This window comes from Panthera pardus, unplaced genomic scaffold (assembly GCF_024362965.1).
Source record: "Panthera pardus isolate Hobbes unplaced genomic scaffold, ASM2436296v1 HiC_scaffold_16, whole genome shotgun sequence".
Classification (NCBI taxonomy): domain Eukaryota; kingdom Metazoa; phylum Chordata; class Mammalia; order Carnivora; family Felidae; genus Panthera; species Panthera pardus.
This window is the reverse complement of record NW_026526721.1, coordinates 42,242,708-42,386,886: the sequence shown is the minus strand read 5'-3', so window position 1 is coordinate 42,386,886 and position 144,179 is coordinate 42,242,708. Positions and strand designations below refer to the sequence as shown.

The following is a 144,179-nucleotide window of genomic DNA, read 5'->3' as shown; positions in this document are numbered from 1 at the left end:
AGTCCTACACTGTAGAGCTGTTCTTATGTGGAATCAAGGCACATGCTGCTTAAAACGAGTGTTCTCTGATCAGAATACCTTGGAGTCACCCCATCACTTAATGTGCTATTGGGGGTAGTCACATAACTATGCCAGCGTCAATTTCCTCACTTGTGAAATGAACACATTAATGGTACCTCGACTCAGAAAGATGATACTTGGATTAATTGAGAAAATGTATATAAAAATCTTAGCATAGTGTTTGGCACATAGTAAATATTCAATATATTTTAGCTAGTTGGAACCCTTATTCATCTACTAGACATCCTAATGATTTCTGTGGGACACTTAAAATTCTAGTCAACACCAAAGTATTGGCTAAGTTAAAATTACGTGATTATTACATAAAGTTATACATTCAACTTGGTTTACATTCAACTTGGTTTATGTATATGGCTTTTTTTTTGTTTTGGTTTGGTGTTTGTTTGTTTGTTTGTTTGTTTAGAGAGCGAGCGAGCAGGGGAGATGCAGAGGGAAAGGAAGAGAGAATCTTAAGGAGGCTCCATACCCCAGCACAGAGTCCATTGTGGGGGCAGGTGGTGGGGGGTCGATCTCAAGATTGTGAGATCATGACCTGAGCCACAATGGAGTCAGGCACTTAAGTGACTAAGCCACCCAGGCGCCCCTCTTGGTTTATGTTTTGGATAAAATGTAAAAATCAAAAAGCCCTTAATGGCTCTGTACTGTCATATAAAAATCAGTATTTGTTTAGCATCCACCATGAGCATGCAGAGGTTCTTCAAAAAAAGTTTTGAATACATGTGATAACTGAGACATCATAGTAGGCACTAGATGGATAGAAAAGAAAAAATAATGAGACATTTTCTGAATTTGTAAAGGCAACAATCTCCAGAGGCACAGAGGACAAGAAGAGTTGTATAGTGATGTGGGAAACAAAGGCAGAAGGAAATAGCAGATAAAATTAAATCTCCTTATAATCTGCAGCCCATTGACAAATACTTGAGGCAGGAAGAGCAGGAGCTCCCTACTGTCTTAATGCTAATTCTTTGCTAAAGGGAAAAACAACCTTAGCTTGACAATAGCTAGGCCTCCAGTGTCCTGCAAGTCTTCTGTAGCACATGAAAATCTCACTGGAAACTTCCCCTGGACTTTACCTCCCCCAACTCCATAGTTATAACCAGTCGTTCCTCATGGTCCCACGCTCTTTCTGCCCACGGGTCCTGTCCCGTGATTTAATAAAATCACCTTTTTGCACCAAAGACACCTTCAGGAATTCTTTCTTGGTCATCGGCTCCAGACCCCACGAATCCCACTATTACCCCCAAAACCTCATCATAATAATGCCTCATTTTTCACTCAGTAAGTACTTTACTGAGTACTTTCACTCAGTACAAACTGAGAAGGATACACAAGAAAATATGGGACTTGGCCAATGAACTTCAGAAGACAGGTTGGGAAGTCAAGTTATAAACAATTATTTAAAAGTAGTTATCTTATGGGGCACCTGGGTGGCTCAGTCGGTTAAGTGTCCGAGTTCGGCTCACGTCATGATCTCATGGCTCATGGGTTAGAGCCCCATGTTGGGCTCTGTGCTGACAGCCCAGATCCTGGAGCCTGCTTCGGATTCTGTGTCTCCCTCTCTCTCTCCCCCTCCCTTTCTTGTGCTTCCTCTCTCTCACAAATAAATAAACTTTTAAAAAAAGTAAAGATAAAAAATAAAAATAATTATCTTAGCACATAAAGAAGCATCCAAACGAGTGATACAAAAGGTAAGTGAGCGTGAACAATCAAAGATTTAGAGGTATTAGCAATGGCATACTGGTTTAAAACTGGTTCTGGTGGAGTAGAGGATCCTGATTTTTACTGTTCACCATTTGCTATTGTGCGAAAATTCCCACCACCACCTGTTCCAAACTACTAAGGAGATGTCCCTGAACACAGAGTTGAATACATTTGTTTCAGGCTCCAGCACACCAATGTTGGAATTTGAGGGGTGCCATGAAGGACTGACTGAATTAGAAAAAAAAATGTTAGAGAGTAGAAAAAGTTCCAAGTTGAGAGGAACAGCTGCAATATAGCCTCTGAGTCAGGACAATGCATGGAGTATTAAGGGAGATGGTGGGAGATCAGTCTGGTAAGAGTATAAACGGTGAGTCTGGATAAGATTTTGGCAATTTCAAGTAGAGTAGACCGAAGGGTTTGACCTTCATTCAGTTGCAGATGAGGATTCACCAAAGATTTATGAAGAGACGGTGTACGTCGTGAAAGTATTCACTTAAGAGGAGTGATTGTGTTCTGAGACCTGGAGAACTGGTACAAAACGAGAGCAGCAGGAACCCACTGTCCACGCTGAGTGAAAAGGCAGACAGAACTGGAAGTGATAATGCCGCGAAAAAAATTTTAATGGCATCTTAAGGCTTCTTGGGCATGGAGGATGAGGAGAGAGAAAAGAGAACAGTGGCTAAAATTTCCACTTCTGGGTTTAGAGTAGAATCGCCATCTCAATGAACAACTGAGGAGAAAAAACTGAGCAGAAGCTGGTTTATGGAGGCAGCCCATAACTTCAGCTTCAGACATGTCCACTTTCGATCCTAGTAATGGCTGTTCTATTCCCTGCCCTTCAGAATTCCCTGGGCACGGAGATCTAAGTCCCCTCCTCATCTACCATGCCCTGTCATTCTCGGAGCCCAAGCCCGACATCAGAATTTCTCTCCAATTAAATGATACAGCAGAGAGCTTAAATTCTTTTTCTTGATGAAATAATCTTATCTCTTCCCTTCCCTGTTATCCTTTTTCACCCCTACCCTCTCCATCTACATTTTTTTTTTCATCCAGTTCTGAGGATCTTTCTTTTATAGTACATATTCTCAGTTAAAAAAAAAAAAAAAATCCTTTCTGTAGTATATTCCTGTACTAAGACAGTGTTATAGTGTTATAATTTGTATTTTGAATATCTCACTTTAGACATAGTGGTATATTTATTATTCCATCCATTCACCTAAAAAAATCCTCTGGGATAAGTGAGGGTAGCTATAATTAACCTCGTTCTGTAAATGGAGAACCGAGGCATAACAGATAATTAATATAATCAAGTAACTGATTCAGAGGCAATCACTGATTTACGAATTTCTTTTCAATATGCTACCCAAAACAAAATGTTCCTTCCAACCTCTTACTTTCCTTAAAAAATAGGTGCTACATAAATTTAGTTTTGTTCGTTATGGCAATTCTAATTGCATCTCAAAGCAATGTAAGGTAAAATCTAAACAAGAATTAGGAATAAATGCCTCCTAATCAAAATCCCATTGCCTATTTCCAAACTTCACTTGTTTTCTAGGATTATCTATAATAACCAGAGGTGAAGACTACTAAATAAAAATTCTAAAAGAAGATAATCCTAATGCTTTTTGATCTTGCGTGCCATGATTTACTACTCTAATAGGATAAATTAGAAAAAAAACGCACTTAGTTTCCATTACCATCTCCAGCCTGGGCATAAAGACCTTATAATTTTTAGTATATTATAAGCAATAGAGTGTGTTTAAATACAAACAAAAGGATATAAAGACAGAAACTCTGCAAGACAGTTTCAGGTCCAAAAGGTGGTTACTCTGTAAGTATCTCAGACTGCAGTCTCCTCACGTCTCAGATCCTTAGCAAAAGGCATGCAATCAAGCCTCCATTGTGAGCAGAATGCTTCTAACTTATTAATTCTAACAGACAAGATAAGGGGAAAGAAACCCTCTGAAGCATGTAAATTCCATTGTTTTAATGTTTAAGTAGGTTTAACCCTAAAGGGTAGCTCACCAACTATTGAGGAGCTCTCAAATGTTGAATGGATGTTCTTCAGTTCTTTAAATTCAACAGAATTATTCTGTATATGGCAACTGTTCCTGACAACAACGGTTTTAAAATTTAAACCAGTTGTTCTCAAGGCTGGGAGGCGGACCTATGAAAAGCAATAGGGTCACAAGATCGGAAACGATAAGGATGCAAGTGCATGGAATGTAGACTGGACAGAATATCATTTTGCATTTATAGAATGAGGTTAATGACAGCTACCCTCACTTAGCTCATGGTTTTGGTTTTTTTTTTTAGGATAATGGATGGAATAAAAAATATTCCAGCGTAATTCATAGTAAATTTTCTAATTGCATATTTTCCAATCAACGGACCTAAAAATGCAAATTCCATCTTTTTGGCACATTCATAATATTTTGCTACTGTGCAAGAATTTTCATACTAAAAAAACCATAAGTTGGGGATCCATTACTTGAATCTTGGAATGTGCAAAGTACTGCACTCCTGGTAGGATTGTTATTATTTAATCTAGTGATATTTTCATTTTATATATTTTGGAAAGTATTTTTTTTTAATATTTACTTATTTTGAGAGAGAGAGAGTGTGCAAGCAGGGGAAGGCAGAGAAAGAGAGAGAGACAGAGAGACAGAGAGAATCCCAAGCTGTCAGCACAGAGTCTGATGCAGGGCTCAAATCTCACAAACTGTGAGATCATGACCTGAGTGGGAAATCAAGAGTCAGATGCTCAACTGACTGAGCCACCCAGGTGCCACTTATGTTTAATGAGTAAACATAAGAACCATGTATAATAAACAAAACAGGTAAAATATAGAGGGGAAAGGTTATTATTGGGATCCCTCAAATTTGGCTGTTACTGTGAACTATCTCTAGAATATGTCCTACCTGAAAAATGGGAATATAGTTCTTTTATAACTTCCTTATTCATGGAAATGTTTTTGTAACATTTTAAATTTAGGGATTAATAGCAAAGTCATATCTATAAGTACACTGAACTCCTTGGAGAAAGGGACTATGTAAATGCAAAGCATCACTATTATTACTCTGCAATAAATCCCAGCTAACACAGTAGGTAATTAAGGGAGAGAGCTGGGGAGTAATTAAAAGTAATTGATATCTCACTGTCCTTGCAAGGTGCTGTTTTTGCTCCTTCTTGATACCTTCAAAGCAGTGTCAAGTACAAAAAATAAATACATAACTCTTAGATGAAAGAAATCTGTCAAGTCCCCTGTTTCCAACCTGGGCATTCTGAGCCACCGTATCACCAACCTGAGAGGGGCTCTCAGGAAAGCATGCCCCCCATTATTAACAGAAAAAAATATAGTTTCACAGTCCACAGTGTCATCTAGGGTCTTTGCACTTCTCACATGAGGGGTCACTGTTAAAGCATTGACAGGAAATAATCTGAAGATTTAAAGGTTTTCTGATTTCTTGCCAGTAATGAAGTAAATTGCTTAGCGCTCAAAAACATGTATTGCTGGGGTGCCTGGCTGACTCAGTTGGTAGAGCTTGCAACTCTTGATCTCAGGGGTATATGTTTGAGTCCCATGTTGCATGTAGAGATTACTTAAAAGTAAAATCATTTTTTTAAATAAAATCTTAAAAAAAAAAAAATACATATTGCCTAATTGTGTCAGGTACGAGGGGCTGAAAAGTTTATGGGTGCTGACACCTTCTCACAGAGATTCCTCCTGCCTCCTTCATTTCCCCTGAAACCTCACTACCTGGTGTTTAAACTTTTTGAATTAGCCAAGACCATCCCCGGTGGCACAAGTCTGTTCATTTCTCATCTAAGAATGGCCTGTCTCTTCTTCACTACATGCTCAAATCTTGTCCATCATTCAGGGCCTACCTCCCACAATTCCATTTTTCAGAAAGAATTTAGATATGTCTTCCTAGGGTTATATTTAGAATGTTTTGCTCCAAAACTTTAGTGATTCCTAAAGACACTAGCCACATGATAACAGAAAACACAGATATTTAGGAAAGATTTTTCTGACCAAGGTTACAGCTGACTTTCTGGATGAGGGAACCAAAAGAAGATTTGAAAATCCTTTTGTGTTCTTTCAGAGTGTTATAGTGTGAAGTCATTAGCAATCCACATAAAATCATCCTGGAGTAAGGCAGTAGGGAGGGCAAAATTGACCAGGACCAGTAATCCTGTTATGCAGCAGGAGCCTCTTGGCTTCTTTTAGACTTGGGTAAACCCAGGCGTTAATAAGGACACCAAACAGTAATTGTTTTGTCCTGACACTATATCTCCAGACTGGCTTTAGACTTTCCTCCAACTACAGGTAATGCCTACGTATTTAGTTATCAACACAGTTCCTTCAGCAATAACCCTTTGGTTTTTTCCCTTCCCCGCTGGAACTCCTTGTGATGGCTATTCCTGAAGTTACGGTTATCAATGAAGCCACCAATTCCACTGGGGACAGCCTTCTCCCCAAGGTATCACCACTCCTAATTATGGCTGGCAGAGACTTCCCAAGTCGGCAGACATGCCTAGAGATGTCAGAATCTTAAGGAGTTTGTTTCTGTCCAAGTTGAGATTCCCAAATAGTGAACAGCTGAGGTAGATACAAAGAAAAAATAAAGTTCCATTTATAGGATTTGGTATGCCAGGTTATTAATGCTGGTACAGTCAGTCCTTACAATAATCTTATTGAGGACACAGAGACTTGAATAAGTTAAGTAATTTTCCCAAGGTCACATTATTTCAGAGCTAGAATTGCAATTCAGGTCTGTGCAACTTCAAAGCCCTTCTTTCCACTGTGTGCTTGGGCATGTCTGACCTCCAAGAAGCACAAAACCCACTGAAAGTGCCACGGAAGGAGCAGCTGAGTGAGCTCAGGCTATTTGCTCCCTGAACTGCTTTTACTGCTGGTTGAGGGAGAGAACTTGGGACTTATCCATGGTGATTATAATCAGATGGCTTCTAGAAACTGTAGGTGAATAAATCTGCCCTCCAGGGATCCTGGGACAAAAAAAAAAAGATGGGATTTCCTCTCAAATGTGAATAGAAAGAATAAAATAAGTGAAAGGAAGCCAACACTATGCTCCAGTGTTTGGAGAACACTTCCAGGTCAGTAGTTTTATATCAACGGCTGCTGCAGACATAGGGATCTCTGTCACCGTGAGACAGTTACCTGTCTCATCAACAGCACCTCTCAAGTTGAAGTGCCATGAGACACACGACAAATGCATGTTGTCAATCAGATATTGACTTGCTATTTTCTATGAATTTGACGTACCCCGTCTTCCCATATGCCTTGCCTCTTCCTGCTACACATTTCCTTCCCACTCTCCCTCCCCCTCTGCATGTGTCACCTTCTGTTCCCTCCCCTGCTTCTTCTGCTTTCAATTTAGTGTTGTTAAATGTTTCAAGTGTGAAACAACATGCGTAATACTAAGGGTCTTCAAGAGAACAATAGAAATGTACGTACCATCACCCTGTATAGGTGTCTGTGTCTCTGTGTGTGCGTGTGTGCGTGTGATTATGGTGTATGACCACAGTGATAATAACCTAGTACGAGATCTGAAAAAAAAAAAAAAAAGTGAGATGGGTGAGTTAAGGTGTTAATAAAAACACAGAGTATGTCTCAGGGCACTCTAACTGTCCTTCTCTGGACCTTGATATCCACTGCTATCCATGTATCATTACAGAAGCACTGGCAAAGGCAAGAAGCTCTGATAATTATTTTGCAGAGTAGTGTAAAGGTCTGTGTGGCTCTGAAATGTTTTGAATATATCAGCATGACAATATAGCATCTACTTGGTAGATGTAGTAAGGATGTGGATAAATTAGAGCATTATATATTTCTTTGATATTAAAGAGCCTCAAGGCACTATATAGACGACAACCAAATTTACAGAGATCTCAAGCGCAATAATACATAGTGTCCTCTGTATGAGTAATCTTTAAAAAACCGATGATCTCTGAAACAGAGTTCATAGTTCAGTGATACCTGAATTAACACAAATCTCCCTGAATCAAAGGTTCAAATACGGACATGGTTGGGATAACAGCTACTGTCCTTAGCACAAGGTCAGTAGATGGAACACATGAAGAAGACAGATAGTGATGATTTTTTTCAAGTAAATCATTTCTGGGTGACAAGAAGGCATATTCTGGGCACTGCTGATGGGCTCAGTCATCTAGGAGCTGGGGAGCAGGGGGAAGGCAGGCTGCTGCTGGGTTTGATCTTGTTTTGCCTCCAAGAGAAACTTGAACATCCAAATACTCTAGGATCAAGAATGCATACACACAAATGGAGAAATGAGCAAGGAGCAAAATTCCTTCCCAAGACAATTACAGGAATTAATCTACTTTTCAGAAGTATTTCCCAATCCTTCCTATATTACTTAGTAGCAGGACTTGTAGTGGAGATAGATTCTGCAAGAAAAAACTGCAAGTCAATGAGACAGATGCTATAATGCAGGTATATAAAACCTGCTATGGTGGTAAAAGACAGAATCCTTTCCTTGACTTTGAGATGTAAGGATTTTAGGGAAAGTTCCAGAAAAGAGGTTATGTTAGGACAGATGTTAAATCACGAGTTGGAGTTTGGGCAGAATGCCAGGGTAGAAACCCAGATGGTAGGGAAAGCATATGCAAAAACAAGGAGGGTATTTAGGAAATGATGAGGAAGTCAGTGATGAATAGGACAGGGTGTGTGGGGCGAACTGCTTAGAATAGGGTTCGGAAATATTTGATAGGGTTATGTACTGAGGTATTTTGTCAGCCAGTTTAACGATTTTGGACCTGAGGCTAACCTTAGGCAGGAGTATGACATGGTCAGATTCTTATTTTTAAACGGTTAAGTTGGAGAAGGGTATAAATCATGAATTATGATGGTGGTGAGATTTGGGATAACAAATGAAACTACTGAATAGATACTGAGGAATGAAGACACTAAGACTATAATGATCTAACTTGTACTGGAAGTATAGGGAAAGTGAGGAGGTGAAGATTCCAGGTGGACAGATTAGATATAGAGTGTTAGTAAGGAGAAGAGACAAGTAAGATAACAGGTTTTCACTCATATGTGGAATTTGAGAAACTTAACAGAAGACCAGAGGGGAAGGGAAGGAATAAGCCACAGATACAGAGGGAGGCAAACCCATAAGAGTCTCTGAAACATACAGAGAACAAACTCAGGGTTGATGGGGGTGGGAGGTTGTCAGGGGTGGGGAAAATGGGAGATGGGCATTGAGGAGGGCACTTGTTGGGATGAGCACTGGGTGTTGTATGTAAATGATGAATCACGGGACTCTACTCCCAAAGCCAAGACTGCACTGTATGTTAGCTACACTATATGTTAGCAGATTTCTCTGCGTGAGGTGGGGAGGCCTGCATGGCTCAATCAGTTAAGTGCCCAACTTCAGCTCAGGTCATGATTTCATGGTTCATGAGGTCATGATCTCACGGTGAGTTCAAGTCCCATATCAGGCTCTCTGCTGTCAGGACAGAGCCTGCTTTGGGCCCTATGCCCTCCTCTCTCTTTGCACCTCCCCCACTTGCACTCTCTCTATATCTCTCTTAAAATAAATTTTAAAAAATATATTAAAAAATATTTCTCTGTATGAGGGACAAAGTAGATGATGCTCTTAACCAAGGCAGAAAATATAGCCCAAATGTCAATTTTTCAATAGCCTTCCATCTGATAGCAGCAGATCCTGCTTCCTCCACAAAGCTTTCTTTTTTTAATATACCCACAAACCGGTAAGTTGACTAGTCATTATGTTGCACCACCTATGACTTTTTTCTCTTGATTGGGCTCCCACTCACCCACATCTGCTGCCTGCAAAGTAAGTTGGAGCAACTTCTCCATCTGTCACGAGAACATGCCTTGTCAATGACCATATCGAGGACACTATGTCTAAGTGACAGTATGGCTTCCACGTTTACAGCCTCCAGAATGGCACTGTGCTCCATGCCAAGGCAGAACACTGGGCAAATTTGGACTCACTGCTAGAATTTCTCCTCCATTAGAACGTATGCTCTATGAGTGCGGAGATTTTTGTTTCATTTACCGCAATATCTTCTGTATCTACAATAGTGCCTGACATATAACAGGGGCTCAATAAATACTTTTTTTTTAAATAAAGCTTGAGATAATTATATCCTCACATGCAATTTTAAGAAATAATACAGAGAGATCCAATGTACCCTTTAGCAATCTTCCCTGTAGTAACATCTGGAAAAACTGTAATACAATAACACAACCAGGATACTGATGTTAAAGTGGTCAAAATACAAAGGAGTTCTGTCACCACCTCAAGTTGTTCCACAATTAATTTAATTTTTACATCAGTTTAAAGAAACTTAAATGTGGGATGCCTGGGTGTCTTAGTCCGTTAAGCGCCAGACTACACCTTGGGTCATGATGTCACAGTTTGTGAGTTCAAGCCCCGTGTTGGGCTCGACAGAGTGCTGATAGCTGGGAGTCTGGAGCCTGCTTTGGATTCTGTGTCTCCCTCTCTCTCTGCCTCTCCCCCAACTCGTGCTCCCCCCGCCTCTTACAAATAAGTAAACATTTAAAAAATTTTTAAAGAAATTTAAATGTGAAAAATTGAGGCTGTGGTTTAAAGAAAAACAAGACAAAAATTTCTAGTTAGTGCAGCTAATTGGATATTGGCCCTAAATCAAAAGATTGGCAAATCGTTTTTACTTATAGTATATGTATTTAGGTTAAAATAGAATTACATATGTATATACTTCTTTTAGGATTATTACTCCATATTTTATAAAACTTTCTCATCAAACAACTACTGATCCCAACCATCTTGAGTGAAAGGCCTTTTGTCCTAGTCCATCACTGGAGTTATGTCTTCCACTTTCAAGATGTGGCTCAAACTCAGTTCAAGGGAACTTTTGGGCACAAATGCCCTCTCTCCTGCTTCGCTATTCTTCTGTTCAGACTTGCTTCTCGTCCCAAGTTTTGTTCTTCTCTTCCAATTGCAAAACAAAAACGTCCATGAATATGATTTAAAATACTGATGTGAGATGTCAAGGAGGAGGAAGAATAAAGGTCACCATCTTTAAGCAGCAGCAAGCCACAAATGCCCTCCTATTTAAAAAGAAAAAAAAAAATTGAAGCAATGGGAAGTTTAAGGGGAACGGGCCATCAGAAAATGGGTTCAAGATTGAAGATGATATGTTTCAAGACCTGTCCTATTTATATCCATCATCAAAGGAGCCAAACTTGGTCACATGACTCCCCTGCCTGGCTCCCCATTACCTACAGAATGTCCAAAGTCACTCACGTGGCCTGCTGAGATACTCTGTGTTCTGATCCCTGGTCATTTCTCCAGTCTTTTCACCTATTTCCTGCCACACACTTCCCTTTCCAGTGTCCAACCGACACTTTCCTATACACACACAAAGCTGTGTCTCCCTTCAGAGGAGTGCTATTTCTTCTACCCTGACTGCCTCCTCATATCCATCTTTTCCCCTTCCTCTGGCTAGAGCCTAATTCTGACTCATTTAATAATTACTCACTTTACTCATTACTTCTTCCACAAAGCTTTCCTGGAAGCCTTCTCTGACAACTACTGAGTTAGATAACTTGAGTCTATTAATCAATATTCTTTGTCTCTGAGCCACAGAAACCCAATTCAAATGAGTTTAGGAGAACAAAGAAAATCTGTCACTCAAGAATAAATTATAGAAAGAGTATCTCATGGTAAGAGATGTCATTTTACTGTGAAAAATCTGCACTGTTATACTTAATACAGGGTATTATAACCTGTTTATGTTTCTATCTTCCTCAGCCTCTAGGCCTGAAGAAACTAATCTTAGATTTTCTCAATGCCAAATGCGATTTCCAGATGATCAAAGCTAAATACATGCTGGTTGAGTAAAGGAAATCATTACATTTTGGTTGAAACTTCAGAATTTTGATATCTAGAGGGAACACTTTATGCACAGGAGATCTTGTTTATAAGTACAGATAAAGAACTTGATGGGGGTGCCTGGCTGGCTTAGTCAGTGGAACATTCGACTCTTGATCTTGAGGTTGTAAGTTCAAGCCCCATGTTAGGTACAGTGATTACTCAAAAAAATAAAATCTTTAAAAAAAGAAAAAGAACTTGAATAATTTCAGAATGAAGGAAAAATTTATAAAAAATCTTTAAGGACAGATGATGATTCCAGACTTACATTTTAACCTCAGGGAAAACACAGGGATGCCTTTCCATTGAGATGGGAGGAAAGGGGGTAAAGTCAGTGATGATGCAAATGAGATCAGAAGTGAGGAGATGATTTGAAAAAGCCTTGCCTACTGGCTACTCTTTTCCCACAAAGATAGTAGTAATGTCACATGCTTCAGAGAGAGCAGACAGTGGTATTTGGAACTGAGGTAGCAGGACTGATTAAAATAGTAACTAGTTGGAAAAGCTTCTGAGGAAAATGCGAACAGTTTCTTTTTCAAGGGACAAGGAAAAGTGAAGTGGAGGGATAATTTGATACCTGCTTCACTAAAGGCCCCATGACCCACAGCACAGCCACAATAACATGGCCAGGAAATTCCATTAATGTCAATGTGTCACATTACCTACTAAGTTGGCTCTTCTTAGAAAGCAGTTCCTTCTATTTGCCTCTATACTTACACCGATATTTTTACCTGTCTTTAATCTCTTTTCCCTCTTCCTGTGAATTTGCTCAAGTCTTACTCACCTTGAAAAAAGAACATTTTGTTTCCAGGTAGCTACAATCTTTTCTCCTCCTCATCCCCTAAATTTTTGAAGAGCAATAATTATTCACTCTCTCCTTTTTTTTTTTTTTAGTGTTTTTGTTTATTTTTGAGAGAGAGAGACAAAGAGACAGAGACAGAGTGTGGGCAGGGAAAGGGCAGAGAGAGAGGAAGGCAGAATCTGAAGCAGGTTCCAGGCTCTGAGCTGTCAGCAAAGAGCCCCATGCAGGGCTAGAATTCACAAACCATGAGATCATGACCTAAGCTGATGTTGAAAAGTTAACTGACTGAGCCACCCAGGTGCCCCTCCCCTTTAACTTACTTTCCATTCCCTCTCTCATCCACTGATCTTTGTTTTTGGCTCCAATGCTACTGAAATAGTTTTTACAAAGGTCACTATCATTTAGTTACAAAGAACTGTAGCCTTTTTTCTTACTCTTCCTTCTTTCTGGAATTTCTGAAAGTTTTTGAGCCCACTGACAATTCCCTTCTTTGAAACATTCTCATCCTCTGGATCTGAACATAGCCATCAGAATCACCATACAGAAGAAGACACAATGCAAAATTGTGACCTGAATCCAGACCATGCAGTTTCCCCACTGTGTGGTTTTGGAGAAGTTATTTGCCCTCTCCACACCTCAGTTTATGTAGCTACAAAACAGTTATAATACCACTTAGAGTATTGCCTTCAGAACTCAATCATTCAAAACTTAAACATCAAATGCCAACTGTGGACCAGCTACTCTCTTGAGAGCCTGGGATACATTAAATGCAAAAAGAAAAAGACAAAATTCCCTGCATTATTCAGCTGGGAAAGGGAGACAATAAATAATAAATGTATTAAATATAATAATAAATATAATAAATATGTACATTCTACATTATGTTAGAGGGTGATGATGATGTAGAAAAATAAAAACTAGGGAGGGGATTAAAACAGTCACAGTGGTGAATGGATTGCAATTTTCAATAAGGAAGACAAGGTAGGCCTTATTGAGAAAATGACATTTGAGGGGCCCCTGGGTGGCTCAGTCAGTTAAGCATTCGACTCTCGGTTTTGGCCCAAGTCATGATCTCATGGTTTATGAGTTCAAGCCCCACACTGGGCTCCATGCTGACAGTGTGGAGCCTGCTTGACATTCTCTCTCTCCCTCTCTCTCTGCCCCTCCCCCACTCACTCTCTCTCTCTCTCAAAAATAATAAATAGGGGCGCCTGGGTGGCGCAGTCGGTTAAGCGTCCGACTTCGGCCAGGTCACGATCTCGCGGTCCGTGAGTTCGAGCCCCGCGTCGGGCTCTGGGCTGATGGCTCGGAGCCTGGAGCCTGTTTCCGATTCTGTGTCTCCCTCTCTCTCTGACCCTCCCCTGTTCATGCTCTGTCTCCCTCTGTCACAAAAAATAAAAATAAATAAATAAATAAAATAAAATAATAATAATAAATAAATAAACTTTATAAAAAAGAAAAGAAAATGACACATTTTGGAGGGGAGGGGATTAATTATGTAGAAATTTGAGGAATAAGTGTTCATGGCAGAGAAACAGACTGCATAAAGTTCAGCAGGAGATGAGTTCAGAGAGTTAAGGAAGAGTGGAATGTGCCCGGGTAGGTCATTTGAGGACATTGCCTTTTATTTTGAATGAAATTTGAAAGCCTATCAGGGTCGTGAGTGAGAGGTGACATAATCTCTAAACGCTGGAACAGACCCACTGCAGCTCATGTGCAAAGAACAGACTACCTGAGCTAAGTACAAAAGCCAGAGTCCAGGGTGCTACTGCAACAATCTTAGTGAAAGATGACGTTAGTACATACCAGAAAGATGGTGACAAGTTGGCGGAAACTGGTAAGAAGTAATTGGGCTACAGACAGATGTTGAAGGTAGAAATTCAAGTATTTTCTAATGTGATTGGCTGTAAGCAGAACAGAAAAGAAATGTACCATCCCAAGGTTGGGTTGGCCCGAGCAACTGAAAAAGAACTTTTCCTTTTCTGTAATGGAAAAGACTAGCAGAGGGAATGAATGTTACATCATGAAATTTTTATATCAAAATATTCCACTGTGCTTTAAATTTGCCTCTTTGATTCTTAGACAACATACTCATTTCCTTCCTTATCACAGTGTTGCAGCATTCTTGAGTAAATTCATATACAAACCTTCGTTTACTTTGATATTTATAACGGGGTTTTCTTTAGAAAGGTAGAAAAGATAGGATTCCCCATGTAACAGATCTGATGGCTAAGGCTTAAAAGAGCTATGCGATTAACCTAGGCTATTAGAATGGATGATACAGTAGAACACAGGGTTTTGTCTCTTTATCTGGTTAACTGTAGATCATATAGTGCTAAGAATTGGGGCACTGCAAGATAACTTCAAGACCATACAGTCCAAACCCTTCTACATTACACCCAAAGAAACTAACTCAGACAATCTACGCAATCTACTTTTTCACCCTGTTTTTGCTTTTGAAACCTCCTAGACATTCCCAAAGACTTGAGATTGAGATTCCATCTTGGTATGTTGAATGACTAATGTACTACATTTTTCAATCAGAAAATGCCCAATCAGAAAATTTCAATCAGAAAATGGTATAGAAACGAAACCAGAAGACAGTAATGTCCTAAATGCCAAATGAAGAAAGTGTGTTGTGTGATGGAGGGCAATCTACTTCACTAAATGCTGCTGAGCAAGAAGGATGAGGCCTGGAATTGGCCAGTGGCTTTAGCAAATGATGATCACTGGGGACCCAGACAAGAGCAGTTGCAGCATACTGGTAGAAGCAAAAGCCTGACTTGACAGGCTAAATGTGAAGAAAGGAGAAAACTTGAAAGCAGCAAGAGGTTTATTACAAACTGGAGCAGAAACATTAACAACTCAGGCAACAACAGATATTGGTGAGGATGCGGAGAAAGAAGATTTCTTTTGCACTGCTGGTGGGAATGCAAACTGGTGCAGCCACTCTGGAAAACAGTATGGAGGTTCCTCAAAAAATTAAAAATAGAACTACCCTATGACCCAGCAATTGCACTAGTAGGTATTTATCCAAGGGATACAGGTGTGCTGTTCGAAGGGACACATGCACCCCCATGTTTATAGCATTACTATCAACAATAGCCAAAGTATGTAAAGAGCCCAAATGTCCATTGACTGATGAATGGATAAAGAAGAAGTGGTATATATATATACAATGGAGTATTACTTGATGATCAAAAAGAATGAAATCTTGCCACTTGCAACTATGTGGATGGAACTGGAGGGTATTATGCTAAGTGAAATTAGTCAGAGAAAGACAAAAATCATATGACTTCACTCATATGAGAAATTTAAGATACAAAACAGATGAACATAAAGGAAGGGAAGCCAAAATAATATAAAAACAAGGAGGGGAAAAAAACATAAGAGACTCTTAAATATGGAGAACAAACAGAGGGTTACTGAAGGGGTAGTGGGAGGGGGGATGGGCTAAATGAGTAAGGGGCATTAAGGAATCTAACTCCTGAGATCATTGTTGCACTATATGATAACTAACTTGGGTGTAAGTTTAAAAAATTTAAAAAAAATAAAGAAAAAAGAAAAAAACAAATCGGAGCAGAAAAATGAAACCAAAAGGAAAATATTTCTCTCTCTCTCTTATTTAAAAACGGGGATAAGGGGAGCAGATTTGTGGGCTAATGAAACACCCTAGTAGAAAGGGAAAAAAAAATATTGGTGATATAGGAGATAGAGGTAAAAATCATGGGGCCAATGCCCTTGACTGTGCAAAAGAGATAAAATCCAGTGCCCAAGGAGAGATTGACATTAGAATAAGATGTGTGTAGTTCTTCTCTGTAGCAGGTGAGAAAGTAAAGTATGCAGATACAAAGGCTGCTAGGCGAGTGGATAAGGTAAGTCTATGGACGTTCCTCTGAGTTTCTCTAAGTACACCGTAAGGTGGGAAATAGGTCATATACAGAGAGTGAGGATAAGGGAGAAGAAGTTGGATGTGAGAGGAGAGAGAAAGTGGGAGAGTGAGTGAATTAGGCAAAGACAGCATGATTGTCAGGTAAATCAAAGATGTACTTGATGTGCCTGGTCCGGAGCCATGAGAGTGTCCACAGTCCAAGCTGGGTACCCTAGCGGCAGGATCCAAGGTTCCCTGGGTGTTGAACAAGTGGCAGCTATTATTACTGTGTTACTCAAAAGCACCCTCTCCCTTAACAGAGGTATTAGACAACACTGAATTACCTGCCCTAAAATTGCTTGACATGTTTTTAGGGAGAAATTTAAGAATTTCCTCTTTAATGTCCAATTACTTGGCATTTCCACAATCCTTTATATTTGCAAACTGCCCCACAGTCATGCTTATTATATATGCTTCACCATATCCCTGACTTACACATAGAATAAAATCAAGTTAAGTAAATCAGAGGAGGCACAAGGTTTTGTTCAGTCAGTACTTGGCAGCGGTGAACAGAGAAGAATTACTCATCCTGGAGTCAACAGTTTAGAGCAGCATTTCCTCAAAGTATACTCTGTGGACCATTAATCCCAACTGATGTTCCATGAGCAAGAGTTCTAAGGTCAAATAAGTGTGAGAACTCTACGTGGTATATCTCTTAGATTGTCACAAAGTTCATTAGCATCTTTGCTTACCCCTGGCGTTAAAGAGATCTGATTAACATATTTAACCTTGTACTTCTAAGGCTTGTTTGACCACGAAATTCCTTTTATTTTCTTTAAAGCTGAGCCCAGATTTATGGGTGTGTGTAGCAGTCATTGATACAGCCAATTCCCATATCCATCCCTCTCTTCTCCTTCTGCAGCCCAATCCAGTTTTAGCTGGGCACACTGATACTTAGACAACAGGTTATATTTCCTGCTTCCCTGGCTGCTAGTCTTGGCCACAAAACTAAGTGTTAACCAATGAGGTAACCAATGAGAAATGATACGTATAACAACTTATAAATAGCCTTAAAGGCAAGGGGCACACCTTTCTTTGTACCACTCCCTTCCTCCTTTCGGCTGGCCAGAAGGCAGAGTAATAGTTTCAGCCTTAGTATTTAAACCTGTAAAATGCTCATTAAAGAGGAAAAAGCTGCAAGACAGCACGAACCTGGATACTTCATCATTGTGGAGCCACCACATGGGCCACACAGTGCCTACCTCCAACTCCTTTAAGTGAGAGAGAAATAATTCTTCAGTTTTGTATATAGCAGTGTTACCTTGTTCTTCTGTTGCTCAAGGCTGAATCAAGTCCTAACGAATACAGCGTAACACCTATCATCATCTCCTAGAACAACGTTCTTCAGAGGACACTCTCAGAAGTACTGGTCAGCCACTGAAACTACATGCCTCCTTCCTCCAACAAATACATTTTTATCTGAGTCCACACACATGCAATCTTCATTTATGTCTGCCACTTCCATTGTTTCCCCAAATATTTGTGAACAAAAGGCAGCAGCTAAATGGAAAGAGCAATGGTTATGTCAAACAATAAACAGTCAAGGCCTACCTCTGCTTCTTGACCTTAGGCGAGTACTCTAAAATCTCTGCTCCTCAGTTTCCCTGAAGATGTAGAAGAAATAGTATATTCTCTGCTTCATAGTGTTGTTGCACTAATAAAATATACACTAAAAAAAATCATAATGTAGCCTACTACATAAAAGCTCTTACTGTTACTGTTATTCCACTATACCAGAGGGAGCTCTGGTCCAAACCTACTAATGCATAGGTATGCATACCAGAGTTGTCTCACATCATTTCTATAGATATCACTTCTCTGTGGACAGGTGGAACCAGATAGCCTCCTTGGTCCCATTCAAATGCAAATTCTAAGTACAAATGGCACTGTTAGAATCTTGAGGCTAGGATGGAACCTTTGGGAGACTCTTGAGTCTATGACTCTATATTAAAGTGAGATACACCTAAACCATCTTGGAATTATAAATTTACTAGCTTAGAAAGACCTTGAGAGAATAAATTCTAAATCTTTGCCTTCAAGTGAATATCTGAGGGCTTAACAGTTCTCACCATAAGAAAATCACTCCTCAGAATTAAATTTAAATTCCTTACCCTAATTTAAGTCTCCGGTTCTCTTGTGCATACTTTGATAGTCTGCAAAAAGCTGGTACAATTTGTTCAACATTCACCCTTTATGTTTGATGACATTTCCTAAGACAATCTTCGTGTGAATATTGAGTCTAAAACTCACACTTGCCATGGCAACTGTTGTTTCTATATTTAAAAAAATAAATCATGCAAGATAATCCAACTCACTGATGAGGACTTTCAAGAACATAATACAAGTACTTTATTTCTAAAGTTATGGATATTTAGAAATCTATTTATAAGCAAAAAGATTGGGTAACAAATTTGCAAATCAAAACATGCTTTAAAGCTAAAATTATCATTTCTAAACTAAGTAGCTGAAAAAAAATAAGACTATTAGTTAAAATAGGTACATACATTATTCAAATGATACAGCTAACATTTTTTAAGCTTAAAATAACTGAAAAACAAACATCTAATTGATATTCATTTATTCTTGTCACTATATAACCAGAACAGTGCAAACTAGTTTTGTATGGCATCATTCACAGAAAGAGTATTCCAACATCCTTTACAAAATTAAAATAACTCATAATATTAATTTTGTTTGTTTTCAGTTTCTGGGACATGTCTGACATATATTACCAGATATACTCAGTCTCAGTTTGCTATTTTTATTGTAACTCCTGATGAAGGGTGTTAGCACTGCACTCAACAAAATCCATTAAATGATTGATTTTCTTAAGCCAATATGAAATTAGCCTAGTAAAATGGAGTTACTAAAAAACATTAATTAAATGTCTGTGTTTGCTTATCAACCCCTATCCCCTGTACACTATTTAACTGCATAACTGTACAGAACTGGTAGTTTCCATTTGTCTCTATTGACAAATTTACCTTTATAAGATCTGAAATGCCAAGAAAGTAGTTGAAGTTAGAAGTAGGAAAAGGGAAGCTATAAGGGGGAGTGTCTCTTTGGTAACCAACAAAAGTCAATTTTTATATATAAAGGTATTGTGGAAATAAGAGTGAGTTTTCTCACTGTGGTAGATTAGAATCCAAATGCCTTATCAGTTTTAATATAAATATGAATAGATAGATACAGAAATAAATACAAAATACAGATATGCCTATATGCATAGGTGAGTTTACGTATGTATATTGCTCAGGTATGTCCACTGAGAAAGTCTAAGTAGCAATACTGCTCCAGTAGGAATATAAATATCTAGCACCCAGATTTTAGTTTCTAAATACTTTCCTCCAATAAAAACAAAAAACAAAAAAAACAAAGCAGAGCTCCTAGAGGAGTAGTGGATTCCAGGGCCGATGTAGGAAAAATATCAGACAATCCTGGAATATGCTGTCGTACCAAAAAGAAGGAAATACTAGAAAATGATGAGAACACATTAAAGAACAACTTGAAGAATTTCAATGGCCAAATTTGAGTAAATCTGAACAATGAACTAACTGATATATTTGATTTTAATCCATATGCCATAGTGATATAAATAAGTAATTGAGTAAATATATAATGAGAAGGGATGGCTTTTATTATAGTCAAATTCTAATTATAAATGCAGATGGAATGATGAAAATAGAAAATCACTATTAGGCAAATACCACAATAATGGTTATTACAGGCAAGAGTCACAGATGGATGTTAAAATTAGTAGGTAAAAATATGATAAGAAACAGGATATTTGCACATTCAAAATATCTCCTCACAAGACATTTATTAATTACAAATGAAAAAATAACCATACAGTGGAGAAACATGGCAGATCCTACCTTAAGCAAGTGAAGAAAATTGGAATTGCATAAGGTACCATGAATTCTTAATACCATACCTCCTGATATGATACACTGAGAAGGTTATAACATTACTTCTGTGATATTCTTGGCAAAAAATGCATAAGTTGAATTTAATCATGAGGAAACATCAGATAAACCCAAATCAAGTGACATTCTACAAAATAACGGGTCCCTGCTCTTCAAAATGTCAAGGTCATAAAAGACAAACTAAGACAGAAAAATTATAATAGATTTGAGAAGACTAATAAAATGTAACAACTTAAGGTAAAGTGGGATTCTGGATTAAATCTTGGACCAGAAAAGTGGCATTAGTGGTACACCTGGGAAAATTCGAAATCTCTAGGTTAGTTAATGATATTATTCTGTAAATGTTTATTTTTTGCAGTCATTAATTTTATCATGAGTAGGCAAGATATTAACATCAGGGGAAGTTGGGTTAATAGTATATAAAAGCTACTCTTTTTGCAACTTTTAGTAAGTGCAAGATGATTTCAAATTAAAAGTTAATTTAAAAAAGTGCAACCTCCACCCCCATCTCTATGAGCTTCAGGGGACAATATTTTACCTCAGTGTTGTGATGTGATTGTCTATTGCTGTGAAATAAACTACTCCAATCTTAGTGACATAAAACAACATTGTGTCTCATTTTCAGGGGTTTTAATCTGAAATCACCTGATACTTGCTAAAGTTGCAAAAATGGCACAGAGAGCTTTTATATATCATTCACCAAACTTCTCTTAATGTTAATTTGTTATATAACCATAATATAATTAATGAGCTAAAAAACGAACAGTGATACAATAATACTATTGTTCTTAGGTGTCATGGTTCTAGTGGCTGATTGGACTGAACTGGTTGGTTCTCACTCAGAGTCCTTCATGTGGCTAAGATCAGGCAAAGTAACACTGGTAGAGTCATCTGAAGACTGCAATTACCATACTTTGCATATTGGGAAACATTGATCTACCTGAGCTCCCTCCAACATGAGCATTCTTGATCGCTTATATTCTCTTGCTGCAATCATTGTTCTCTCTCTAATAGTGACACACTCTTGAGGATTTATAAAATATTTGCAAAAGACACATTTAATAAAAGACTGCTACACAAAATATACAAAGATCTGTTAAAACTCAACTACAAGAAAATAACCCAATTAAAAATGGTCAACAGGGGTGCCTGGGTGGCTCAGTCGGTCAAGTTTCCGACTTCAGCTCAAGTCATGATCTCATGGTTCGTGGGTTTGAGCCCCCCATTGGGCTCTGTGCTGAGGGCTCAGAGCCTAGAGCCTGCTTCAGATTCTGTGTCTCCCTCTCTCTCTGCCTTCCCCTGCTCACACTCTGTCTCTCTGTCTCTCTCTCAAAATTAAATATTAAAAAAAATTTTTTTTAAAAAAAAAGGTCAACAGTCCTGAACAGACATCTCATTAAAGAAGAGACACAGATGAAAAGTAACCATATGAAAAGATGTTCAATGGCATATGTTATTAGGCAATTACACATGAAAACAACAATAACATACCATTACACACCTGTTCGAATGGCCAGAATCCAAAACATTAACAACACCGAATGCTTGTGAGGACATGCAGCAACATTCACTACTGGTGGGAATGCAAAATGGTACAGCCCCTTTGGAAGACATTTTGGTGGTTTCTGATAAAAGTAAACATCCTCTTACCATATAATCCCGCAAACATACTCCTCAGTATTTACCTAAATGAATTGAAAACTTATATCCACATGAAAATGTGCACATAGATTTTCGTAGCAACTCTATCCATATTTATTCATAACTGCCAAAACTTGAAAGCAACTAAGATGTCCTTCAGTAAGTGGATGAATAAACTGTAGTACAACCAGACAACAGAATATTAATCAATGCTAAAAAGGCATGAGCTATCCAGCCATGAAAAGACACATGTAACTAAGTGAAAGAAACCAATCTGAAAAGGCGACATACTGAATGATTCTAACTATGTAACCTTCTGGAAAAGATAAAACAATGGAGACAGTAAAAAGATCAGTGGTTGCCAGGATTAGAGTGGAGGGAGGTATGAATAGGCTGAGTGCAGAGGATTTTTAAGGCAGTGAAAACTATTCTGCAGATAGTACACTGATTGATACATGTTATTATATATTTGTCACCCATAAAATGTACAATACCAAGTGAACCCTAATGAAAAGAAGAAGAGCAAACCCTAATGTAAACTAAGGACCCTGGGTAATTGTAATGTTTGTACCACTTATTGATTGTAACAAATGTACCACCCTAGGGCAGGATGTCAATAGTCGGGGAGGTTGTACGTGTGTGAGGACAAGGGGTACCTATGGGGAACTTGGGGCACTTCCCACTCAATTTTGCTGTGAACATTAAAACTGCTATTAAAAAAACAAAGTCTATTAATTTAAATTTTTAAAAAATAAAAATGGGCATAGATGACATTTTATAGAAATTCCTCTTAAGGAAAATACAAAAAGTGCCAGCCACAAATGAAAAGACTGATACATCTGACTCATTAAAATAGAAACTTCTGTCAACAAAAGACACCATAAACAAAAAATTACTTTAAAGCTTCAATCTGCGAAAAGATATTTGTAACTCATGCAGGTCCAGACCATATGTAGAGAAAAATACAAATTATTCGGTAGAAAAGCAGTAAAGAAAATGAATAAGAATTCACAAAGGAAGGAACCCAAATGGCCAACAGAAATAAAATGGGTGCATAACCTCACTAGTAATCAGGAAAACACAAGCTAAAAATGTCAGTGAGATATCATTTCACAATTGCCAATTCGGTAAAAAATTTCAAAAGCCTAATATCTGTTGTGGAAGTGGAGACATACAAAACTTACATCCAGTGATGGGAGGATAAATTGGCATATCCACTTTAGAGAACAATTGAGCAATATCTTATAAAGTTAAAATGCTCAGCTGTTCTTAGAGATACTTTTTCCCAGGGGACTGAAAAAATATGTACTTGAAATGTTGATTACAACTTTGTTTAACCTAAATGTCTCCCAGAAAGAAATGATAAAGGAAATCATGATATATTTATTCAATGAAGCGCTATACAACTGTTAAAAAGATTGAACTAGAATCACATGCATCATCATGGACTGATTTCAGAACCAGAATTGAATGAAAAGAGTGAGTTATTGTATGATGCATAAAATAATAGTATTTAAATCTAGAAGATACACAGAATAGTGCTATGTATTGTTTACGAATACATGCAGTTTTAGTTGCTGTGTAGAAATCTGGAATGATAAATACTAACTTGGGCTTATTTATCTCAAGAAAGGAAGGGAGAGTAAATGGATAGGAGAAAGGTACCCAAGGTAGTCTCAACTTTATAAACTTTTATTTCATTTTTTAAATTTAAAGCCAGTAAAACAAAAGGGCTACATTTTATATAACATTCTTTGAAATGTTCTGGGTGTTTGGGGTGCCTGGGTGGCTTATTCAGTTAAGCGTCGGACTTAGGCTCATGATCTCACGGTTCGTGGGTTCAACCCCTGCGTTGGGCTCTGTGCTGACAGCTCAGAGCCTGGAGCCTGTTTCAGATTCTGTGTCTCCCTCTCTCTCTGCCCCTCCCCCACTAGCACTCTGTCTCTCTCTTAAAAATAAATAACAAAATTTTAAAGAGAGAAATGTTTTGTATGTTTGAAATAGGTCTTAATTATGGAGAAATGTGATAAAAATCAAATAATTTGAAAGTCTATTTTCTCTCTGCTCATTATTACCTATCCCAGCATTAGTGGGACATCGTTCCTGAATTTCACAGTTGGAATAGGGGAAATTTTGTAATAATCTGATTTTGACCAAAGGAAACGGACTAGGAACTAAAACCAGGACAAAAATTGTTCAGAAAAGTCAAGGGCCAGGAATCCCCCAAAACCACCATGAAATTGAAAGAATGCCTCGGGCATTACCTTTCACTGTTCAGTAAGAGATGACACCTGACAGAGCACGAGTATGCCAGCACTATAGTTTATTTGGTTCTCTTCCTCAAACTAGTCAGTAGAGGAAACTTCCCTCAGGAAGTGAAAGGCAAAATTATAGAGATGTCATTTTAGTAAACAAAAGGCTAGCCTTTCATCCTGAAAGAAGTTAACAGGAAGCATATCTTAAGTGAGAGCCTGAATTAGCATGCAGTAATTTTGTGCCTTGTGGCTGATGGCGGAAGTCCGCAGAAGTGGCAGTGGCAGGATGAACAGCGTCACCACACCATCATCCCAGAATGGGATCGCCACCAGGGAAAAGAAAGAGCCAGGTATATTCCAAAGAGAAACGCGTTTGAGAAAAACTCAAAAACCCTTTGATTAGCTTCCCTATTCCTTCCACTTTTATGCTTTTGTTCATTCCCCACAGATTGGTTTATAGATATTCCGAGGCTGAAAAAGCTTCGCGCATCCTGGTGCTGGAATGAAAAGGTGGAAAAGCCACAATGACTTCAAATGCTATCGTTGCAAACTGCACAGACCCCCTACTCCCTGCAGAATGAGGCCCAAGAAGGAAAGATACATGGTGTTCTACATCCTTGAGGTTTTGCACAATTTCATTTAAATTATATTTTAGGTTTTATCTTTATGTTTCATCAGGTCCTAAAAAGTCACTCTCATTTTATCAGCTTTCAATTCTAGGGCTAAAGAAAAAAATTCTAAACTACTAAACTATTCCCTCCTTTAAAACCTGGGCTCTCACTTATCTGGGCTCCTGCATTGGTGGTATAATCCCTCTTAGGGAGCAGCTAATGCCGTCTCCAGACATCCAGATTAAAAATGTAAAGATTCATGAAAAATCCAGATATTATATGCTTTAATCATAGAAAATATTATATATTAGGGAGGGCTTCTAGAAAGCAATTCGTTTTTTTTTCATTCCATGTTTGTTTGTTTGTTGGTTTGTTTGTTTTACCTTAACCTATACAACAGGCACATTTTTGCAATGAGAAAATGGGATAGCATGGCAGAGAGTGAGTTACTAAATACTTACAAGATTTTGGGCATTTTCCCAGAATTTCAGATGTTAAAGAAAAAGTTTACAAAGGTGTGGGAAAGAGTATATTAAGGAATTGAAACATAAAACTTATTCATATTCAATTAGCCAGTTTTTTTCATATTAGTGATTATGATTCAAAGGATTTTATTTACATAAAGTCACAGGAAACAATTTTCCATGTTTGATTTTTTTAAAGGAGAGGTTTTATACGTGTGAGTTCATTTACTCAACAATTTTACCTTAAATACTTTCTAGTGATTTACCAAGATAAAAAATGAGAAGAAATGAACTTTAAAAAAAAAGATCATAGGCAGTTAATTTTCCCAACAGCTCATTTCTTGACATGTCTGCTACAAGCTGAAAGCATGTTGGGTGCATCACGAAATTCACGAGAAGCCTTTATATCTGAAACAATGGAAACCTTACAGCATGCTGTCTTATATTGTTGGTTACTTTACAGCTTCCACAGGAAAAGCATAAAAGAGTCTGTAATACTGATGTTTGAACTACTTGAGCCCTTCTCATTCACAACCCTGAAGAATGAACTAAGGAAATATACTTATGATCCCTATATTCCCTGTCTCATACTACCTTCTGATTGTTATAGATCATAAGAAGACAGACCAGGGGCACCTGGGTGGCTCAGCCAGTTAAGTGTCAGACTCTTGATTTCGGCTCAGGCCATGATGTCACAGCTTGTGAGATCAACCCCTGCATCAGGCTCTGTGCTGATGGTGTGGAGCCTGTTTGGGATTCTCCCTCTGCCCCTCCTGCCTGCTCTCTCTCTCTCTCTCTCTCTCTCTCTCTCTCTCTCGCCCTCTCTCTCTCAAAATAAATATACAAACTTAAAAAAAAAAAAGAATACAGACCATATCATTGCATTAGTTTTCTGTTCTTAGTGGAGTGCCTGGTGTCTACAAATAAATTCTCCACGTTTCACAAATGCAAAAGGTAAGATTCAAAGGAGTGTGCACAAGGTAGAAAAGCAAATCCCAAGCCTGGTGACTGTGGCAGTGCCCTGGCCCTCACCCTGGCCCGCATTGAGGTGTGGAGAGCCCCTAACACAAGACTCTTCTAGTAGGCAGCTTCCTATGAAGACTGCAGATATCTCATGTTCCTCAAAACAAAGATGGCTCAGAGAGAGGGAAACTTAATTTATAGGATACAATGCGGCAAAATACCATTTACTGATAGTGATAACATCCTGATGAGGTAAACTAATGATGACATATCTGACTGATGCCTTACTTCCCAAAACTGCTAAAAAGGATAATTTTCTGTTCCTACATGATTAAAATCCCTTGAGATCCATTTATGCTTAATGCAATCTAAGACCAAAAATGAACATTTCTCCCGACCACATGTACTTTGATGCATTTGCCCTTCAGGAGGATTATGTAACAGACACCTTTCAGGAGATTCTGTGTCAATTAAGAGAAAGCAACCTTAATTGTGATTACGAATATTTAAACCAGGTGTGATTTCCTGGCTGCGTTTAGCCAAATCTCCTGCAGGCCCTTTCCATACAGCACCTCTCGGTTCAACCTAGGTAGACTGGCATACATTACAGTTAACTGTGGCTCAGCAAGCTTCCAATAGAATCTTGTCAGTGCAATTTCACACAATGGGTGGGCATGTGTGTTCTGCATATTAGGAAAGCTCTTTGCCAATGCAACAAGTTTTTTATTCTGAATTCATTTAAAGCTTCAAATGAGGTTCCAATGGCAGCATCAGAAAGGGAGAAGTTAACAATGACAGTCACGGTTCTCAGAACACCTTGGCTTTGTCAACCAAACCATTTAGGCAATAAACTGCCTCTACTATGCTCTATTTCTACTTCTTGCTCTCATGATGACGTTTTATATTAGTAAGGGTCTGATTATTTTTATTAACAGGAAAAAATTTTATTGTTTTTTACGGCATATAAATGAAACACATAGGGGTGGTAGAATTAATTTGCATTTCTTACTTTATATATTTTGCATTGTTTGAACTTTTAAATAGCATGTGCTACCTGAATAATTTTATATATTAATGAAATGATTTTTAAAATAATGGACATTTTCCCAAGTAAGCAAACACAAGCAATACTTGCTTGTTTTTCAATATATAGACAATAAGAAAATATACAAAATAGAAAGCAACCATTGTCTACAGATATCAACTGATATATTACATATTTATTTATTTACTTATTTATTTTTAATTTTCCTAATGTTTATTTATTTTTGAGAGAGAGTGCAAATAAGAGAGGGGCAGAGATAAAGGGAGACACAGAATCTGAGGCAGGCTCCAGGTTCTGAGTTGTCAGCACAGAGCCTGACACAGGGCTCGAACCCACGAACCGTGAGATCATGACCTGAGCCGAAGGCAGATGCTTAACCGACTGAGCCATCCAGGTGCCCCAATTAGATATTTATTTATATTAAATTGTGAAGATACTTTTAACTTGGTTAATACAGTTTTGTTACATATTTCTTTCTCTTAATTATATAGAATGATCATCTTTCCATATGAATGTATAAGTTTCTGCAACATCATTTTTTAAAAATTTTTTAATGTTTTATTTATTTTTGAGACAGAGAAAGACAGAGCATGAGCGGGGTAGGGGCAAAGAGAGAGGGAGACACAGAATCCGAAGTAGGCTCCAGGCTCTGAGCTGTTGGCACAGAGCCCGATGCGAGGCTCAAATCCATGAACTGTGAGATCATGACCTGAACCGAAGTCGGACACTTATTAACCAACCAAGCCACCCAGGTGCCCCTGTGACATTATTTTTAATAGCTTCAACATATTCCATTATGGGCATATCTTAAATATTTTTTACCCAGTCCCCTAATTATATACATTTAGTTTGCTTCCAATTCCTCAGCATTATAAACAATACTACATAAACATTTATAACATTTATATTACATATAATATGCATTTATATTACAGGAGTATCATGTAAAAGGTTGAACCCATTTGTATTCCTACCCACCATAGAGCAAAGTTACCATCCATTTATAATGGTTCTCCTATTTCACCAAAAAAGAAAAGAAAAATAATTAGTTTTAAATTAATGAAAACAGAAGCTAGAGAATCGAGGGTACTAACACCAGCAGTAGCCTTATACAAATTCCTTTTCTTAGGAGGAAGGAAAGAACTAACTACAATGTTTTGAGAACCCACGATGAACTAGTCACTATGCAAAATGTTGACATAAGCCATTCCATCCAGTCTTTCATAACGACCCTAGGAAACAGGTACACATGTATTATTATCTCCATGTTACAGAGAAGGCAACTGAGGTTCATGAAGGCTAAGTATATTGACCAAGGTTACCTAGACAGTAAGTTTCAGCCCTGATATACAAGCATATTTGTCTGACATCATGTTCTTTTGCCATTCAGATTCGACGTTCTCCACCAGGTTTCCCACTCTTTAACATGTTTGTGACACATGACCCTGCTGAGTTCCATGTAAGGTACTCCTGGTCTCAGGATGAGCACTAGGTGTTACATGTAGGGGATGAATAACTGGATTCTACTCTTGAAATCATTATTGAACTAACTTGGATACTTACTAAATAAATAAATAAATAAATAAATAAATAAATAAAGTACTCCTGGTCTCAAGTCTGGAAGAATTACCTGCTTCAACATTTACATCTTTTATAGGAAAACACATAAAGCAATTTGAGGGGAGATAAGTATATTATTTTGTAACATTTTCACAGAATCTTCAGCTCGGGTCATTCATACTTTATAAAACTTGTCAAAGTTTCAGACATAAAAACTTTGAGAAATAAGTTTTAGGAAAGTTATTTTCAGCTACACACATGTGCCTTAAATTAAAACAAAACAAAACAAAACAAAACAAACAACTTTAACTTACTAATGAGTACACACCTTGAGAAATAAATGGCAGAGAAAAATAAAAAGCCCAAATGAGAGCGATGTCAGATGCTGGGGAATATGCACTTAAGAACAATAATGACAACTTCTAATGCATAACTCACATCCCACACGCCCATATGAAAGGCGACATCTTAAGTAATAGACTTAACTGTCAATTACACTATCTGTTCTCACATTTAGTGTGAATGAAACTGGAGCTGCAGGAGGAGAATGCACATAATTTTCGTTAGAAACAAATGGGTGACTTCATTTGTTCCAACTTGTAAAATTCCTTTTGTTGACTACACTTTCAGATTTTTTTGACATCGGAATTTAACCATAAGGCCATCATTTCTTCAAGGAAAATTATCCCCTGAAAATAGTGCAGTATCATGGCAAAATGTATAACTTTAAAGTTTCCTACAAAAATCATTACTCCTTAACTTGGCATTTTCATGAAGGAGGCAGAGCAACCAAGATTCTGTAAGTTTTTCCTAGACCCCAAAAGTAAGGCAGTTACCAATCCTAAATTTTAAATCAGCTGATTATGAAATCTTATATTTCTCTTTATTTCAATAATATATTTCCTTCTCCTCCAATGTTGCAACATCCTAATATATTGTATATATTGAAATATATGCAGTACCCTAATTATTATGGGAAATTCTGGAAATTCATAAAATGCTAATCTTGCTTTTTTTTTTCTCACAACTTCAATTTGTAAAGTGGCAAAATTAAAGTCAGAAAGGAAGGAAACTAGGAAAATCCTAGCTGATTTACCCTTGGGAGAGACAAATGTTTGTTCTTTTTCTGTTTGCACATATAAGCCTAAAGAGAAAAAAAATTAGGAGCAGAATGATGCTGGCATTCTCATCTAATCTGATATTTGAAAAGCAAATCTTCATTCTTATTTATCTGGCTGCGGGAAATCGTTTTTCCCCATGCTTTGACAAAAGGCATCCTCCAGGATGCTGACATGGATGCACACAGGACGGCTATCCTCAATCTGAGACCAAGTTCAGAGTGCCCCTCTGCCCCCCCCCCCCCCCCCGCAACACACATACACACAGTACCCCGCTTTCCTCACCAAAAAGCCCTGGGGGGGGCTCCAAAGCATTCACCCTGTGTTCTCACAATACTCCTCTCAACGGAAGCACTTCCTATATAAAATCAATTGCTTCAATCCTCAAAAAGAAATATCTCTAAATCAACAAATAACTTGGAGAGTATGACATTATTTTTACTGAGAAATCAGGAGTTTTAGATTCATCAATGTGCAGAATGGTGAGTAAAATGAATGACTTCCTTGCAGATATAAGACATTGGCATTCATTGTCCATACGATTAAAATATAAAAGGTTATGATTATACAGTATTTGATTAATCTCAATTTTAAAAAGCCACAGATAAGCTCGGTTTAACATAATTTGTATGGGTCTGAAAGCATCCCTCAGTTTTCTTAGACACACTGGGAATATAGCCTCATCCGGCTCCCATGTCTCTGCCTCTGCAGAAGCAGTGTTTCCAAGTGTAAGAACTCTGCCATTAGAGGAATATGTAAGAGCAAGGACACCTATGCTCTCATTGGCATTTAGCGTTCATTAGAACTCTGAGAGCTGAGGTCTCTCACCAACTCGATTTAAGCAACTTTTATTTATGTAACGCTTAGAAAATCCATAAAGAAAGAATAGGTGGCCTTCAGGCTATTCCTAATACAATTCCTAATTTCTGCTGGGTAGGGAATCCACTTACTTTTCTACAGAGGGGCTTTATTTTCCCTTTCACTTTTATTGACAGCAGCATGGGTCTACTCCTACTGTGATTCAGTCCCGGAGGCATTTTCAATTATGGCAAACAGAAGCTTCTTAACATTCTTTCCATATCGTGATCCAAACGTCCTAAAATCCAGTGTGGGACAATGCACGGGTTGGAAGCTGGTGTTCACATACGATTTATATAAGCTTCTTTGCAGCACTCCAAAGATGTAGGATTGGAGTATTGAAAATCATGGAGACGGTACACTTAAAAATCATCTGGTCGCTTTCCAGGCCATGAAAATTACCTGTGAACTAGACCAGACATTAACCTTCAAAATGCATGTTCAGTGTCGGATGGTGGGGAAGAGCAGAGGAGGAGGCTGGGGACTTGTAGATTAGGGAAGGGAAGGCAGTCAAATGCATACCTCACTTTGTGAACAGTTGTTGCGTCTTGTAAGAAGTATTTGAAATATTTTAAGGTTTACATTCAATGTTTTATATACTTTAGGAAAGACCATTTCAAAGTGTCTGTGCTACACATATATTAATGAGAAAATAGGAAGAGCAAACCTAAGGTAGGTACTATTGTTGTGCTGTTTACAGATGAGGGAACTGAAAGTTTAGGTAGTTTACCCAAGGTCATATAGCTAGTAAACTACTGGTAGAGCTGGGTTCATACCCAGGCATTCTGGCTCCAGAATGCACTGTTTATCACCACATTATACAACTTACGGTTTTCAGAAAATTTATTTTTGAAGTTTTTAAAATCTTATTTCCCTTTTAAATCATCATACAGAGATATTAACCTGATTATTCTCAGCTATCCAATCCCCCCCTCCACCTCCATGTTCCCTGACTAGGTTTACCCTAAAGGAACGCACATTTAAGCTTTTATTTTCTCAGATGATTTTGTAAAGAGTGTAAAGTTCTTTGAAATTCCCAAATAAATGCAAACAAAGTTCTGAGCCAATATTTGATGCACTAGCAATCTGTGCCAAAGCAATTTTTATCACTATAAAAAGCAAATTCCAGTGGCCCAATGATTCTTTTATTTATTTATTCAATTATTTATTTATAACATCTAGAGCATATGATCTTTTGGGTTAATCTCACAGTTGAAAAATCTCATAGAGAGTGGAGAAATGAACAGATGGCATAATTCCAGGAAAGGCCAGGAAACTTCATAGGTTTCTGCATAGCAATTTAAAATTCACATCAAAACTGAAGCGCATGCCTAGTTAAAGCAGGCAATCTGTTGTCTGGGTTAAGGTTTACAGGAAAAAGCATAAGTACCACCAATAAGCATATCATCTCTGACTCCAGGGATGTTTCCATACCCTCTAATTGGTGCCATTCTGTACTAATCAATACATTACAAGCACCTAATAGTCACTCCCGCAAATCCTGGCAAAACAACTCACACCATAGAAAGCACTGTAGCCCTGAATATTCATACCCAAGTGCAAATGTTAATTCATGCAGTGCTTGCGTTAAACTGGTCTAATTATCTACTGAAGGAATCTATTAAGGGCATGCTGTCAATCCTAAAGATTGGGTTCAGCAAAGTGAAACTGAATTGGGTGCCTTTTCAACTAATTACAAAATTCTGCCTGACATGCTTTAAGAACGGTTAAAAAAAAGTACACATGGCCAACATACAGCTCCCCAACACCCACGGCATCTCCTCTTGTCAATCAAGAAAATACAGAACACAATCTTAGTCAGAGAAGCACAGCCTAGAAGACCATGTGTCCTTTCATTACACCTCTCATTGTCTCATAAGAAATGTGGCATGCCACACATAACCAGATTTTTTATAAATCTCAGGCTGCCCATAAATGGATTTTCATTGTACAGTTTAAGCCAATAACCAGTAACTTTCGAACACGTAGAGATATTCCTCATTGGCTATGTTTTAGTATTCTACACATTTAGCTTTAGAAAAATCTGTTTATGGAATTGTTTTTTTCTTCTGTCTCCAATGTTAACCTAAAAATGGAAAGGAAAGTATGATTCTTCCCCTTCTGCCCCTCCTGTTTTCTCCAGGTCTTAAGTTTCGCTAAGTTTCACATTTCTACAGCTCATCCCACACTCACAGAGCACTGAGTAGACCTTATAAGGATGACAGTTTGCACTATAACATCTCGATAATGTTCTAAAATATTTGGTGGTGTGGAGCCAACTTACTGTCAAAATCAGACATTCTTTTCCTCTACCAGAAAATGTCCGTCATTGCCTGGCCCAGCCAGATTTCCCATATCGTTTCTCCTGACATACTCACACCCTAGGTTTTATACCATCCACATGTCTATTTAGGACACCTATATAACAACTGAAGTTCAAATAATAACACTAAGCCATCAACTAAGCCGATTTGGCATCGGCACACTTTTATAGAAGCCATGCAGCATTTATAGAGATTTTACAAAGATTATCCTCAATGATGAATAAGGGATTGGTGATTAAATGATTCAAACAATTCACTATATAATAATTCATAGCCTTTCCTCTTTCTGTCACATCGCATGTCCAAAACATCAGTAAATCTCATTAGCATTACCTTAAAAATCTATCCAGAGTCTCTCTACCTCTACTGGTACAGCCATGTTCAAGGTACCATCATCTCTTACCTATAGTTACTGCAATGGCTTCAAAACTTGAACCTCTGCTTCCACCTTTGCCCCTCTCTTCGTGTATATATCCCCTCCACATAGAAGCTATAGTATAAAGAAAACATAACAATTAAGTCAAAAATATAAAAGTCATGTCAAAGTGAAAGAAATCAATCACAAAATGACAAATACTGTATGATTCCATTTAGATGAGGTATCTAAAATATTCAAACTCATAGAAACAGAAAGTAGAACAGTGGTTGACAAGGGCTGGGGGGAGGGGAAAATGGGGGGTTTTCGTTCAATGGGTATAAGGTTTCAATTGTGCAAGATGAAAAAGAGCTAGAGATCTGTTGCACAGCGATATAAATATAGTTAATGTTACCGAACAATATATAGAGAACTGGTACTTGATTTTTTTTTTTTTTGAATCATGGTAGAGCTTATTTTTCCTCAACTCAAAATCCTCCCATAACTTCACATGTTATTCAGCAAAATCCTGAACTTTTTCCTCGGCCCAGAGGGCTAAGCATGATTGCCCCCACCACCACTCTCTACAGTGTCTACGCCAACCCCCACACCCACCTGCCTGACCTCATCTCCCACTTTCCCATCACTCATTCCCTGCAGTTGAACTGGCCCTCTCCCCTTGTCTTTAACACACCCAGCAAACATCTTTGTGAGGTAAACTCTTTCCTTCAGAGATTCACACTATTCACTTGTTTATTTCACATAGGGCTTGGATCAAAAAATCACCTGCCAGTGATGATGCAACCGAACGAGATACCTAAAATTCTACCTGTCATTGGGTGCCTTTCTCCTGGTTTACTTTTCGTTCTAGCATTTATTAGCACCTAGTCTAGTCAACTTTCTAATTCTTTCCTGTCTCAACTAAAAATAGAAACTCCAAGAGATCAACACTTTTGTTTTGTTCACTGCTCTATCAGTACCCAATAAATATTTATTGAATAACTGAATGAATAAAGAGCATGAGTTAATGTGATTGAAGGTAACTGAACAATAAAGGGAAATAAATTTCATTAATTGTTTTTGGTCTTTACCCCATTCCTGACCCCATTTCCTAAGGATGCTCAGCTTAACTCAAAATTATTTTATTAAAGTGGAAAAATTATTTATGGAGATTAAGAAATATGTTAATATAGAAGTACCAAAGGTGTTTTGTCTAGTTTTTGATGTTGTATATTTCTTTTCATTCTTCTGAGATTACAATACACCCAAAAGACGCCACATGACAGGAGCAGTGTGCTTATCAAAGCTGTCCTGTAGCACAAGAGTTCATTGGTCTCATTTCTATGAAGTAGTCATAAATTACAGGCTGATTCACACGCACACACACACACACACACACACACACAAAACGTGTGTTGTCTAAAGCCAAACTTATTAACATAGGCCTATAATCCTGACTGTTGATATGAACTAGTGCCAAGAGACCTGTAAGGATGAAGAAAAAAAAAGGAAGGTAAACAAAGAGGCGAAACTGTTCAGAAAACTGGAGTAAAATGTAGAGACAAAAGAACACTAAATCTGTAGCAGGAAGGTAAATCAGAGCCTCTTTAAATTGTTATGAGAAAAGTCAGAAATGCAATATCAGAAGTTAAATAAGGTCATTCATAAGAGAATATCTGTAGCATATTTCCAACCTACTGTGGAAGTAAAATTCATGAATAATATTAAAGGTATTTACATGATCCACTGTTCTCCTGAATAGTGTTTGCCTAATGTAATAAGATCCGGATTGCTTGAGCAAAATACAAATTTGGGGTTGTAAGACTTAAACCTGACTGCCCATGTTATTCAAAAAAGATGAACTTTCCTTAATATAATAGTTTACATCAATATTATTACTTTATTCCATATATGTTACAGGCTATTGTGATTAAATTAGTACTCTGTAGTAATTATACTACATGACCCTTAACAGAGATTCTATTCTCCTTTTTGAGTATACTTTGGTGTTAGTTTTATTTAAAACAAAGTCTTAAAATTCAAATTTCACTTAAACAATTCCAAACTTCCTTTCAAAAGTAAATATCATATGAAATAATATAGTCTATCCTAAAGAAAACAGAATATTCTTTAATAAATGAAAATCTAACTCCTCTTTCCAATTTTTCTAAAGTCATTTTTAAAAACATATATCTATCTCATTTCCTTCCAACTCTTAAAAGTTGACAGAATTACATTTACAAATGCAAAAAGCAATTTTTTTAAATAAGGTTTTTTGTGGTTTTTTAACGTTTATTTTGAGAGAGAGAGAGAGAGAGAGAGAACAAGCAGGAGAGGGGCAGAGAAAGAGGAGACAGAAAACCCCAAGCAGGCTCCACGCTGTCAGCACAGAGCCCAATGCAGGGCTCAGTCTCACAGACTGTAAGATTATGACCTGAGCCAAAATCAAGAGTTAGATGGTTAACCAACTCTTAGTCACCAGGTGCCCCCAAAATGCAAATTCTTAAAGCTAAGGAACTTTCTTCTTCTTCTTTTATTTTTGTCCCCATCTTCTCTCAGCATCATATAGTTATATGAGACATCCTGGAGGGAAAATGAAAAAAAACAAAAACAAAAATAAAAACTCTGTTATTAATATCAGAGCTTTCTAGCAGTAACATATCTCTCAAACACTATGAATGAGAATAGTTTGCCTTTATAATTTACCTGTATTTTATCTTTTACATGGACCTTATCTCCAGATAGGGTCTCCTGGGAGTAATTTAGATGCTTTCCCTGGAAGCTTTATTTCACTCTTTATTAACCTCATTAGCCTTGGCTCAGCTAAGGCAAGAGTTTGATAGACTTTTTTTTTTTAACCACACCTTCCTACTTCCCCCAAACACAGGATGATAGGGCTTTAGCTCTACCCAGTTTAACTTCACTGTGGCATATGGCAGGACATCTGATCTCTCCTCTTCCCTTCCTGGTTGTGTTGTTGTTGTTGTTGTTGTTGTTGTTGTTGTTGTTAGCCAGCACTTTAACTATCTGAAGAAATCAATCCTTATCTCTTCTCAGAAGTATCACATGACTGTTGGTGAGTCAAAAATAATGGATTTCAGCTCTTTCCCCCCATCAAATAGGAAAGTATTTTAGCTAGCCAAATAATATTGGGAAAGTACTTTGAATTAGTGCTTTCATGTTCCATTTAAGTCAAGTATATGTGAAGGGACATCTCACTAGGGCACTCTCCTACTCTTTATTGCAGGTTCATATGACTGATTTCGTGAATAACTGATTCAGCAAGTATTTTGAGAGTCTATTCTGTGCAATGTGCTGTGCTATGTCCCACAGAAGATGAGATGAATTAGGTATGTTCCTTGTCCTCAAGAAGCTCACAAAAACTTAAGGGTTTAACATTTTAGTTTTATGTATCACAGGAAGTTCTGAACCACATACAGAAATAAGCTAATTGTGTACAATGACTGGCAAGCAAAAACCTCTCTAAGCATTCTATCACGGACTGAATCTGCAAAGAAGGAAACTGTTGTAGATTGATTGCCAAAATGTCCTCAATCCTTCACCCACTTTGCAATGTGACCGTTTCCTCCTTCCGAAGGTAGAATCCATTCCTCTACCCTTGAATCTGGACTAGCCTTATAACTTGTTCTGGCCAACAGATGAGTCCATGTGCCAGTTCTGACCTAAGGTTCCAAGAGGCCTGATCTATTCTGTTCTCTCTCCTGGGACCTTGTAACCAGAATGTGAACAAACCCAAGCTAGATGGCTAGATGGTGAGACATATCTGGCCTGGTCATTTCCATCACCCCAACCAGCAACCAGCACACAGCCAGACATGAGTAAGACTATTTTAGATGAAGCAGCCTCTAGCTGATCCGCCAGATTTCCACAGATGTGTGAGCTAACCCAGCTGAGAGCAGCTGAGCCTGGTCCAGATCAGCAGAACTGTCAAGCTGACTCACAGACTCATGAGAAATAATACAAGTGTATTCTTTTGAGGCACTGAGATTGAGATGGTTTACTGCACAGTAATAAATACACTGTGGTGTGATATATAACCGATATAGGGTAATGGATGCAACATTTGCAAATGCATAAGGAGCCATGGCTTTCTTTACTTGTAATATGCAACTACATCTATATAATTCGAGCTGTAGATACATTTCAGTGGTTAAAACAAATGTCATCACCAAAAATGTAATAAAATAAACGCAAGTTCCCAAGACTACGTTTTGTTTCGTTTCTATTTTGTTTCCGACTGATGTGGCCCAAGTATCAAGAAGAGTGACTGGCACAGAGTAGGTACTCAAAAAATTTTTTTGGTTGAAAAATGAAATGCCTTTAACCAAATATTTATTATCTCTGAATGCATAGTTAAAGGCTCCGAAAAGGCATTTAAATGGATTCCCAAAAAGTGAGGAGAAGGCTGTAGTGATACTCCATATATGCCATGATGAGATCTTGAACCAGGGTGGTGACAGCAAGAACTGGAGAAGGACAGATCAATTTGACCTCATTAAAGGGGGCTGAGCTTGCCCCCAAAACATGCGTAAAAACCCATTCTCTAGAATCCTTTCATATATCCATTTCAAAATGTCAGTGAAAATGTGATGGAATTTCTAAATTCAAGTATTCACAGTCAAATGATGGAAAATATTCCAGCCATTTCCTTTCTGTATTACAGCCAAATTTGACAGTGCTGCACCATAAAGGCAGACACCAACAGGGACTGGGGATGCACCATGGAAGTTTTCCTGGAAAAAAACAAAAACACAACAAACAAACAAACAAACAAACAAAAACCCTGATCCAATGTTGAGGCCACAAGAAGTACTCAAATAAAGGATCAAGTGAAAGATGTGTCAGGGAGGAAATTCAGCAAACATACAAAACTGACGCAAGAAACAGCATGGAAAATCCTAGGTATTGAAATAACTCAGTGTGGTTGGAATAAAGTTTCAGAGAGGAAGTGAGGCAAGAGAAGAAGATGTAATCAGGAATCAGTCTATTAAAAAAAAAAAAAAAATAGACCTTGATAGATTTTCAGGTCTTTTGGTAGGTAAGCTGTTAGGAACCTCTGAGGAGGGGTCCTAAGCAAAGCAATGACATAATGAGATTTAGAGTTTAGAAAGATCTTCTTTAGGGCCACCTGGGTGGCTCAGTCGGTGGAGCGTCCAACTTTGGTTCAGGTCATGATCTCATGGTTCAGGAGTTCAGGCCCCATGTTGGGCTCTGTGCTGACAGCTTACAGCCTGAGCCTGCTTTAGATTCTGTGTCTCCCTCCCTCTCTGCCCCTCCCCTGCTCTCACTCTGCCTCTCTCTCTCAAAAATAAATAAACATTTAAAAAATTAAAAGAAAAAGAAAGATCCTCTTGAATGTACTGTGGCAGCTGAATGGAGAGAAGTGAGAATGATGTCAAGGAGAGCACTGGTCCCAATGGGAAATGTTGGGTGTCTGAACCAATGTAGGAGTACTGGAGATACATGTCAATAGATACATTTGAAATTTTGGAAAGAAAACATGAGGGAGTAAAGAGTAAATAAGTAAAATTCTGACTTTGGCAATTTGTGGATGGAAGTGGAAAGCACAAACCAGGTTGTGGAGAGCAGCAGGAACCAGCACAAGTTAGAGGAACCAGGACTTTCCAGGGAGGTGACGGGAGCTACCAAAGAGTTTACAAAGAAAGAGAGACAATCAATCTGTGTTTAGAAAGAAGTGTGAGGCCGAACTGGAGGAGGGTCAAAGTAGATTAAAAGAGCCAGAGAAGAGGTGGTGGCCCAGACAGCTGGGTGGAATGGAGGAGTGTCAGCGGGAGAACTGACAAGGACTGAAGGCTAGATATAAAGAGTGAGAGCAAGGAGAGAGAACAGCACTCTAGTCTCTTGTTTGGGGACTTTTTTTTTTTTTTTTTGGAGTTTTGTGCATTTTATTCAACAAATTTAGGCCAGAAAAAATTTGTAATTTAAATCTCTTCTATATACTTTATTCATGTATCCCAGAGGAAATGGACACAAGTGCTTGATGGGAAATGTTTGTCTGTGGCTTCTTTATAAAATCCTCAGCTATTTTCTCCTCTTTACATTAGGATTGTATCTAAAGAGATCATCACCAAGAGACTCTTCTTTTGCATGTTGATTCCGCACCTTATTTCCTGCCTTAACCATTCTTCCAATTCTATATTCTTCCAAGCATGATGAGCTATTAGATCTGATCCTCCAATGATGTGTGAATGTTTTCCTACTCAGGAAATGTTACCGTTTTGAAATCCTTGAAATTCTTTAGTTGACCATAATCACTGTTTACACTGGATGCATTTCTGGAGGTAAAGTTACTAACCACCAGTGATCTAAATTCAGTCAGTAACACCTTACTTGGAAGCATACCACCATCATCTCGACGTCTATCTTTGATAGATAGTTCTTCTTCAGTGGACCATAGTGAATCTTTCTTGAGCTTATGTTTCTACCCAATTTCATTTTCATGAGATATTCTGTTACCCGTGGCATTGTTTCATCAGTCAAGGTGCCATTTGTTTCTATACCCAATCTTGGCCTTTTTCTAATATTGACATCTTCCTCTTGTTTTTGAACTTTCACTCCAATTTCTAACTCTGATTTTGTGTTCTTGAATAACTGTTCCAAGATTTCATCTTCTATGGGTAAATCATCAATTTATTTTCTTTTTTTTCTGATCTTAGTTTTTCTGTAGAAAGAGATTTATTGGCAGAATTTTTCACAGTGCATTTTAAATCTGTATCTGGAAGTAAGTAATCTGGTTTCTTTTTCACAGTTTCTGTGAAACTAGAAGACACAGTAGGGGTAGCAGGCGACAGGGAAGATGGTAAGTTTACTCTTCAAAGTTCGTGCATGCTGTGTTTGAGATCATTTGAATCCTAAAGTAAAGATGTGTAAAGAGAAGCCATCAATTTAGCTAGCATTTTGTCTCATGCTGCATGGTGCCTGACCAACAGTAAGTGCTCAGTAATTCATTTGTGAATAAATAAACAAAAATGCTCAGAGAAGAGATCTAGACTTGAATCTAGAAGAGGGAATTAATGTATACCCAGGAGAATTTATGCTGTGGGAGTGCATTAAATCAGTCCTGCTCAGAGTATGGACTGTAGACAATGCTGTTCCTCAAACAGTCATGTGTCCTTGAGATAAAAAACAAACAAACAAAAGGATATTAAAAATAAGCATTTAGAAACTTTTATAGAAATTTAACAGAGTGATTTTATGTCTGTTTTATCTATAATTAAAAATTTGGACTCACATTTTATATGTTTTTTGTTTTCTTTTTTATTTCATTTTCTATACACACACACACACACACACACACACACACACACACATTTACTTTTACAAAAATTCTGGTAATAGATTGGATATGTTACAAACAAACACAGAAACACACAAATAAAAATCTTGATCTATTACCACAGGTGGCTTAAGCACTGACTTAGACCATCTGGGGAAGATGTTAATGGCAGCTGTTTGACCCATCTTATCTGTTTTCTAAACCCAATTTGATTCCTTCCCTGGAATCTCAGGGACTTAGTAGTTAACTAAAGTGTCTTTTGTGCATTTTATATGCTTATGCAATTTGGCTCCAAAATTGTTCCAGAAGCATGGATAAGAGGCACTTCTTTCCCTTGCCTGAGTCCTGTAGAAAATAGGCAAAATTCTAAGATAGCCCCTTGGCATTATGCTGGGTATCATCCCTCTCCTTTGACTGTAGGCAGGACCTATGACTTCCCTGTAGCCAAAAAAGAAAAAACAACAACAACAACAACAAAATGAAAACAAAAACAAAACAAAACAAAAAAAACATGGTAAGAGTGATTGGCTACCACTCTCTTGTTTAACATAGATGGTCAGATAGGCAGCAGATCTCCTATCAATTTTGATCTCACAACAGCACTGAAGAAGCAAGCCACCCTTGGTTCTAAAGCTACACACCTCTTCTCCACAAACAAAAAAAAGAAAAAAAAAAAGGAAAATAATTCTACCAACAACTTGTGGGAGCTTAGAAATGGATCATTTCCCAGTTGAGATTTCACACGAGACCTCACTCTCAGCTAGTATCTTTACTGTAGTCTCATAAGACCCTAAGCAGAGGACCCAGCTAAGCCATGCTTAGAATCCTGACCAAGAGAAAATACCACATAATAAATGTATTTTAAGCTGCTAAATGTGTGGTAAGTTATTATATAGCATAGAAAACTAATACAGCTAGATGATAATTGCGTGGATTCAGGTGAAGAGAAACTTGGATACATGGGGCACTGGCAGTACTATTTCTATCACTCAAGACATGATGAAAAGAGCAAAAAATGATGGAGGAAACAAAAATTATTTTAGAGTGAGCACTAAAACTAATAGAATATCTAAATACCGAGGATTGGAACTTAGAAGAGATACGAGTTTGTTGTCAGATATTTCAGAGACTCATTATGAAATGAAACATCATGTAACAGAAGAACATATAGAAGCTGGAAAGAAGAGCCACGGGGGAGCCAGAAGAGTCATGAAAAGGTCTTAGAAATGAGGAAAAAAATCATGACAAAGAGATTAAAAATCAAGTACTTAAAGAGATGTCAAAAAGAACTATAAAACAGTCATTATATTTCTTAAGAAAATGAAAAATGGGCCCTGGGCTCTGTTGAGAGAGCAGCTTCACTGGACTATGGAGCTTCAAAATAAATATTTTAAGGAAATGGAGAGGGGATAGATAATGCAAATTTGGAGATGCTGAATATAGATAAATAGAACAGCTTCAGAAATTAAAGGAAGATGTTTAACGAAAGTTGAGTGATGCAGAGTGTAGGGTTAAGGAATGTATATTTCAACATGGTCGAAGTAAGAGAAAAAAAGATTAATGATGCTGGAGGGAGAGGTGATTAAGCCATGGCACCTGGGACTCAAGTGGAAGCATTAGCTCGAAAGAAAAGCTTTTCTTATGCTCAACTGTAAAAAAAAGAAAAAAAAAAAAAAAGGCTCCCATAGTCTCTAACTTCTTGATAAAGAAGGGAAGCTGTCCACTTCAAAATGAGAGGGAGGGATGGGACCCTGAATTGAAAGTGAGCGAAGGTTTGGAATAGCTCTTGTGCAGTCTGTGTTAGAGGATCAACAAGAGATTAATGAAAGGATTAAGAAGCAATTAAAGTCAGGCAGCGTGAATTGGTTGTAGGCCAAGTCTGCAGAGTTTTGCTTGAAATCTGTCACTGATGCTGGGTAACAGCTAGTAGAGAAGCTGGATTGATGGCGGATCGGTGGCTCATAGAAAGCACAGCATACATCACTAAGGAGGAGACGTGCATACACTACTCTATTTGAAAAGGACAGCCAGAAGATTGGAGATTTTAACAACAGATGGTGAGCGTACTTTCAGCCAGCTATGACATTGGTAAAGTTTAAAATTCAACCACTAGAAAACAGAAAATACCCTAAAGCATTTTAATCACAGCCTATATTAGCATTGTCCCTAGCTCAGGCTAACATCCTTAGACCAATCTTTTTTTTTTTATTCTCCAATTCCTTGTATATTAAAATATTATAAACAGAAGCAGCATGGCCTACTAGGAATGTGTATGTAGAGCTTAGCATCTTGATTCTCTAACTTAACTAGTTGCATTGGGAAAGCTATTTCATCTCTCTGCCCTTAGGTTCCTTATCATAAGTAGAGATAATTAACTCTCAGTGCAGATGTAATAACTAAATGAGATAATTTACTTACTGGTATCATGGTATGTATAACGGATACTTAAATAATGCTATTTAGTTGTTTTAGAGGCAGTGTAATTCCATACATTATTTTCATTTTCTAGAACAAGCCAGTAAAAAATACTGAGAAGAACAGAAACCACAGAAAAGTAGAAAAGAAAGGTAAATGTGATCACAAATCTATCATCCAAGCATTAAAGCTTTTAGCAGTGTTCAGTACCAAATATAACTTTGGTTTCGAGACTATAAAGTTGAACCCTTACATTTCACAGATGAGAAAACTGAGGCCCAAAGAATACCCTGGGCTCTTCTAAGAGCACAAACCTTATTAGCTATACAGAGCAGGGCTGGAATGAGGCCTATCTCCGGCGCGTTTCCACTCATTGTGATGGGAGAGGTAAAATATCACACTGTCAACAACCAACACCTATTGGGTCCACACATACTCGGGGCACTCAACACTCTGTGTATATAATCGTTATTTCTTAAAATTTGACACCTATTAAGAAACCAATTGAAAGTGTCCATGTAGATCAGCAAAAAGACAATCCTTCCACATAAAATAGGGGGGAAAACCCCCCACCTATACCTATGCCTGCAGTATAAACTGTACAAAATTCATTTCTTCCAGTATCATAGTTTGCAAAAAGTCTATTTTTGTAAGAGAAAAACATCAATTTTTCAACTATCCTCGATACCGAGGAAAGCATAATGGCTATACGTCATCCGCTCTATAAGCTCTTAAAACTACCGAGGGCTCTTGTGTGTCTTATCCACAAGCTAGTCCATGGACTCCGCACTTAGCTTGCAATATGGTAAGATTCAAACTAGTTTTTGTAAGTGAACAGGACAAAGAAACAAGGACATACAATACATCGATCTCAAAATGACATTTCCTGGAGGTTCATGGTTGAGTTTAACTTGCAGATGGTAATTCAGCAAAGAAATAACTATAGTATATCCTCTTGTAATGATTTAATTAAAAAAATTTTTTTTATGTTTATCTATCTTTGGTGGGGGCTGGGGCAGAGAGAGACGTAGACACAATCAAAAGCAGGCTCCAGGCTCCGAGCTGTCAGCACGAAGCCCAACAGGGGGCTCAAACCCCTCAATTGTGAGATGATGACCTGACCCAAAATCAGATGCTTAACCAAATGAGCCACACAGACACCCTTATCCTCTTGCAATGATTTAGACATTAGTCTCCAAAATCTTGTTTACATAATTTTAAAAAAGTATTTCTAAAAATAACACTTCTGTCTGCTTCTTTAAAAACAGAAGTATTATTAATTGGACAGTGTAACAAGTATTACCCAGGCCACCAGCCCAGGGGTATCCCTCCAGCTCAAAGTACGTTTATGGCATGTGAGACTGTGTCTGTGATGAATGCAAACAGCAAACTTTGGTCAATGTAAGAGAATTTTCATTGGATTTATTAAACATTTATTATCTGCCTACTATGTCTATTATTTAGATGACTGAACATACAAAGCTAAGCAAGTCTCAAGGTCCTGCCATCTAGACTTCTATGATCTTCTGAGGGAGGCAGATACCTAGACAGAAAATGTCTATATGTTAAATTAGGGATCTAATGAGGGCTCTATTTGGAGCACAGAAGCGAAGGGGGGCGGGGAGGGGGTGGTACTTAGCCTCACCTTTGGTTCAGGATTCCTGAAGAAGATGACTAATGTACTGGACAGGATGATTAAGGAGTTAGCAAGGTGGTGAAAGATGACAAAGACATCCAGACATGAACAAATACCTAAGGCATGAACCAGTATGGTATGTTCTGAGAACTATAAACTGTTAGATATTGCTAAATAATAAAGCTCAAAACAGATCATAGGAAGAGACAAAGACTAAGAAGTACTTAACACTAGTTATTGGAGAGACTCATGTACTACAATGAGTAGCCAAAGAGCTTGTGCTTGATGCTGTAACTCACCAAGAGCTAATCATAGCAAGGGAGTATGGTAGAAACTTCACTCTGGGCAGTGTGGGGAGTGAACTGAAAAGGGACTGGATGAGAAGGGCAGGAACAGCTAGAAGAATCCAGATATGGTATGGTGAGGATCTGGTGCAGGGCAATGATAACTGTGTGTGGAAGGAGTTAACAGAGGAAAGGGTGATTGAAGAGAGAAGTTGGAGGGACCCGGGATGTGTCAGAGGAGGAGAGGGAAGAGTCTAGAATGATACCATGGTTTCTGGCATGAGTGTCTTGATGTTATGACCTGTGGTTACAAAGACAGAAAGAGCAGCGTTAGAAAAAAGAAAATGAGCTTGGTTTGGGACATGCTGGAAGTAAGGTATCTGTGAAACCTGGCAAATAGAGGTTATATGAGATTGATGCTCTGGGGTTTCTTTTGATGGCCATCTTCCTCCTGATCTGGTAACTTGTGGCAACTCTTCCTGGCTACCTTCCCCAGGAAGAACTAACCCAGAAAATCCAAGCAGAAGCATATTCTCCTGGCACTTGGGATACATCCCTCTTAGGAAGCCTATTCTAACTTGGATAGAAAGCTGGACTGTTGTTAGGGACAACGAGAAGCCAATAGGACTATGTTGCAGATAAAAACCGTGGTGCCTCACAGGACCACTGCCAAACCCAACCAATTACTTCTCTGTCTCCCTATCTTTCCCTTTCAACTGACCATGTGGGACAGTTCCAGGCACCGAGCAAACAGCTTGGCTTACCATACCTCTATACCCCCAGTCCCAGTTTGTCTTGTGTCCTCTTCTGTTGTTCTATCTCCCTACCTCATGGAAGAACCCCTCCCAATGAAATCGCATCACTCAAGACCACTTCATGTCCATTTGGCATCTCCCAGAAACCTACCTTTCCCTCTCCCCGCACTTCATGCCAGACACCTAGCTTTCCCAGTGCCTTAGATCAGTCAGCTCATTTGGTCTTGCGTTGACTCACAACTTGAAGGGTTCCACATGTGAATATCTAAGGCAGACTTAATTTTTTTTTTTTTCCCATCTTACAGCCCTTGCACTTGTAAATTCAAAGACTTTTAATTTGTGGCAGAGTGTGACAGGCTGGACCTGAATGTGAATCCCAACCCAATCACCTAGATGAGCAAGTCACATAAGCTTACTGTCTGAGTTTCCGTACCTGTAAAATGGAGGTAAAAATAGTTTCTTTGCAAGATTGTTGTGCAAATTAAATGAGCAGGCGTGATGACCAACGTGGCACACAGTAGGTAGGCAGTGAACACAGCTGCCCTCCCTGGCTTCTCTTATCAATTCCGTCTCTCATCTCTTCGTCCCAGTGCATCATTTTGCTTTGCGTGTTTTCAGATTTTCCTGATTTGTGTTTCCCTCAACCAGTGCTCTAGCTTCTTTTCCCTCCCATTTGTAACTTCCTCTCTGGTTTCACACTCCCAGTGCAGAGATGGAATAGAGCTGTGGAGAAAAGCCCAGCCTGTACAACCTATACAGTTATGATGTCATGGTTTTCTTCTCATACCTCTAATTTCTCTTAAAAATAAAGACTCCATGGGGCACCTGGGTGGCTCAGTCAGTTGAGCGTCCAATTTCAGTTCAGGTCACGACCTCACAGTTCGTGGGTTCGAGCCCTGCATCGGGCTCTCTGTCAGCGTAGAGCTGGCTATGGATCCTCTGTCTCTGTCCCTCTCCCTCTCTCTCTCTCTCTCTCTCTGCCCCTCTCCCACTAGTGCTCTTTCTCTCTCTCAAAAATAAATAATCATTAAAAAAATAATAAAGTCTCCAGAGCAAGACATGTCTTCTCTTGGTTTGTTTCTATAGATAGGTAGCCATCAGTCCATCAACTTTTCTAAATCATCACTGATGTGTATCTCAGTCGATTAAAAGTAAGTGAGCCTTTTTCTCCACCAATTTTCTTGGTTGCTCTTCTTGTTCTCATAGTAAAAACCAGAGGTACTCTGCTTATTATTACCTGTGTTTCTCACCCTGGTGTCCTGAGATGCCATCTCTGTAACCAGAGGTTGCAGAATCCTTTCTGCATTCATTAATACGTAGCCTGTGGCTATACAGCTCACTCCACAAATTAAATTACATGGATTCATAAGATCTCAGGTCTCATAAGTTGTTTGCTGTTTCTTTAGCCATGCTTGAAATGAAAGGAGATATTTTGTACGCTGTTTAATTAAAGCATGAAGGAAGTGCAGTCTCCCCCATCAGCAAGCTCTCTTTCTGCAAATTCAGACTATTCGGTTGCATCACATACACTTTCAGCTTCAATTAACAGAAACTTGACTAGAAGCGGCTTAAAACTCTATCTCATATTTTAAGAGTCCAGAGGTAGCACTCATTTGCGGTTAATTCTGTGACTCAGCCTTGTCATTAAGGACCCGGGTGCTTGACATCGCTTTCATCTGCCATCTCCAGCATGTCAGCGATCCACCCCTCACGGTTGTAAATGGTTGTAGCAGGCCTAGGCAGCATTTGCAAAGAAGACCATGTTTAGCAAGGAACAGAGGCTTCCCTCCGGTGCATTTCTTTTGATTAGGGAGGATACCTTTCCCAGAAGCACCACAGCAGGTTTTCCTCAGGTCCCATTCTTTAAGATTAAACCCCACTCGTGGAGAGCAATCACTGGCAAGGGGTGTGGGGCACCATGCATACCTTAGACTTACCCTGATTGCCTCCTGGGGTAGGTCGGGAGCCCATTAATGCATAAACACAAAGCTCTGTGAAGGCACCTGCACAAAACTCAGTCTGTATCAGCACAACAAAAAGGAGAGGGGCACCTGGATGGCTCAGTCAGTTAAGCATCTGACTCTTGATTTTGGCTCAGATCATGATCTCGAGGTCATGAGATTGAGCCCCACATTGGGCTCCATATTGAGCGTGGAGCCTGCTGAAGATTCTGTCTCCCTCTCCATTTGCCTCTCTCTTTCTCTCCCTGAAAAAAAAAAGAAAAGGGGCGCCTGGGTGACTCAGTCAGTTAAGCGTTTGACTTCAGCTCAGGTCATGATCTCTTGGTCCGTGGGTTCATGTCCTGTGTCGGGCTCTGTGCTGACAGCTCAGAACCTGGGGCCTGCTTCAGATTCTGTGTCTCCCTCTCTCTCTGCCCCTCCCCTGCTCATGCTCTGTCTCTTTCTATGTCTTAAAAATGAATAAATATTAAAAAAAAAAAAAAAAGAAAGAAAGAAAGAAAAGGAGAGAAATAGCTGTTACGGTTACAACCAACAGTGTCCTGCCACAGTGAGAGCAAATATTGGTAAGTACAATGCTCTGCAGAAGGCTGCAGAGCAGACAGGGCTGGGATTGGGGCACCTGGGGCACCAAATTTAGGGATGCATTCACTCTGTACACTCGGGGGGCCCTGAGAGTAAACACCTTCTCAAATTTTGTGTCCTACAAACATTGCTGGCTTTACCCTAGTCCTAGCCCTGGCTACAGATATGGTATAATAAGTTCAGTAAATGCATTTATTTCATTTTAAAATGTGTTAGGAAACCTATTTTGCCTATAAATATCTCAATTGATTCCTAAAATTCTTTTTCTTTCTTTCTTTCTTTCTTTCTTTCTTTCTTTCTTTCTTTCTTTCTTTCTTTCTTTCTTTCTTTCTTTCTATTTATTTAGAGAAAGAGGAGGGGAAGGCAGAGGTAGTGGGGGACAGAGAATCTTAAGCAGGCTCTATGCCCAGTTCAGAGCATGAGGCAGGGCTCAGTCTCAGGACCTGAGCTGAAATCAGCAGTGGACACTTAACCAACTGAACCACCCAGGCACCCGATTCCTAAAATTCTATCACTAGCAGTTTATTCCTTTTTTCAAAGCCTCGCCTTCTCTCTGCGATATATCCTACATTCAAATGCCCCTAAAGATGAGTTTATTATACTGTCATGCTCCTTCCTTGTCACAGAAGAGATACCCTTTGGAATCAAACCAGTGAGTTATTTCCACAAGATATCTGTGTTACATTTGGGGTGCTTGAGCCAACTTGTCTAGGATCTCGGTGGGAGAATGTAACACTGAGGAATGGTGGGCGAAGGTTGGGAAGAAATGTACTTCAGCAGAGTGCCTTTGGAGCACAGTGGCATCTCCTTAAGCTTTGAAGACAGCGTGCTGGAAAGGGATGGAGTTAGAGGGCAAAGGGAACGGTGCTGTCAGCAGTTGGCTTTTGCTTCACAACAATGTATCATACAATACGGAGGCTTGAAACAGCAAACATTTATTATTGCTCTGGAATCCATGCATTGGCTGCGAGAGCCTGTAGATTTGGGACATATTTAACTGGTATCTCTTCTCGTCACTTGCGGGATTTGGAAAGGAGCTGCAAGGCGTAGAAGAGTCACGTTGTTATGAGCCACGTGTCTTCGGTCACCAAGCCAGTGAGCCCTGACTTTCTCATGTAGGGTTTCTAGGTTTCAAGAACAGAGGAGCAAACCCCTAAGTGCAAGTGCTCTTCATGACCCTGCTATGTCATTTTGCTCATGTCCCATCGGCCAAAGCATACCATACAGTCGAGCTAAGAAGTGGTGTGGGAGGCAGGGTATCAATAGTATTAATAGTATAGGGGCGCCTGGGTGGCTGAGTCGGTTGGGCGTCCGACTTCGGCTCAGGTCATGATCTCACAGCTCGTGAGTTCGAGCCCCACGTCGGGCTCTGTGCTGATGGCTCAGAGCCTGGAGCCTGGTTCGGATTCTGTGTCTCCCTCTCTCTCTGCCCCTCCCCCGCTTGTGCTCTGTCTCTGTCTCTCAAAAATGAATAAATGTAAAACTAAAATTAAAAAAAAAAAGTATTAATAGTATAGATAGAAGGGGTGTGAGTGAGTGTATGTGTGCGTGTATGGCCATTTTGGGAATGTAATGCAGGAAGAGTTCTTGTTGGGAGCATATGTAAGGTACCTACTAAGGGACTCCACATATGATTGGGAAGCTTGCTCAGCAGATGAACTACAGAAAAGCCTGTTACATAAAGAATGTGTCCTTCAGAGTCGCTGTTTCAAAGGGACACAGAACAAAGCTGCCACCATAGGAAGTACTGGCAGTATCTAGCCCAGTACTCTGCAGGGGAGGACACTGCCAAGTAGACCTTGTTTTCTCCATGACTCTCCACTGTGGGGGTGGAGGAATCAATTTACTTGAATCAAAACCACCTTTGCTATATACTTCTCTGCTCATAAAGCAACCTCCCTGTGCTTTAACTTCTTATGCATTTGGCCTATAGAAGGAACAATACAGTAAAGACAGTAGGAAGACTTGGTCTCCTTCGTATTTATAGTTCTTACTGAAAACTAATACATTAGCATTCTTGTTAATATACTTCACTATGTTACGAGATTTTAACAGGACTTAAGGCTTCATTTCCAATATAAATCACAAATCTTTTCAGATCACGTTGTGACACGAAACATTGTTTGCAAAATATCATGTGTATTCATCCCTTCTTCACTAAATCTTATTATTTTGAGTTAAAAACAAGCATACCATAAACAATAAACAACCATTACCATAGCACAATTCATTTGTAATTTTACAACTGTATTTTAACATAATTTGTGTCATTATAAACAATCACTGGCAAGTGCATTTTATTTTATGCTTTTAAAAAGCTTTTCTGAGATGAGATCCTTGGGCTTTGTAATATTGCAAAAGGAAAAGGGGCTTTAAGAGGTTAATTACTCATGATGAATTACCATGAGCCAGCCTCACCTAGTCTAAGGAAATCTAAAGTACTGACAAGTGTTATTGGACTTGCAAAGCCAAAAAGCAGATCTTATACCAAGCCAAATCATCGACGATACGATACTCTTTGTACCATACTATTATATCTATATTCTACCATACTGAATGGTGAACTAGAAATGCTAAGGATGATCATTAAAGTGAGCATGTTGCACCGGACAATCTTTAAAGGCCACTCGGATCTAACATTCTAGAATTTTATAACTCTATGTCCTACCTCAAGCCCTGGACACAGTCACTTCGTAATTAAATGGAGAAACCTAATTCAGTCTTCCAGCCTGAGACTGTAAACTACCACTCACAGGGGCGCTGACAGTTTGTCCTGCTTGTGAGCTAAGCAAATCTTCTACATTTTTGCTGATTGAAAAAGTCAAGAGAAGAATATTTTGTGACAGTTCATATTATATGAAATTCAGATTTAATGCCAATAAATGATGCTTTGCTATAATGCCACCACATCTATTCGTTTACATACTGTCTATGGCTGCTTTTGTGCTGCTTTGGAACAGCTGAGGAGACACAGCAGAGACCAAATAGTTTGCAGAGCCTAAAATATTTAGTATCTGGCCCTTTACTAAAAAAGACTGTAGACCCCTGCCCTGGAGGAAGAAAATTGAGTTTATGATCCTCTGCTTCTTCATTCCCTTTAATGTCTCATCCTTTCACTAAATGTTCCTTCCCAGAGTCACCAGACCTAAAATAACTTGCTCTCTTCTCTACCAGTGCAGAGGTTTTCGTGTGTGTTCCACTTCGCAAGTAGCATGTCAGGCAAATCATGCATATGATTCACATTTTAAATGAGTTAATTATTTAAGTGCTCAATCTTTTAGTCAGTCTATCAACTAGCATTACAAGGAGGAAATGAATAAACATGAGGGCACTTCATACTCCTCCCCCCATCATTCATTAGAAACATTTCAGAGACTCATTAGTCAGGAGCTTAAGCAGCCTTTATAGTAGGCTGATAAGATGCCAGACATTACTCTCCAAACTACATGAGTATCACCTAAATGGAGGGAGTGAGATTCCTATCAGCTCAGTAGAAATTAACTGTGACTCAGCCTCTCACTGCCTTTCTCTAGCTCTTCAGGAAAATCTAATTCCATCTCTGTGATTTATTTAAATTGCTGGAAAAGATGGTTAAGCGAAGAAAGCACTTGGATGCATAAAATGATGTGTCACTTGCATACCATGGAGTGCTTTCTGTTCTATTGTCAGGAAATGAGAAAGAGTAAGAAAAAATGGGCAGTCTTTAAAAGGATTTTAAATCAGAACACTGCATGCCCCAACTCTCTCATGATTCCTAAAAGCCCGTTGTGTACTTTCTCCCTTTTATGGCGTTAAGGTGGCAAAAGTATTCTCTTCCTTTAAATTTACTTTCCAAAACACGTTGTCACTTTCCCACCGCCACACAGGCACTGCCTCTTGAGTAACTTGCCTGGAAAGGCACACGGTTTCCACGTCTTATTCTCCTCTGTCTGGTGGTTCTCCCTCTATCCTCACAATGCATGTATTGTAGCAGTACTGTGGGCAGTGACCTTAAGAAAAAGTCCCTTGGGTCCTAAAGCGTTTGGTGGCATTTTATGATAATTAGTTTGTATGGTTTCATGCAGTTTTTCTGGTCACATCTGGTTGTTGTGCTTATTGGGGGGCTTATTAAAAAGAGCCCTGTTTTTCAATAAAGGAGAAATTACTTGAGAGGGGTAATGAGAAAGGGGTTTGTACTTTCATTTTTTAATAAAATGCCAAGGCCTGGTGAATTAAACAAAATAAGTGCCTTTCGAATGCTTATAGTTTTCGCACTTACTCTTAATGTTACGAATCCCTTGAGTTCAGCCCATGTGCCCGGTGCCAGTGCAGCATCTGTTAGCAAAGGCAGAACAGATTAATTTGTAGACTCCTGATAGCTGCTTCAAGTTCCAAGGATTGAAAATGTACGCCTGGTGGGGGGAAATGTTTATTTTGGCAGGGAGGGGCAAGGACAGAGGACTGGGGCCAATGTGAACAGAAAAGCATAATGGAGCCTTGTGCTGCCGCTTAAATTAAAGTCTGCCTACCTCCTACGAAATGGTAGCACTTGGCAGGGAAGCACTTCCACTGCAAGATAATGAGCTCTCTCATTAAAAAGTAATAGTTTGTAAAGTAAAATTTCAAAGCATAATTAATGAACTCACGAAAAGTGCCAAGAAAACAGTAGCTTACGTGTCAGCACTGAGAGTTACATAAGTTCAAAATGGCAAAGGATATTTGCTGGCAAGGTTTGAGGGCTTACCAAAATCCTCAAATTATTTTTTTTTCTTTTACAAGAGTATTTGGCTACATTTTTTACAACCTTTTGTTGATTATGTTCCCCTTGAATGTATACTCCAGTCCATTAATAATTAAAGCTTTTTTAAAAACATGTAGATGGTCATGTAAAAAGCTATCAAAATGTTCTGCTGTGAGAGCCAATCACTGTATGCCTTAGAGCAGAATGATGTAATTTTCCAATTCAAAACTTTGAACACATGGCCACTCGGTGGGAGAGAGTATTCAAAATCAGGATTGTTCCAGAAGATCCAGAATGTTTGGCTAACCATAATGAAAAGTTAAATATAATACTGCAAATGACTTTATTCTTAGATGCTATAGTAAACCAGGGTAGCTACTGTGTTTGCCTATTTAACATGAATGCACACTTTCCCTTTTTTCTGTTGACAAATACTACCCAGTCCCCCACCTCCTTCCAAAAGAATAACCAAAGATTGGCATGGGAGCACACAACCCCATTGTGATCTCCAGGATTCATTCACTGGTGGTAAGTGACTAACCAAAACCCAACGGAGTCCTCTCCCGAGACTGCAATATGGACACTGGGGAAAAGAGTTGGTGCTCACTCCCATCTTCGAAGGTGCTAAGCTGGTTTCTTACAGGCCTGAAGTTTCCAGCAAAAGAAAGCTGAAAAGCAACAGGAGGGATTGAGACTAACACACCGAGACAGAAAGAGCTGAACAGTCGAGAGAAAGAGATTCTGAAAATATCCGTGCATGCTGGATCTGGCCGTAACTGGCGCCATTTCCTTTTCTTTTCCCCCAGGTGGTGAATCAATAAAATCCACTGTTTTGCTTAGCTAGTCTGAGTGGAGTTTCTGCCCCTTATAACTTAAAAAGATCTGACAATCTGTTAATAGGCAAGATAATCTCTCATAAAAAGTGCAAGGTCTAGCTATAATGGAAAAGTTATTGAAACTGTATTTAATCAATTCCACAGCAACTATATACCAGGGAATGATGTAATTTGCCCTTTCCTAGTTAAAATAGAGAGGATATTGAGCAGGAAGAAATGGAAGATTAATGATAGCAATTTTCAGAATAGAAATACCATAGAATAGTGTTAAATGTATAGACCACCTTAGATATTCCACAGAATTCATATAAGAAACGGAGTTTGAAACTATAAAACAGACAATAATTGGTATAATAATTTTGTTGGGTTTTTAGAACGGGGAGGCTTTTGTAACCTTCCACTGTTTACTGTCTATGTGCTCCATAGATATTTCTCCATATTGATTAAAAGAAAAATCCTCTAAAATTTCCCCGTCAACATAGGATATATGAGAAAACTGAGGATATTTACATAAAAGCACAGCAATAACCTAGGGCTGGGTGGTGAAAACTTAAAAAAAAAAAAAACTTCTAAAGTAATGATTTGAAGGTTGCGCAGTCTTAAAATTTGTTATATATACATGTTGACAGCACATGAACTTCCTCAGCAGCATAGACCATAACTGAGCCTAGTTAGCAAGACAAATTAGTCAAAAAGAGGAAGCTGCCAGATGGTGCACATTGTTAATAACGCCCATCTGTGAATTATGAAGCTGATTTGCGGGTGCATTTGGTGCTTCTTTTCTTGGACAGCAAAGTTGCTAGTAACAGCTTTGTAGAGGTGCCTGGGTGCTCTAGTGGCTTCACAGGTAACTTTAATTTATTCTCAGCCTGAGATTTTAAGGAAAAGTTGCTTCTTCTAGCCAAACAGGACCAAAGGAGCAAATTGTGTTACCAATACTTGCAGGTCAATGGTGAATTGCTCCCCTCTTTCAAAAACTAGGATATCGATAAAAAGAAAAAGCCTTTAGGGCGTTAAACTATAACCTGGATGAAACGGATATGCAAAGTAACCCAAAGAAGCCAATCCTCCAGAGAAAGAAGTTTGGGCCCAGCCAGGAAACAGAGGAAGAAAAGGTATAGGTTTCTCAGTCGGGACAGAGCCTAACTTTGGCAATGCGCCAAAAAGAGAGAGCCTTCAACATTTCAACAGATTTCAAGGACAACTAGTCTCATTAGAAAAGATGGGTGGGGCTGGCATATGGCAGTTATAGGCAACAGATTTTGAGTCTCCAGGTGGATCCATAGATGTTTCAGACTATCTTACGCTGATGGCATTAGACAGCTTGATTCTTCTAATACCTTACTCTGATTCCATACTCACCAAGCAAACTTCAGACTCCAAGGCTGGTCAGTCTATATTGCAAAATTTTCTAACTATTGGAACCTCCAGTATCTCTATGCATGTGATAGTAACTTCAAATTTAATCAACAAAGTGGCTGATTACTGTGTCTTTCCATGTATTAAGTTAAACATTACCAATTTGTTACTATTTGCCTATTGTTTTGATCTTCAAAACAGTAACTTGGCTATATGAAGAAAATGAATTAATAATACAGACCTCCAAGGTTTTTGTCCACATGCCACATAATTCATTTCACAAGCTAATAAAGACATTGGTATTCCAATGGTATTCCAATGTCTACTTCAGAATAATTTGCCTTTTGGTTAAGATAAGAACGTGAAACTCACAAAGAATCAAGGCAAGTCAGAAATGAAAGGGGACCAGATACGGAAGAGTCCAGTTCTCTAATTTCACAAAAGAGTTAACTGAAGCACAGACTGGTTAAGCAACTTGTTTGAAGGTGCAGAGGCTATTAGAGTCAGAAGTAGGACTGGAGTCTAGCTTCCAGTAAAATCATCTCTCTACCATAGTATGTTAATATATTATGTAAAAGAAACACAGCTAAGGATGGAAAAAAATTAACTAAATAAGGGAGACCAAAGTCTTGTTCCAGCTCTGCCTTCAAACTCTGTTTATGCTTTTATTATCATAAGCATCATAAGTACTGTAAAAGGCATTACACTATTAAAATATATGTAATATTCTAGTCATAATTTTAAATATCTTTATTATAGAAAATTTAAAAAAGCACAAACCTACGCAAAATAATGAGTATTATCTATAATTCCACCCACACAGAAAAATCAATATTAACATCTGGCATGTATCTTTCCAGAACTTTTTCTAGGCATATATTTATGTGTCTTACTCTCTCCCCAACATGCAAACAGTGCCCAGCAAAGAGACAGAATCACATGGATTAAGAAAACAGACTCAGGGGCGGCTGGGTGGCTGAGTCGATTAAGCATCCGACTTTTTCTGCTCAGGTCATGATCTCACATTTTATGGGTTTGAGCCCTCCATTGGGCTCTGTGTTGACAGCTCGGAGCCTGGAGCCTGCTTTGGATTCTGTGTCTCCCTCTCTCTCTCTCTGCCCCTCCCTGCTCACGCTCTGTATCTCTCTCCTTCAAAAATAAATAAACACTAAAAAAGGGGGGAAAAAAGAAAAAAAAAAGAAAACAGACTCAGAGCAAAACTGCGGTTTGCTTTCATTGACAATGTGACCTTAGGTAATTAATTAATTAGAATCTTTTCCATTCATGAGGTCAAAATAGTCCTTGTTCATAACAATGTTTGGAAGATTCAATGTCATTAATATTTGGAAATGCTTAGAATAGGGCCTGGAATATAGTAAGTGCTCTATAAATGTTTATAAAATAAATAGGTATTCAATAAATATTTATGGAATAAATGAATATATACACATGTACATAATGAAAAACTGCAATACTGAATATACAACTTATACCCTGCTTATTTCACTGAATACTATATTGTTACCATTGCCTATTTTAATGAAAGAAATCCTATTTCATCAGATTTTCACTTCCTACTAAGGCATTCTTATTAGTTTACATACTGTTATTTCTCTCCAGATATCTGCACAGCTACCAGCATCACCGAGTCTTTGGACATCCTGCCTCCTCAATGAGATCTACCCTCGTCACTCTGCAGCCACCCATCCCAACATCGGCTGCTTTCTCTGCTTTTTGGTTGCCCCATAGCATTTGTTCCCTTCTACCATTATATAAATATTATTATATAAATATTTGTTTACTGTATTTATATTTACTTTTACCTTCCCTGTTGGACCATAAACTCCTTGAGAGCAGGAAACTCTTTTGCTCATTGATACAGCCCAAGCACCTACAAAATATCTGTAACAGAGCAGGTGTTCAGTAAATATTTGCTAAGTTGAAAAGATCCCACACTTTTTTCTTTTTTACTATTATAATGTTGTGATGAGCATTCTTTTTTTTTTTTAATGTTTATTTATTTTTGAGAGAGAGAGAGAGAGCGCATGAGCATGAGCGGAGGAGGGGCAGAGAGAGGCAGGACAAAGGATCCAAAGCAAGCTGACAGCACAGAGCCCAATGCAGGGCTCGAACCCACGAACCATGAGATTGTGACTTGAGTTGAAATCAGACACTCAACCAACTGAGCCACCCAGGCGCCCTGAGCATTTCTGTATATAAAGTTTTCTCACAACATCCATTTATATCTTTCATACTCTGGAAGTGAAATTGTTAGATCAAATGACACGAGCATCTTTAAAGTTCCTACTCTTTATTGCCAAACAGTTTTCTAGTTCTTTTCCAGGGAAGATAAATTTACTAATATTGTTTTGTGTGTGTGTGTGTGTGTGTGTGTGTGTGTGTGTGTGTGTGTGGCAGGAGAAATAATAGTAACTAGTCCTCCTCCAGGCTTCTGCTGCTCTGCCCCCCACTAAGCAGTGAGGATTTGCCAATCTGATTGGTCTAAATCCTGGACATTGATTGGGCAAAACCTGAGACAACTTTATATTAAGAGATGATGCATCTATGTACACATTCTCTCACAAGTAGTTTTCTACATTTGAGCACCTTTAATAACCAAAAATACACACCTCCTAAAGCAGCTACTTATCTCCTTAATTCTTTTGATTCAGCCTATTTTCTTCTATGCATAGGCTCAGGTCCATAATTTGAAAACTTAATTAAAAATATGAAACTTAAGGAACATACCTCAACATAATAAAGGCCATACATGAAAAACCCACAACTAATATCCTAAATGGGAAAAAACTGAGACCTTTCCTCCATGGTCAGGAACAAGACAGGATGTCCACTCTCATCACTGTTATTTAACATATAATGAAAGTTACAGCCACATCAATCAGACATAACAAAGAAATAAAAGGCATCCCAATTGGCAAGTAAAATGTAAAACTTTCACTATCTGCAGATGACATATTATATATTATAGAAAACCCAAAAAATTCCACCAAAAAAACCGTTAGAACTGATAAATGCAGTAAAGTCACAGGATACAATATCAATGTACAGAAATATGTTACATTTCTATACACCAATAATAAAGCAGCAGAAAACAAAATTAAGGAATCAATACCACTTATAATTAGACCAAAAACAATAAGATACCTAGAAATAAACCTATCAAAGGAGGTAAAATATCTGTATTCAGAAAACTATAAAGCACTGATAAAAGAAATTAAAGATGACACAAAGAAATGGAAAGACACTCCATGTTCATGGATTAGAAGAATAGATATTATTAAAATGTCTATATTACCCAAAGCAATCTACACATTTAGTGCAATTCCTATTAAAATACCAATTGCATTTTTCACACAGCTAAAACAAACAAATCTGTATGGAACCATGAAAGATCCTGAATAGCTAATGCAAACTTGAAAAAGAAAAGCGAAGCTGGAGGCATCACAATTCTGGACCTCAAGTTATATTACAAAGCTGTAGTAATCAAAACAATATTGTCCCAGCTGTGCTGGCACAAAAATAGACATATAGATCAATGGAACATAATGGAGAACCCAGAAATGAACCCACAACAATATGGTCAATTAACCTTTCACAAAACAGGAAAGACTACCTAATGGGAAAAAGATAGTCTCTTCAACAAATGCTGTTGGGGAATATGGAGAGCAATGCGTGAACGAATGAAATGGAACCACTTTCTTACACCATACACAAAAATAAATTCAAAATGGATTAAAGACCTAAATGTGAGACAGGAAACCATAAAGTTCTAGAAGAGAACACAGGCGGTAACTTTTCTTTGACATCAGCTGTAGCAATTTCTAATTCCAAGATACGTCTCCTGAGGCAAGGGAAATAAAAGCAAAAATAAACTATTGGGGCTTCATCAAAATAAAAAGTTTCAGCATAGTAAACAAGAAACAAAACTAAAAGGCAACCTACTGAATGGGAGAAGATATTTGTAAATGACATATCTGATAAAGGGTTAGTATCCAAAATATATAAATAAACAACTCAACACCCCAAACCTGAATAATCCAATTAAGAAATGGGCAGGAAACATGAATAGACATTTTTCCAAAGACATACAGATGGCCAACAGACACATGAAAAGATACTCAACATAACTCATCGTTTGGGAAATGCAAATCAAAACTGCAATGAGACACCATCTCCTACTTGTCAGAATGGCTAAAATCAACAATACAAGAAAAAACAGGTATTGACAAGGATGTGGAGAAAGGGGAACTCTCTTGCACCACTGGTAGGAATGCAAACTGGTGCAGCCACTGTGGAAAACAATGGAGTTTCCTCAAAAAAACTAAAAAAAGAACTATTCTACAATCCAGCAATTGCACTACTAGGTATTTACCCAAGAATACAAAAATACTAATTCAAAGGGATACATGCACCTTGATGTTTATAGCAGCATTATCTACAATAGACAAATTATAGAAACAGCCAAAGTGTCTATTGACTGATGAATGCGTAAAGAGGTAGTAGATACATATACATAATGGCATATTACTCAGCCATCAAAAAGAATGAAATCTTGTTATTTGCAATGACATGGATGGAGCTAGAATGTATTATGCTAAGTGAAATAAGTCAGAGAAAAACAAATACCATATGATTTCACTCATATGTGGAATTTAAGAAGCAAAACAAGCAAAAGGAAAAAAAAGAGAGAGAGAAAGAGAGACAAACCAAGAAACAGACTCTTAACTATGGAGAGCAAACTGAGGGTTACCAGAAGGGGCAGGGGGGAATGGGTTAAATAGGTGATGGGTATTAAGAAGGGCACTTGCTGCGATGAGCAGCGGGTGTTGTATGGAAGTGTTGAATCACCAAATTCTACACCTGAAACTAATATTGTATGTTAACTGGCATTTAAGTAAAAACTTAAAAAATATTAACATAAAATTAAATATATACATTAACCTTGATTCCACAGAGCTCATTAAACATTTGAATATGTTTCTCATAAGACATAGATTTGAAATAATCCAACATTTAAAATTTTCTTCTCTGAATATAGCTTGGTTTGTTTCTATTTATTTAACAGTTTGCTATTCAGAATATAATGCAATCTCCCAACAAACGTCTGAGCAGAGTACGGTTATCATCTTCTTCATTCTAAACTGCATTCTTCTGTTAAATGCCCGTTAGCTTTACTGGCTGCCACAATACCCCACTGGTTCAGTAAGTTTCCTGCTGAATCCATTTCCCATTTGGCTATTTGTATGGACGCCCAATCTCCTCTTTTCTATATTGTGTCCTTGTATTTTTGGAGTTAGGTTCAAGGTCTTATATAGTGTGAGTGCCCATAAAGAGTCTGCCATACACCCATATCAACCATTTGTTCATTTCTAGATAGTTTCCCCAACTCCATTGTAATTTCATGTTTCTAAGAACCACTAGTCAAAAAGAAAATGAGATATGGTGTGTTTTATGTGGGGTATATGCCATACACAATCAGCAAGGGATTTTTTCAGCATTTTCTGTAGCAAAATTCTAAGCCAATTTTAAAGGACGCTGACTGTGGAAAACTGACACAGGAAATAAGTCAGCAAAAGAATTTAAAACACAAAGGACAAGGGGAGTACTGAGCACAAAAATGGCATTATGAGGTGGTTTATATATTTGGGGAAATTAGACTGTCATCTTTAAGTACTCATCAGTTAGATTTTTAAGCCTGCACCTGTTTCACAGACATAAGCTTTGTGTCTTAATTTCATGTAAACATTTTAAACAATCAGAACATATAATTCACATTACTTTGCTGGGGTTCTACTGGGAAAATTACTTTAATTACATTTAATTCTATTTCAGACTGATAGGAAATAGGAGTGGATGTGAATAAAGTTCAGGTTGGGGATTTCTTATGTTCTCCCCTCCCTATTGGATATAACCATTTTTAAGATGAAATACTAGAGTAGTGAACCAAGGAAAACAAGGGAAGCTACTAGTCATTTACTAATAGTAAAGAAGTATACCTTTCTTTGAAGGCCAGACTTGGCGGATGATTTATGAAAGATTATCACATTTTAAAATCAAGATTTCTATGTATCTCTCTCATCTTTCAATGTCACTATTCCTGATCCCCTTCTACCATCCAAACTTCCCTCTTGTGTTCAATTCCATTGGGAACGGACTAGCTAGTTAATTAAAAACTTAGCATGAGACAAAGATTGTTACTATATAGAACCTATGCATTATCTTAGAAGATTCTGGGAAGCTTCGAATAATTCCTGAAACTCAAAGTACCTAGGGATCCCAACCTTGTGCCTTAAGAGGAACATTACTGAGAGTGGTTTGTGGTACCAAGTTCCCCAGGTATCATGTTCAGACATTGCCAGCAACAGCCTTATACTCTGAAGATTATACTACTTAGAATAGAACACTGAACACTGGTTAAAAACAAAGTCGGTGTTCAAATTTTAGCTCATCCACTCACTACATGTGTGGCACAACCTCTCTGGGCCTCCATTTGCTCACATGTATAGTGAGGATATGACTACAAACTCAGAGGATTAGTACAAGAATGAACTGATATACTTGCTTGTATATGGAAGGCATTCAGGGAGTGCAGTGATGATTATATTAGCTATCTGCTGCTGTGTAACAATTACTTCAACACTTAGTAGCTTAAAACAAGAACAAAAAAGGTTTCATCTCATAGTTCTTATGGGTCAGGAGTTTGGGAGCAGCTTAACAGGATGGTTCTGGCTCAGGGTCTCTCATGAAAGCATAGACAAAATTTGGCCAGGACTGCAGTTCTGGCTCGGGCTGGAGGATGCACTTGCAAGATGGTTTATTCACAGGTGTCACTTCCTTGCCACGCAGTCTTCTCCAGAGATTTCTTCAATGTCCTCTAACGTGACACCAGGCTTCCCCCAAAGCAAATGATCCAAGAGAAAAAGGCTGAACCTGCAGTGTTCTTTATGACCTACGCTCAGAAATTACACATAATCATTTCCACAATATCTTATTGGTTGCACAGATCATCCCTATTCAACACTGAGGAGGAGTGCAAAGGAGTATGAATTCCAGGAGGAAAGGATCAGGAAGAGCCATCTTAGAGAGCAGCCGTCATGATGACAATGCAGACGGTGGGGGAACAGCCCCCAGGCCTTCAAGAGGTCACATGGAACCCACAGGAAAATCTCACACGTAATCACATTCGTGATTATTACTTAGTGAAGACAGACGAGGTGATTTACAATTCTTATTTTTGGTACACAAATACCTTGACTGCTAAAATAGCACGCCTTTCTGGGGAGAGAAATAGGGAGAACTGAATATAAATTTCCAAAGAATTTCTAAAAGCTAGTGGTCGTTATATGAAATTCCCACCTGCCTGAGGGAAAAGACCAATCTTTGTAGCATTAATAGACAAAAGGGAGAGACAGAGTGGACAGCTACAGAAATCACACTACTAGGAACAAAATGAATGGTTTAGACACATCACAACATAGAGAGATCTCATCCCATGGAATTCTTTGGAGACTTCCTGCAATGGTCTAGTGGATGAGTGCCTGCCCTAGTTTTGAGCATGAACAGTCATGTCCTTGCTGTATGATATTGAATAAGTGTACATGACACATAAAACGTATGCTAATGGCTTAAAGGTAAAAGAAGCCAATGTTAGCTTGCCAAATAAATACAATTTCAACCTCATCTTGCTCTTGATTAAAAAACTAAGTATCCCTATACATCAATCATAAGCTCACTAAGCACAACCTCATAATTTGACACCAATCTTTTCTCTTGAGAGTCATTACTCACATTCTCATCTTTGCAAGAGAATGGTGACATTTTTGCTTAAAAAAGAACTCATTTTAATTTTAATTTCTACCCACCGTGCATTTTAAATCAGGCGGTGTGAGCTGTGGAATGTTTGCTTCTGCCTCTCTAAGGCCTATGGCAGCCAGTTCAGGGGAAGGGAAGGGGAAAAAGGGAAACACCTGTCAAGCTCACAAGAGTCCGAGGGTGCACAGGTAGGCAGAGAGGCTTCCCTGATCAACATGAGTTTCTGACAGATGCCACATCACTGCTGTCATCTCCCCTTTGCCAATTTTTAGCTCTTACCATATTCAAGAATTAAATTCTCAACTTTGAGGAGGAAAAAAAGAATGGAGACAATGTTTATTCCCCATATTCTTAGTTGTGGTTTGCCAAGCTGATCTCTGAATATGTAAATACTCTGCACATGGATATGCAAAGACTGTCTTCTAGGTCCTGTTAAAGGTAGGAATTAAGCCAGAATGTTCTCAGGGTAGGCTGGCAGAGAAGCCAGGGAGGTAAATTCCACTTATGTAGCTCTATAAGCTAATTTATCTAGAAATCCTGACAAACTAGCTAAGTACTTTATGATTGCTGCTTTAATTTTTTTTTATGTTTATTTATTTTTGAGAGAGACAGAGAAAGAGAGAGAGAGAGAGAGAAAGCACAAGCGGGGGAAGGGCAGAGAGAGAGGGAGACGCAGAATCCAAAGCAGGCTCCAGGCTCTGAGCTGTCAGTACAGCCCAGTGGGGCTTGAACTCACGAACCGAACCGTGAGATCATGACCTGAGCGAAGTCAGATATTTAACCGACTGAGCCGCCCAGGCGCCCCTATGATCGTGGCTTTAAAATACAGGTTGACCTAGCTGGGGGAGGAGAGTGGGGAATAAATAAAAGGTTTTACAGAGAAAAAGAGTGTCCCACTGCCGACAAAGCTTTTGTTCCAAGGTAACTCACTAGTGAGGCAGACTGCCAGCATAATACATGGGTCCTTGGGCAAAGTACAGGCATTTTAGTGAGATCGGGCCTATTGTGAGATCCTTGGGAATCAGGCCTCTGAGGAATTTTAATCTGGCAGTGCTAGAAATCTGTGACACTACATGTTATAAGTTGAAAATCCATCACATTCAGAGAAAAAAAAAATTCTTAAAGTACAGTGTGAAATATATGATGAATACTTCTCACATTTCTTGAAATGAGGCCTATTTGTGCACTAAACTTGGCAAAGTGGTGAGTATTGATAAGCCATTTTCGACAGAGACCTTCCAAATAGGGCTGGACTTTCTGGTATATCTTTTTGCTTTCTAGGCTGCATGTCAGAAGAAACAAGAAGCCCAAATAGAGACTGAGTAGCAAAGAAATATATAACCAGAATGTTAGAGGGCCAGGATCAATGCGTTCTACCACCATCCCTGTGACCCCCTCCTCAAGTCCCAAATCTTTATTCAGGGTTACTGGCACCCAAAGAAGTAAATCTGTTAACAATAATTCTGAGGGACGATTCAGATCTGATGCTTTGACTGAGGGCTACTGTTGTACTTACAAATATGCTGAGGGCCATTTCTATTGGAGTTGAGTGAGAAAAAAAACAGGCACAAGCTAGGTCAGGAGATTGAACCAAATATCTTTTCTCGCCACGGTCTCTGGACGAGGTTTACTGACCATTACATTCCTTCCTTCCTTCATTCGTTTCTTTGCCTATTCATTCATTCATTCACCAAGCATTTATTGAATATATACTGTATCCCGGACATTGTTCTAGGATGCCACAGACAGAAGATAAGTAAGATAAAGCCCCTGCCTTTAAAAACTCACTATGCTGTGGCGCTCCTCTCAAAGCTGTTGGGATTCTGCAAGTTATAGAGATTAAGCCAAAGAAAAATGAAACTCCCGAGAGAGTTTATGGACAGAGTGACTGATCTCCTGTCATGGACGCTGATACAAAGGAACGGTTCTCTGGGCGCACTGGAAGTTAAAATATATGAATGTGTGAGATTTTCAATTTTCCATAAAATACCAATTGTGTGAGAGGCAAATTAGCGTGAAGAAAAATGCTTTGTAATAGAAACCACCATATATACATATATATGGACACATATAGGCAAGATATATGTAGCCTATATACAGCCTTTTTATACTTGAGCTGGTTGGTGGAGGACTAGCTTTGCTTCTGTGCTAAGGATATCTACAGGCAGCATTCAAACAGCACCCGTAGCAGAGTCTCCTGCTTGGACACATAAGGCATAGCACAAATAGCACTACATTGGGAGTCTTAGTACTCATGGTCTAGTCTTAGCTCTGCCACTAACTCAGCAGTATCAGAATCTTAACTACTTTGGGGATATTAGCAGCCTTAACTGCAAAGGACGAGGGCTGGAATACATGATCAGATTTAGCCTGGAAATTCTATGATTCTTTGAATTTTTTGTTCTTGGATAAAGCAGGGATGGGTATAATTAAGGAAAAAAAAAAAAAAAAGAAGAAGAAGAAGTAATAAAATCTAGACGGGTCATTGCCATTCCCCCCGCTGAAATCCTGAGGCTTCTCTTTTCACCTCCCTGCTAGCAGTTCAGCATACACGGTCACCACCTCTGAACCTTCAAAATTACCAAATCCAATCTGTTGTTCTTGTTCCCCGTTTCCCTGACCTCTCTGTCACACATGACTCTAGTGATCAGCTGCTCCTTCTTAAAATTAGTTCCTTCCTTGCCAACTCTGGAGCCATCCCACACCTTTCCCATTTCAAACTATTCCTACTGACTCGGCTTCCACCCTGACCAAGCATCTGCACTGTGGTAGCTTAGCCTGGGCTTTTCATTACATGCATGGTGTGCACACCCCAGGTTTCAGTAATCCCTCAGTACTCGTTTCCTCCCTCCTCAAAGTCTTTCTAGAAGATCGCATCCTACTCACAGCTTAAAAATTCACTGAGATATTGTTCTCACTCATTTGCCTGAAATTCCAACCATGCATCTCCAATTTCCTGAAAAACAGTGTTTCATTTGGATGAGAAAAACCACCTCCAACCCAACGTATCCAGATCAACTATTTGTCCCTTTAACGTAGCTCTATTTTTCTTTTCCCATCAACAGCATTACAGGTTCACTATCCTGTAAGTAACACCCTTGAGCTAGATGGAACTTGAAATTAGATATTTTCAAACATTAGAAGAGCAACATATTCTATTTACCACATGTTTTTTAACAGTCCCAGGAGTATCTCAGTCAGAATCCAAATCTGTTCCTTTCATTGAGCTAGATAACAACATGAATGCTACTGTCATAATTATGCTGAAAGAGTTGAGTCAGGGAAACAGGCAAAGGTAGGTCACAAAGCTTGAACCAAACATCTTCTCTCACTATAAATATGTTAACATTTAGGGAGCAAAAGATACCGTTACTGACATAGTAAATAAAGATACAACTAACTTCTCAGTTCAAGTAAGGTTTTGCTGTCAAAGGACTTCAGGTTACTGAATGCATTATCAACAAGTTTTTTCCAGAGCTTTTTGGATTCAGGGATTGCGAATTAAAGAATATTAATGATGAGGGCACCTGGGTGGCTCAGTTGGTTAACTGTCTGACTCTTGATTTCAGCTCAGGTCAGATCTCACAGTTTGCGGGTCTGGGCCCGCATCGGGCTCTGTGCCAACAGCATGAAGCCTGCGTGGGATCCTCTCTCTGTCCCCTCCTCACTCACACTCTCTCTCAAAGTAAATGAACTTTAAAAAAAAAAGTTAAAAAAATAATATTAATGATGACAACATTAAATAACAATTATTTAATGAAAGCTAACAATCACTCAAGCAATGTGTTAGATATTTTAGGTACATAACAATAATAACAGAAATGTGCTTACTATGAGGTAAATACTGTTTATTTTCTTCATTTTATATACAGAAACAGTGTAAAGTGCTACCATCATTTTTTTAAATTTTCCAGGCTAGAAATCCAGAGGTATTTTCATTTCCTCTCCCTTTCCCTTACCCCTATATTAAATTTGTCTTCAAATCCCATTAATTCTTCCTTTCCATCTATACCTGCCTTTGAAATCTCACTGTTATGATATGACCTCAGATCCTATGACTGCACAGGCCATGTCTCAGATCCTTCGAATAATACAGACCAGACCAATATTCTATTTCCTCCAGTTTAACCTTCCCCAAACTAGTATTCTTCTGAAAATAACATATGCATTATGTATTCATTTATTCTGCAAATGCTTAGTCAATATTTACTCTGTGCAACATCCCTCTTTGAAAAATGTTCAATGGACTGCCATTGCCTATTTAATTAAGTCCAAACTCTTTGGCTTTGCACTTGAAGTTCCAAAGAAGATCTACATTTTCAATTTGATCTCTTCCTGTTCACTGAGATGGACTGTGGATTCCAGGCTGACTGCCACTCCATGAATGTCTTTCATTGTATGTGCCTCTGCATTTCTGTTCATACTGCTCCACCCACTTGAAATGGTGGGACCCACTCTTCCATTCTATCTGGTGACACCCTTCTCATCTCTGTAGGTTGAGCTGTGGTCCCCTACTTCCCTTAGCAATCTTCAACATCCCCAGTTTTTAATTATGACTCTATCATTTACCGGTCACTATTCATTGACTTATAATTACATACTGCCTTCTACCATGACTTAGCTCTTCATATTTGTGTCTTACCTTTGCAGCGAGGTTGAAAATCTGTTGACACTATAGGTAGCTTCTTATTACTTTGTACTCCCTACAACACTGAATATAATTCATACAATGGAAAATCATAAAAAATTTTCTGTTTAAACCACTTGATACAGAAGGGATATGAAAGAGGACCTGTACCTTCCTAACTCATCCTTTCAATCATTTTTCTCTGATCGGTTACCTCAAGGGGTCCTAGATGACAATAACAATAAGAAAAATATAGTAGAGCTGTTTCTTTATTGAATTTGGGTTCTAGAAACAGAGTATTAAGTGCAAATATTATATAACCAAAATTCCTTTAAAAATCTCTTAGGGAAGTGCTATATTGGAGATCTACCTGGTGTCAAAAAATTTAACAAAGCCAGTTTTTCTTCCAATCTAAAAAAAAAATGTTGTTTCTTCAATTTATCCCCTGATTAAATAGCTAAGAGCCATGCTATATAATGTATATGTATATACAAGTAGTAAAATCATACTCAGAATGGCAAGATGCTCACAGTACAACTCATGCAGCGAGGGAACATGTTTCTCATACTTATTACAGTGTATGGACTCACTGAATGTGGAATGGTGGAATGAAATGTAAATTCTCTCTCTCTTTAGTCACTTGTTTCCCAAAACTTAAATGCTTGTTCAGAGGGGATCTGAAACTACTTCTTATGTTATGAAGAATTCTAAGATGGCCCTTAAGATTCCCACTCCCCTATGACCCACACACCCTCCTCCTACTGCGTGTGGGCCAGACCTCTGAATATGATGAAGTTCACTCCCAAGACTGAGTTACCGGATCAGTTGACTATGAGTTCATCAAAAGGGAGATTACCCTAGGTGGGCTTGACTTAATGAGGTGAGTGCTTAAAGTGACTTGGAGACTTTTCTGAAGAAAGAAATGAAGAGACTTAAGAGATTCATAGAGTGAGAGGGCCTATGACATATGGAGAGGGCCACAGGACAAGGACCTGCCAATTGCTTCCAATTGCTGAGAATGATTTCAGCTGACAGTTAATATCAAAATTGGGCCAACAAGTCGAGAGAGCTTGGAAACATATCTCCCTTAGTCTCATCTCTGGATGAGGGTATACTTGGCTTACATCTTGATTTTAGCTTTTTGAAACCATAAACAGAAGGCCCACTTAAAACGTTCTGAACTATGGACCCATGAAAACTGTAAAATAATAGATTTTAAACTGGCAAGTTTGTGGTAATTTGTGACACAGCAAAAGAAAACCTAATACATGAGCCTCCTATGTGTCTGACACGTAGGAATAATGTGTGCTAAATACTTTATGATTCTTTATATTACCTTTATTGTAGAGCTAAGGGTTCTGAAGTTTAGAGAGGGTACATACTCTGCCCAAGTTTGCATAACTAGGAAGTGACAGAGACAAGAGTTTATATCCACATTTACCAACAAAGCCCATGTTCTTAACCGCCACTGATAGGAAAGCTGAGCATTCTTAATAGGCCTTACTGCCTCTGCTAACATCTCAAACTCTCTCTGTGCTTTCATCAAGCTCTGCATGGTTGTTCACTCCTTACTGAGAACTTCCTCACTTTATTGACACTGCAAAGAACCAGTTAAATTTTTTCGTTAAACATCTGTGAAATGCCTACCGTAACAAAGCACTGAAGGAAGTGCTGGGGGAACTCAAAGACTGATCAGACTGAGCCTGACCCTTAAGCTTCTTGCACCACAGTGGGAAAAGGAATTCATACATAAATAACACAAAGGAGTAACTAAGGAGGCAGGGTGGAACTAACTACCCAGCCTGGAGCTTCCAAGAGAAAACATTTGTCTGTTAATGTACCTGAGAAAGGGGTATTTATAGAGTAAGATGCAGAGACATGTTTTTATGCTCACGTCAGACAAGATTTTATATTTATGGGGGTTTCCTCGTTCTGTAAGATTGGGAAATAAATAATAAGTAATTGCATGTTTGCTTCCAAAACTTTAGATGATACCAGTAATAACTTCATTTATTGTTCCCTCACTGTAAGCTAAGCAATGTTCAAAGTACTTACAAGTTATTATCCTATTTAGTTCTCAAAAACCCAACAAAATAGAAATTATTATTATGGTTACTGTAATTTTGCTGATGAGGAAACTCGGATACAAAGAGGTTAAGTAACTTGACTAACATCACAAACTCTGAAGTTTGACTCTGGTACATACACTAGGACACATTCCACAACACGACCATTTTATTTGAAAAGGAGAATAACAGCCATGCATAAAATGAGGTAGGTGAAGGGAGACAGATATTTGCTGCAATTGGTCACAGAATTCATCTATGTTTCTCAGCACCCAAGGCAAAATGGGAGATAACTTGATTTACACAGCCTTCCTAATCTGAAAACATTTACTGAAATCTAAGAAAAATTCATAACTAGGGTCCTTACATGGGGAGGATTTTGAATGACATTGTACACTGTATCTTATATAAGACTTTGACATGTTCTGAGATTATTATAAACCAAGAACAAAATAGTACAGTGAAGTTCTGTGAAAGCATGTAGAAATTAATTAATAAAGTACAGTATATACTTTTTTACTTGACACAGTGGGAACGGCTGGTTAGCAGTCCTTTCAAACTGCAGATCACGAACCATTAGTGATCATGAAATTAGCTAAGTGAGTCACAGGCAGTTTTTAAAAAATTATACAGGCATATATTTATGTTGAAGAGGGGGAATACATCACAAGTTCAAAAATAAATATAGACATACCTTGGAGATGTTGTGGGTTTGGTTCTAGGCCACTGAAATCAAAAGAATATCAAATGAATTTTTTGGTTTCCTGGTGCATATAAAAGTTATGTTTACACTCTACTGTAGTAAATTAACCGTGCAATAGTATTACATTTTTAAAAACAATGTATATGTGGAATACACACACACACACACACACACACACACACACACACACACACACACTGGAATATTACTCAGCCATAAAAAAAAAATGAAATCTTGGTTTTTGCAGTAACATGGACGAAGCTAGAGAGTATAATGCTAAACAACGTAAGTCAGTCAAAGAACGGCAAATACCACATGACTTTACTCATGTGGAATTTAAGAAACAAAACAAATGAACAAAGGGGGAAAAAAGACAAACAATAAAACAGACTCTAGTTAACTATAGAGAACAAATTCATGGTTACCAGAGGTGGGTGGGGGGGATGGGTTAAATAGGTGATGGGGATTAAGGAGAGCACTTGTAATGAGCACCGGGTGTTGTATGGAAGTCTCAAATTGCTACATTGTACATCTAAAACTAATACCACACTGTATGTTAACCATACTAGAATTTTAAAAACTTAATAAAAAATGTACATAGCAGGGTGCCTGGGTGGCTCAGTCAGTTAAGTATCTGACCCTTGATTTTGGCTTAGGTCATGATCTCATGGTTTGTGAGTTCAAGCCCCGCATCAGGCTCTGTGCTGACCATGTGGAGCCTCCGTGGGATTCTGTCTGCCTCTATCTGCCCCTCGCCCACTCACTCTATTTCTCTCTCAAAAATAAATAAAATTAAACTTTAAAAAAATGTACTTACCTGAAGAAATATTTTATTACTAAACAATGTTGTCATCTGAGCTTTTAGCGAGTTGCTATCCCTGATCACAGATGACTATGACAAATATAATAATGATGAAAAACTTTGAAATACTGAGAGAATTTAGAAAGTGTGACACAGAGACACGAAGCGAGCAAATACTGTTGGAAAAATTACACCAACAGACTTGGTCCATGCAGCGTTGCCACAAAGCTTAAATTTGTAAAAACTGTAATATTTATGAAGTGTAATAAACTGCAATAAAGGGGCATGTCTGTATTGTATAATAAAAATTTTGGTATGTTAGTGGGTTTATATGTACATATCATCTTATAAATATGATTTACATTTTTTTAAGTTTAAAAGACACTCATTAATTTATGCTATTCACCCTGTCAGACTATCAGTTATTCAGCTGGGATACTGTCAAAGCTTCAGCTTCATAAAAGATCACCTAAACTGAAGTCATTACAAAGTGTTTGGAGTTAGCATTTTGAGTTGCTGACTAAAAGGAGACCCTCATGCTTCAGATTTAAGGCAAAGAAGTGGAAAGGAAGCCATTTTTGAATTAAAGACGTTTCTATTTGTGCTGAGATGGAGAACTGCAGGAAAGTGTACAGGAGGGACAAACATTTTTCTCATGAAGCCTGAGATGTATTTGATCTATTTTTTTTTTTTTTTTGAGAGAGAGAGAGGGCAAGTGGGAAAGGGAGAGAGAGAGAATATTAAACAGGCTCTAAACACAGCCAAGAGCCTGATGTGGGGGTTGGATCTCACGACTGTGAGATCATGACCTAAGAGGAAATCAAGAGTTGAACATTTAACCAAGGAGCCCCATATTTGAACCATATTTGAAATATTCAAATGCATGAGTACTCCCCTCACCCTGCCCCATGCACAATTAGGTTGACCAAATGACCTATGGGTCCATGATAGTTGTGGTTTCATCACTTGTCTGGCTGAAATTATTAATAGCTTGCCCTTCCACTCTCAAAAATGTCCTGGATGGATGACAAATTATGTGACCACCCTTCCCACAGCAAGGAAAAATGTCCCTGGCCTGGAAATATTCTGTAGGGACAACCTGGCTACCAAAGATGTTCTATCCTTTTATTCAAATTAGGATTTTCTCATGCTTCTCTTTCTCCTGGTAAGCCCTCTGAGAGATACCTGTCAGAGGAAACTCCATGTTTTCCTATTCAGAAGTGTCAATAAAGAGCAGAAAACTTTTCTCAGACCAAAGTTCATTAAAGTTACTCTAAATTAAAAAAAAAAGAAGAATGTAGGCATACTCTCTATCATTTGGATGGTCACAATTAAGACTGCTGTGCTCAAGGTGTTTCTGTTATCCAGTTAAGATTAAGCAGTACTGTTATAATATCTGGGACATAATAACTTAAGAACACTAAAGGTGTTCTTAGTATATATATGTCCTGTATTCATGAAAAGTTGGAGACAGAATGGCATCATAGCACGCCACAAAAATGAAGGTTTTACTTTAGTACAAATAGAGAAAATTAGTGGAAGAAGTGAGAAATTAAGTGATGCATGACAGCCAAGACAGTCTGAAATCTAAAGCCCTATACCTTACCAGTTAATACCATGCTCAGTTTTCAAGTGGCAACAGTTTCAATAGAACAGTGTCATCTGTGGTATTAACTAATGCTATTTATTTCAACTTTATTTTTCAATTTTGAAAATATAGGGTTTTGTGGATTTGAGAGTTGTGTAAAACCATATGTATATAGAATTTTATACACCGTTCTGTTTCTTTTTAAATAAATAATAAAACACTGGAGCTTCAGAAAATGTTCTTGCTCCTTAAAAGGGGGCTCCCATATTACCAAAGTTTGAGATACATTACAGTGAAAAATATCATGCTTGGAAACAAAAAGTTGTTTTCTAAGAAAAAGAAATGGAAACAACCAGGCTTTCTGGCACATTGGCTTAAAAGAAATGTCAGTTTAGCAAAATGATTGTTATTGCCAAGAGTATGAAGTAACACAGGCATGTGCCCTCTTCAACCAGGCTCTCTCCTGTCTGCTTCTCCCTTGTCGGACACACTGCCTACTCAGACCTTACTCTTCTATTTATCAACTCTTCTTACACGTATTTTGGTTCACTATTGTCTATTTTCTTTCTTTAATATACACGGTATTAGTAGCCCTTTACCTCAATCTGTTTCAGCTCAGAAACTTTTCAAAAGAGAAGAGAATGGATTAAATAAAATAACGAGTATGTAAATACTTAGGAACAATGCCTGAAATATAGTAATGGCTCAAAACATATTTAGAGACAATCTGTTTTACTCTAAAAATTAGGCAACCAAGATTTAGAAAGTTAGAGACCTATTTAATGTTACAGATAGAGTTAAAGGCAGAAGTGGCTCCAAATCATATTTTAAAAAAAGAAAAAAGAAAAACTCTGGAGTAACTGATAAGTTTATGGAGAATAAGATTTTTCTATAGTTTCTGCAAGTGCCACTTTAATAATCTATTTTTTGACTGTCCTTGATATGCTGAAGTACAATTTCTTTTTCTATTTTAAGACATTCTCATCTGCTGTTCTGCCCTTGGATATTCCTTGTAGGTTTGAAGTATCCTCTAGAAGACAATTATGGATTTATCCATTGGCATTCCAACCTTATTATTGAGCCTATTTCATTTTAAAATTTTCCCACACTGTATGCATGCCTAAGCATGCTCATAATACAGTGGGTTCTCTATTTAATTTACATCTCTCAGTCCAATGCACAAGCTTTTGAAAATGATTTGACTATTCTTCCAATTCACTATGGAAAACTTAAGTATTGCAGCCTAAAATATGCCTGTATTGTTTTCATGTAAGAGTGTAAGAACAACAAGACTATATTCTTAAAAATCTAGATCAACTTTGAAAAAAATAACAAGTCCTCTAGTAGAACTTCAACTAATTCTAGAGTGGAAGTGCTGGCAAGTTATTTAAGGATATCCCAACCAATAAGCTGGGACACTTCATACATTGTGATGTTAGGTTTCCTCAACCTGAGTATTCAAATTTTGATGAAGTTAAAGAGGATGTAATTGTGTGTCTGTGTGTGTGAAAGAGAGTGACAGTGAGAAAGATACAGATCTCAAAGCAAGAGGACCTAGCATGAAATGCTAAGGGCTCAGGTTTCATCCTGTAGGCAACAGGGAGACACTGAAGAATTTTAAACAGGGTAATGACATGATGGGATTTTGTTGTTGGAAGAGAACTTCAGCAGCAAAGAAGAGTGGACTGTGTTCCCACCAACAGTGCAAGAGGGTTCCTGTTTCTCCACATCCTCTCCAGCATCTATAGTCTCCTGATTTGTTCATTTTAGCCACTCTGACTGGAGTGAGGTGGTATCTGAGTGTAATTTTGATTTGTATTTCCCTGATAAGCAGCAACGTTAAGCATCTTTTCATGTGCCTGTTGGCCATCCGGATGTCTTCTTTAGAGAAGTGTCTATTCATATTTTCTGCCCATTTCTTCACTGGGTTATTTGTTTTTCAGGTGTGGAGTTTGGTGAGCTCTTTATAGATTTTGGATACTAGCCCTTTGTCCGATATGTCATTTGCAAATATCTTTTCCCATTCCGTTGGTTGCCTTTTAGTTTTGTTGATTGTTTCCTTTGCTGTGCAGAAGCTTTTTATCTTCATGAGGTCCCAATAGCTCCTTTTTGCTTTTAATTCCCTTGCCTTTGGGGATGTGTCAAGTAAGAAATTGCTGTGGCTGAGGTCAGAGAGGTTTTTTCCTGTTTTCTCCTCTAGGGTTTTGATGGTTTCCTGTCTCACATTCAGGTCCTTTATCCATTTTGAGTTTGTTTTTCTGAATGGTGTAAGAAAGTGGTCTAGTTTCATCCTTCTGCATGTTGCTGTCCAGTTCTCCCAGCACCATTTGCAAACTGGTGCAGCCGCTCTGGAAAACAGTGTGGAGGTTCCTCAAAAAATTAAAAATAGATCTACCCTGTGACCCAGCAATAGCACTGCTATGAATTTACCCAAGGGATACAGGAGTGCTGATGCATAGGGACACTTGTACCCCAATGTTTATAGCAGCACTTTCAACAACAGCCAAATTATGGAAAGAGCCTAAATGTCCATCAACTGATGAATGGATAAAGAAATTGTGGTGTATATACACAATGGAGTACTACGTGGCAATGAGAAAGAATGAAATATGGCCTTTTGTAGCAACGTGGATAGAAATGAAGACTGTTATGCTAAGTGAAATAAGTCATACAGAAAAAGACAGATACCATATGTTTTCACTCTTATGTGGATCCTGAGAAACTTAACAGAAGTCCATGGGGGAGGGGAAGAAAAAAAAAAAAGAGGTTAGAGAGGGAGAGAGCCAAAGCATAAGAGACTCTTAAAAACTAAGAACAAACTGAGGGCTGATGGGAGATGGGAGGGAGGGGAGGATGGGTGATGGGTATTGAGGAGGGCACCTTTTGGGATGAGCACTGGGTATTGTATGGAAACCAACTTGACAATAAATTTCATATTTAAAAAAATAAAAAATAAAAAAAGAATTAGAAAAAATATATATTAAAAAAAAAAAAGAGTGGATTGTGAAGTGTAAGGCAGGAGGTAGGAAAAAATTCAATAGCTCAGGTGGGCTTAACTAAGGCAACACCAATGGTATTAAGACAGAACAATAAAAAAGGGTAAAACTTGGTTATTATCTAGAGGTAAGAGTGAAAAAAAAGGAAAGAGAAAAACTGAACACGACTCCCAGGTTTCCAGCTTGAGAAGCCAGATGGATGGAGGTGCTTCTAAATAAAATGAGAAGTATGCATAGAGAAAGATTAAGGACATTCACTCAGATGGCCACAATTTTCTCAAGAAACTAGGAGGCAGGAGTATCTTCTGAGGGAGAAGAGGAGAGTGTTTATCTAGAAAAATTGTAGACAATAGTGGAAGTTCAGGAAAGTCACTAATGGGAAGGGAAAAGGAAGCTGGCTCAAGAATAGCCAAAGTTATTGAGCAGTGTAAAAGTCTTAGGGGAGGCAGGTGAACATGAATCTGTAATGAAATTAATCTGCACAGGTGTGTGAATATGTAATGAGATCAATCTGCACTACTATACGGTTTTCTTTTTTCCCAAATAATGCTCGGCCATCTAGGTATGACAGAGGCAGATTCAGGGACTACTGGACTAATCCAGAGTTGCAATTTTAAATATCAGAGGCAGTTGAATCCAAAAGTATGGGGAGATAAAAGCACTGTTCGAAAAAAATTTTTAAGGCATCAATCTTAGTGTTTAGTATGATAGATAAGGAAAGGAGAACAAAAGAGGAATGAATAGTCTTAAGAGAATGAAGCTTTAAAAACTACAGGTGTCAAGGAAACTGGATTATAGGTGTTCTTTTAGTGTTTATTTATTTCTTCAGAGACATAGAGGGACAGAGTCCCAGCAGGGGAAGGACAGAAAGAGAGGGGGACACAGAATCTGAAGCAGGCTCCAGGCTCTGAGCTGTCAGCACAGAGCCTGACATGGGGCCTGAACCCATGCACCATGAGATCATGACCTGAGCCTAAGTTGGATGCACCCCAGAAATTGAATTATAGTCTTAATGAGAATAAGAGAGTAAAAAAGTTGGAAGGACAGGGGGTACTGAGATTAAATTTTCCTAACTACAGAAATTCTAGTTCTGTGCTGTCAAGTATGGTTATTAGCCAATAGCCACAGTGGCTACTTATATTTAAAATAATTAAAAAATAGATTATGTTCCTCTGAAGGAAGATACCATATGTTTTCACTCTTATGTGGATCCTGAGAAACTTAACAGAAGACCATGGGGGAGGGAAAGGGGGAAATAAAAGTTAGAGAGGGAAGGAGGCAAACCATAAGAGACTCTTAAAAACTGAGAATAAACTGAGGGTTGATGAGGGGTGGGGAGGAGGGGAAAGTGGGTGATGGGCATTGAGGAGGGCACCTATTGGGATGAGCACTGGATATTGTATGGAAACCAATTTGACAATAAATTTCATATTAAAAAAAATTATGTTCCTCTGTCACATTAGTTACATTTCAAGTGCTCAGTAGCCATGCATGGCTACCATACTGTCCATATTGCACAGGTCAGGTAAAACACTGCCATCATATAGAAAGCTCCATTGGAGAGTATGTCCCTAGATAATGCCAAGTTTTAGAAAATGCCCAAGAGTGTGAGCCTCTGAAGACAATGAAGACAAAAGGCATTGAGAGAGAGGCAGTAAAGGAACCAGAAAGGCAGGATATTGGATGGGCTTTCCATAAAGGTGTTGAATTCAGTCTTTGTCAGGAGTTCCAATGGAGAAGATATGAGCTAGACACTAAAGTCCTCAGTGAATGCAGAGTGTTAGCAGGTAGATGAACACAAAACCTTTGTATGGAGTTGCAATGTGCTTCCTAATGACAGTGTATCCTAAAACCCTTTAGGCCTAGTGTAGTGTCCTTTATTTGTGAAACACACTTGACTGACTCAATCTAGACCCTATCCCAGAGTGATATTCCAGATCCTACTTAAACCTCTCCTGAACCATTCTCCTTGTTCAACAATCACCTCTTCTGAAGCTCCATCAACTTGCCAACCCAACTTTGGCCAACTCAACACTGTGGGGTGGAAAAGAAACCTGTTAACCCTATATAGTCAGGTCAACTAGGTAGTTGAAAATAATGTGCCTATGGGCAGAGCTCTAGTTTCATATAAAACATTTAACAGAGATTAGCTATAGAATATATGACAAAAGCAATCCTTCTTAATTGAAGACCACAGGTAGTTTGTGTATGTCTATTCTGCTTATTAAACACATTTGTTATAATTTAGGACTTACACTGAGGTTTTTTATAATTGAGTCAAGAGGCATATCTATCTCTCTTGGGATAATGTGTAGAAATGTATGGGGCGCCTGGGTGGCTCAGTCGGTGAAGCGGCCGACTTCGGCTCAGGTCATGATCTCGCGGTCCATGAGTTCGAGCCCCACGTCGGGCTCTGTGCTGACAGCTCAGAGCCTGGAGCCTGTTCCAGATTCTGTGTCTCCCTCTCTCTGACCCTCCCGCATTCATGCTCTGTCTCTCTCTGTCTCAAAAATAAATAAACATTAAAAAAAAATTAAGAAATGTGGTACAGCTAGTTGGCTATTCATGGCTATATCATACCGAACGATTTCCAGTAGCATCAGAGGTAATTGCCACCACCATGTTCTCTTTTTTCTTAAAAGTTGGCAGTTATGGGGGCGCCTGGGTGGCTCAGTCAGTTGGGCATCTGACTCTTGATTTAGGCTCAGATCGTGATCTCACAGTTTGTGGGATCAAGCTCCACATTGGGTTCTGCACTGTGGGGAGGCTGCTTGGCTCTCTCGCCTCTCACTCTGCCTCTCCCCTGCTTGCATGTGTGTTCTCGCTCTCTCTTAAAATAAGTAAACTTAAAAAAAAGAAAAAAAGTTGGCAGTTATGAGCTATAAGTCCACAGTAATCCATGCCTACTCACACCAGTTCATGAGTCAGCACTGGTTCCTTAGTCTTCTCATTTCTCTATCCCTCACCCCCATGATTAATGTAACAGTGGGAGAAAAATACTTACTGTTTTGGAAAGGCTATTACATCTTGTTTGGATTAGTAACTATTAGTCTTTCTCTAACTTAATAATTGTAAGTTGAAATAAATTCAGTCCCCCTTTTCTATCACCAACATTAATCTCTCTTACTTCGTCCATTCATGTTAACACCTGCAATTTTACTCCTACTTGTTTTTAAGAACTAGAAAGAAGCTGGGTCCTGCTTATTTTTCAATAGGCTATACGTTTTTAGTCTCTGTTGATTCTCCTAGGTTGTACAGTTATTTGTGTGTAATAGGCTCTTCCATAGCAATATGCAGCAGAAAATTCCTTTTGACAAGCCATAGCAAGCTTAATTGAGTCATGACGTATGCCATCAAATAGCTTCCAGGGAGGCAAAAAAAAAGCCCTTTTTCTAAGGTAGCATATGACTTCACCGAGTTTCAACATGACTATATGATCTCACATAACTAAGGAAATTACTTTTTTTCATTTGTGAAGTTACAGGAATGACATTTGATTGAGCTAATTAAATTTTAAAGAGCTCTCTGGTCTACCAGGCTTTCTTCCTCCTCAGACTTAGAGAAACCTATTTTTAAAAAATCTTAGCATTAAATTACAGGTCAATTTTTTAAAGTTGTGTTTGGTTTTTTGTTTTTACTCCATTGTTTAATCAGCCCCTAATTAGAATCTCAAATCAATTCTTGTTAAATTTTCATCTTATTTTAAATGTCACACAGTAAGTAATATTAATAGAAACTATTCTGTTAAGATAGCGTTTCTGATTCTCTCCCATTGACTTTGCAGCCTGAAGCCAATCCAAATTCTGACATTACTTGTAATGTTTTCAGGACAGATGCTGTTAGGGCTTTCAGCACAACTGGTAGGATATCAGCAGACGTTAGTTAACTTGTGAACCTTCATCTGAATATCCTTCAGATACCCATGGGATCTGGGTGATATTATAGCTCCAATGTCAGCCTGAAAAGTAACAGCATTAATGGGTACCATCCTTACTTCCTCCCCACTGCAGCAATAAGGCAAGGAAGGGAGATTGTAAACCACTGGTTTGAACCATATAAATGGGTTGTGCTATCTGTTATATTTGTCCCCAAAGCCAAATTTACCTAACACATAATGTAAGTAGTCCCATTCAATTGCATCAAAGGACTTCTTTGCATCTAATAAAACTGTTGCTATTGGTTCCAATTGTCTCTTTGTATTCCAGGAGAGTTGCATTAGCCTATGCAGATCATCTGATGCTTATCTTCTAGGTATAAAGCCTTCTTGAATAGGGCCTATTAGATTTGTGATTACTTTATTTAGTCCTGTAGCAAGTGTTCTGGTACCTATTATGTTACACCTACTCACATTGTAGGAAAGGATATTTTTTACAATACTGCTAAGGGGGTAACATGCAATCTTGAATATGAGGCTATATGAATACACATAATACGATAAAGGACTGTATGCCGCCTTGATTCCAAACCATAGATAATATCCAATGCTTTAAAAATTCAGTATAAACCATTTAAATGCATTACATTTATTCACAGTCTATTTCTGAAACTAGTGGCTATTCAGTGTGCTGAAGGCAGAGAGAAGTTAATGTGTTGGTAAGCAACCTAAATTTTTATAAAGCTATTTTGAAAGTAACTCAATGCCACAGAAAGTAATATCAATTACTCCTTGCTTTTCAATTGGCATTGCAGGGATGCTCCAAATTTCTATTCTTCAGTTCAGCATCTGCAAAGAAAAGGAAGGCACAGAGCACCTCCATGGGAGATTTGTGGGTATGGCAATCAGAAGTATTTTAGAACACACCCTGAAGACTCTAGTTTTTTTCCAAGTACCGATGAACCTTTGATGCTCTGTGACTAAAGAATTGCATACAAGTGAAAAACTGAGTGATGGAGAGTAAGGGAGGGCCAGCTGATAAATTTGGGGGTTCCTATAACCTATGTCTTGTGAGACAGCATAGTGTAGGTTGAAGGGCCTGGGCCTTTGGATCTAGTTTTCACCTTGGCTCCATTCTTTACTTACCAGAATAGTACAAACGGCACTGAGCTAGGGTGTTCTCATTCACATAAGGCAGTTACAATACTCACTCCTCAAGTTGTTTTGAAGATCAAAAAAGATAACATGTATATAGAGAACTTAATAATATTTGATGCTCCACAAATGCCAGCTGCTTCATTATAATTAATGTTAATAATAACATAAGTTATACACACACACACACACACACACACACACACACACACACACACACACATCTCTATTTGCATTTGTCAGTAATCACAGGAAGGTCAAATCCAATGGCACACTGAGTATTCAGATTAGGCTTCATGGCAGCATAATGGAAAAATAATGACATTCAACAAAGTGCACTGTGAAAATTTACTTTGTGATTAACCTACACAGAATAAATGCACTTTTAAATCTATAATAACTGAAGACAGGGTTTCAAACTGAAAAAAAAACAAAATAAGCACAAACTTAAATAAATAAATAAATAATAAGTTTTCCATTATCATTAATTTTCTGTATTAATCCAGTATATTTCATTGAGTCCAAGAGATCTGGTTTTTCATTCCCAGCTATAGGAAACTCGTTATATATGCTTGCAAATTAAAAAACAAAACAAACAAAAAAAAACAACAAAGAAACATACCAAAGAAAACCAGTTAATGAGCAGTCTGTAGTTTAAATGCATAGAATATAGTAAACAAATTCAAAAAGATTCAGCTTCAGCAGAATTTTCTATTTCTATAGTCAGTTTATTTTTTTAAGTTAATTTCCAAATAGATATTCTCTTTTGAAGTATGCTGCAGAATTTTTCTTAATAGTTGGAAAAGTACATTTGGACTCTAAGCGAAGTAATTTCTAGAGAAAACACATGATCCAAACCTGAAGCTAAAACCCTAAGTTCATATACAGAAATGTATACAAGATTCCCAGATATATGTAAACAGAAAGAGTCACTCAGTAAATGGTATTGGGCTCTGGTAATAGTATAATCCACTCTCATTAGGCATCTCCCTCTTGTGCATTGATATGTGACATCATACTCTCATATAACATTTCATAGCAGAGTGAAATAAAAAGCCCCTCCAGATTGCAACGGTAAGATAATCAGATTCTGTAGTGCTCATTATGACTGCAATTATGTAACAAAACTCTCCAAATATAGTTCAGTTATTGTAGTTATTAATCATTCTGGTTTTGTTTCAAGTACTTGCTTTATAGCCTGCTGGATAGACTCCATTATTCTACAACCTGAATGTCGAAAGTCAAACTTGCGCATGTGAATCTGCTGTTCTAACAGCCTTTCAACATAATTTACCCTTTCAATTTGTATTTGTGAATACAAAAAAAAGTGGAGAAATAAAGCTGGTGTCAATAGAGTCACTGACCTTTGCAGTAAACAGAAGATAGTCCTTAGCAGAAAACAACGTGGCAAATAAGAAACCTATTTTCTAGAACTAGAAATAGTGCTGCTTAAGAAGTTAGTCTCAGAATTCTAATCAGTTCTTACAGAAAAGGATAGGGGGTGGGACTTCTAAAGAATCTGTATATTTGATAAGGAGAAAAATTATGAAAGGGCCAGGAAATGTGCATTTTTAAAGGTTCAAAGCACCAACATCATGGATAGAATGTATTCCTAAACACATTATGCATAAAACCATGTATTCTGACTAATTTAACTACAAAATGCCAACTAAAAGACAGGAGATGTATTATACAGAACAAACACCATCTGCAACACCTTAAACCAGTGCTATAGATGTATTTTCAGGAAAAAAATACACCTGGAAAATTCTCAAGCCTAAATTCTGAGATGCCAACTATTAAGTAAATAGGATTCCAAACAGACCCAGGGAAAATGACTCCATAATTATTTAAATGTTAAAACAGAAAGAGCTCAGGAAAACAAATAAAATAACACATTGACATGGTTTACAAAATGCAAGTCACCAATTTCACGTAGTCCATGATTTTTTCAATTTGGCCACATACATTGGGCCCCAGGCTTTGCCCTTATCTGGTATCACCAAGAGTCCACATTCCTGGCCAGTGGGAGCAAATGTGAAGTCTTGGGAGCAAGTCCTTGCCATTTCCTTAATGTCCACGGGCATGATGTTACTGTAGGAGTTTAAAATTTCACTGATGACATCTTGATTTTCTGCCTTGGAAAGTGTGCATGTAGAGTACACAAGTAACCCTCCAGGGCGTAAGGCCTTAATTGCAGACCTGTGTGTCATCAGGAAAATGGAGAAGTTTGGTTAGATTCGTTAAAAGAAACAGATGAAGTCACAGGTCAAGGAAGCTTATATACTTGAAACTACCCTTACTCTGATTCAGGCTGCAAGAACTTTGGATATTTTCTACCCTTACAACTATTTCTTTCTAATGTATCCCTGGATGACTTGAGAAAAATGACAATCAGGTTAATCAACACGGGAAAAACAGGCATTGTGTTTGACAGGTTCCTTGCTTTGTTTTTTCTTTTTCTTTCTTTTTTTTTTTAAGAATAGGAAGATGGGTGGGGCACCTGGGTGGCTCAGTGGGTTAAGCATCTGACTTCAGCTCAGGTCATGATCTCATGGTTCGTAAGTTTGAACCCCACATCGGCCTCTGTGAAGACAGCTCAGAGCTGTTAATGTAATGGGTTTGTCTTTGAATATACTGAGTGGTACTAATAGGTAGGTGGGAAGAAAACATCAGAACTTCAGGAAAGGAGTTAAGGTTCAGTGATAGCTGAAGTCATAGTAGTAAATAGGATTTCCCAGGAAAAGAGAAGAAAATAAGTGGCCTGGGGTGCCTAAGTAGTTCAGTTAAGCGTCTGACTCTTGATTTTGGCTCAGGCCATGATCTCATGGTTCAGGAGTTCGAGCCCCATATCAGGCTCTACACTGATGGTGTGGAGCCTGCTTGGGATTCTCTCTATCTCCCTATCTGCCCCTCCCCGGCTTGCTCTCTCTCTCTCTCTCTCTCTCTCTCTCTCTCAAAATAAACAGACTTAAAAAAAGAAAGAAAGAAAGAAAGAAAGAAAGAAAGAAAGAAAGAAAGAAAGAAAGAAAGAAAATAAGTAAACTAAAGACAGACACTAAGAGAATACCTACATTTAAAGGGAGGGAAAACTTAGAAAGGAAATAAAGGCAGCTTCACCAGATGAATGTGTAGCTTTGAGAAAATATGGAAAGGAAGGTGGTTTTTATTTGTTTTTTATTTCTTTTAGGGGAAGACTTAAACATAATTGTAAATGCAGATCCAGGAGAACAGTCCCAGGACTTCACGCTGCAAATGAAAGAGTTATTAGCTTCAGAAAAGAGGGGTTACAGCTCTTCATATGAAACAATGTGGGAGCATGAACAGGGAACTAGGATGTTGGAAGGTAAACAAAAGTTCATGACACAAAGCCTTGATAATAAGAGGGGAGTGGGAGGTAAGGTAATCTCCTGAGAGAAAACTAGAAAGTCTTAGTTCTGCTGCTGTGGTGATAACCTCTGAGCAATTACTACTCAAGATTTTTTTTTTTTTTTTTAAGAAATCCATGTTCTAGAATCTGTACCAGATTTAAGTGTACAGACAGCCCCATGTCTCACATCTGTATTTAAAAAACTAGAGCACAGGCCAATAAATGAGGTTACCCACATGATCAAAACTAGTTCAAATTCTATTCCCTATTTTCAATTATTAAAGGATTGAAGAATTCTAATTCAAAACAAAGAAACTGATGACAAGGTTTTCTTTCCTCAAACCTCCTAGACACACTTAAACAGTAAGGTAAAAAATATATACATATGTATATTTTTAAGTACAGACTCAATACAATAAATAGGACAGAATTACTAACAAAAGATTTCAACACATTTCTGAAAGATGATATGCAGACAGGGAGTGGCAGCAGTTCACCAGAGTGGAGAAAGCCTCTCATGGTGAGGACAGCACCCACAGAGGGCATAATTTGACCTGTTGAACTACAGAAGAGTTTGGGACCAGGAAATACCAGAGGTAATGTGATGGGAGTAAAAAGTGAAAACAAAGATACTGATTCAAAGCATATGTAAGAAACCATGGAGGGGCACGTGGGTGGCTCAGTTGGTTAAGCATCTGACACTTGATCTTTGCTCGGGTCATGATTCTCTCTCTCTCTGTCTTTGCTCCTCGCCAGCGCGCGTGTGCTCTCTCTCCCTCTCTCTCAAAATGAATAAGTAAACTTAAAAAAATACATCACCATTAAAAAAAGAAAAAAAGAGAAAGAAACCATACTCCCATATTTAGCAAGTCAGGAAGCCAAGAAAAAGTTGCAAAGTTTTTGTCTAAGGAAGTTGAATAAATTGTTTCGGGAGACCTAAGACAGTCACTGTAAGTGTTTGTCCCCGAAACCAAAGACCTCTACATTATACCTTGAGGAGAACCTCCAGGGTAACTGCCAGCTTCTCATAAAGTGACATCACGAGGCAAAAAATTCCACCCCTATAATAAACTTCCTAGTACTTTATTGTCCCATTAAATAAAAAAGTACAACCTGCCAGATAATTTCAGTTGAAAAATGCTTAAGCAATGTGTAAGAGCAAGAACAAAATAAACAAACAACAACAACAACAAAATGGCCTAGGAAAAAACAGAAAATTCAGAAAACGAGACATAATAAGACCTAATAAATGCAGAAAGATCAGTAAAGATACAGCACCCACAGAACAGTAACACAATGCCATGGAACAGGACCAAGGAAAAGGCTCATAGGTATTAAATATATGTTCATCATGATAAAGAATATTTTGTAGAAGTGTTTGGAAGTTAAGGTTGAAGAAATCTTCTAAAAAAGTAGAACAGATTGACTGAAAATGAGACAAGTAAGGTCAAGCAGATCCAAATTTCAATTAACAGGAATACCAGAAAGGTAATACAGAGAACTGGTAGTGAGGGACATTAAATCAATGAAATAATAAGAGTAATTCCAGAGATAAAAGCAGTGTTCATCAGTAGGCTAGAAAGAACTCATCAGTAGGCTAGAATTATTATTTATTGAGCATCTATTATGTTGTGCTTTGTTCTAGAAGTTAGGTATATATTAAAATAGAACAACAACAATTGCAACAACAATACCCTTTGCTTTCATGAAGCTAACATTCTAGCTGGGGGAGACAGAATATTAAAAAAATAATACCAATAGTAAGTCTGTCATGAGCTAAACTGTGTCCCCCCCCAAAATTCATTTGAAGTCCTAACCCCCAGTACCTCAGAATCTTACTGTATTTGGAGATTGGGTCTTTGAAGAGGTAATTAATTTAAAATGAGATCTTTAGGGTGGGCCCTACTCCAATATAACTGGTGTCCTTATAAGAAGAGGAAATTTGGACACAGAGTTACAGAGAGAAGACTACGTGAAGACGCAAGGAAAAGACAGATAATCTACGAGCCAACCAGAGAGGATTCAGAAGAAACCAACCCTGGGGACCCTGATCTCAGACTTCTATCCTCCAGAACCATGACAAAATAAACTTCTGTTGTCTATGGTACTTTACAGTAGTCCTAGAAAACTAATACAAAGTATACACTCACCAAAAAACAACTTGTGAGTGTGTGTGTAAACAAATACATATATACACACACACATACATATAAACCATAAACCTAAACCATATATATGTGTGTATATGTGTATATGTATATATACACACACACACACATTTTCTCTCTATATATATGTGTATGTATATATATATGTATATATTTATATACACACACAACATATACAGTAAAACCTTGATTGCAAGTAACTTGTTCTGCGAGTTTTCCATGAGACAAGCAAACATTTCTAATAAATTTTAACTTGATAAATGAGCAATGTTTTGCAATACAAGTAGTACAGGATGCTGAATGTCACATGATCACAACTGAGCCAACGGTTCTCGAAATTCGCTTTGACATACAAGTGTTTTGGCTTACAAGCATGTTTCCAGAAAGAATTATGCCTATCAACCAAGGTTTTACTGTATATGGGTGTATGTGTGTTTATGAATTTTTTCCTCACCAGACGATTCTCCAAGTCTCTCAAAACAGTGACTGCATGTCTAACAACTTAACTCAGTTCTGACACTATTCACCTGGAGTTAGCGTCAGATCCCACAGGTTAAGGGCTAAGCCCTACAAGGATGCCCTTCAGATGACAACCGGAAATCCAGGCCACTTCTGACTAACCTGCCATATGTTAAACGTTCCCACGACCCCTGTCCAACAATTTGGTGGTATGGCTCACAGAACTCAGGAAAGGAGTTTACTTACTAGATTACTGTTTTATTATAAAAAGATACAATTCAGGAACAGCCAGATGGTAGAGTTGCAGAGATGGAAGAGTATGAGTTTTAAAAGGGGTGCAGGTTTACTGTGGGCTTTTCAGGCATGCCACCCTCCCAGCACCTCTTCCTCACCAACCTGGAAGCCCTCCAAATCCCTTCACTGTTTTTTATGGAGACTTCATTAAGGAGGTGTAATTGATTGAAACATTAGCCACTGGTGATTTTACCCAATCTCTCTGGCAGGGGAGGCAGATGGGAGGGAAGCTGAAAGTTCCAACCCTCTAAACACATGGTTGGTTCCCAGAAAGTCCTTAGAAACTTTCCAAAAGCCACCTCATTAACATAAACCAAGGTGTGGTTGAGAAAAGTTTATCAATAACAAAAGTTCCTTTCATCTTTACAAATGCAAACATTATAACAATAGATGTTCCTATCCCTCTTACCATTGAGGAAATTTCAAAAGTTTTAGGAGCCCTGGCCAGGATCCAGGAACAAAGACCAAATATATTTTCACAATATCACAGTTTGCCTATTTTCTTTTAACGTTTATTTTTGAAGGGGAGAGAGACAGAGCATGAGTGGGGGAGGGGCAGAGAGAGAGGGAGACACAGAATCCGAAGCGGGCTCCAGGCTCCAGGCTGTCAGCACAGAGTCTGATGCGGGGCTCAAACTCACCAACTGTGAGATCATGACCTGAGCCGAAGTCGGACGCTCAACCGACTGAGCCACCCAGGAGCCCCTATTTTTTTTTTTTTTTTTTAATCTAGCAATAGGTTCTATGTAGAAAATTCAAACAGGATAAGAGGGTTAGAAGAGTGTGGATGGAGGAGACAATTGCAATTTTAAATGGGGTAGTTGGAACAGGATGACATTCAGGAAGTGACATTTGAACAAAGATCTGAGGAGGTAAGGAAGTGGCCATGCAAATATCTGAGGGAAGAGCATTCCACACAAAAGGAATAGCCAGTGCAAAGACCCTATAGCATACTTGAGGAAAGAGGAAAGAGGAGCTAGAGTGGCTAAAGCAAGGTGGGCAAGGGGGTGGCAGGACGAGATGAGATCAGAAAGCCAAGAGGGGAGGGGTGCAGAAGGTCTTATATTACTGTAAAAGCTTCAGTCTTATAATGAACAAAAAAAAATCCATACTTAGATGCATTAATGTTAAACTTTAGAATTTCAAGAACAAAAGATGCTAACTGCCTCCAGAAAGAAAAATGGGTCACCAATAAGGGTTCATGAAACTGACTGGTATCAATGGTGTCGCTCACCCCAAACCCTGGAAAAAAGCAATTTAAAGTGGATGCTACTTACTGCCAAACCGTCAAATAAATATAGAGGAGAAATACAGAAACTTTTCAGATATCTGATGACTCAAAAATTTTACCTCTAGCAAAATGAGGAGCTCAATCAAGAAAGGGGAGAAATGGGCGCACCTGGGTGGCTCAGTCGGTTGAGCGTCCAACTTCGGCTCAGGTCATGATCTCACGGTTCGTGAGTTAGAGCCCCGTGTCAGGCTCTGTGCTGACAGCCTGGAGCCTGAAGCCCACTTCATATACTGTGTCTCCCTCTCTCTCTGTCCCTCTCTCAAAAATAAACAAACATTAAAAAAAATATTTTTAAAAAAGGGGGAGAAATGTACTGAAAATAGTAAATGTAACACAGAAAAGCAGTGAGGGGAGTGAAGCCCAGGATGATGACTACTCAGGAGCCCTAGAGGTAACTACTCCAGGCTAGAATGACAGGGAGATCATTAGAGGTGAGAAGGGATGAAGAGATGAAATGACTGAAAACTAAGAAAACCTTGAAGATCTGGTATATGCAACTAGACTGGGGCTGGGGGGAGGGAGGAAAAGAAGAGAGAGATTTTCCCATCAAACTGGACTGTAGGAAAATTTTCCTTTCAGTGGCACTTGATCATTACACTGAAGCAATAGAAAAGAAAATTTAATTCCAAAGTATCTGTCCATTCTGCAATGAACAATATTTACAGAATTAACATACACTGATTATGGGTCTTCAATGTTCAGAATCATTGCATAGACTGATCTTAGTAATGCTTCAGAACAGATTTTTACGTCCCTGAAAGAATACTGTCCTACCCAAACATAAAGCTACAGACATTGGGAAGAAGGGAGGGAGAAATGGAAGGCAGAATGGGAGTACAAATATTCTTGTAACACAAAGAGAGAAACCAGGAGATAGTGGCCTGATTATTGCAAAAAAGAATAAAGCTTGAAGTATGCCAGAGACACATTCCAATACTAACAGAACAAGAAGCATAAGTATAAGCATGCAGTGTACTAAGTTTCTAGGCTGAATGAGGAAGAAATGAGAACAGGGTAAGAACTCAGGGTGTAGAGTGTGGTGTGAAGAGGTAAGGGTGGCGTAAGTGAGACAAACCTGAGCAAGAAGTCAGTAGTCAACGTCCAAAGCTGTTAGGTTAAGAAATGACAGCTAAACGTACTAGTCAGAGGTTTGGGAGTTATGTACAGAATAAGTAAAGAACAGAAATAATTAGAAGTGTTGCCTATGAGGAATAAGACTAGGGAAAGAGGGAGGAGGGGTAGGAGTAAATTTCCTTTAAGTAAAGGCTCATTTTTATTTTCAATTTTTACCCATATGTGTATTTCCTATGATAATACAAATTAAAGGAGCTATGACAGTAGGATAAATAGCAAAAATGTTCCTACAGATGTCAGTTATTTTCTTTTTTTACTCTTAAGGAATTAACTCTCTAGAAAACTTATTCCCTGAGGTTCCAGATAACTAAAATTTTATGGTATTCAGAATTTCTAGGCTCTTCATGTATTCGTTTACTGATTAAAATATATTTTGGGAATTTCTTACCACTGAAAGCCTATTTAACCTTCAGTGTTTGTTGGCAGTGTCTAAAAAATTTCTTGTATTTACCTTTTAACTGTTCACTGTGCCCTAAATATCCCCCTCCCCCCCCGCCCACCACACACACAAAAGGCTCCTATCTAGACACCAGACATGTGAACCATTAATGTGTTCACATTTGTGTAGAGCCTGTAGTAGGAAGAATAATGGCCACGGCAAAGTTGTCCATATCCTAATCCTCAGAACCTTTAAACATCTCACGTTAAGTGGCAAAAGGGTATTTGCGGATGTGATTAAATGAAGGAACTAGAGATGGGAAGATTATTTTAGATTATCTGAGTATGCCCAATGTAATCCCCCAAATCCTTAGAAATCAAAAAGAAGGCAGGAGAGTCAGAGGAAGAGTTGATAACCATAGCTAGGGCAGGAGTGACAGGATTGCTGGCCAAAGACCATAAACCAAGGAATGTGAGCTGCTTCTGGAAACTGTAAAGGTAAGGAAGCAACCCTCCATCTTAGTCTGTTTAGGCTACTGTAACAAAAATAACAGACTGGGTGGCTTAAACAATAAACATTTATTCCTCACAGTTCTGACGGTAGGAAGTCCAAGATCAAGGTCCAGCAGGTTCGGTGTCTGGTGAGGACCTGCTTTCTGGTTCACTGATGGCCCTTGTGTTCTCACATGGCAGAAGGGCTGAGGGAACTCTCTGGGGTCTCTTTTATAAGGACACAAAACCCATTCATGAGGGCTCCACCCTTATAACCTAATCACCTCCCAAAGCCCCACCACCTAAAACCATCACCTTTAGGATTAGGATTTTAACATCAATTTTGGGAGGACACAAATGTTCAGTCTATAGCACTCACCTAGAGCACCCAGAAGGAATTGCAGCTTTGCCAGCACCTTCATTTTGAACTTAGAACCCTCAGAAGTGTAAGATAATAAACTTGTGTTACTTTAAGCCACTAACTTTGTTGTAATTTGTTATAGCAACAATAAAAAATTAATACACACCTAGTGACAGGTTTGTTTTTTTTTTTTAATTTTTCTTTTACAGTAACCTACTAAGGTATTAGCAGATTTTTCTAAAACTGCATAAATTACAACTACACTCATTTTGGATCATTTTCTGATTATAGCAATGGGTATAAGATTTTCTTTAAAAAACTCAGATTACTGTGTAAGGGATATATACACAGTTTGAATGGAGATCTTTTAAACCCCCACTAAAAGGACTTTGTTCCTAGTTCCACAATTTGCAAAGCCAATGCCTAATCAAGTAAGTATGATTCTTTCTTATTACAATTATACAAAAGTACACAGAAGCCTCATCATCTACAAACAATATGTTCCTGGCCTAATGGAAATTTAATTAATTTCTACAATGTTGGCAATGTTGGCTAATTCTTCTGTTTTTGTTTTTTTTTTTCCAACATTCATAACTTATGTTTCTAAAATTAGGTTGGTATAAGTTAACTGGTCACATTAATTTCTACAGAAGGAAATAGTATGTGGCAACACAAAGGCCTTTTTACAAATTGGGTTAATCTCAACACCATAGGGCAAACTGTTAGGGATTTCTGTAAAATGGTTGTTGCTATTTTGCTGCTGATGATGGTTGTTTGTATACCATTTTTGTCCTTTTGCTTGTAGTAGTTATAGATTTCAAGAATACCATGATTTTGTATTAAAAGATCAAGGAAGGGGCGCCTGGGTGGCTCAGTTGGTTAATCATCTGACTTTGGCTCAGGTCACAATCTCATGACTGGTGAGTTCGCACCCCGTGCTGGTCTCTGTGCTGACAGCTCAGAGCCTGGAGCCTGCTTCGGATTCTGTCTCTCCTCTCTCTGACCCTCCCTTGCTCATGCTCTGTCTCTCTCTCTTTCAAAAATAAATAAACATTAAAAAAAAAAAATCAAGGAAAATAGATAATGTGAAAAAACTCACTCCCAAGGTTCAGACAGCTGGGAATTATTGTAAAGTATAAAGATATCTTTATAATGAGCATTTATCAAAACATATAATAGTTTCTTCAGTTTGACACATAAATGGCAACAGGTACTTAATTTTAGTTAAGGCTACAGTATATAACAACTGCATAATCAGATTAGTTTAATGGTTTAAAAACCAATACTTCTGGTATTGGCATCTTGATAAATTAATTTAGTATGTGTTTTATAATATACTAAGTGAAAATTAACACACTTCTAAAATATAAGTACTTAAATATGCACTACTTTGCCTACTACAGTTGTGTCTAGGATAAATCATCTGCTTCTATAATAATTCACACTTTGAAACAGTCCATAAGAACCAAGTAATTATTACTTCATCCCAATCATAAAAAGACCAAATATTATTTTTTAGACAGTATGGTGGGAGAAGGGTGTGATGCTTCAAGACAGAAATGATTACAATCAGAATGGAAGAAAGATACTGCTTAATAGATCTTAACAAGCCCAGTAAGAAATTTAAAATTCCAGAGAGAGGGAAAACACATTTAGAAGTCAGAGAGACTTGAATAATACAAGTAAACTGGCAAAGCTGTGGTCATGACCATATAAATACGTAAGTCAGGACTAGAGAAGAAAAATAAGACATGTTGGATCTGGGGTCTGGTAGAAGGCAAAAAGGTTCTCTATGATTGTGTAAATTTCTGTCCATGAAAAGTTCTTTTTCTTTTTTTGGCTTTTAATAATAGGAAAGAAAACTAAGTTAACTCAGCAACATCCATTGTGGCATAATGGTATCCTCTGCTAACCTTTTCCAGATGAGCTGTGGCCCTGTGGTTTCTCAATGACTGTAAATTTCACAGCTTAACAAGAACCTGAGTAATGGGATATTTTTCATCTATGACAGAACACTAACTCTACTGCATCGAATTACTACAAACCAAGTTGTGTTAAGACTGCCATTATTTACCACTGAATTATAACAGATGCTAGAGAGATGGTCAGCAGAGCTAATTATACTTGCCAGCAGAAGGCAGAAAAAGATGTCATGACTGACTATAATAGATGGAGCAGAAGTATTATTTTGATCAGATTAGGTAGAAGGCTAACCTAATACCTTAAGGTGAAATAGAAACTAGTAGACATTATCTTGGGTTAGCTATATTACTGAATACACAATGCCTAACTATAATGCAGAACTGGGGGAAGTACTCCTAAAGGAAGCAGATATGCCACATAATATAATCCCTCTATCATATCCCTGAAACATATATATTGTCTTCAGAAACCTCCAATCTAAGTGGTTATCACACTTAATACTACTTGAAATAAGAAATTAAGATTCTACCTCACAACACTGCTGTAGGAAATAAAGCTGGTATTAATACTATAGCACAGAATAAAGTGGGAAATGTTTTTACCTCAAGCACTAATAGAAAAAGAATGATGGCTTTCTTGCCACAGAACCTATGCTAGATAGCCTGTTGCTTTATGGCAGGTATTGGCTATACTACTGTCTCCAAATCTTTGGTTGTCTTTCAGTATATTATGAAATAAGCTGAAAAGCATTTTGTGCTTGAACCACCTAGTTAATGAAGCAACTAAAAACAAAATAAAAAATATTCTTTAAAAAGCCATGAAATTAAGAATAAAATGTTAAACTAAATTCTCCCATTTACAAACAGAAAACCTTAGCTGATTTTTGGCACTTCACAGAGCACACCCGAACGATACTTCAGGTCTACTATCTCTTACATGCCTTTGTGAAATCCAAACGCTCTGCAACCTACAGTTATTCTAAGTTTGTGGCAGACTCATTTGGCCTCAAAATCTGACCTAAATTGATGTGAGGCTATTTACGGTCAAGACTTAGCCCATGTGACATAACTATTCCTAGGTTTTGTTGAAAACATATTAATGTTTGATGACAGGGTGTGGCCTCAGACCCTACTGGGGGCAGTGGGTGACATACCAAATATCTACTACATTACCTTTTTAAAATCCAAAAAAAAAATCAGAATTCTGAAACACATCTGGCCTCAATGATTTTGACTAAGGTTTTAGACTTGTATTTTAGATTCAAATGAGTTACAGTGCAAAGTTACATAAATATCTTCTGTACTATATCTACATGATAAATTAGCCACATCGTTAACTGATGAAAGCTTAATTTAATTACTTTTAAAAGTAAACCATTAAAATCTTAACTTTAAAAAGCATCAGATAAGTACGTCTGCAGTCTGTATACAAGAGTCCATCAGTGTTTTCCTATTCTAACATCAAGTAAGAAAAAAAATTGGTTTTGTGTTCTCTCAATACACCAAAGATTCCCCCTTCTCCCTAAAAAAGTGTTTTGATTTGTACATTTGTATTTTTTATTTTATTTTTTGTATTTCTTTTTGTATTTTTAAAGAACACTTTGTACAATCAATAATAAAGCCTTTTTATCAGGAATTTATTTTGTCATTTTGTTCACTGCTTTTCACTGAATCTCTTTATCCTTGAAAGATCTGCTTAAAGAGAAACAGAGACTTAAGCCCCAAGAGCCATGTAAGGTACTGGCTTAGACATAAGATGAGAACGGGGCACCTAGGTGGCTCAGTCAGTTAAGCATCTGACTTCAGTTCAGGTCATGATCTCATAGTTCATGAGTTCAGGCCCCGTGTTGGGCTGTGCTGACAGCTCAGAGCCTGGATCCTGCTTCAGATTCTGTCTCTCTCTCTCTCTCTCTCTGCCCCACCCCTGCTTGTGCTCTGTCTCTCAAAAATAAATAAACATTAAAATATTTTTAAATAAAATAACATTAAAAAAAAGAAATAAGATGAGAGGACATTGCATTCCCAGCACAAGAAGGGAGATCACCTTTATATTTACAGACTGGTCCACAGTCTTCCAGCTACCAAGAAGTAAAGTATGTAATGGCTGAGTGGGGGAAAAAAAATCATTACCTGACTGTCATACCTTGAAAATAAAATGTATTATTTCCTTAATCAAAGCATAAGTTCAATGACCTTGAAAAACTAAACTCACACACACACACACACACACACACACACACACACCCCTAACTAACATGTCTTGGAACCCTGGCAGCTATCAAAGTTCCAAACTGAAGGTATTTATTTAACTTAACCAAAATTGAAAACATGATGTAGGGTGTTCTGTGTTCTGTTGTTCCTAAGGCAAATCTCTGAATCTCAGAGAATGTTATTTGAATAGCTCCTATAACAACCTAACACATTTTTAAAATACAAATTCCATTTTTCTGGTCTATTCTTTCGGTCCTTGATTAGAAATCTGGCATTCTGTTGGGAGGGTCAGTGTTAATTAGATCACTAAATTTAACTGTTTTCTGCATTTAAAAAGACTGAACCAAACTGCAGAAGAAAATAATCAGCGCGGCAATAGTGCCATCTTTTGACCAAAGCAGAAAGTGATTCTCTCCCCCTTTCATTAATTCCTCATTATTTACTATCAGGAGATAAACAACATCTTTGTATGTCTTCCTTGTAACGTGTTTGAAGTGACAGTCACTGACCCTCTTACAACAATTTCTGGTGTAGAAGTAAAGCAATCATAGATGTCTGTACTTTTGAAAAATTAAGAATACAGCTAAACATTACTGTGATTAATATATTTATTCTTCATCTTTCCTCTCTTCCCTTCTACCAACATTAAAGCATCAAGGCAATAGCTACCATCCCTTCAGATGTAAATACAGGGAAGCAATCAAGTGAAATGGACTTAAAGATTCCTTTATTGCCACAATATTCCCAAGCTTATTCCCTTCCTCTTAGAAACTCTAGTATTAAACATTTTTTTTTTTAAACCAGGTAAGACTGTAGTTAATTTTAAAAATTTTAAATGAGCATAGGAGCATCAATCCTGAAATTGGTCCCCTGTAACCATTTAATATTCAATTCATATTTCAGAGATTCTATTTAAGACTACTTTATAAGGTTACTAGCAACTTGTACAGAAAAGAAAAACATTTGTATAATTAATACTGTGAGAAACGTATGAATACTACTGGCAGTCTTTGTATCTTACTACTCAAATGACAAACTAAATCCAAAACTGAAAAGGTTAAATGCTTCCAGAGGACACTGCACACACAGCACATGTTTCTCTGTGAAGAAATTTTTACTTTTTTTTTTTTTTTTTTTAGAATAAAAGAGAATATTCCTGAATCAATGGGAATATGGATTTGGTCCAGGAATCAAATGAGATGTTGATTCCTATGTTAGTCAAGTGAAGGACAAGTGATCAGTCTAATTAGTAATGTTTCCTTATGTTTATTTGGTACTTAATTTAAAGAGCACCTCACACATGGAGTCTTAATAAAACCTTATGAGATGCACAGGGTAAACATTCTGGCCCAATTTATCAAATGGAGGGTCACAAAGACTCAGTGACTTGCTCAAAGTTACACAGTTAATTAATGTAGCACAAAGACTGTTATCCTAATCTAATACCAGGAAAAGGACTGCAAGCCTTACCACTGCTATATACCCTGAAGCAAATGTTACCACTGCTAAAATAAGTATGGAATCTAGGGCAATAAGACAGAGCATGCCACATGCATACATTTTGTCATCTCAACTGTCCCAAATACTCACCTTCAGTGAGGAATAATCATATACTTCCAGGTACTTTTAACAAAAAGAAACTAAGAATTAATAGGTCTGGCACTATGACCTGCAACTCTTGGCTACCCGTTCCTTTTATAGAATATACAACCTTCACCTATTCAAGTGCTATATAGCACAGAATTTATGATGAGGTAAATGAAAGCAATTACTTCATGCTGACACATAATTTGAACCTCTTCGCCACAGTCTGACATCTAAATCATAGTTGTAAAGAATTTTCACAAACTACACTCAACTGTTAGAACCTCTGAGTTAGTCACTCCATTAAAATTCCAAATAATTTGGAATAATTCGGTAAGTACTCCAAATTCCAAAGAATCTGGAAATTAATTTAGCCAAATATTATTTACACAGTTTTAAATAAAAATATGTTTTCCGGGGCGCCTGGGTGGCGCAGTCGGTTAAGCGTCCGACTTCAGCCAGGTCACGATCTCGCGGTCTGTGAGTTCGAGCCCCGCGTCGGGCTCTGGGCTGATGGCTTGGAGCCTGGAGCCTGTTTCCGATTCTGTGTCTCCCTCTCTCTCTGCCCCTCCCCCGTTCATGCTCTGTCTCTCTCTGTCCCAAAAATAAATAAAAAAAAAAAAAAAAAAAAAAAAAAAAATGTTTTCCTGGGGCACCTGGGTGGCACAGTTGGTTCAGCATTCGACTCTTGATTTCCACTTAAGTCATGGTCTAGAGGTTTGTGGCTTCAAGCCCCCCATCAAGCTCTGCATTGGTGGCACAGAGCCTGCTTGGGATTATCTCTCTTTCCCCCTCTGCTCCTCCCCGGCTCGCACACATGCACTTTTGCCCCCTTTCTCTCGCAAAAATAAACATTAAAAAATAATATTTTCCTCAGAAGTTTATTGATAAAATGATTACAAAACCAGACTAAAAGGTTCATTTTCAGCTTTGATCTTACCATACTATTTGATTCTGTCATTCATCCTCAACCTCAAGAAACATTCCCCAACTTTGGTTTCCTGGACACTTTGTTCACTCCTCCTTCTACAAAAGTCTAAAGTTCCCTTTCAGCCTCCTTATCCACCTTTCCTCTACTTCCTATCCATTAAATATAAGTCTTCCCTAGAATTTTATCCTTGGTTTATTTTTTTTAATTTAATTTAATTTAATTTAATTTAATTTAATTTAATTTAATGTTTATTTATTTATTTAAAGAGAGAGAAAGCAGGGGAGGGGCAGAGAGAGAGGGAAAATGAAAATCCCAAGCAGGCTCCAGGCTGTCAGTGCAGAGCTCGATGACATGGGGCTGGATCCATGTGAAATCATAATCTGAGCTGAAATCAAAAGCTGGATGCTTCACCGACTGAGCCACTCAGGTGTCCCTAAAGATTTTATTTTTAAGTAATCTCTCCACCCAACATGGAGCTTGAACCTACAATCCTCACTCAGATCAAGAGTTGCATGCTCTACCGACTGGGCCAGCCAGGCTCCCTTCTTCCTAAAGTTCGATGTGCTACATGTTATCTCATTCAATCTTTCAATTAAGTTTTGAGACATGAATTCTTATTCTCACTTTGCAGATGAGAAGACCAAGGCAAGATAGCTAAGCAACTTGTACAAGGCCACTCAGTAAATACACAAACCAAGATTCAAATCCAGGCAATAGAGCTCTACAGTTCATGCTGTTAACCGAGGTGTTACCCTTGACACCTTCTTTTCCTTCCCACTCCAGAGCCAATCAATCACCAAGTTCTACTAATTTTCCATTGAAATTATCTTGCAAATCTAACCACACATCTCCCTACTATTCAGTTAGTTAAGGCCTTTGGCATCTAATTCTTGACTACTGTAAAATTCTTTCAAATTGGTTTTCTTGTTAAAGGGTATTCTTGTAAATCTTTGTAGCCTCCCAATGTTATTGTTATCTGATCAAGGGATTTCCAACTGTGACAAACACTTTTAACTGTTCCCTAATACCAGTTCTCACTTTCTTCTGTAGTAATGCAATTTTTAATTAGGTACAGTTAAGGCTAGTTTCCTAAATTGCCTTTCACTAAAGGTAGTCATAGGACTAAGTATGACCCAGGAGATGTGAGTAGAAGTAATGTGAGGTATGTTCTTTTGTTCCTTCCTACTAGTTGCAATGCAGATTAAACAGCAAGAGCTGGAATAGCCACCTTGGAGCATGAGATAGAAGAAAGATGAGGCCTGGATCTCTGATGATTATGGACTCTGGCAATCAACTGATTGCTGGAACAACCCTGAGAAGCCTACTCAGGATTTTACTCACTTAAGTCACTATTATTTTGAGTCTTTCCCTTTGTCTATTTCTTTTTCCATCGGAAAATGATCTTATACCGAATTTGGCACCAAACGTGGACTTGCTTTAGCAGAATCTAAAATGTAGAACTGGCTTAGTAAGAAGGCAATAGGGGGCATGTTCAAACAATACTACCGGCTGGAAAGCCAGTGACTATTAATTTTATATGTGAACTTGACTACGCCATTGTGCCTAGGTATGTGGTTAAACATTATTCTGGGTATTTCTGGGTATTTGGGGGTAAAATCAACATTAAATTGGTGGTCTTTGAGTAATGCAGAATGCACTCCATGATGAGGTCAGACCTCAACCAGTCACAGAAGGCCTGAACAGAAGACTGACACCTCTCTTGAGCAGGAAGGAATTCTACCAGGTGGTAGCATTCAAACTTGAACCACAACATCAACTTTTCTTTAGATCTCCAGTCTGCTGACTCATCCTGCAGAGTTTGAACTTGCCAGCCTCCATAATCATGTGAGCCAATTCCTTAAAAAAAACTCCTCTCTGTATATATACACACATCCTATGTTTCTCTGGAGAACCCAGAATAATACAGCCAGTAACCCTTATTATGCCATAGAAAAACATTTAATAAAATCATTGTTTATCATATCTTGGAAGACAGACCATATGCTAAACAAAGCTTATAGAACTCTAGGGTGACTAGAACAAAATCTCAAAATGTTACTCTAGGTTAATGAAAGAAAGCTCTGAAAAGATCGCAGTAATTTGGAAGGAGCGCTGGAAGGAATACAGCTCTCATAAGGAAGGCTCTCTGCCCATGGGTTATAATCTAAATCAACAAAGAAATTCGATAATTTGGGCCTTGCTAGGGTTGAAAGAGTCGACAGATTCCATGCCCCAAAGTAAAGCAGTGATCAAAAGGTATTCCTGAAGAGGCAGCTCTTGCAGAGATAAGACAGTGGCCTCAAGCCTCGCTCTAGCACTTCTGAGCAAATGTTCTTATTCGGACACTGGGATTTAGTCCAAAAACAAAGATGTTTCTTTCACACCTCATCCAATAAAATGGAACATACTTCTGATATACACAACATGAATAAATATCAAAAACATGCTGAGAGAAAAATTCCAGATAATAAAGAATACATGCTGTTTGATTACATTTTATATAGTTTGAGAACAGGCAAAGCTAATCTACAGTAAGAGATGTCAGAACAACGTTTGCCTTTGGTGAGTGGAGCAAATGGATTCTGAAGAAGCACCAGGGATCTTTCTGGGCAACGGAAATATTCTATATCTTGATAAGGTTGTGGGTTACACATGCCTATGTAACTGTCAAAATTCCTTGAACGCACATACAGCCTCGTGTATGCACATGTTACAGATCCACTGGCTCAACTTGTAGGTGGGGTAGGGGGTAGCTCCTCCAGCAATTATGGGTTCTTCCTTCAGCTTCCCTGAATTCTAGACCATGTTCCTGTGCAGTTTCATAATGAAATGCACGTGCTAGTCTGCAGATCACCCATATCATTATAAACAGATGATTAGAGGTGATAAGAGACCTATGAAGGTTCTGGTGCTAGAAAAACGTGGCTACTCTGTCCTTCTGGGTTCTAGTGTGTCTTTGTACTCCCCCCCCCCACCCCCCCACTTTGTGTGCTGGTTACTAGCCCTGGTTAACTTCAGGTTCCACACCAGAAGTAGAGGCACAATTATACACAACTTCTACAGACTGTTTAACCAGCTTCTATGGATTCAGTAAGATCTTATTCCTAGAAGATCCCTTACTTCACTTACAGAGATTCTTCTCTGACCAAACCCTAACTAACAGTCAGTCAGGAATACCTTGGTCTCTGTAGAATGAGACAGTATTGTGTAAGTAACTATCAAGTCAGTAAAGGAGTTAAAATTCATTCTTTGCCTCATCTTTCTAGGTGTTTAGTAAATTCTAATGCTTACATAATTATTGTCCAGTTTCCTTTCGATCAAACTTTTATTCATCCTTCTAGACCTATTTCAAAGTTCACATAATCTCCGAAACTTCCACTGACTTCCCATGAAATTCCTTCCTCTTCTATTTTTCCCAAGCAAGAAGTTTTCAGCTCCTTGAAAACAGGGTTTATATGATATGCATTGTTGCTTTTTTCATGTATAGCACAACTGGAAAGTATGTCCTCAAAATATATTCATTAAATAAATGAATGAATGAATGCCACCTCAATTAAGAGGTAGGTCAGGCAGAGAACTTTTCAGTGTAAAACAAAAGAAATATGCTTCATTGCAACTAATACTCAAAAATTCTGAATAGGGAACAAACAGCTCAAGCAAACTACAACTCTCATGTTGTAGAACAGATGGAAATGTTAGAGGCCAGAGGCTTTATTTGGAAAAAAAATAATAAAGCTTTTGCCAACAGGTAATTTATAAAAATGAGATATTTATAAAAATGGAAGGTTTTTTCCCTTGCTAACAGGGGTAGATAAACTCCTAAAAAAAGTAAAATAATCTATTAAGGAAGGTTGCTACATAACAATTGTGGTCTCAATTCTGATTGAATGGAATAGTTTGGTAAATTTTAGTAAATGAACTTGACTTTCCATAGGGAAAACCATGGCCACTACTTTAAAACTGAGATAAGTGGTATTGTGATCTTGTGATATATAATATATAATAAGATCTTGTGATCTTGGTCTTCATTCCTTTTTCTGACACAGAGCTCCTAAAACCTTGAAATTTCCTAAGAGTGATTGTAACAAAGGTTTCTTTTGTTACACTAATGAGATGACTTTGGACCTCAGCTAAAGAAGGCTACTGGTTTCCAGGGAAACCAGTCATATGACCAGGGGATTGGAACTTTCAGCCTCACCCTCGAATCCCTAGGGAAGGATGATGAGCTGAAGATTTAACAACTGCCAATGGCCAACAATTTAATCAACAACCATGCCTACATAATAAAGGCTCCATAAAAACCCAGCAGTTTAGGTCAGAGAGCTTCTGGGTTGGTGAACATGTAGAGAAGCTGGGAGAGAACGACATGCGCAGAGAGTGCACGGAAGCTCTTGCTCTTTCCCATATACCTTACATTCTGCATCTCTTCCATCTGGATGTCCATCTGTATCCTTTATCATTTTCTTTAATAGAATTGGTAATAAAATATTACCAATATCTATCTTCTATCTTTAGAAGATATCTCTAATATTACCAGTATCTACTAATTCTGTCTTCTTTAATAGAATTGGTATTCTCTGAGTTCCATAAGCTGCTCTAGCAAACGGAACCAACAAGGGGGTCATGGGAACCTGTGATTTATAGCCCATTGTTTAAAAGCAGGGTGACAAACCTGGACCTGTAAGTGGCATCTGAAATGTGGGTGGGGGCAGCCTTGTGGGACTGAACCTGTGGGATGTGACACCGCAGGTAGAGAGTGTCAGACTGAGTTAAACTGTAGGACACCTAGCTGATATCACAGAGAATTCCTTAGTGGTGTGGGTGAGAACTCCCCCCCCCCCCCAACTACCACATTGGAATTAATACCAGAACCCTTTTAGACACCAAAAATACCATTAAGACATACTTAAAAATGAAGGTTATCCCTGACGCTGTCTTTCTGGACACATAAGGGAAATTTAACAGAGAAAGTTCGTGTGGGGGGCAGACAATTGGATTTAAAAGGAAGAAAGTAAATCTAGTCTTAAAAAAATTATTAGCCTAATTTGATATACTAAATATTTTAATTACTACAAGGTAATTTAACAAATAATAAAACCACAACTTTAGCCAACTGTTAGGAGCTCACAAAGCTTTTATGTTTAAGTTGTTCCTTTTCTGTCCCCCCCACAATCCTAAAAGTTTAACTCCTCTATTTTTTGTATCATTTTTTCCTCTGAGTATTTCAGGATATTTCCATTTCATTTATTTTTCCTTATCATCCCATATTTTTTTCCCATGTTACATTGTTGGCTTCTCGTATTCCTTTAGAATTTTTCTATTTTTGTTCCTTATTTCTTTCATTTTTCCATGGCCTGTTTCTCATCATTTCCACTCTGTTTGTATCAGTTTACTATTTCTGCTGGCAAATAGCAGTCTAAGAAAGCAAATACCACTATTATGTACTATGACCAAAGAAAACATTAAGGTGAAAAGTTGAAGCTCATGTACAATCTATCAAATAAATGCAGATTCAAAATTAAGTTTCAGGTACTTTAAGCATCTAAAACACAGATATTTCTGGGTTGATAGTTACCTAGTGCCATCATCAGTTTTAAAAGTATTATTTTACAAGCCTTGAGGGTACCCTTCACTATGCTCACAGTAAGTAATCAAATTTCTAGATATCAAACTGTTTATTATCAAAGAAGTTCTGCAAATTCAAGATAGAGAAACATGACCAAGCTTGCTATTTTCAGAGATGCCATACCCAGCAGCTATTCCTTTATCAACCTAAGAAACAAAAATAATGCTGATAATTATCTCCTCTCCACTGGCAGAACTTTTTACCTTGAAGAATGAATATTTTTTATATAGTATTTTTATATGTGGTAGAGTGGTGTGATAAAAGATGCTAGATACTCCTGAAATAAATTATAAACAAGTTTTAATACATTTCTTATACATTTCTACTTGGAGATCTTTAGTATATTTTCTCAATTGTTAATTACCTCATTAAGATGAGCACAGGAGGGTTGGTTAAGTTTGAAAAGCTCTCTGCTGAGACTGAATATAAAGGAAGCCAGTTTTGTGTTGTTTAAGTTAGGAAGAGTGACAACAGACCACATTAGGTCTGCCTAACTTTTATGTAGGGTCTTTAATCTACTATCAAATATTGTCTCTTCACTCATACAAAGAAAAAGAACTAATGAAAAGCTTTGAAGAAAACCACCAGAATTGACTAAATTTTGGCCCATGGCAAACATGCTTATAAATGAAGACAGATTGCTTCTTACAGATTTAAGTGGTCTTTTAAAGTTTTTTCAAACTTTTTTTTTTCTTTAGTAAAAAGAAACTTTCTTCAAATGACAACCTACAAGTTTAACCAGATGAAGATACGCCACTAGTTGGATCTAGTTAGTATAAGTCATCCCTCTCCCTCCCCTCAAGATGGCTCCTACAACAGTGCTACAGAATCCCTATGTCTTTATAGAGCAAAGGTTAAAAGCCACTATTGTAAATAATTGTTTAGAGGAAAACAACAGGCTGATATAGCATGTTCTCTGATCACAATAAAAATTAAAAAATAATAAGAGAGCTAAAAAATACCCATATGTTTGGAAACTGGAAACAAACTCACAGTAAAAAAAGATCAACAGGGGTGCCTGGGTGGTTCAGTTGGTTGAGCGTCTGCCTTTGGCTCAGGTCATAATTTCACAGGTTCATGGGTTGAAGCCCCATGTCAGGTAGTCAGGCTGTGCACTGACAGCACAGAGCCTGCTTCAGATTCTCTGTCTCCCTCTCTCTGTGTCCCTCCCCACTCACCTGTGTGCTCTCTCTCTCACAAATATTAAAAAAAAAAAGATGAACAAATTTAAATACTAGATCCTGAAAAGACATAAAACTTGACAAACCTCAGGCAAGACTGATTAACAAAAATAAAAGAGAACATTTTAAATCCTGAAGACACTAAGAAGATAATAAGGAGATACTGTATATAATTTTATGTCAGTAAGTTTGTTGACTTGGATAAAATGGAAAATTACTTAACAACAAACTCTCATAAAACTGATTAAAAAAAAGAGAGAGAGAAAACTTAAGAGTCCTGTAACCTTTAAAGAAACTAAATCAATGGTCAAAAATTTTCCCACAGAATTCCAGGCCCATCATGGCTTCCACGGCAATTTCTATCAAATATTCAGGGGGAAAAAATACTTGCAACTTGCCATAAACTGTTCCAGAGAATATAAATGAGAACCTACTCTTCAATTCATTTTATGAAGCTACTATAACCTTAATTCCAAACTCTAAGAATATTTCAAAAATGAAAAATTATAGGCCAGTTTCACTTATGAACACACATGGAAAAAATCCTAAGCAAAATATCACACAGAATCCAGAAAAAAAATCACCTATATATATTTCTACATATTATAGAATCATGAGGGTTTTTGTTGAAAATCCAAAAGAATCTATAAATTTTTAGAGTTAATAAATTTCTCAATATCGTGAAATAGCAGGAAAATGTCAAAACTGTCTGAATTGGTAGACTTAATGTAATTCCAATCAAAATCCCTACAAGTTTTTCATGAAACTTAAAAAGCTGATTCTAAAATGTATATAAAGATGCAAAGAACTGAAAATGGTCAGGATACTCTTAACAAAACAGAATGAAATAACAAGGGAATATCTGTGTCTACATATTATGATATTAATGCCATGGTAATTAAGTCAGTGTAGCATTAGCTGTTGGGTCTATAAATAAAGCAATTGAATAGAACAGAAATCAGACTGATGTTAATGTGGACATCTGATTTACAAAAGAAGTAGCACTACAGACTCCTGGCAAATGGACAGACTTTTCAATAAGTGCTGTTGGGACAATTAAGTATCCATGCGCAAAGGTAAAAAAAAAAAATGAAGAATGGAGAAGGAAAAGACGGAAGAAAATAAGATTCCTACCTCCCACTACTAAGCAAAAATCAGCTGAGGTGGATTATAGACCTAAGTGTAAAAGTTAAAAAATAAAGCTTCCAGAAAATAACACAAGAAATTATCTGAGGTTTGGAAAAGACTTCTTAAAATAGGGCACACAAAAAAGCATTAATCCTAAAAGAAGACATAGATGTAATAAATTATATACAAAAAGCAATAAACTCTTCTTGTAAAACAAAAATAAAAGAACCAAAACACCAAGAAGAGTGAAAGGGTGAGCCACCATGCCACAATATGGGAGGAGATATTTGTGCCACAAAATTGTGAAGGGACTGATGTTCATCCTTCTTGCAAGTTACACAGGTAGCATGCCAGTTACAGGGATGTTGGTAGAAGACATGAAACTCCTAAATCAGAACTAATGGATGGTTAATTACCTACAAAATAATAGCAGCCAATTCAAACAAAATTTGAATCTGCCCTGTTTTACCACTGGTGCCCAGAACATAAAAGGAACTCAATAAATACTTCTAGAAAGAATATATGGTTAAGGGAGAACTGTCACCAACCTTGCCACATGTTTGTATGAAGACAGAGGAGACTCTTCCTCCTCCACCTACAAGGCAGGGGTAGGCATTTTGTTGGAGTAAACAATGCAAGACTCTCCACCTACTTACTTGAGCCTCTGCAAACAAGGAGGAGAAGTAGCTAATGTAGTCAATGAATGGTATCCACTGTTATTATTTTTACTAGTGATGGAGCCAAAATGGAAAAATCACTATTCATGGAACATCACAAACTTTCTTGTTCTCTTGGACCTGACTAACCTCTGGCACAAGTCCTACCCTTTCATCTTTTTAATCATGTTTCAATGCACAGGATATAAAGGGGAAGGGGTTTTACTTTTTAAGTGTTTGCTGATTAGTTGAATGAATTCTAAGAGTTAGATGTGGGACTGGAATAAGAGGTTTCATCAGAGGCACCGGGTTGGGGTTTAGGGTGAGCTAATACAAAGGACTGGATTGTCAAATCAGATTCTCATGAACCTACCTACTATCAAGATATATTAATAATTTCAAGTACACAAGTAATCAAAGAGCACAAAAGAAGCAGGGACATCCAAAGTGGCTACCTCAGTCTTGCTTATAGCTCAGAATAGCTCAAACAGAGCTTCTAGCTCAGAATGTTTTCTAGCTCAGATAAGAGATGAGTTCTCTAAGCAAAGTTCACAGGTAAGTTCACACAATGGGGAGATGTCGTATTTCTAATATATCTTAAGGAGTTGAAAAGCTTGAATGACGTTCTCCAGAAAGCTGTGCCTCACAAATCTACAGATTCTAGGCTGTGTTTACCACAATCCTAATCAGGGATATTCTGCTCAAAAAATGACATAAGTAGGAGTTCTCCTGACAGCAAAATTCATTAGTCTATTCACCAAGGAGGTCAGTTATCAACATGTTTAACTGGGTCACCTGCCTTCTTTCTTTCCATGGGGGTGCCTCCATAGAAATCAAGAGAAATGGATCACAGCCCAGCTGCTAACTTCTTTCCCAGAGAGTTATCAAGCTCTTCCTGGATCACTGAAAAGGCTGCTGTTTTAATCTCCACTAGGATTTCTTTTTTAACGTTTACTTGTTTTTGAGAGAGAGAGAGAGAGAGAGAGAGAGAGAACTCAAAGTGGGCTGCAGGCTCTATTCTGTCAGCACAGAGCCCTACATGGGGCTGAAACCCACGAACCACAGGATCACGACCTGAGCCAGATGCTTTACCAACTGAACCACCCAGGCGCCCCTCCACTAGGATGTTTTGTACCTATACCTATTTCTTGCATTTATGATATCCTATCATAAGAAAGTCTTTGATACTCCTAACTACCTGAATGAATGAATGAATGAATGAATGAGGGATTTAATATGCAGTCATCTCAAAAGTATATTTTCAAAGACTATTTACTAATTAACATGTTCATGGGGCACTTGGGTGGCTCAGTCGGTTGAGCATCTGACTCCTGGTTTTGGCTCAGGTTATGATCGCACAGTTCATGAGATCCAGCCCGGCATCAGGTTCTGTGCTTATGGCATGGAGCCTGCTTGGGATTCTCTCTCTCTCTCTCTCTCTCTCTCTCTCTGCCCCTCCTGTGCACACGCACATGCTCGCTCTCTCAAATTCTTAAAAATAATAATTAACATGATCATAATAAATTAAATAAAGATACTGAATTCTATTCTGATTTCTATTATAAATACTATATGCAGTCAAAGAAGTTAAGTTGGTGTAAGTTTCAATGGGTGGCTTATTTTCTGCTTTATATTTCTTTGTATATTTCAAATGTGTTATAAGACTATACTACTTCCATGTTAGGAAAGGTTATTAGAATAAACCTCTTCAGTTTAAATATTTATCTGTTGCTTACTTTGTAAAATTTACTTTGTTACACCCATACTCCATCCTTAACATGACCAAAGTTGGGTGTCCCTCCTCTTGTTCCCTTTGTACTCTATTCTACTACCACATTCTTGCCGCATTTTAAAACAATTGCCCTGAGGACCTTGAGAACAAGGAGCATTTCATATATATTTTAGTATCTGCAATGCCTAGCAAAGTTCTGATATAAAGTACTTAATAAACGTTGGATAAATTAATAAATGCTGATAAAATCTTATTTTCAAGATTGTATTTCTTTTTTTTTAATATGAAATTTATCATGTTCCATACAACACCAAGTGCTCATCCCAACAGGTGTCCTCCTCAATGCCCATCACCCACTTTCCCCTCCCTCCCACCACCCTCCCCCATCAACCCTCAGTTCATTCTCAGTTTTTAAGAGTCTCTTATGATTTGGCTCCCTCCCTCTCTAACTTGTTTTTCCCTTCCCCTCCCCCATGGTCTTCTGTTAAGTTTCTCAGGATCCACATAAGAGTGAAAACATATGGTATCTGTCTTTCTCTGTATGACTTATTTCGCTTAGCATAACACTCAAGATTGTATTTCATATTGTCAATCTATACTTGAGACATTTTTAGTGTTGAAAATACAATAGCTACAAACTTTGGATGTCTCTTCAACCTTTTACAATTGTATTTAATGTGGAATATTTTGATCTGTACAATCTTAATAAAAAGAAGTGTGTACTTTGTGCAAATTACAGATTTAAAAAAATTTTTTTAATGTTTATTATTGAAAAAGGAAGAGACAGAGTGTGAGCAGGGGAGGGGCAGAGAGAGAGAGAGACAGAATCCAAAGCAGACTCCAGGCTCTGAGCTATCAGCGCAGAGCCCAACGCAGGGCACTCAAACCCATGAACCGTGAGATCATGACCTGAGCCAAAGTCGGACGTTCAACTGACTGAGCCACCCAGGTGCCTCAAACAAATAACAGATTTTTAATCTGAGAATCTCTGACTCCTGCCATCTAACTTGAGAAAAAGAAGAAAAAGGAGAAGGTAGGGGAGTAAGAGAAGTATTAGCAGTAGCAATAGTAGCTGTAGGGGTATTAAGGGTTTGCTTGTGTTTTCTGGATTCCAAACATATGACTAAGCATATCATGATAGTATGCAAAGCTAACTGAATTAGTTGACCTTTAAGAAGAAAATATATACATAACTGAAACACTGGTGGAAATCTTCCATTCTAATAGACCTGTATGTCCAAAGATTATTTTTCCAACATGAATATATCAACGTTTTAGTCACTGTGTTGATGAATGATGAAGACTCAGGCTTCACAGTCACCAGGTATCCCTTATCTCAGCTCAAGAGCATGACAGAAGAATTGTTGGTGATTTTTATTTTTTTAATGTTTCTTTTAAAACACAATTCTTGCTGTCAGAGTACCACTTTTTAAGGATAGTTATCTGGATGATTTATACAAATTTTCAAAATGTTACCGAATAATCTAAGCTTCCTTTTTCAATGAGTTCACAAATTGGATTTTACTTGTCAAGTAGTGAGAAAAGAGAACCAGAAGGGGTCAGTATTTTAAATGTGATTGATTTTCTCTGGGTAAATAGATGACATGATACATTACTGCAATAACATACCAATATTTTTGTTATAAATCATACTCTTCAGTTCATGCTTTCCCACCTAAAAATCATGTAAACTTCTCTTGCACAAACACCATGGCACTTTCTAGAGACAACATGTATATCATTTTCAGCATATTTTCTCACTCTGTTTATCCTAATACATTTAAATAAAAATGAGGCAAGAGAACCTGATTATGTATGTACACAGTTTGTAACAGAAATGACTGCTCTCAGAAATTATTTTGAGAAATGATAATAAAGATACACTTTCAAACGGTATTCAATTAATAAAAATGTCTTATGTTCAATTATTCCTTATATCATTGTCCTACATTCTCATCTTCTGAAAATGGTTTGGGGACAGATGTGTAAGAGAGTTGTATACAGTTTTATCTTCCTGTATTGTAAATTAAATAGAAGAGTCTAATTTTTCCATTTCTGTATGGATAAATCAAAGGGTCCTCAAAAAGTGTACAATGAAGCCATATGCTCTGGTATCTATCTCCTGTCATCATTATGCCCTCTAATAAGCTTTTCATGCTAAAAAGAAAAATCAGGTTTGATCACTGTTTTCATGATTATATGCATAATCTTTAAAAGAATTTTTTAAAAAAGATATCTACTAATATTAGTCTTTTAAAAAAGTGTAAATCAAGAAACTTCTATTAAAAAAATATCAATTTTAGGGGCACCTGCGTTGCTCAGTAGGTTAAGCATCCGGCTCTTGGTTTCAGCTCAGATCATGATCTCGTGGTGGTTCGTGAGTTCAAGCCCCGCTTCCTGCTCCACGCTGACAGTGCAGAGCCGGCTTGGGATCTCTCCCTCTTTCTCTGCCCCTCCCCTGCTCACTCTCTCTGTCTCTTTTGAAATAAATAAATAAATAAATAAATAAATAAATAAATAAATAAATAAACTTTTAAAAAGTACCAATTTTAATTTAGGTATCACATTCATAAAAACATGTAAGATTAATATTTGGCTACAGAGTATTGTGTTTTCAAAAGCTACAACTGTAAACAGTGTGTAGATGGCCTATTTAATATAAATATGAATGATTTCTGATAACGTAAATGAATATACAGCCATAGAGAACATGAAGTATCTTTGTGTACCATAACCTGTCAGCTGACAAATGCAAATACAAGTCTAGTCTTCAAAAAAACAGTACAAAAAATTTTCCTTATTTGCCTCTCAATTATCCTCTTGTTTTCTCCCTCCTGAGTGCCATCTTCTGTCCACAATATCAGGCCAGGCAATATTTGCTTGCTTGCCTTCTAATTGCTCTTTGCAAATGTAAATAAGGATCTACTATCAATCCTTTATACTTTTGACTAAAATTCACACATCAATATATTTACTCTCTTGCATATGTTTGCATTTGAAGCCTTTTATTTCTTATTGTGGAATAAAAGGATAATCTTTTGTTAAAGGGAGGTAAGGCAATAACTAGGTGAAAAAGATTTCGAAGAAAGTAGGAAACTTCTTTATATGTGGTATGGTGATAGAGCTATGAGAAAATTACTATATATGTGTGTACACACCCACACACATATTTCATTTTCTGGAGTCAGGGGCAGGTGATACAAGAGAAAGTGGCTAGAGTTATCATTTTTTCCTTTATCTTTTTAACTCCCAGACTTGTAGATGTCAGGGAACTAGAACTGCTTTCTGTGCCTAGAGCTTGGGCATCCCATGATTTCCCCGGTATCATCATAATCATACAGCAAAGGGACCCAAAGTTTCAACTAGTCTAAGTGGCTCTGAAAACTCTCACACAGACCAAGCATCAGGGACAGGAAGTGCAGAGTAGCTGTTCAAGGAAAAGAATACGAGACAGCTAGTATGATGGTGCTCCCCATGTGATTACATGAAAATCTACACCTGTAGTGATTGAGAGGTCAGTTTTGCACCTGTTCGATATGCTACTAAAATGATGTAGCGCTAAAGCCACTCCTTTTGGAGACTAAGACAATGGGGGAGGGGAGGGGCCACTAAGGAAGAGCCTTCGTTGTTAAGGCATAAGAAGGTGCCTATGTGAGGTTTATATAAATGCAGGACCTTCATGATGATGACTGTAATGCTATATGATGTTATATATAACATAATGATCTCGCATGAGACTGTGCTGACAGCTTGGAGCCTGGAGCCTGCTTCAGATTCTGTGTGTGTCTCTCTCTCTCTGCCCGTCCCCTGCTCACCCTCTGTCTGTCTCTCTCTCTCTCACTCTCAAAAATAAACATTTTTAAAAAGTAAAAAGAAAAAAAAAAAGGAATAATGTAAACATCCAAAATTAGAAGATTAAATAGCATAGGATAGACTGACGCTATTTAATATTTCACAAAAGTTGAAAAGAACAAAGTAAATCTACAAGGAAAAAAAAAACTAAGAAAAATTAAGTACAAAAAAGCAAGTTTCAGATCAATATATACACAACGATAGCAGTTATTTTTTAATGTATTTCTCTATGAACATGTAATTGTAAAATGAGCTATAGAACAAGTTTGGAAGAGTGTGCCCCAAACTTAAGTCCAACAATTAACTCAGTGAACAAAGCTGGTATTTGGCTGGGTCTACATCCAAGGGGGCTTTTTGCTTCATTTTTATTATCTGAGTTTGTTTACAATGAAAATGTTTGCATTTAATAGTTGTATAATAAAATATATATTTTAAATGCTATCAAGAGATCAAGTAAAATTAAAATTGAAAAATATCTATTTATCCATTTAATGGATCTTTAGTATTTTTAACAAGCATATATTTGGAAGAATAAAGGGAACAGAAAATAGATTACCATGAATTGAGACAAAATGGGAGGAAAAGCAATCGACGGAATATAAAACACAAAAAGCTTAATAATGAACAGGAAGAAAAAGAAGTATAGGGAGGCTTTTTCATGAGAGAAAGAACAATGATATTCTCAGGAAGCCTGGTTGCTTAATCACACTTTAAAAAAAATTAGAGGTCACAATGGTAACAAGCCATCATAACACTTATTGTCTATTACAAGGCATAAGTTATAATAATAGCAAGGCCCAGAGTAGCTGGAATAATTAACCAAGAAGCCAGATCAACATGCCAAAGCTAATAACCCAAGAGGTAGACGGGGAAAAGTGATATAAAATTCTCAAAATATCTTAGGGTTTAGTAGATGAAAGGCTGACACTGGAATCATATGAACAGTTTAAATGCCAGATGAGTAACGTCTACAAGAACCCTCTAATGGGTACTAACCAGAATAGCCATAATGAGCTGATACTTAATCCAGTACAAGAACAAGACTACATATTAGTTGACTGTAATACTTAGATAATGGCATGTATTCATTGTTGTGTATCAATCAGAAGTTGGAAGCAAACCACATTGTCAGCAGTGCATACAAAATGTTAATCATTCTCATTCCACATGTAAGAGATAATAGGTGATAATGCATCATTTAACCATATTTTAAATATTTCAGAGAATTTTTGTTCAGCATTAAACAACAGGAATTGCTTGAGAGTGGAGTATAAGTAGAAATCTCTTTTAAAACCAGGACAGTATGTCCCACAGTGTCTCTTTTTAGAGGAAAGCCAAGTATCTCTTGGTGGTCGCATGCTTCTAGAAAACTCTTAAAGGGTAGATAAGTGCTAACAATAAACTACAACTTCCTAGGAGGCTGACTCATCCAGAACAATGTGTCCATTACCAACAAAATACAACCTGGTCCAAAGCTACTATTATGGGGGTGCTGTTCAGGTCCTGAAGAAAGAATAGGGTGCCAAACCCTAGATCTGAGACGGCCCAGATATGCAAACAATTTTAAATGACAATACACAGCAATACCAAATTTCATTGAGTGGATAGGAGTAGTGAGTCCTTAGAGCAGGAGAGCTGAAAGGAAAAAGGTTAAGAATTTTCTGGATACAGCCTTTGGAGGAATAATTACCAACACCTACACAGGAAACCCTCCATTTGGGGACTTCTCTGTGTCATGATTTGTCATGCCTATTTAAATTACATTAAAAGCTGGAATAAACTTTTGTATTAATAGCCCTCACCTTAAGAGTTCTATCTGCAGAACAGGCAAATTGCTCCTTTGGCTTATCCTCCAGGCTGCCTTCTGAGAATCAGAAGAGAACAACCAATTTCGATCATTTGAACACGGAGCATCAACTAACACCTAGAGAAAAAAAGGATATATGATGCAAATACGTAGTACATGGAGAAGCTATGTAAAATGTGATAAAAAAAATAGCTAATAAATAAAGTCATTTCTTTTAAAGCCAAAAATATATCATGCTAAATTCTTCATGACCTTTCTTCAGTAATACTTTACACTTCCAGGGTTTGTTTTTCTGGGGCGGGGGGGGGGGGGGGAGGGGGGGTAGGTAACAGGAGAACTAAAAGTCTACTAACATATAATCACATTTCATACTCTTGACAACTACAGCAAAAATTTTTACAGAAGTTACTCATTTTAAACAGACATAACTATATTTCTGAATTCTCAGCATTTACTCTTAAGAACTAATATTTCAATTTTGGTTTATTGAAATGTTCTCTTTTTCTTCAACTGTCATACACTGATATGAAATATTACCAAATTAAAGCAATACAGTGCACATGTTTGTACACTGACCCAAATAACATCTGATCTTTTCCTGAGTATCTTTGAGGCACTTGGAAATGAAAAACATTCAATAATCCCCAATCCCAATGTTACCGCTTCCTTTGAACCATGCTGACCACCAAATAAAAACTGCTTCCTTGTTCACTTTATCAAAATTTCCCAGAGTACTGAGAAATTGTATCAGGCTATGTCTGGAAGCAGATGGAAAACAACAACAACAAAGCAGCATAACAGCCAGGCTATGTCTGGAAGCAGATGGAAAACAACAACAACAAAGCAGCATAACAGCGGTATCATTGGGAGTCCATCAGTTTGTCACAATGTAATAACAGTACCTTGTCAAACATTTCAGGCTGGGCATCTCCCATTTCTCTGCCATCCAATTCAGACACTTTAATTACATTTACCAAAGGCTGCGGGATGAATGATTCTAACGTCTGCCTCAGCCACCTCAATCTCAGACTATCATGTTCATTACAGTGAAGATAACCTAAATATAAAGGATTAAAAAGTTTTAAACTGAATGCAATGGAACTGTTAAATTTCCACTTTTGACCAAATAAATTTCAGAAAGAAATTCATCATAATCATGCAGAAATAGGGTGCAGAGATAAATATTATGATTATGTTTAAAAAATAGCAATACACACACACACACACACAAATTTATAATAGTCATGCCTTACACAGCCCATCAGCTCTGACCACACACTCATTCAAATTTAATTATGGATTCCTAAAGATATGCTATGCAACCAATACCTCAAACACAGTTCTCCCCTAAAGCTCTAAAGAGCAAATGATATATTTGGTGTATGATCTTTCTTTTCCTTTTTTTTTTTGTTTTGTTTTGTTTACTTTTGAGAGAGAGAGACAGACAGACAGACAGAGGAGTGAGTGGGGGAGGAGCAGAGAGAGGGAGACACAGAATCTGAAGCAGGTTCCAGGCTCTGAGCCATCAGCACCAAGCCCAAGATGGGGCTCGAATCCATCAACCCTGAGATGATGACCTGAGCCAAAGTTGGATGCTTAACCAACCGAGCCACCCAGGCACCCCAGTTTTCCTTTCTTTCCTTCCTTCCTTCTCCCCTTTCCCTTCCTTCTTTTCCTTTACTCCTTCTCTTCCTTTCCCTTCCCTTTCTACCTCTCCTCCCCTCCTGTCCCTTCCCCTTTTCTTTCTTCTTTCTCCTTCCAGGAAAGAACATATTAAGTAAAAGAAAGTATATGGTATATGGGAAAAGACACATAAAGTGCTGTTGGCTCTATGGGAAATCATGGGCTCAAGTTATGAGCTATAAGACTCTGGGGAAGTTCCTTAGCTTTCTTTAAGAGTCTCAGTTTCCTTTTGTGTCAGAACATGCATCTCTAAAACATGCCACTTTGCCCTGTTGATTATTTTGAGTTAAAGGCACCTGAATAACAGCAGATGCACAAAGAGCATCTCTGCCTTCCTTTTTCTTCCTGAAAGCCGGAGATGAACTCTCACATGACAGACTCTCTCCCTATACCAGAAGGAAAGAAATATTCTGATCATCAAGAAATGAGGAGTTAGGGCCCAGAGAAATCTGCACAAATAGACCTTGTTAAAAATTCTTCCTGTCTTCTCCCCCACATAGGTTACTTTTCCACAACTGGCACTTTATGTTCAACCTAGTAATATAAGCACTTAGACTTGGCCACTTTTTTGGATCGTTGTTTTCTTGTGGCAACTCCCATATACATGTACAATTCTATTAAACAAAATTTATATGCTTTACTTATACTAACCTGTTTTATGTCAGTCTCAGCAAAATTTTATCTCCTCTACACTGGCTGCCTTAAAAACCTGTTCAGTTTAAAACGTGATACTTTAGTAGTATTTCTAGCATAGGACTGCAAAAGTAGTAGTAACAACTGTTTATGATTATTAACAATTCTTGAGTCCTTATCAAGCGCTAGGCCTTGCTCTAAAAACTTTACATGTCAGGGGGTGGGCCTGGGTGTCTCAGTTAGTCAAGCATCCAACTCTTGATTACAGCTCAGGTCATCTCAAGGTTCATGGGATCAAACCCCACATCTGGCTTCACGCTGACAGCGTGGAGCCTGCTTGGGATTCTCTCTTTCTCTCTCTGCTCCGCCCCAGCTCACATGCTCTTTCCCCCTAAATAAATAAACATTAAAAAAAAAAATCAAAAACAAAAACTTTACATGTAGGGTCACATTTAATCCTCACAAACCTGAGGTAGGTACTTTTTTTAAAACTAAAAAAAAATTTTTTTTTAATTTATTTTTGAGGAGGAGAGAGAGAGAGAGAAAGCAAGCATGAGCAGGGGAGGGACAGAGATAGAGACACAGAATCCGAAGCAGGCTCCAGGCTCTGAGCTGTCAGCACAAAGCCTGACATGGGACTTGAACTCATGAACCATGAGATCATGACCTGGGCCAAAGTCTGATGCCCAAGGACTGAGCCATCCAGGCTCCCCATGGTACTTTTATTGTTATTTATATTTTACTAATGAGGAAACTTAGACCATGAGAGGTTAAGTAATTTGCCTAAGTTCAGAACCAGAAATCCAGACAGTTCCAGAGCCCTACCTATCGTTAAGCACCTCTTAAGCATCATGCTATATACTGCTTCTCACTATAGAAGGCACCTATAAATGGTTTATTCCCTAGTGAAATAGTGATTTGTCTTTCCTTTATTTAAATATATATGTACATATCTTTTTAATGTTTATTTATTTTTGAGAGAGAGAGCACATGCACACAAGTGGGGCAGAGGCAGGCAGAGAGAGAGGCACAGAGAGAGAGAGAGAGAGCCACACAGAACCTGAAGGCCTCAGGCTCTGAGCTGTCAGCACAGAGTCCAACATGGGGCTCAAATTCATGAACCATGAAACCATGACCTAAGCTAAGTTGTAGGCTTAACCAACTGAGTGACCCCAGGCACCCCTAAGTACACATTTTCTCAAAATTAATTTAATCACTTAAAAATTTATTTAAATTCAAGTTAGTTAACATAGAGTGTAGTATTAGTTTCAGGAGCATTATTTTCTTCTGCTGTGTCTGTTAAGTTCCCCATGAGCGAAATCATACATTTGTCTTTCTCTGACTTATTTCGCTTAGCATAACACACTCTAGTTCCACGCATGTTATTGAAAATGGCAGTATCTCATTTTTTTCAATCACTGAGTACTATTCCATTGTGTATATATACATCTTCTTTATCCATTCATCAGTCGATGGGACACTTGGGCTCTTTCTGTAATTTGGCTATTGTTGATAGCACTGCTATAAACATTGGGGTGCATGTGGCCCTTCAAATCAGCACTCCTGTATCCTCTGGATAAATACTAAGTAGTGCAATTGCTGGGTCGTAGGGTAGTTCTATTTTTAATTTTTTGAGAAACCTCCACGCTGTTTTTGAGTGGCTGTACCAGTTTGAATTCCCATCAACAGTACAAAAGGTTTCCCCTTTCTCCACATCTTCACCAACAGCTATTTTACATGTTTGTATATATTTATATATATCATAGAAGTTATATGATATATATAAATATATAATCTATAAATACAAGCATATGTTTTAAAGTTTATTTATTTATTTACAATGAGTGAGAGAATGTGTAAGTGCAGGGGAGGGGCAGAGAGAGAGGGGGAGAATCCTAAGCAGACTCCACACCATCAGCACAGAGCCTGACATGGGGCTCAAACTCATGAACCAAACCATGAGATCATGACCTGAGCTGAAATCAAGAGTCAGAGGCTAAACTGACTGAGCCACTTAGGCACCTTTACAGGCATATTTTTAAATGCACAAAAGCACAAAGAACATCAAAAATTACCTCAAACCAATTGTCTTCAGGTAACCATTTAACATTTTGATAATCACACCACATTGCTTTATGTGTGTACTCATATAAAACTTATATAAGTGGAATTATATATCATCCTCGAGTTGTTGCATCTCATTTTTCATCTACCCTCTCCACCAGCTGCCCATCAAAAGGAACTTAAATTAGCAACCCAATATAAGCCTCGTTTTTCACATATACTATGCCAACACTTTAAAAGAAACAATACCAAGTCAACAGGTAGAAATATAAGTAATTGTTAAAGGCTGCTAAATAGTACATGAGATGGAGACGCCATCCTTTATTCATCCATTACCAATCATTGGGCATTCACATCGCTGTCACTAATAAACACAGTAAACATCTTTATACAGTTATCCTATTATAATATGATTTTATTATTATGAGACAGTTCCAGAGAAATGGATAGGTTAGGGCAGGGGAATTTTTTACTTTTAGTAAATATTACCCGGTCCTTCCAGCAAACTCCCACAAGAAGTGTTATTATCAAAGTGGTGTTGTAGTATAACACGAGATGGGATGTTGTAGTATAATCCTTGATCTATAACACAATTATCTTTTAATTTTCCATTTGCCATTTGGTTTTGCTTTTCTGTCAATGATTATTCTTATTCTTTGTCCTTTTTTTTTTCCTGTTCCACTATTTGTATTTTTTTCTACTAGGTAAGAGATATTTTCATAGTATAGATACTAACTCTCTATCTGCCATGTGATCTGCAAATCTTTCCTAAATTGCATTCTGAATTTATTTGTAGTATCTTAATTCTAAGATAAGTTTCACAATTTTTAATAGTCAATCATACCACTTTTATAATTTCTAGGTTTTTTGGTCTTATTCAAGGCAGTCTATTCAGACTAGATTTTCAGGTCTGACTCAGCTCAACATTCATGCAGGCCATGTCTGGCCTCATCCCACAGGAATCACAGCTTGCCAAGAGGGCAGGGTGAGACACTCCTCTTTCATGGAAGACCTTGGGCAATCCTCACAGTTGGTAATTTAGGTGCAAGATGATAAGATTCACACTGGGCAGGTGTAGGAGCTGTCCTGGCTTAAAAGCTTCATGTCCCATAGGAGACAAGATCTCCTCTAACAACTCTTATAGGCACAGCTTCCAGGATCCCCATGAGGGACATGCCAAGTTACAAGAATCAGTGTACTCAGGAAGGCCCAGTCAGGGCATCCCCATGAGATCTCTGGGCTTATTTATTCTTTCTCCAAGTGCACATGGATTTTACCCTTCAGGGTCTTTTTTATCATGAGCAATGTTGCCTGGAAACATAGTGACAATATGTCCGGTTACCAGGGAAACAAAGCTGGAGTACTAAATGAAGGTGAAATTCTAATGTAGAGGGGAAATATTTTTGTAAACCCTTTGCTCAAATATATATCTGTATAAATATACATGCATTTACAAATCTATATATATCTACACATATGTTGTTGTTTTTTGATTGCCACTCCAGGATTAAAAACTTTTAATGATTTCCCATCATCCATTAAAGTTCAAACTAGTGATTTATTTCAAGGTCTGTGATAATAAGCTCTCACGACAACCTTTCAATTTTGCGACCTCCTGCTATTTTATCAACATACTCTGTGCTCCACTAAATTTGACTGACTTGTCCACTTCTCATACATACTTCAAACCTCTCTTACAGTACTTACCATAATTTGTCTTAGGATAGAGGTTTGTGTGTGTTTTGCTTACCTTTCCTACTACCAGTGTGCCGTGACTTCTATACAGAAAGTGCTCAGGAGATGGCATCAATTTTGTCAGGAGCAGAAAAGAGTAGAAAATTACCTTAAAGGGGTGCCTGGGTGGCTCGGTCAGTTAGGCATCTGACTTTGGCTCAGGTCATGATCTCACGATTTGTGAGTTCGAGACCCGCGTCAGGCTATGTGCTGATAGCTCAGAGCCTGGAGCCTGCTTTGGATTCTGTGTCTCCCTCTCTCTCTGCCCTTCCCCCTATCACTGCTCTCTCTTTCTGTCTTAAAAAAATAATAAAAATTAAAAAAAAATTTTTTGAAAAGAAAGTCACCTTATTTGCATTTGCATGGGTAGTATACTCTTTTTCAATTTAGTTTATGTGTTTCAAATGAAAGAAGAGAGATCACAACCAACACAACAGAAATACCAACAATGATAAGAGAATATTATGAGCAATTATATGCCAACAAATTGGGCAATCTGGAAAAAATAAACAAATTCCTAGAAATATATAAACTACCAAAACTGAAACAGGAATAGAAAATTTGAACAGACCCATAACCAGTAAAGAAATTGAATCAGTAATCAAAAATCCCCCAACAAACAAGAGTCCAGGGCCAGGTGGCTTCCCATGGGAATTCTACCACTCATTTAATAGGTATTAAAGTCAATACCTATTCTTTTGAAGTTGTTCCCAAAAATTGAAATGGAAGGAAAACTTCCAAACTCATTCTATGAAGCCAGCATTACCTTGATTCCAAAACCAGACAGAGATCCCACTAAAAAGGAGAATTACAGGACAATTTCCCTGAAAAACATGGATGCAAAAATTCTCAACAAGATACTAGCAAACTGGATCCAACAATATGTTAAAAGAATTATTCACTATGGTCAGTAGGATTTATTCCTGGGATTCAGGACTGGTTCAATATCTGTAAATCAATCAATGTGATACATCACATTAATAAAAGAAAGGATAAGAACCACATAGTACTCTCAATAGATTCTGAAAAAGCATTTGACAAAATACAGCATACTTTCTTGATAAAAACCCTCAAAGTAGGGATAGAGGGATCATACCTCAAGATCATAAAGGCCATATATGAAAGACCCACCACTAATATCCTCAATGGGAAAAAACTGAGAGCTTTCCTCCCAACATGACAAGGATGTCCACTCTCACCAATGTTATTCAACACAGTGTTGGCAATCAGTCAACAGAAAGAAATAAAAGGCATCCAAATCACAAGGAGGAAGTCAAACTTTCACTCTTTGCAGATGACATGATACTTTGTGTGGAAAACCCAAAAGACTCCACCAAAAATGCTAGAACTGATACATGAATTGAACAAAGTTGCAGGATATAAAATCAATGTACAGAAATTGATTTTATTTCTATACACCAATAATGAAGCAGCAGAAAGAGAAATTAAGGAATCGATCCCATTTACAATTGCACCAAAAAACATAAAATACCTAGGAATAAACCTAACCAAAAGGTGAAAAATCTATACACTGAAAACTATAGAGAGTTTATGAAAGAAACTGAAGACACAAAGAAGTGAAAAAAACATTCCATGCTCATGGATTGGAAGAACAGATATTGTTAAAATGTCAATATTACCCAAAACAATCTACACATTCAATGCAATCCCTATCAAAATAATACCAGCATTTTTCACACAGCTAGAACAAACAATCCTAAAATTTGTATGGAATCAGAAAAGACCCCGAATAGCCAAAGCAATCCTGAAAAAGAAAACCAAAGCTGGAAGCATCACAATCCCGGACTTCAAGCTGTATTACAAAGCTGTAATCAAGACAGTATGGTACTGGCATAAGAACAGACACATAGATCAATGGAACAGAACAGAGAACCCAGAAATGGATCCACAAACGTATGGCCAACTAATCTTTGACAAAGAAGTAAAGAATATTGAATGGAAAAACACAATCTCTTCAGCAAGTGGTGCTGGGAAAAATGGACAGCAACATGCAGAGGAAAGAACCTGAACCACGTTCTTACATCATACACAAAAATAAACTCAAAACAGATGAAAGACCTAAACATATGACAGGAAGCCATCAAAATCCTAGAGGAGAAAACAGGCAACAACCTCTTTGACCTCAGCCACAGCAACTTCTTAGTAGACAGTCTCCAGAGGCAAGGGAAACAAAAGCAAAAATGAACTATTGAGACCTCATTAAGATAAAAAGCCTCTGCACAGTGAAGGAAACAATCAGCAAAACTGACCATAAGAGGCTCTTAAATACAGAGAACAAACTGAGGGTTGCTGGAAGGGTGTTGGGTGGGGAAAGGGCTAAAGGGGTAAAGCGCATTAAGGAGAACACTTGTTGGCATGTGCACTAGATGTTATATGTAAGTGATGATTCACTAAATTCTATTCTTGAAATTATTATATGTTAATGTAATATAATATAAAGGGCTAAAGGGGTAAGGCGCATTAAGGAGAACACTTGTTGGGATGAGCACTAGATGCTATATGTAAGTGATGAATCACTAAATTCTATTCTTGAAATTATTATATGTTAACTAACATAGATTTAAATTTTAAAAAATTAGTTTACATGTTTATTTTGGGAGGCATTAAAGGATTTGCTAAGGCAGCTTATGGACAGGCTAAAAGCTCTTGTCTAAAAGCTTGAAATCACTAGAAAACAACCTAAGACAAAAGTTTGTTACGGAGGGGATGCAATCCCAAGGAAGTCAGAGTGAGAGAAAAAAGGAAGTAAATCATGCAAAGGGAGAGCACAAATGTAAAAGGGTTTGCAATCAAGCTGGCTACAGCACTGGTCAGTCTCTCAGGATATGTCCACAGTCTGAAAATACTGAGCCTTGGAAGAAACTATGGGGTTTAACAATATAGGGAGGAAGAACAATGAATCTGCTGGCATCTTCCTGCCTCCTGCCTCTCCCTGGTTAAAGTCCCTCTCAATAGCTGCTAACTCCCACACACTTCAGGTCTGTGCTACCTGGCCCTAGCCAGAGAGTCCCAAGGCCAGTTACAGCAACCACTTAAGTGTGGTGATTTCTGCTGGTCAGCTGGCCGCTATCTGGAGGCTCCTCAGTTTGTGGCAGTAGTAACATCAGCAGCAGATACCTGCAGGAATAGCATGAATCTTTTCTAGGGTTTCTCCAGTCTGGAAACAATTCAGGTGTCTCCAGCCCTGACGTGAGGAATGACAGTAAAGGTGAAGCCAAACATATCTGTGGTGGAGCGGAAAATGGGGCCAAGGCAGCTCCCCAAAGTCACACTTTGTCCCCATCAGATACTAAGAGACTCAAAGGAAAAAAACATGTCTCTAATTATTTTTCATTCCACTTCTCCCTTTTTCTGGTTTAAATGTTTTACATTCCATTTTCATTATTTTATTAGTAAACCTAAAGATTTTAACATGCATATGTAAAAAAAAAAATCTACATTAAGTCAACCTTTACCATTTTTCCTAAAAGATATAAGAATCTTTTAATTCTCCTTCTCAAACTAGATGCTATTATTACTGTGTATTTGGGTTTTATTTGGGCTTACCTTTTTTAACTGCACAAATTATTATCATTGTCTTCTACAGTCAATGGCAGATTCTTCCCATATATTTCCCCTCATCTTTGTTCTTCATTTTTTCTTGTATGTTTTATCATCCATCTACAATGGCTTTCCTTCTTCCTGAAGCACATCCTTCAGAATCATTGGTAACAAACTTATACTGTCTCTCTCTTTGTCTAAAAACCATGTCCATTTTACTTTTGCTCTTCAAAGATATTTTGGTGAATATGTTTCTGGATTTGCAGTCATCTTTTCTTAGGACATTGAAAATAGCATTCCTCTGAATGCTAGTTTCCATTGTTACTCTCAAAGGTCAATCTTCAGGTGGTTGTCTTTTGAAGGTAAAATGTCCACTTGACTGCTATTAAGATCTTCTCTTTATTTTCAGTGTTCTACAACTTGACTATAATGGTCTACACTGGCTTAGTTGTGCTTACACAAATTCAGAGAGTTCTTCTGCTCTCATCATCAAAGTTGAAGACAGATGGTTTTCCTTTCAGTCCCTTGGAGAGGACAATTTCTTCCTAGTTTACCTTACATGGAGGGTATACCATTTTGGAATCTCAGCTTTATGTAAGTTAACCTCCTAGTAGATGCTCTCTTGGGGAGGCTCAGTCTTCTATTCTTACATTTTCAGGAAGTAATGAAAAGCAACATGCAAATTTTTCAGGTTAAGCAAATGCTCTCAAGTGAAAAGCTAGCTTCAATGCTTAGTTGATCTCCTAGGTTCCCATTATCTCTTAGATTTTGGTCACTGAGTATTTAGAGATCATTGACTGTGTTTTTCTTTAATATTATATCTTACATTTCTTAGTTGTTTTCAGTGGGAGGCTTCGTTAGGAGATCTAGTTTGTCATTCTGCAAGAACCGAAGTCTTAGTTACTTCTATATCCTTCACATCTCCACACCTTCACATCCAATGCCTTTCACGTGTAGTATGTGCTCACTAAATGCAGCTAACTTGATTTGAAACATGACATTATAATAAAGAATGAATTGCTAAAACTGAAAATCAGGTCAGTTTTTCATTAAATTATAGCTTTTGTCAAGATTCTCAACATAGCATTTTAAAATACCTCTTAGTTCAAATATAGCTTTATGTTGTATTACTGTTTGGTGTAGATGTAGATTTTATTTTAAAAATCTTAGATTGGTTAAACTTTTTTAAAATATGTAATATATAAGACATCACAACCCAAGTCTCATATATATATATATATATATATACATATATATAATACTATATATTATATATATGTACATATGTGTATATATATGTATATGTATATAATATGTGGGTGTATACATATATATATATATATATAAATATATATATATATAATACTAAGACTTCCTACATTGAAGCAGAATTAACTTCAAGCTTAAATTGTCAAAAATAAACCAACTCTTGGTAATTTTTCATCTAAGCAGGAAAGGAAGTGAATTTAACAAATACTTGCAAAAGTCATTGAAGCTTTACATCTGTATATGGTAGCCTTCGTCCATGGAAAGAAACTGAAGCTGATAGTTTCATTTATTAATTTATTTTGGTGCAACTAACTTGAAAAGAAAAAAAAGAAAACAATTCTGCCTATTTTCATTTCTGTTCATTATTCCTTAGAGCCATAAGCCCTAATTATGATTGTCTGAGGAATTAGATTTTCCTCTCAACACAAATATTGAAATAATAATATTGTCCATGTATTACAAGTGCTATGAAAGCTAATGATAAGGTTCTCCCAGATATCTGAAAGCAATGTAACAAATTCACAAAAGAACAAAATGGTAACAACAAATATGTTAAAACATGGTTGATGACAGATTAAAATACACTTGAGAATACACCCACATCAAGATCCTGGTTTACTAAGTACCTGTTACGGAATGGGCGTGGTGCTAGCAGCTGCACACACCAGTGAGAACTTGCGCTATTCTCAAGAAGCTGTCTAATGGAGGATTCTGGTAACATCAGGAGACCTCAAAACAGAGTCAAGTGCACATTCGTGAAAACCTGAGTTCAGAGCACAGCTCTCTGCCACTTACCTAGGACAATTTAGGTTAACTTCTCTTTGTCTTGGTTTCATCTTTAAAATGGGGATAACAGTGCCCAACTAATGTGACTGCAGGGTTAAATTAAGATCATGCACACCAGAGATAGTCACACTGTGTTCCTCAGAGCCCTAGGATTTCATAAACGTATTTATACAGAAATTTTGATTTATGCAATGTGATTAACACAGTCCTTGGCACATACTAGGTATTCCAAAATGTTTTTATTACTAACAAAATAAATAAAAAGTGCACCTAATTCAGGGAGTTCTGGAAGGCTTTCTAAGAAAGTTGATTCCTGAGTGAAAATCTGATGAAAAAGCAAGCAGGGCAAGAGGTAGAGAAAAGTGGTATCTGTAGGGTGTGTAAAAGGCCTGGAGGCCTAAAAGGAAGCAGGAAGCAGAATAAAAGCAATTCAGTAAAGAAAGGAGTCTTTCTCACCTTTTCTACCACCAAAGGCTAACTTAGATGGCAAAGGTATTACTGACAGCAAAGAGAATTCCATGGAAGGATACAGCCCTCAGCCAGAAAGTTGATGAAGCCACTCTACCAAGCTAGGTCATTCTTAGTATGTTAATGCCTTCCTATTTAGAGTAGAATTCTTTGCTCTTTTTCCACCAAGACCAGGACATAACAAAGGTTGTGTTGACAAAAACAAAAACAACAACAAAAAAACAATGGCATAATCCATCACTGTGCTAACAGGTGGGTGCAGCTGGACCAAAAGAGAACTACACTAATTTCCTTAATCATCCTAAAATATGAGCTTTTTAATCATTCAAAGCTGTGAGCCTTTTGGCCCAGAATAAAGGCCAGTGCTGATCTAAAGAAATTCATTGTATAAATGCACATTTAGTTGCAGCCATCATTATAGGTTTTGCTTTTAAAAGCTTATTTTAGCATTGCTTCTGCATTCCAAATTCAAGCACTGTAGCTAACCTAATTTGGGCTTTGAGCATCAGCATGAAGACATCTGTACTTCTTACTAAACCATTATCATTAGTCCTACTTAGATGAAAAGCTACTTTACTTGGAACACTGCCTGTAGTTCATTGCCCTTGATGTAAGAACAGGAAGATTCTTCTCCACTTCAAACTCCTAGAATATCAGTTTGCATTCAGATTCCTAATCAAATCACCTTCCCTATCATAAGTATGTAAAATATTTATAGCCTACCTACTAATGAGGATAATTTAGGATTAAAATGCTCTCTTCAAAATGGTACCCAAATTCAACATTTCTCTTCCATTTTTTTACAATACTAAAAATTCTATATTCAAAACTGATGTAACAGCCAAAATAAGAATACTGTCAAAAGAACACAAAAAGAGTGAAAATAAAAATATTCCTTATAACACATGATTCCATAAACCTTCAGGTCATTATTATATTTATTATAAAAATAATAAAATAACCTTACAAAATGATCTCTTTGGTTGTGATTTCTTACATTAAAAAATATAGCAAGCTTCAATAATGGAGGTTTAACCACAATTCGAAAACACACAGCATGTTTTCTCCTAAATACATATTCATACCAATGACTAGTACAACTGGATTCACAATTCTCATAAAAGTTTTTGAAATCTATTTCAACAGGGAGTGCCCTCAAAGGAAGATATAAATTAAAAAAAAAAAAATAAGGAAGATATAAATTAGTCTTCAAACTGGGATATGTATGCCCTAGGGATATATAACAACTTTCTAAGGGATAAGGAAGCTTGGACAGTTTTAAAGGAAATCGATTTTCAGGGGCACTTGGGAGGCTCGGTCTGTTAAGCAGTTAAGCGTCTGACTCTTGATTTCAGCTCAGGTCATGATCTCACAATTGTCAGGTTGAACCCTGCCTCAGGCTCTGTGCTGACAGTGTGTGGAGCCCGCTTAGCACTCTCTCTCCCTTTCTCTGCCCACCCACCCCCCTAACTAGTGCACTCACTCTCTCAAAATAAAAAAATAAACATAGAAGAAGAAGAAGAAGAAGAAGAAGAAGAAGAAGAAGAAGAAGAAGAAAAAGGAGGAGGAGGAGGAGGAGAACAGGGAAGAAGGAAAAAGGAAGAAGGAAGAAGAAGAATCAATTTCAGATCATCAACTTTCTAAAGCAGAACACCAGGGCATCTCTTTTCACAACGACCCTTCACCAACCTCATAACTGAGGAGCATGCTTCCCACCCATCCAGAATCTTATTACTGCAAATTGTGCCAGGGTGTAAAAACTTCCAAAGCACCAAAGGCAGTTAAACACATGGGTACCCTGGCTGAGAAAGTAAATGAGTTAAACAACTAGGCGATGTAGCCTTTTGTAATTGAGATGGTTTGTAATCCTTTGCCTTCAACAATATCAAAAGCAGAACGAAGAGTGCTCGCCTAACAGATCATTAAAACAATGCTTGATTAAAAATATCTGTGTGATCTGGGGTCATAACTCAAGAGTTTAAAGAGCTTAGTGAAATTACTGTAACACAATTTCCACCATTTCCATCATCTTATCTCTATGAACAAAGGCATTTACATTTATAAAAATAAAAACATCAAACAAAAACCAGACGTAACTGTTGCTAAACCCTGTCTTCTCAAGCTGTAAGTAATATTTATCTAGGGAAATCTGAAATAATTTTTTGAAACAGTCTCATCATCTAATTAAGAAAAGAATTTTTGATGAATGTTGACTCATTACTTTTAATATTTATAAAAATGTACATTTAAATACATTTCATCATTTTTGTACTAATAGTAACAAGTTACTTCCAAAGAACTTTTCAAAATCTTTTAGAACTGCATTGTCTAACACCATCCCCGTTTGCCACATGTGACTATAACCCCTTAGAAGGTGGTAGCTAGTCCAAACTGAAATGTGCTTTAAAATATCCACTTTAAAGACATTCTAAGAAAATTAGAATGCAAAATACTTCATTAATAACTTTTATTTTGATTACATGCTGAAATAATATTTTGGATGTACTGGGCTACAATGTACTACTAAAAGTAATCTCAACTGTGTTTTTCTACCTTTTTTAAATGAGTACCTAAAAATGTAAAATTTTATGTACACTTCATATTATATTTCTACTGGACAGAACTTATAACCAATGATACAAAAAATGGTTTTAAATGTGTATATTTTTGTTGCTTAAAAGTATGACAAGGTATCAATACAAGATTCTTAAGTATGAAAGTAACAATAAAAAATGTTTGTTATTGGCTTATCAGGATTCATGTTATCTGACAGATTTGTGTTTATAAAATGCTGCAGTTGTGTTCAAAATTATCTGCTAGTATTTAGCTAGAAAAAAAAAATGCTATTACATTGATTCCCTCAGCTAAAACTTCCATTCTTCTATATACTGTCCTGATTTTCAGGCTTCCAAAGTCTGCAAACTCAATCTTACATTTCTCCCCATGTACTTTAAGTATTTTGTAATACATGGCTATTTCAGAGTTGTCAATTACTGAAAGAAAAGCACACTACCTGGATAAGCGCACTGCAGCAGAGCTATTGATTTGCCTCCAGGAGCTGCACACAGATCCAGAACCTTCTCCCCATCTCTTAACTCCAGAGCCAACACTGGGAGAAGAGAGGCGGCATTCAGGAGATAGTATTTTTTTAGATTTCCAATTTGGTGTCTTTCTGAAGGCATTCTGTCTGGAGTTCTACTAAGGTAACACTTCATTGATTTGGGATAGTAGGGTAAAGATCCTTGAAGGAGTGTGTGATAGCCCTTTAAACGTAAATCTTTTTCCAGTTCAAAAGAATAATTGAATCGGTTAAGAAGGACAGCATATTGCCAGCATGATGGTGTTATTAGTATATCCCTAGAAATAGAAAAACAAACAAACATTAGTATTACAGACACCGATATAATTTTGTAAGTAATTGAGTGAATGGGGTCTTAGTCTACACTTACCTGTGTTTTTTTTCAGAGTCAGGGTTATTACCATCAACTTTGCCCTTTTGCGTCAGACTATATGGCTCAGTCTACTGGTGTTATGACATCCTGCCTTTATTTAAAACTTTGGCATTTTATTCATCATAGGTTTTCTTTCTTTTGCATCAATTGTGCCCATTAAGGAATCATTTATTTTGATTATTGGGTTTTAGGGGCCCCTTAATATCTGCATCAGAAAGGAATGCCTCCTATGCCTCAGCCTAGTCCCTTCCTGCAGAACATCTTGCCAAAAACACGTCTGTTTTTACATACCTCTGAACACATCAAAATAGATGTCAGTCTATCACTCTGCACAAGGAAGGGTTTTTCATAAAGACAAAATTTAAAACCTGAGACTGCTAATATTGGAAGGAAAAATACTATCATTAAAGAGTGTTTAAAGGAGTGAGTGTTAAAGTCTTCCTCTCATGAAATCAAAGTATGGAAAACTAACTATAGTCAACTCTATCGTAACAGAGTTAATGAGGCGCTCGATGGCTCAGATGATACAAAACCAAGGATGATTTAAAAATCATGCCACCCACCCCCGCCCCCCCCCCCACACCTCCACCAGCAGATTTTACCTTCCTAATTTCTTATTCAGTCCAGTATCTAGATCTCTTAGCAGTCACAAGCTCACATCAACTGACAGATGATACAGCAGGAAATATTTAATTTATTTACAAGCTGACCTTTCTAGCTGAGTTATTTGGGAGCCTCATTAACCATGGTCAATTAAATAAATTCCAGCTGCTACTCACCCTGGAGTTGCCTATGTGAGAAATGGCTGGATTGAAATGTAACACCTGCGACTGGAATTGTGCCACGTGAATTTCAACTGGGGACTAATATGTGAAACTGCTTTCTCCTTCACTGCCTCTTACTATGATGGTGCATCATCATAGGACCCAGTACCTGTTTTAGGAATTCTGGAGGATGACAGCCTCTTTTTTTCTTTTTTTTTTTTTAACATTTTATTTTTTGAGAGAGAGAGAGAGTGTGTGTGTGTGTGAGTGGGGAGGTGCAGAGAGAGGGAGACACAGAATCTGAAGCAGGCACCAGGCTCTGAGCAGAGCCTGACGCGGGGCTCAAACCCACGAACCGCGAGATCATGACCTGAGCTGAAGTCGGACACTTAACCGACTGAGCCACCCAGGCGCCCAGCCTCTTTTTTTAAGAACATGCTTTGCAAACTTTAGCATGCATCCAGTGTCTATAAAAGACTGCTGAGCCCTACCCAAGGGCTTTCTGATTCAGTGGGTCGGAGATGCGACCTGAGAATTTGCATTTCTAGCAAGCTCTCAAGTGAGAATGATGTTGCCAATCTTCGGGGCCATACTTTGGGAACCAATGCATTAAAATGGACCCAAAAGGGAAATCTGTGAACGTCACTGCTGTAACTCTTACTTCAGTACATCCTAATCTTACCCTCCAAACTGGATGAAAATCTACTCACAATTTTGAATCACAGTAACAGAGAAATAAGGGTCAGAAACATAATTCATACAGATTGGAGTGGCTTGGCTGACATGTGTCCATCTCTTTAGCTAACAAAGGTAGGTCACTTTCAACTGGTTAATATCTGACAGAGCAAATCTCTATTCTCTTTTTTTTCTTAAGAATTTCCAAAGTGATTTTAGAATGTTTATTCTTTCAGATGAACTTCAGAAATCAGTGTGTCAGTTAATAATTTATAAAATATCTGCGAACATAGAAACTTTGACTGGGATTATATTAAATGTACTAAATTTGGGAAGAATTAACACCCTTATTGCAGTTAGTCTCCACACTGAACTATATGTTTATGCATTTATTCACATTTTCTTTTAGATCCCTTAGTATAAAGGTTATTAATCTTGCATATTTCTTTTCAACCTTATTGTACATAAAAGGACAGTTAGTTTAGGAATGCTAGTTATTTTCATATATTATACAGTATGTTAAATCTTGAAGGATAAGGAGGAATTAGTTACAGGACAAAATGAGAAAGAAGTTCAAGGGCAAAGGCAATAGCATATGCACAGGCACATTCCCATTTGGGGAATTAAAAGTAGTCTAGGGGCGCCTGGGTATATTAGCTGGTTGAGTGTCCAACTTCAGCTCAGGTGGAGATCTCACAGTGTGTAAGTTCGAGGCCCGCATCAGGCTCACTGTTGTCAGCGCAGAATCTGCTTCGGATCCTCTGTCCCTCTCTTTCTCTGCTCCTTCCCCACTCCCACTCTCTCAAAGATGAATAAACATTAAAAAAAAAAAAGTCTAGTGTGGTTTATGGAAGATTGTATGGGTCAAGTATAAGATGATAAAGTTTTAAAATTTTATCCTGTATGTGATGGGAAGTTATTGAAGGACTTTGGGAAGACAGCCTCACTGGATTTAAAAACACACACTTACGGCAGGATGAGGCAGGAAATCTTCAGAAATTGTCCTCATTCTTTAACAACTAGATAAAACAAGAACTTGCTTAAACAAATTTTCTTGGGAATGCAAGCTGGTCAGCCACTCTGGAACAGTATGGAGGTTCCTTCTAAAAACAGAACTACCCTACGACCCAGCAATTGCACTACTAGGCATTTATCCAAGGGATACAGGTGTGCTGTTTCGAAGGGACACATGTACCCTAATGTTTATAGCATCAATATCAACAATAGCCAAATTATGGAAAGAGCCCAAACGTCCATCGATGGATGAATGGATAAAGAAGACATGGTATATATATGTATATATATATATGTGTGTGTGTGTGTGTGTGTATATATATATATATATAAACACAGATACATACATATATACACATATACATGTGTATATGTATATATATACATACATACATACATACATACATACATACATAGTGGAGTATTATTCAGCAGTCAAAAAGAATGAAATCTTGCCATTTGCAACTACATGGATGGAACTGGAGGGTATTATGCTAAGTGAAATTAGAGCAAGACAAAAATCATATGACTTTACTCATATGAGGACTTTAAGAGAAAACAGATGAACATAATGGAAGGAAAACAAAAATAATATAAAAGCAGGGAGGGGGACAAAACAGAAGAGACTCATAAATATGGAGGACAAACTGAGGGTTACTGGAGGGGTTGTGGGAGAGGGGATGGGCTAAATGGGTAAGGGGCACTAAGGAATCTACTCCTGAAATCAGGTATGTTAATTGATTTGGATGCAAATTTTAAAAAAATAAAAAATAAAACAAGTTTAAAAATAAATAAATATTCTGATTCCTCCTAACATATACCCTGCCCTACTGAACTACTTGAAGTTCCTGGAACATGTTGTCTTTAGCCTTTACTGGTCTCAGGATAAACTGCTCCCTCTGCCTGGAATGACCCTTCCTCTGACCTACAATGACCCACCTGTAGCCTGGTTGACTCCCCTACTCTCTGCTGAGGGGGGTGGTTTAGGATTTCTCTCCCCAGGGAAGCCTTTCTACCCACAACCCAACTAACCTGCTCCACCTCACCCTGATACTAATAATAAAAATACTGATTATATACTTACAACATGCATTTTGCATGCTTACCCCATGTAACTATCACTACCGTGAAGAGGAGCTATGATACCCATTTTAGAACTTAGGCAACTAAAACTTTCAGAAATTCGGCAACTTACCCAAAGCTACATCACTACTAACCAGAAGTACCTGGTTCAAAAATCTGGCTGACATAGTGTGAGATCTGGTACTGTAGCATTAGTGGCATACCACAGGGAGAGACAGAGAATTTGCACCTAACCCTCACTTAGTGTCAGCGCCCTGGCCTGCCATCACTTCTAACACTGGGGAACAGCCTGACGCACACTGCCCTGAGGACCCGACAGGTGACCACTTGATGAAGGGGCTACTCAGGCTGGTGCTTCCTAGCCCTGAGAAAACAAAACTGCCTATTAATGTAGATCTCAGCTCCCCCTGCACCCAGCTACCAGTGGCGTTCCTCCCTCCAGCATGGGCATATGCGTGCGCACACGTGCACGCACACACACACAAACAATTCTCCAGTGCTTGTGATGGCAGGATGATGCCCCTGAGGCTGGCATGCCAATGGCTACTCAAGTCCAAAGCTCTGACTGGATGGGCAAGTAACCCATCAGACAGTGGAGGGGGTGTACATTAGAGGACTCAAGAAGACATTCTCCACTCTCAAGATTCATGAGGAGTCTGAAGCTGTTCCACTTACTGGTCTTCAATGACAGAAATTCAAGTACATCAGCAGCCAGATGAACTGGGACCCACAAGATGAGTGACCTGCAAATGTTTTGCTCGTACCTCCAACTGACACCATTTTGAAAAGAACTATGTACCCTCTGGCACACTTTAAGTTGACATCAAAATCTTCACCACATGTTTAAGAATGTAATTTCCAGCATACTATAAAAATTGACATTTTAAAATATAAATTATACCACTTTTTAAAATGTATCCAATGGAACCTAAATACCAGAGTGATTTTGAAACCCATCATTGTCCATTTAAAAATTCATGGACTGACTCTTCTTAAACAGGTGAAAATTTTACAGCTCCTTTTTCTATTTACATTCTATTTCCCCATATCACTTTATCCTAATACATTTTCGTGCTTGAAATCTTTTATTGCCTTATTGTACTTCTCTGCTACACACACACACACACACACACACACACACACACACACACACACAAAGTGTATATATACTAAATTTGTTTTCCTTGTAGCCTAAATCTCTGTTAAAATGGAAACTTGTTAGAGCTGTCATTACAAAATTGATGAAAATAACCTATTACTGATTTGATAATAATTAAACATAAAAAGAAAAGGTGAGGGGTGCCTGGGTGGCTCAGTTGGTTAAGCATCCGACTCTGGATCTCGATTCAGATCATAGTCTCACAGTTTATGAGCCCTGCATAGGGCTCTGGCACTGACAGCATGGGGCCTGCTTGGAATTCTCTCTTCCTCTTTCTCTGATGCTACCCCACTCATGCTCTCTCTAAATAAATAAACTTAAAAAAAAAATTTTTAAAGAAAGGAAAAGTGATAGGAAATGGATCTCAATGAAATGAGCTTCACCTGCCCCCATACATCCAAAGATGAATATTACCTAGCGCTATACTGAGTCAGGGTTCAAATCAATTTTATTCCTATTTTGTTTTCACAAAGGTTGATAAAAAAACTTCACTTACATAAATGGGTGGGAATTTAATGTTTCCTATAGCAGTATCTCCCCTTTTGACTTGTATTTCTTCCTGAGTAATTTTCCCAAATTATTTAATGACCTATCTTCAAAAATACTTTAAATGATCTGTTAATTGACAACTCAATTGGAGCTCCTTACTTTTGTTAAAAGCAAACCTTGGAAACCACGTGACCTGTCAAAGATTTGTTAGTTATTAGTCATTTACTTTCTAAACCCTTACAATGACATTCCAACAGCCTCTGGCATGTGGAGGTGTTGACACCCTGGAAAAATGCAATGTGCAAGAGTCAGGATGGTTAAAGTGTGTCTTTTTTTTGTAAAGTGGGAGAAAGACAGTAACAGAAAGGCAGGTTTTGAAAGGAGAGTAAATACTCTCTTAGGCACATAAGGAAACTGGTTTTCTGAAAGAGCATACATGAAAACTGAGAATCTAGAAGTTGATTGCTGTAACTTGCCTGTGCCCAAATATCCCTTGAAAAATTATATAATGTATTATTTTATAATTATTTGATTTATACATTGATATTATTTTCATTCAATTTTTTTGTGAGTTCTTCTTACTGTTCTATCCTCCACTCTACCTTCCTACCTAATGATGAGGATGAAAAATCATTTTATCTAGGTATTGCTAAGCAAAATTAGTATAACCCTGCCAATTACAAAATCAATTAAATTTTTATGGTTAAAAAAATTAAAATCCCTTTTATGGGGAGGCTGGGTGGCTCAGTCAGTTAAGCACCAGATTCTTGATTTCAGCTCAGGCGATGATCTCACGGTTCCTAAGATGAGCCCCATTCAGGCTCTGACAGTGCAGAGCCTGCTTGGGATTCTCTCTCCTACTCTCTGCCCCTCCCACCCCCACCCCACATGCACGTATGCTCTCTCTCAAAATAAAGGAATATTTTTAAACATAAAAAAAAAAACCCTTTTGTTTTATTACTATTGGTATCCACTAGAAGGTGGTCATTCAATCATTTTAAAAGTCTGGTTTAGAAATGAATGAATTCATGGATTCATTTAAGAGCACCTAAGTATGCTTGAGACTTTTATTTTTATTCTTCAGAGATTCTAATGATGAACTGACCACCTACTGTTTCTTGCCATTGTTTCCTTAGTATCTCTCATAGAAGGATAATCTATGTCCATATTTGTTATCTACAGTACCTCAGATAGGAAGTCCTGAGTGAAGGTTTGTGTTTCTGGTAAAGACCAGCAAAAGGATGAAAATGCTGCATATCTACTCCCTTGTATCAGGAGATGTGTGCACATACTCCCAGGGCTGGGACTCCAGACCCTTCACAGCAGCACATGCGGTAGAGGAAAAGGCATGGATTTTAAAATCACAGGCCTGAATTGGCCATTAAAATTGGTACTTTCTAACTTCCGAATTTTAAAGGGGCTAAAAGTTATTACTTCACAGGAATTTGCACAAATTAAAGTTGAATATTTGTGTAAAGCCAACATAAGGAACAAAATAAGAAATACAGACACTAGTTCATTTCTGTTTTCCCCAACCATCCCACTCTATTCCCTTCACAGATTCTGGTAATGGAATCTGGTTATATAATACCTTTTCCCCCATATGTGAATTATGTGAACTCTGGATTAATGAGAAGAGTGTCTAAATAAAAAAACATATATATTTTACAGACATGCCAGACTTAACTGAGGCTCTTTTGTTTTGCTTTCTACAAAGCACACACAAAATTTCCAAAGTTCATGTAAAGATTTCCAAGTAATCCTCTCCTCATATATATTTGAAGGCAGAATGAATATACATATATATTTCATTCATTCACCCGTATTTTATATATATACATACATATATATATACACACACACACACACACACACACACACATACATATATACATATATATATATAAAATCCATCTTTGTATCCCAATACTTAGCACAATGCCTGGTTTATTAAACACTAAATTGTGAGTAAGTAGATGAATTGCTCAAGTCTCAAGGTATTGGTTCTTCAAGACCCTCCCTTGTTGGGAGACAACTTAATAAATTATGACAATACAATCTTGAAAGAATTATAATAGCTCTATCAACAAAATGCAATGGAAACACAAAGGCAGAACTAATTTTGTCAAGGGTATATGAGACAGCCTGATGGAGGACCGGGTAATAACAGTAATAGTAATAAAAATAATGCTATCACGTATTGAGGGTTTACAGTTTGTCAAATAATATTCTAAGCACTGTGTATGTATATGAAATCATTTTATCTTCCCAAATAATTATTCGAGATAGATCCTATTTTACACATTAGGATAGTGAGGCAGAGATGTTAAGTAACTCACCTAAGTCATATGCTACAAGATGCAGAGGTAGGATTGAAACCCATACTTTAACCACTGTACAGAGGGAAAAAGGAGAGTGTCATTCCTTGCAGAGGGAATAGCATATCCGATCCCAAAGGGATGAAGGAGCCTGTCTACCAGGAGAATGTATTTAGTACAAACAGAATGCTGCAGACAGCAGGGGAGCAGAGGAGGCGTGTACTCCAGGGGTGGCCCAATGGCACACGATGGCAATGAGAAGCAGCACCACACACAGAGGGTAAAACTAACTCCCAAGGCTCTTTCAAACGTGAGCTGTGTATTACTGGGCAAGTTAAGTAACCTCTATCTGTCTCAGCTTTCCTATCTGTAAAATGTCAATAGTAATAACTACCTCAGAAGGCTGTACAGAGGATTATGTTAGTATTTGAAAAGTGATTAGAATATTGCCTGGAGTATCGTGCCATAAAGCAGCTGCTAACAAGCCAACAGATAAATACTAAAGGTAGGAGACTATGGAAAGAAGCTAATGTAATATGCCAAGTAAGAAATGATGAAGGCCTAACTAAACAGTAATAGAGGGGATAAAAATGAAATCCAAATTAAGAAATTTCTCAGGAAGAAGCAAAAGCTGGGCATTTAAATTCTGATGGAGGCAGGGTAGTGGTGTATGGGAGTACATAGTTTGGGAGCCCCCAAGACCGATTAAAGTCAGTCCAGGTAAGAGACACGTGGTGTAGAGCGCAGGAAAGATCAAAGCGTGAAGGTTTCGGTTGTCCTTTCCAGGGGAATCACGGACGAGGACAACTTTTCCCTGCAACAACATGTGTCAATATGCTGTACTGCCACGTAGGAAGGCTCACCCGAGCCTTGGAGTCTAGATTTTACTGGGGTTCAGTCACACAAACATGATCAATTGGCTAATCGTTAGTCTCCAGCTCCTCTGGAGATCGCAGGTCAGAGGGCGAGCTGATACCATGGCCCACAGCCGCCACCATAAACCACAGTTAGACTTTCCAGTGTGGCCTAGTCCCCTGGGTATACAAAGACACTCTCAGGCGGGACATTCCAAGGGCTTACAGATAACCTCCAAGGAGCTGAGGGCAAATGCCAAACTTATTTTTGATTCAGGTTCATTCTGTACCTTGAAGGTGTGGAGGAGGAGAAGAAACATATTAATGGTGACACCTTCAGTTGAGATAAGATATGCAAGCAGCAAATGACAACACAGATTTGGAAGGGAAAAATAACACGCTTTTGAGATTGCCTAGTATGAAACCAAGTGAAGTCACCAGAATATACTGAGGACTACGGAACAAAGTTTGTGGAGGACCGCAAAGCTTGAGATGGCAGCATATTGAGGGAAGTTTAAAGTCCTACCATGAATGGGCTTACCTGAAGGGTAACATGTAGGCAACAAACAGAGCAAAACTTGAACACACTGTAAACAACTTTAAAGGATTCTCAAAGGGTGACTTGTTTAAAAAAAAAAAAAAAAAGCTATTACAAAACAATAAAATTTAAATAAATATTAAATCTTCCCCACTATCTAAATCTGTTAGATAAGAAAGGAAACAAAAAATGTTGAGTAAATTTCTAGGCAGAGGACAAAAATGCACTCACCTTTCCCTGGAAGTAAACAGACTCTGCAAGCATGATACCATGTCTTCCAAATAAAAGTTAAAGAAACCAAAAATATTTGTTTTTATTTCCCCATGCCATCTTCCATGCTCAGAGCATTTTCTAAACTCAGCCTTTATTTTGCCCATGGCAAATTTAGCACATTTATGCAAAACTTAAATTACCATGAAAACCCAATAAAAAGACAGATGAAGCAGAAGGCACAGCTAATTAGATGGATTTGAGGTTCATTGCTCATTTTGTTTAGGGTCAAACAATAATTTATAAATCTGTCTGAGCACATTAAATAGAAAAATAACTCATTACAGGGTAGGAGGAGCCAGACTACTATAGTCTGAAAACAATATACCTTTCAAAATCTTTTTTTTTTAAATCATCCATATATGCCTAATTACACCCCAGGTGTGCAAATAGGGATTAGCAGCGGGAGTTCTTGAACCAGAAAGACTGGACACAAATCCCTGCTCTGGTTTTATCAGGTGGGAAACGGGAAACCTCAGAGCTTTGTTCTAAGGATCACACAGAATCAATATCATCTGGTACATAGTAAACATACAGTAGGTGTGTGGTTATTTGGATATAGTACGTTAAGTAACTTTGCACACCAAAAACATAATGAATTTATTGCACTTCACTCTCGTTCTTTCCTCTTTCTCTGTGCCAGAAGACACCCATTTAAAATCTACTTTTGAAATAAAAACCACAATTATCAACGACTTTTTCATATTCTAGCATTTACAAGTTTCTAAAACAGCGTAATCTGTCCTAAAATGGTCTCAGAACAGCCTCAGACTTTACCATCAGTCACTGTGTAATCTGTTTTAAAAAACGCTTAAAGCTATCGTTTGTGAATGAGAAATTGTTACTGAGTTGATCCAACAAGAGATTAAGACAACAATGCAACCAAATTCCATTGTTTACAGCCACAGAACTTCTTCTTTTCCCTGAGCAAAACGTGTTGGGCTTTTGCCCCTGGCTTCAGAACTAGCGGATCTTCTTTCAGGCTAAACTGCCTGGTTCCTTTTGCTGAGGTAACTCCTGTGAAGTCCCAAGGCCTGGCTTCTCCTCAGGCCTTTGCTGGCACCCTCAGGCTCTGTTAAATAAGACAAGGTACTCCTGCCTATTTCTATCAGGATATTTGCAGAATTAGTAATTTATAAACTATGAACACCAGACTGCAAGCAAATTAGACACGGGGACTGTCTTGCGCTTTGTACACCACAGAGCACGGGATATACTATATAAGAACTCAATGTAAAGAAGCCATGGAGTAACACTCTGACCAAAGGTAAAACTCACTAAACACACAAATCAAACTTCTATCCATGAAATGTTTATTTTCCATAATACATTTAAAGAATCTGTGTATGTGTGTGTGTGCACGTGTGTTCAAAACATAGCCAGACATGGACACGGGGAAGACATAGGATTATCAAATAAAGTCACTCTAGCTAAGACAGAGCAGTGCTAGCTGTAAATAGGTTGTTTCTTCTGAATTCAGAAGCCAGACAAAAGTTTTCAGATTTTTCTGCTACAGAATTAATTTTGTCAAACTGGTGGGCATTCTTGTTTCAAAGATCAAAACAGTTGCTCAAGCAAGGGCATAACAATTTTTTTCTTACTATCACTACAAAGTTTTCTTTCTCCCCTTTCCATTTTCCTACGATTCCATCTATCTCTTCCTAGTTCTTTCCTTCTCTAGCCCCTGTAGGAAAAAGAAAGCCAGGTTTAGATTCTTTCACCCCTTATCCTCACAGCACCCCCCCCCAAAAGGGTTTATTTGTGTTCTATCATAGGCATCAAGAGATATATTACACTAACCTTATTGTATTCCAGGCATCTCCAAGTTCTTTGGAATACTGTTTTTCAAAATGATCCAATACAACTTTGCAAATTTGTTTTGCAAGCTTCCTCTCTGATTTTGTTTTCAGCTATAACAAGAAAACGTTGCTGACACAATCTAATATTACAAATTTATTCAACTTCAAATTAACACAGTTATTTTCTTAAGAACATGTTTTAAAATAATTACTAGTTCTTGCAAGGGAGCAGTACCTCAAATGCAACAAAACTGTATTATGACATGCTATTTATGAAAAAGGAGGGTGTCTTCAAATAATTATTGCTCAAATGGAAAACAAAGGTTAAAGAATTAGTGGCATTAACAAAAGCTGTGTTAAAGGAACAAAATTAACTTAAATAAGCCAATCTAGGTGTTAACATTAGGGGAAACTGGGTGAAAAGCATATGGAAGTCTGTATTATCTTTGCAACTTTTGTAAAGTGTTCTAAAACAAAACAGCTTATTTCGGGGGGAAAAAAAAAGTCACTCGATTCCTGTGGAAACTTCCTTGCAATTGGATTTCACTTACTCATCCAAACTTAATCGAGGGCTTGGTACGTAACATCGTTCTAAGCTCTCAGGACAGAACAGTGATAGTCTCAGCCCTTGAGGAGCTTGCATTGTGTTCAAAGCTGAGGGGTGTAGGTCATAAAGTTTGAAGACTGGATTGCAGACAAGTTACTTGGGGTGCAGGGGAGTCTTGGGAGAAAACGACTGAGAACGCTCACGAGAAGGCATCAGAGCATTCAGCATCATTATAGGGCTTTGGACAGTGAAGCCAGAGAAACCAACAGCTCGCGAAGTCCCCCCATCCCGACCCCCACCCTCGCCGAGGCGCCCAGCTGGGTCCCAGCCCTCACCCGGGTCAACATTATCCCGCTGGGAGATGCCAAACAAGAGGTCTAACCATCCAGCATCCAAAACCTCCAGGAAACCAAAAGCACAGCCTCACGCGCGAGCTTCACCCGCATTCGCTTCCAACCCTCACTTTTCCGGTTCAACTTCCCGCGAGATACTGCTTTGCCTGCGTTATAGAAATCTCGCCAAAAAGATCCCGCGAGAGGCACGCGCGAAGTTCCTTCCTCGGGAGGCAGGTAAAGGCCTTACTTACTCCCAGGGGCGTGGCTAGATCCTGGGGCGGAGCCTTGAGAGGCCAGAGCTTCAAGTTGAACCTTTCACATTAAACGGATTGCTGTGTGCTTGCCGCTCAGTTTAAAAAAAAAAAAAAAGACGAAAGAAAGAAAAGGAAAAGGTGTCTTTGTTACTGTTAGGATTTGTATAATGATCATTGTTGAAAAATGTTCTCAGGAGCTAAGATAGTTACTGCATTAATCTACCAAGTTTGATGACCCTCACACTTAGCTCAGATATTCAGAACTCAGGGTAAAAGGGATGGATATGATGAAGAAATTAAGGCACCTATTTCCTCGAGATGGTCAATTGGGATAATCTCTTTTAACAGGGAGGGTTAAATTATTAACTGAAATACGGTAAAGCATTTAGCACAAAGAGGAGGAAACAGTAAATGCCCAAATGTTAGCTGCTGCTATGTATTCTCTTCACTCTCATGATCTTCGAGAGTGTTATCATCACGTTCTGATACCAAATGCCTCAAGACCAAGATGACCCTACACACTAGCCTCCCACCCACTTTTACTAGGGGCAGTGTTACTGGTTCTGAGGAAGGTTTTACACCCAGTTTATTTGCTCTTTTAGTGTTACTATTCAGTTGCTCCCTTGTAACAGCAATCAACAATTCATCAGGAAATCAGGGCTTCATATGGTCCCTGGTATCTAATGAGCATCATCATTTTGAGACCTCTGATGCTCAAAATGTCAGTATAGGCATATATCACAAGTATAAATCCTAGCACAGTGTAAAATGAAAATTTTTATCACCTCTAATGTGATTAGAAGCTTAATATATTTACTTATTTACACATCCCCCCTTTTTAAATCTAATAATGCATTTGAATTCATATTCTAAAAATACATTTAGATTTGGTGCAGAAGAAAATTATAGTATTGAGCCAAGTGATTAAATGCAGTTTGTTGTGTAGGGAAAAGTCATTAGTCTACCTTTCAGCCTCTATATTTGAGATTTTATATTTTTTCTGTGCTCATTACAGAATCCTGCATCTAATGAATTAATGTGGTAGTATATTTGCAAAATAGACATTGTCAAGACTTTTAAGGAGGTAGTAGAAATCATATACTTTATTTCTATTAGGGAAAGGGGATGTGTAACGCTTAGAAAGAGGTCATATTGGTTCTATTATATTTTTACTTTTTTAGCATGTTTCTATTTTCTGATATTAAGTAAGCTAATGATTACCGAAGAAAATGTAAAAACAAAAGCCTATGAGAATGAAAAATGGGCATGATGCCATTAGAGATCATCACTATTGTTATATTGGTGTATTCCTCTAATTTTATGCATTTAAAAAAATTTTTTTAAACGTTTTTTATTTTTGAGACAGAGAGAGACAGAGCATGAGCAGGGGAGGGGCAGAGAGAGAGGGAGACACAGAATCCAAAGCAGGCTCCAGGCTCTGAGCTGTCAGCAGAGCCCAACACGGGGCTGGAACTCACAAACCGCGAGATCATGACATGAGCCAAAGTCGGATGCTTAACCGACTGAGCCACCCAGGCGCCCCTGCATTTTCAAGGTTTATCAAACAATATGTATAATGTATCCTCTGTTTTTATAAGCATTTTCTTATATTAAAAATTCTTCATATACATCATTTCTAAAAGTTGCACAGTATTCCAAGGTATGGACGTTACTACACTAGCTACCCCCTTACTATGGATCAACAGTTTTGTTCATGTTTCTTTGCATGTCTGATAGCCTTATAAATTTTTTTATTATGTCCTTAATTTGAGGTCTTCAAATCTCATTAGTTATTATATTTCTTTTGTAAATATCACCTCATGTCCACTTACCTATAGATGCCTGAGTGCTATTTTTATTTATATTAGAGTGTTAACCATATCACATTTTCAAGTACTTTCCCATTTTTTCTTACAATCCTTTGACTTTAAATGTGGAAATACTTTAAAGTTTTATGCAATTGATTTTGTAATTGATTCCATTGCTTTTTGGCTTGGAAATTTCTTCTCACAGAGGCAAGCTATTATTTGTTTCTTCCTCTCTTTTTTTTTTCTTTACAGTTTAATATTTAACCCATTACTCTATCTAGAATCAACATTAATGTATCATGAGAATGTTAGTGGACTTCCCCTATCTCACACCAAATAGCTACTGAAGAATAAACAAAGCTCCACACTGAATTTTAAAAATAGAAACTGTTAGCAGACTTGTTTTAAATCACTGCAGATATAACAAATTGAGCTGACACAAATACCAGCAATTATATATTTTATTATTAGTAGTAAAGAATAAAGCAACTTAATAAGGACCTACACTGGGCAGGAAAGGAATTTTTACATATCTAAGCAATTTTATCACAAAGCCATTTGATATAAGAACTGTTTCAGTGGGCATCTGGGTGGTCCAGTCGATTGAGCGGCTGATTTCGGCTCAGGTCATGATTTCACAGCTCCTGACTTTGAGCCCCACATCGAGCTCAGAGCCTGGAGCCTGCTTTGGATTCTGTGTCTCACTCTCTCTGCCCTCCCCGCTCAGGCTCTGTCTCTCTCTGTCTCTCTCTCAAAAACAAATAAAGATTTTAAAAAAGTGTTTCAGCATAGGTATACTTTATAGGCTTCTGTATGTTTTATGAATTTTCATATTTACATAAAACATTTCTCAAAACCCTCATGTTTGTAGAGAGGTTTGTGTGTCAAAAAGGTAAAGACAGGCTTTCCAGTAAAATGATCTAATACCAAAAGACCATTAGCTCCTTACAATGAATGGCAGAAAAACAAA

General features: G+C 37.9%; 1 protein-coding gene across 2 annotated transcripts; it reads right to left on the bottom strand.

Annotated features, from left to right (window-relative positions):
* Positions 1–81,782: 81,782 nt before the first annotated feature.
* Positions 81,783–141,365, bottom strand: NSUN3 (NOP2/Sun RNA methyltransferase 3). 2 transcript variants are annotated; one of them, XM_053903240.1, is made up of 6 exons: positions 141,195–141,365; positions 140,267–140,376; positions 128,864–129,207; positions 114,555–114,709; positions 113,648–113,769; positions 81,783–83,277 (listed from the first exon to the last, which is right to left on the bottom strand). In XM_053903240.1, the coding sequence occupies exons 1-6, from the start codon at positions 141,195–141,197 to the stop codon at positions 83,007–83,009; spliced, it is 1,005 nt and encodes a 334-aa protein (XP_053759215.1). In that variant the 5' UTR covers positions 141,198–141,365; the 3' UTR covers positions 81,783–83,006. The 2 variants fall into 2 exon arrangements, with proteins under 2 accessions (XP_053759215.1, XP_019285513.1); XM_019429968.2 differs by having other exon boundaries at positions 141,148–141,362.
* Positions 141,366–144,179: the final 2,814 nt, after the last annotated feature.

Bases quoted from the DNA above. Each gene is read 5' to 3' on its own strand.
- NSUN3 (XM_019429968.2), bottom strand. The intron at 114,710-128,863 runs GTAGTGTGCTTT...CTTTATATTTAG, and splicing joins GCTGCAGTGCGCTTATCCAG to GTTATCTTCACTGTAATGAA. The intron at 83,278-113,647 runs GTGAGGGCTATT...GATGACACACAG, and splicing joins CTGCAGATAGAACTCTTAAG to GTCTGCAATTAAGGCCTTAC.